Below are 144,179 nucleotides of genomic sequence, written 5' to 3' on the forward strand. Positions count from 1 at the left end.
GACTTTTGAATGGCCTGAGTCCACAGCACGTTGTCTCTGTGTGTGTGTGTGTGTGTGTGTGTGTGTGTGTGTGTGTGTGTGTGTGTGTGTGTGTGTGTGTGTGTGTGTGTGTGTGTGTGTGTGTGTGTTCAGTGGCCCAGGAGCTGCTAAACGGAGTTGATTAGTGCAATTGGAGTTTTCAAGAACAGAGCAGCTGCTTTGATTCGGCCTGATTGCTGTTTGAAGGAAATGGCCGAGAGAGGCACTGTTCTGTCAGGAACTGTTTGGCAGAGTCCAGATGCCCCTCCCCTACTCACTCACACACACACACACACACACACACACAAGGACACACACTACTTGCAGACCTCCCACTCGCATATTTTCCCTTCATATTCCCCGGCCTGCTCATTTTAACTCCTGCCATCTGAATATTAGCCGTGTGTCAAACTAACCATGAAATAATGAGCGTAATGCTGCTGACATTAACTGCGTGACTCATGCTGGCTCGGAGCACTCCGCAACCAAAATGGCACCCAGAAACCTGAACGCACAAAGCCAGGATCCCGGAGCAGAGCAGGACTGTGCTGTTAGGACTAAACCAAATTGTTTCCGTTTCAGATGGGAAAGGGGGATACAAACATTTGGACTCTTGGCTTGGGGGCCAGGCAGTGACCGCTCTCGTCTCAGCACGTTAATGACAGGGTTTGTGTTCTTCTACGCTCCCAGAGAGCGATGAGATATCGACAGTGAGCTGCCGCACAATCAACTGCCTCCAGGCAGAGCAGCTGGAATGAATACAGACATCGCTGGCTGGCCCTCTCTCAGGCCTGGGGTTTCTACCAGGACCTGAGCAGACCCTGTGCCTGAGAAGTTGAGTGATATCAGTCAGGGACTCTGGATAATGATAATGATCAACTCCCGGGTCTGCAGGGTTCTCCGCTCACTGGAAAGCTGGAGCTAATTCTGAAGTGATGAAGGCTATGGCCCTGATAAGCCTTTTGAGAAGAAATGATCCAAGGAGAGAATGAACAGAGGGTGGAATGAATGATATTTTCTGCTGGATTGAGACTTGATCGCTTCAATTTCCCATCGACTGTTTGCTTAATCTTTTAAAAACATGCCATCAAAGACACACAAATTCATATCCTGCTGCCCGGTTGTTTCAGCCAGTAGCCCCAGGCCCCCAGGACCAGCAGCGTAACCATGGAGCTCCAGTACTGTATGTACTTTGTTCTGGCAGTCACTCGCTGAGCTAAAGCACATTATTTATCTTTCAATGCCAAGTCTGGAGTAATGAATGTACCTACATGCCGCTGTTTCCTCTGCCGCCCCCGCCGATGTTGAAACATGAATGACTCAAAAGCAGTTCAGGACATATTTCACAAAGCTGTCTTCTCCCCTCAGAGCCACTCATTCAAACGCCATTTACGTAGAGGAGGAACATATGGGAAGGGAAATGCAGTGTTATTGTGCAATTTTGTCCGCTTTATTTGGAAATGACTTTCCCGCCCTCCAGTAAAGCAAATGTCAGGGGAGGAAACAGATTTTATACGGCAGAATTGACACTAATTTGCACTTAATAACAAAATATATAAAAAAAATGTTGCTGTTTTTTCTAGAAGGTCAAGTAAGAAAAGCCTTCTTGTTCATATAAATTCTTTGTGAAAGGAAAAATACACAAAGTGAAATTTAAAGTGAAATGAATTCTTGGACTTCTACCATTATACCAGTAATAGGTCTTCAACTTATTCACTTCTGCCAGGACTCCTCGAATTATGAGGCCATTTCCAGCTCATTGCCAACGACAGGCAGTATTGTTGGGTTATATATGTCTTCCTGTGCACTCATTACATACATGTCAAGCACACAGAACCTGCCTCCAATTTAAATCATAGGCCTGAAATTATAGCTTCCTTCAGTCATGGCGAGAACAGTCTAGCAGCAGAAATGTAATTATCATGGCCATAATGGTTCCTAGTGTGCAGAGTGATGGGCTGTTGGTGTCTTTTCATGGAGTGCTGACAGGATTTTCAAACTTCCCTGGATTCTACATGTTTTCTTGAACTTGCTAAAGATAAATGTCTATCTGAGGCTACATCCTTAAATACTATGTTTTCATCAGAAAACACATTAACTCTTTTGCCAGTTGGAGTGTTAGAGCCGCTTAACTTTAGAAATGCTGCTGGCTCCATTTTAGTTGCCGATTGGGTCTTTTCGGTAAAGATATAGCCTTCACTAATGGTGTCTGACAACCGTCATTAGACTGGGCTATCAGTGTTGAATGCAATATGGATGTTTTAGCTGTTCTGAAGTTACATTCTGCATATTTCAATGCCACAACTGCTTACATGCATAGTAGAGGAGATTTCATTATATCTGCACATCTGTGTTCACACACATATCTTCCTGTTTATATCAGCACGCCCATAAGCAGTGTACATAAGTGATATGTGTTTTCAGACTTGTTAAAGACAGGGATTAAAACTGATATGGAGCCAAAACACTTGTGTGGACGGATTAGGGTTGCAAAGGGGCGGAAAGTTTCCGGTAAATTTCCGTAAACTTTCCGAAATCTTTCCATGGGAAGTTTAGCTCGGGAATTATGGGAATTTTGAAAAAAAAAATACGCTAATTAAACGCTGAACAATAAAAACATCATTCAAAACTCTCCATTGAACTCCAATAATTTGGCTAACTATTTATATCTCTGGCATTGCATTAGTGTTTTTTTACAAACTTTTTTCTCATCTTATTCTACAGAACAATGCCACGTGCACTCTCTCATGTGTGGAGACATTTCACCCCATCCAATGAAGAAGGAAAGGCTGTGTACATTTGCAAATACTGTGCAAAGACCTATGTTAAGAATGACACAACGATGCAGAATCATATAGTCAAGTGCCCAAAGTTTCCTCAGGGCTCAAATCAGCCTATGACAAAACAAAATGTTTATATTTATGTCTGTATATGACAAGGTAAATACAGTTAGTATAAATTACCCACAACATTTCCAGTTTATTCCTGTTAATTCCCCTATATTCCCGTTTACTCCCGTTAATTCCCGTATATTCCTGTTAATTCCTGTTAATTCCCATGGAAAGTTTCCAACTTTGAATATTCCCGGAATTTTGCAACCCTAGGACGGATAGATGCAGATGTCAAACGTTAAAAACATAGCAGCATGGATGTAGCCTGAGAAGGTGAGCTGGAAGACAGATTGCTCAGAGTGTCAACAGGACAGCAGAGAGACAAAGAGGGCCATGCCATGGAGAGTGGACCAGAGGGAAAAAAGAGTTTGGCTAGTGGGTGGTTGGTAGTGGATGGGTTGGGGGAGCGTGGTGGGTGGGTGGGTGGGGGGCCGGGGGTAAGCATCTGAGAGCAATCGCAGTGTGTGACAGAATGCAGACATAACAGTCTGCTCTGACACTTGTTACCAGCACGTAAACACTTGCCTCGGCGAGATAGAGGGCTACGGCGGCGGAGGGCTTGTGTCGATCTGACATTTATCAACCGCTAATTAACTGTTAATTTGCCAACCTTTGGGTTCAAGCATGCAGTCAATTCATCACGCCAGACAAACAGCGTGTCACTCCCGAAGGGGGGGGTGGTCCTGCTGTCGGCTCACAACATCCATCTGACGCCCTGGCCGAGCCCGGCTCTGTCTGCATGAATCATCTGCTCCCTTTGTTCCACCGGGATCTTTCTAAAGATGGAGGTGACCCTTCGAACAGTCGGGTGTGAAGCTTGTTATTCTCGTGTTTGTTGATTTTTGCTACTCAACACATATAGTGCACTGACATTTTTCTTCAAAGCATTTAGGATATAACATAACATAAAGTATATACAAGAGGTTAGACTGATGTATCACTTTGCTGATGTATAGCGAAAAAAGTTTATACAGGTTAGATTGAATGGATTGTTCATTTTTGTGTGGCTGTATAGTAGTAGTAGTATTGGTAGTAGTAGTAGTAGTATTGGTAGTAGTAGTGTATTTTAATCATATCTGCGCTGTTCCCTAGGTAGACATAAATATGAATTGATAGAAACACTGACATCAAATCAACATAAAATGTCTTGCACCTTGTAACTCAGACATAATTAATGTCTGGAAACTGAGTTTTTGGCAAAATAAAATCCCATTGGTTTTTAATGTTACAATTATTGAGTGAGAAATGTTGACCTTGCGAAAAGCTGCCATGATAGAAACTGAATATATCCAATATGTCAATATGCTAACAGATGGCATGTTACTCGATCTACATGCTAATATGCAGATGTTTAGTGTGCAACTTTTAAACAGACAAATAATCACGTTAAATGTATATTCATCATCATTAGCTTGTTTGCATAATAATTGTAATTATGTTACTATATAAGTAATTATACTTAAATGTGAAATTACCCTCATGGTTGAATGAGGGGGATTCAGCTGCAACATGAAACTCCACCACTAGATGTCACTAAATTCTACACGCAGTTGCTTTAAGCCATTTTTTGAAAACCTAATGATGTAAATATATCAACAACAGGGTGATCATATGGACTCTTCTTGAAAACTCCATTTGAAGTTGTCACAACTACAGCCACCATGCTAACACAGCTAAGATTATTATTAAACTGTGTTTTCAGTCAAGGATATTGTGTCCCATAATGACCAAGGGCTGCTTTTGTATTTTCCTATTTTAAAAGTAATTCAAGTAATCAAGAAAACTTGTCTACTTGGATTTTCACGGTGTACATCATCGTGTATAAAGACATCGGGAGATCAGCAAATAGCAACTTTGCTCAAATCGCACTGCACGGCCCACAGGTACCTCATTCAGCAGATGCCAAATATACTGTGCATAGTAAAGTAATGATAACACATACAGTACCTAATAGTCATATGTGTTGAAAAATGCCTCAGACGTCAGAGACAAGTTTTCACGTTATTCTGATGAAAAGCTGTCAGCAGCCGAAATATTTCTAATCCAGAGCATCCTGATCGTTTTCTTGTCAGGAAACAGGGGTGTGTGTCTGGGATATCTGATAGTGTGTGAATGTGTGAGCGTGTGTGTGTGTGACAGAGTTGAACAAACATGCATACGCCTGTGTGTGTGTGTTCTAGCTACAGCGGCTGTTAGCGGGCCGATGGAAGTGTCTACCACTCTGAGGTGACAGCACATGTCAGGGCAGCGGAGGAAATGCCCCCATGAAGCATCGCTGTCGACAGCTCCGGCTCGGTCCGCCTGACACCTGAAGGGAAGCTCTGTGGCTGGCCGGGTCACGTCTGCTAGCACACACACACACACACACACACACACACACACACACACACACACACACACACACACACACACACACAAACAGAGACGCCTCTCACAGATCAAACCCCTCCGCAGTCACAAGAGCTAACAGCCGTACCAACACATTGCAAAGTGGTAACACAAAGGCCTGGGGCTGGCTGTGTGCACTGTGGGGTCGGTATTATCTGCAGCTCATACATCAGACTTGACAGCAGGCCAATGTTAACATCCTCATTTTCTCCTCTGACAACAAGAAGAGGGAGATTACACTCCTGCTTGTTGTGCAAATGGCAAATAATTCCAATAATGAAACCAATTTTCCGAGCCAATCTGTCGCCCTGTGTGCTCCACTTAAGCACAATTGCTCTGAAACCGAATGCGTGCGGGCTAATCCTTTTAAAATGAAACACTTAAAAAATTAAATGATAGATCTCAAGCTGACGTAAATAGCGCAGCTCAATTAGGGCTGTTTGAAATCCTAACTTCTCGGGCTAATCACCTCTCAGTGAAAACACAGAGCGGGTTTGATTTCACTGGCACTTGTTATTAGGGTAAGGTATGCCCAGAGATAGCAACCCCCCCCCCCCCCCCACACACCCACCCACCTCTTCACCAATTGCGCTCACTCAAGCATACGAGCCGGAGTCCGGTGCCAAATGAGGCTGGTTTGGAGCAATTTGACTTCCTTGAGGAAATCTCTGAGGCACTTTTGAGAAAGGACAGACTGTTTACTAACAGTCTCTGATTGCATGTGTTGGTCTATGGGGGGAGAGGAGCGGCACACCTGTCACGCAGCTCTCTCTCTCTCTCTCTCTCTCTCTCTCACACACACACATACATTGATCTTAAATGAGTTTAATAAATTCTCTTTTATCATCTGAATGACAGGAACTCTACCTGTGTGAGAGGGATTCAAAAGCAGCCACAGAGAACTTCCAAGAAACTCATAAATAGTCAACGTGATCCACTCTGTCAGCTCCTGGATGAAGCCGCTCAGTCTTTTCCGCACCTTATTTTTTCTCCTGCCTCACATTGCTTTTTGATGATTAACGTCTGCATAGTAAATGGAATTTTGCACACTTAATATGACCGAGGATTAATTAATCCTCATGACTCAGAATATTTTTGAAATAGGTAAACAAGGCCCTTTTTCCAATTTGGCTAACATATTTATATTAGGCTTTAAGCGGCAGCGTTTAGCGGAAGCTGGAATACTGCCTCAGTGTGCTCGGCCTGCAGCTGTGTGTGCCAGAGCCGGGGCCTGCTCAGTCTAATGTGCTCTGATAGTCCCACCAGAGGATTTCCTTACACCAACTCCCGGCCGCCGCTCGCTTGATCAGGCCCAGGCCTCAGTGCACTCATTCATCCTGCGGCCCCCCCGAGCATGTGTGTGTGTCGGTGTGTGTGTGGGTCAGCGTGTGAGAGCTCACCTCGGCGGTAATGACAGCCCACTGAAAGGAGACCTGTGGTGAGCCCGAGCTCGCCAGATCTTTTCAAGATGCCTGCAATCAGGCGCTCAGGACCGTGTCATTGCTCTGCCCTTCGCGCTTGCACACACACAGTTTGAGGAAGAGCGAGGTTTCCTAAGAGTCGAGCTGTGGCACGGTGAAAATACATGAGAGTGTGTGGCCTCGCTGATCAGGATTCAAAGTGAAAATGTCCTTATTCTACTCCTGGACGTGTTTTGGCCTCAGAACTCCCACTCTGCATACCGGTCACATTCAGTTTGCTCATAACTGAGAGCTCCAGGATATTACAACTTTTGAGGGTTTCAAATGCTAACAGTGGTAAACACCGAACCCATTAAACCTGCTTTACATAATCCGACTCAGCGCAACAGAGAGGCGTAGCTCTCTGAAGTTTGTTTCCTGCAGCACATCATTTAGAACCCAGCAGGTCATTACAATCCCTATAAAAGGATAAAACTGCAAATGTTTGTGTTGCCGGTTGGAAAAATAGCATTCAATCAAAGCACTTTAATTTTAATCATACTTGTTTCCTCCGCAGTTTGGTGCCCACGGTTTGAAACCGAAGAAACAAAAAATAAACACGGCACTCCTGGTAAAGAAAACATGGATGAATTTTACCCCGCTTTGTCTTTCTGTCTGGGTTTGTCCCACGGTTTTCCCCCTGCAGGAACACACCACTCACCCACTCACGCGCACACGTCAGGTATGGGGAGAAAACTGTGTGAACATGTGTTTTACAAAATTTGCTTATGTAGAAAATGTCACATAAACGGGAAGACATACATAATGTAGGCACTCTTTTCTCTCCATATTCAGATCTGCCATGTGAGGTGTTGCTGTGAGACTCTGGCCATGTGTGGACACTGTGCAGGCCGGCCTGCAGCCCCGGCCACTCTGCAGCCCTCTCTGTATTATTACAGCTGTAAGTGTGCCAGCCAGGGGAAATTTGTCTGCAATTCACCTGAATTAGAAGCGCTAACACAGCTCCCCGCGGCAAGCGTAATGGTTTGTTTATTTTCCTTATCTGTCATTTGCTTATTGTCCCATTGAGTCGCTTCAAAAAGAGTCTGTGGGGAGATGGTCACCGCCACACGGCTCTGGAAAGTCCCACTTTTACACTCTTTAGTTAAACAGTTCAGCTTTGTGCCGCAGGTAACGCCTTTTGTTTACCTCTCTTGTCTAAAATTTCCGGTGAAGAGAGACTTTGAATAAATGCCACAGTTACTCCAAATGAAAAGATGCAAACAGACTAAAAATAGATAAAGAGTGTGTCTCTGCCCAGGCTGACCTGCGTTGTTTCAGCAGCACAAGTCTGTAATCAGCGAGGGCCGATCTGCAAGTCGTCCTCAGTCAGCCACAAGAATGAAGCCATCAAGATGTGAATGATCGTCTATAAACCATGTCATATGGTGAACAAATATGGTAATGTGGTGAACATCTTGACTATCCCAAATAAAACATTTTCTCCAGACCTCTGAGGAGAATAACCATGGGATTAGGGCATGCTTATCAATTTTCCATTACGCGTTTTATTTTTTTTCTTGTCAATGAGAATTTGCGTGTTTCTGTAAACAAACTTACAGCTTCTCGAAGACTTCAGCGGAGATGAAGACGAAGACAAATCGGGCTGACAATGTTTAAAACCACCCAGTGGGGAAGAGGTAATTAACAGACAAACAAAAAGCCATTTGGAAGAAGTTGAACAGGAGTGGCACAGCGGCCAAGTGCTCCTTGGTGTGCAGCTAAGTGTGTGTAATGGCCCCACAGATGTCTGTAGTGTTCTTCCTCATTGAGATGTGGTCAGTGTGGGACGTGGAGCAGGCTTTGTTGTTGCTGGGGTTGAGGGTTTACACAGAGCCGGGCAGCCTCAGCGTTCTAAATCAGCCCGTCACACACCACTGCCTCCCTGTCAGAGACCTATCTGCTACCACTTACTCAGAAATGCAACAAATTTACTTATAATTACTTAGAATTTTGTCGTGCTTGTAAATACTTGCGCTCTGACAGTTCATTTATTTTGTTTGATTGCTGCCGACTATTTATAGAGGAAGCCGGCCTGGATGCAGATTCCATGTGTCATCTAGATTCTGCAACGGGACAAAAGTGGCTGGGATGATTATCGACTGGTTTCAGGGTGTTTATGTACTCACTGAGGTCAAGGAGAATATGGCTGTAATTGACATGCATTCAATCTTGGGGTGGGCATTCCTCCAGCTCCGCATGGGAGTGTCTGACAGCAGCAAACACGACTCATTATCTCAGAAACCTGTGTTCTGTGCAGAGTAATTGCTTCCCATTGTTCTCTGTTGTAGACCGATGTCCAATGTGCGCAGATTTTCTAGATGCTGTTGCATGTACTCGCACCAGTGGAACATTTCAGACATGAACACAGTCAAGACGAATGGGCTCAAATAACGGGCAATAGGATGTTGAGCCTTTAAAGTGGTGTTTGTACTTTTAAATCAATATATCGATAGCCTGTCAAATAAATCTGCATGAGAAGTTTTTACAAATGATATCTTGGGTGACGTTACACAAAGACAGAGGAAAAGGAAGTCAATAGATCCTTTAAATTGTACTTGTATAGCCGTTATTCACGAATCATAATTTAAGAACTTAAGAAGGTGTCACATCCTCTGCCATTAACCTTCAAAAAGAGAGGGAAACTATCCAAAAATATATAAAACATAGAAACATCAGAAAGCACATCAATAGATGCAATAGAACATCAACAAAATAACAATATTTAAAAAGTTCATGAGAAAAGGCAGTGTCTGTCTGATACTACTCTTATGGAAGGAGCAAACACCCCCCACATTCAGTAGGTGGATTAGAGACACCATGTCTTTCTTGAAACTGGAGAAAATCAGAGATACTCTGAAAGGTTCCATACGGAGCTTTGAGAGAACCTTCTTGTTGTACTATGAGAGCATACAAAGCCCACTACAAGAGGAAGATTAGATGGCAACCCCCCCCCCCTCCCCTCCCCCTCTTTTATTTTTATTTCTTTTAAAATTGTATTTACCTATTTACTGATTTATTTATTTTTTTTTTCTTCTTTAATTAAATTTTCCTCTTTCTTTCTTTTTTCTGCTTTGTCTTGCAGCAATGATGTATGCAATTGTATTGTATTGTATTGTAATAATCTAATATCCCTATATACATATATATATATATACATTCTATGTACTTCTGCTGCATGGGGTAGGCTGGCCGGGGGTGGGTGGGTAGTATTGTGGGTAGCAGGGCCGGGTCTAGGCAGGGGCAAGAGGGGGCCTGGCCCCCTCAAATAAATGTTGTGCCCCCTCAAACTAAATCCCAATTTATAATAATAATAATATAATAAAGCACAATGCCCCCTCAAGATTTGTGGCTGCCCCCTCATACATGCCTGTCTAGACCCGGCCCTGGTGGGTAGGGATATATCCATCAGATTTGTGTTTATAATTGTATTATTGTATTGAGTACCCAAAGAAAACCAATAAAAAGTGTTAAACAGAAAAGGCAGTGTCTAACATTAATGGGGTGGTGTATCAATGTTTAAAGTATATATACATGCGAAAAGTCTGACAGATATGAAGGGAACAGCAACAAAAGTGTTCCACTGTATGTGAGTTCATTGTATATATCGAAGCAGTCTAGTTGTAAGTAAATTGGAACTGTAGAGATACAGAGCAAAGAACTGCTTAGTACTCAGTGTTCAAAGTTCCCAAACTGTGTGTGACACTACAAAGCACACATCCTGACCTTGGTCCCTTGCTTGCATCTGATTCCACACAATGTTGGAAAGTTTCCTCAGAGATTCCACTTGGTGTTGACATGACTGCATCACATAATCTCTGCAGATCTGTCTGCTGCACGTTCATGCTGTCAATCTCCTGTTGCACCACATCACAAAGATGTTCTACTGGATTCACACCTGGTGACTGGAGGTCACTGAGGCTCACTGAACTCACTGTCGTCGTGTTCATGAAACCAGTTTGAGCCGGCTGGAAGAATCCATTACAAGATGGTAAGCTGTGACCATAACATGGTCAGCAACAATACTAGATAAACTGTGACATTGAAACAATGAATGATTGCTTAAATCAAGCAATCAATTAAAGGTCCAGTGTGCAAGATTTAGGTGAAAGGGATCTATTGGCAGAAATTCAATATAAAATAATCCTAGTAATGTTTTCACTAGTGTGTTTCATCTAAACTTCATGAATTGCTGTTCTTTGCCCTATGAGCCCTTTATATTTAAATACTTTATATTTGCACCAGGAGCAGGTCCTCTCTACAGAGGCTGCAATGTTTTTTTATAGTAGCCAAGACTGGACAAACTATACACCTTTTGAGTTTTTAAGACAACTGAAGGCTACCACAGGTTCTCTTCCATGTTTGGATGGGGAGGGTGAGGTGGGGGGTATTCAGCTGCAACATGCAACTTAACCTCTAGATGTCACAAAATTGTACACTCTGAACCTTTCAATTATATTTGTAAATGGTAAATGGTTTTGTATTTCTATAGCCCTTTTCTAGTCTTGGTGATCACCCACTTGATGACTTTGTATAGCCCATATTCACCAATCACAATTTGCGTCACATTGAGAAGGTGTGACATCCTCTGTCCTTAACCCTCAGTAAGAGTTTGGAAAAACTACCAAAAAAAAAACGTTTAGCAAAGTGTGAAAAGAAAAACATCTCCACAGCGTCACACCAGCAGCAGCGTGGACTGTTGAACATTGCAGGATCCATGAATTCATGATGATGACATTCTGACTGTACCATCTGCAGCCTCAGCAGAAATCCAGATTCATCAGACTATGTTTGTGGAGCCTGAAATGATCTTCTACTGTTGTACACCATCCACCTTAAGGTCGAAAATGAGAGATCACTTTTTGTCATTCTGATGTTTGATGTGAACCGGACCTGCATCTGCAGGATTTTATACATTACAGTTGTGGTTTGGTCACACAGCTCTCATCAACCTTCTTATCAACCTCATTTCCAGCCACAGCTGTTTTGCATGAAAAGGTTTGAAGATACCGACTGTACATTACCTTCCAAAGATCAAACAACTGGGGCGGCTGTGGCTGAGGGGTAGAGCGGTCGTCCTCCAACCTGAAGGTCAGCAGATCGATCCCCAGTCTTCAGCATCTGCAAGCCGAAGTGTCCTTGGGCAAGATGCTGAACCCCGAATTTCCCCTCATAGAACAACAAAGTTCTGCTAATGCACTGTATGAATGTGTGTGTGAATGTAAAACTGTACTGTAAAGAGCTTTGAGTGGTCATCAAGACTAGAAAAGCGCTATATAAATACAAAAAAATACCTGTTGTGGAGCATTTAACAGGTAAACAGCAGATGCCTCACACATGAGTTGGTGGAGACCAAAACAGAGCTAAAAGCAGAATATAACATTAACAAGGTGACCAGAAACATGACTCCAAGCTGCTTTAGGACATACACTGAATCCTGCAATTCCTCTTTATTTCCACCAGAGTAGGTGCGTGTGTGAACGCAAATGTCCAAGTGACATGCTTCACAGTTCCTGTGGACTTTGTTCTCCTAGTATAAAGTCAGTATAAATCCAGAAGTCGCTTTGAGAACACAGCAGGGTATCCAAGCTTCCCAGAGTCACTGTATAATGTACGAAAAGCGGAAAAATTTAAAAAATATACCTCCACCAAGGTCCAGCAGTCCCCTTAAATTCAACCAAGCTGCACCAAATCACACAGACTCATAGGTATTAGTTCCCTAAATGGGTCTGATTCTAAATCAAGATCCATGAATTATTTCCTGAGAAAATGTTGATATAGAAAGTGAAAACAATTCCTGAATCCACCTCCTGATCAGTATCCAAACTAAAATGTATTGGATTCTTCCCTGACCCCCATCATATCCTTTCACTAAGTTTCCTGCTAATCTGTCCTGGAGTTTCATGTGTAACCTTGCTTGTAAACAAACAAACATACTAATCAATCAACAAATGAAAGGACTGAGGTGAAAACAGAACCTCCTTGGTGGAGCTCTTTTAAACTTCTATTAATTCAGAGTTAAAAAAAAGAAGGAAAATTAGTGGGATAATTCGGTTTTCGTGTGTATACTTTCATTTTGGTCATGATCCCTGATAAAGTCAGATGCACACACACACACAGACATATGTGTACGTATTGGTAACACAAGTCTTTTCATTCTCTATAATATCTCAAATGTATAAAACAGCAACTCCACTAGAACCACATTTGGCATTTTGTTAAATCCACAGCCACTGATCATGATTAACTTCAGCAAAGCAATTCTTAGGTGTCACATACTTTAAAAGAACAAACTCTTGACTCTTTGTCCGCCCTCTCGTGCTATTTGCACAGCAGTAAGCTGCACCCCCATCCCTCACACCTATGCTCCTCCAGCACACGGACAATTAAGCACAAAGGGGTGACAAGGTGGCTGCCGTCCATCTCCCGAGAGCTGCCAGCATCGGCCACGCTCCGTTTCAGATCCACAAACACTGACTGGAGACCTGATAACGTGGCTGCGGATGAACAGCGGCAGCTCGGCAGGAGGAGGCCGAACGTTTCTCCAAATCAAATCAAAGTTTATTTTCACATACACCAATGACAGCGTCACTGGAGCAGGCATCATCTACACAGTAGACGGGCTTTACAACAATTTAAAAAACAATTGACATACCATATAACATATAACATATATCGTATAACATATTAAAATATTAAAATGAGGCAGAAAAATATTAAAATGAAGCAGATGTTTACCGGGTGGAGTGGGGAATATTAAATTAAAACAAAAAAATATGAATATATATGTAGTAAGTACGTAGTAAGCGGGACCTGTGATCTTTTTACCTGGCAGGCTTTACAAAATAAAGATGACATAACATATAACATATAACATATAACATATAACATATAACATATAACATATAACTAGGGCTGGGCAAGTTAACTCATTTTAATCATTTAAATTTTATTGTAAATTAATTAATTAATTAATTGTTTATCCGCCAATTATTTTCTTTGTTCCTGTTCTGCAGCATTATTTTCTTTTTTCCTGTTCTGCAGCAGTCAGCAACAGACTTTCACAAAATAAAAGCCTGACTTTCACAATAAAACAATAAATAATCAAACCTGAGTGAATGCGAGATAAAATAATTAATCGAGTTAGCTCATCACTTGAGTTAACTCGAGTTAACTCGATTGAAACGAGTTAACTTGCCCAGCCCTACATATAACATATAACATATAACATATAACATATAACATATAACATATAACATATAACATATAACATAGCAAAGCAAAAGAAGCAGCTAGATAACTTCCAGAGTGATTGCCACAATCAAGTATAATCAAGGACTCTTCAGTGATTTGCTTTTTATTGCCATTTCAAAGACGCAGTTTCCTTTTTGTCAAAGAGATTCAACAGCAGGATAGTTGTGAGTAGGGATGAGGGATTTTGGTACGTACCCCAGTTTGGATCATTGCAGCTCAAGGCTCACATGGGACCAATATACAATGGCTACAAAATCAGAGGATGATAAAATACACAAATTTGAAGAAAGGCAGAGTCTCACACCACAATCTAATCATTTCCAGTTTCAAGTCAGTGGGTTCATGAAAACTTTCCTTGAAAAGCCATTTGAATATTTGATCACTGATGATTCAGATCCCCATCATGAGCAGAGGATGTATGGTAAATGTTTCTTTTAACACGGCCTTTCAACTCCCCTCTGTGTTCAAGTTTAGTGTCTGCAAGATAACTGCAAAACATTTATTTTTATAATCGAGCCCGGTTGGATTTGTCCCCCATAAGGAGCCCAACTTAGCTGGGTTAAAGGAAAGCATTACAGCCAGCAGGCATGTGACCGCATAATTTCAGCCAGAGGCCTACGCTTCCTCTGCTAGCTGTCATTATGCCCTCAGTAAGCCACAGAAAGGCCCCAGCCATCCTGTGGAGATCACTGCACTCCTCGCCGCTCCGCCTGATTGGCTATTATCTAAATGAACCAATGTTCTATATCAGGGCTTTTGACTACATAACTACCCTGTTAATATTCGGAGGAAGTGCTGGAGGTCAGGGAGCTCTCAGCCGCTTGACCTCAGGGTCGCAGGAACCTGAGCCGCAGAGTGGCACATGGCAATGAATGAGCCCTAATGATTTAGATGGTATCTGTTACACAGCCCCGGAGAAAGCCAATCTCTCCGGGCAATCTGGCTGTGGAGAAAAAGCAGAGGTTTCGAAAATAAACCCCACTTGTTTCAGAGAGGGGCAAAGCCGCCTCGGCAGCGCAGCACGTCATCGGGATCTACAACCATGAGTAATCACACACAGATGACCACACATGACCGGGCACTGCCGCTGGACGCATGTTGTGCACGGAGCTGTTTGGAGAGCCGGGTCCAGGAAATGCAGCGAGTGATTGGACTTGTTTGTTTGCTCTGCGCTTAAGGGACTTCAGCACCTTGTTAAAGAGGCCCCCCCCACACAGGCTTTGACGGCGGGGCCCGTCACAGGGGCCTCTTCGGAGGATTAGCTGAGCAATTGCCTTTAGTTGGGCTAAAAACAGGCCCTTTGTGCAGCCATTTAAGACGCTTGTTGATGCGTGGCGTGGCTCGGAGTTTCAAAATACTCTGGTAAACATTGGGCTTATGCACAGCAGCAAAACCATGACCTTAAGGAACGCTTTCAAAAGCAGTTTTCCTCCTCCAGCGCTGCATGTTAACAGTGTAAGTGTACTTGGGAGACTCCCAGTGCCGGCTGAGTGTAATTTATTTCCATGTCATCCACAATGAAATCAGAGCCACTGTGATATGAGCAAGAAACAAAGCAACATTTATCCATAGTAATTTATTACTACCAAGACCTCGCATCATGCCGTTATCATCCCAGCTCAGCTAATACTGCCTGTATGAGGCCAATAAGCATCAATCAAATTTGAATTGTTTAGCCCATATTCACAATCACACTTGGCCTCATAGGTCTTAACAATCTCTACAAGTTGCAACATCATCTTTCTTTAACCATTGACTACAGTGAGGAAAAACTACTCCTCTCCAAAAGAAACCTTTACAGGGCAGAAGAGGCAGAAACCTGAGAGATAGTTGTAAGTGTGGGATCCATTGGCCATTGGAGTTGTGTTCATTTCATATTTAGAAAATATATACACAATAAATACCAAATATATCAGTAATTCATTTGAGTAGTTATTTACTCTGGACATTTCATTAACTAACAAATATAAACAACAACAACACAAATACAACAAAGATGTATTATGTATACAATTTGTCAATTTATTCATGGCATGTTGGAGACAAAAATGGATAATGGAACATCCTGTGTCCAGGGGGTCACGACAAATATATTAAAAAAAAACATTTAACCATATTTAAACATACTCATATTTAAATTGATTCAGATCAATTTTATTTGTGTGGTGACAAATCATAACATTCATTGTCTCAAGGCACTTTAAATCAGAAAATACAGTGTGCCTAAATAAAATAAATGCAATGTTAAACTACAGTACTTTAAATATACACTTTTATTTACTTTTATATCCAACAGTAAAACACTGACAAAAGTCATTTTTCAATATTATGGTAAATTTCACTTTCACACTAATCCAGCGTTTTTCATCCAATAAAACAGAGAAGTTTGGCAAAGCTGCTGGTCCCATTATAGTTTGGGGTTGTGTCTAGATGGGCAGGAAGTGACAGTTTTAGAAACATCCACAATCACCTCCTGATTGGGTGTGATCAGTCACGACTCGAGTGTGCTAACACTTACTGTCAGTAGCAGTTCCACCTCGTTGTTGGTCCGAGAAAAGAAATCCCTGCTCTTACTTTTCACCATTGCTATTTGTAGTTTGTAGAATTTTCTGCAACTAAGCCACCAGAGTGGACTGTCTCCTTCTCCTTTGCATGACACACGTGTGACCAGTATGTCGCTGCTTTCACACATGCACTTATCTCCTGATCTTATCCTGAGGGGCTGCATGTGAGATCACTGATGTCCTAGACCTAGTCAGTTGCTTTTATATATTTTTATTCAGAAATGTTTATGTCAAAATAAATGTTACTTTGTATAAATATGGGTAAAAAGTGAGTAAATAAGAAGTATACAGTGAGTAAATATATACTGGTTTCCTATTTTTTATTGCTCTCCTATATATGTTGTATTTATTGCATTTTTATGTTTCTAAGTTCATTGTATGCACCATTAAGCAGAGCAAATTCCTTGTATGTGTAAACATACTTGGCAATAAAATACTTCTGATTCTGATTCTGATTCTGACACTCTGCGTTTCTCCTGCCAGCCACCAAGTTAAAACTCCAGATAAGGAGTGTGAAAGAAAAGGTTTTAAACCATTGCTGGATCCAAGCCTTTTTCTGGATCCTTCCTAAAATAGTTTTCGAGTAACCTGCTGACACACAGCAATTGGCAGAGGCCATAACAACGTCAACTGGATAACTCACCTACGTTATATAGTGGCCACGATAATCACTAGACAAGAGGTATCCTAGAAAGCCAGTGGTGACAGTATTTTTCTACTTGTCCACCCAACATTTTACAAATAAAACATCTGAATAAATGTTTCAAGAATCAAAATGAATATAAATTATGCTGCCAAAGAAACAACGCTTAAAAAAAAAAATTCTATATAAAGTATTTATTTGATCATCGCTTGTCATAATTTACTAAAGCAGCCTTGGGTACTTTGAAAGTCCACCACTGAGGAGGATGATAATGTCAGTATTAATGAATGTTCTGTTACCAGTCTAACGTATGCAGCTACGTCCTTATAAACAAAAGTCCTCTAAATATAACTTTCAGCTATGTGAACAGATGTTTGCATGTGTGTGTGCAGCGTGGCTGAATATGTTGCATCTGTTGTTTGGCTTCTCTGTTTACAAGGATCTATCGCACAATACACATCCTAGATGTTTAGAAGTCAGAAGGCCTTGATGCAATGACAGTGCTCAACACTTGACTTCCTTATTTTCTCCCTCTCTGTGTAATACTCTCAGAAACTTTGTTCACCTCTGAAACTGTTGGATTCATTTAGCACCTGCAGCTTCGTGTTTCCTGAGGATGAGTCAGCGGTTAAAGGTGGAAACTAAGAAATATAATAGAAATGAAAATGATGCAGGATGTCTGTTCATTAGAAAGTGATAAGAAAACCAGAGAAAGAGTCATATATCCAAGGTTCTGTGCAACTACAAAAAATATGTATAACAAAACATACTGGAAAATCTGACTGTCTAATGCCACAATGTTGTTAATATTGATTGAGTCTATCTCTGTCTCTCCCATTTCTAATAACTATGTTGAATTAGATACAGTATTACCTAAGTTAATATATTTATAACGTGACTTTCATTTTTAAATAAAAATGAGAGCACAGCTGTAATGTAACTGCTTCTGCTAATTGCTAACGAGAAGGAGCTGGGTTTATTCTCTTCATCATGATTCAGTTTAATCTCCCTCTTCATGTCCATTCAAACTCAAAGAAACCAGCTTAAAAAAATTCAGCTGAAGTGAGTTGTATATATTTTATCTTGCTGACCAGTTGGCTGCCTTTTAATTGGTGGGGCTTTATATTTGTACAATCAGCCGACGGGTGTGATGCCAAGATATCAGGAATGCAACAGCTACAGTGTTAATAAATAAAGATACAACATTAAATGCTACATTAACTCTACTTAGTCAGTTCAGAAACTGCCTCTAATTAACAATTTAAGTTGTTGCTATGAAAATATGTGAATGGGTGGTAAAAATAAAACATTTTAATAAAACCACTCTAATGGAGATTGCCTATGAGAGCAGTCCTGTTGTGTGTCTGATGTTCTGTGAGTGATAGTGGTAATTAAGGTGGGACCTTCTCTGCTCTTAACCTTCAACCAGTGAGAATTCTTTCCTAAATACAAATCATTTAGGCCAATACGGTGGCATAAGGTTTTTTTTCATGTGTTGCCTAATGTCTTTTTTTAGTGGATGAATATTTTCCTCTATAGAAGAGAAAAAAACAACTCCTAAGTTTGATCATTTGTGAGACTTTTCACAGCAGCTTGGTGAGTGTTTGTCTGTTTTGTCCATTAGGTATATATTTGGGTCATGTTTTGCATTTGGTAGTGCATTATTATTTTTCTGTTTATTTTATTTCATCATATTTTCCACTGATAATAATACAGCTAATTTAGTGATGTATGCAGAGCTGCAGTGGGTGTAATGATGGAATAATGTTAAGTGTATGTGGGAATAACTGGGGGTTCATTATTCTGCCCAAATTGTCTAAATACACCATTACAGCGCCAGAATGCCCTATTTTCCATAGTGTATTTATGGAAATGATACATCTCTAAAGTATAATAATATTTGATACAGTAAAACTAATGTCAAACAGTCAGATCTAGTATTTAACTTGAAGAGATATATAGAGTGTGTTTGGGTAAAATGGTCTTTGTTCTTTATCATGGTGAACTTTAAACTTTTAATAAATACAAAACAAAACTTAACATGTGCTGACAAATGAGGCAAAACATGTAAAGAAAACAACCAACTGAAAGCAACCTGAACACTTGCACGTCTGTCCTGCTGTGACTGTCACTGAGACCAGCAGCAGGTAGTGAATGAAACAAGCTTTCCACCGGGCATGGATCACGCTCACATTAATAACACTCTCATTTGGGTGGGCTCTCCCTTCACTCGTGACAGTCATTTCCTTGATGGGTGTCAGAAATTAACGATGAAGTGTTGTCTTCCAGTTCCAACATTTTAAGCCTGCCAAAGGTTAAGGAAACACGGCACCATAACACAGAGGCTCGGTGTTTGTCTTGAAACCAGGCAGCGCTCGCATCTGCACTCCTGCTCTGGAGCTGTCGGACACTCGTTCCTGCGCTGAGCGAACACTGTGTTTGGTCTCACAACTGTTCATACTTCATTAGTGAAGGGTCTTTAAAACCGCAAATAGAAATCTAGAAGAATATGAACTCTTTTTACACTTGGCAGAGCGTTCGTCCTGAAAGTTTAACAGATGTGGCCAACATGACTCAGGTTGGAATCAAAAGTGAAATGCTATTTATAACAGCAACCATTATCATAATAATTATAATAATAATAATAATAATAATAATAATAATAATAATAAGTACAAGTACATCAAAGTAAAAATGTGGAATATGGCCAAAAAGGCCACTAAATGCAAAATAGCAGGCTTCCTGTTGTGTTTTTCCAATTGGACCTAAAAACTTTTTTGTTTGTCTGGTCATGATACACCTGTATATCGATTTTTGTGAAGACCGGTCAATGTGAACACCTTCCGGGGGTCTCGGGGGGCACTGTTTAGCCATTTTGCAACGCCCATTAAAAATTCCTTCAGAATACGTAAATTTTCACCACTTTCTAGCTTTCTGCAAATTGTGGTAAGAAGTTGAGCATGGTAAAGCCCTCAAAAAGCCAATTCATTTGCCTGAATAATAATAATTATAATCCTTACAATTTCAATAGGGTCTCACCTGACCTTTGATCAGTGCTCGGGCCCTAAATACATCTTTTAAAAAATAAGTACATTGATACTGTGGGGGAAGCAAAATAAGAAACACTAAGAACGTGTGTGTGTGTGTTTGGTGTGTGTGTTTGTGTGTGTCAAACATCACTCTGCACTTGTGAGTGTGTGTGAGACACCAGCAGAGAGTTCCTGTTGTCTGACAGAACAGTTAATCCACACACTGGGGAGCGATGGCGAAATGCAGAGAAACACCGGTCGAGGAGTCATCAGCCACTTTTCATCACCGCCACAAAAAACAGGCAACTTAGGTTCTTCTTTGTGAGGAGACGGCTGCAGGGCCCGGACACAGTCGCTGCTCCCCATAGCTTTACCAATCTGTTGGCAGGGGAATCACTGCTTATGATCACTAATGACAGGCCTGAACTCAGAGGAATGGGAAGAATAAAAGGCAGAGTAATGGGGGGGGGGAGGGGGCTTTTTAACAACCTGCATCATTGCACAGCCACACAAAGGCAAAGCTTAACCTAACATTCCTGCGTAATTAAGACATCTCTCACGTGGCACGTTTCTCCTGACCACCGGGGACCCCCATACAGAACGGGAGGGCTTTCAAAGCAGGCGAGGGCGGCCCACTCACATCTGTGATCACTAAGCATGTGCAGCGTGGCCATGAGTGCAGTTAGACTGTAACACTCTGCAGGCGATGTTTTTAATACACTGACATTTAAATTGTGATCCCACTTGCCCTTTAGTGGGGACCAACAGCACCGGGGAAACTGAGGGACGACCAGAGACAACTTTCAGCCAGAGAAACTTTGATAAGGAAATTAAATTATATAAAGCAGTTTTTTTTATTTTATTTTATTAAAATAATAGGATAATATTTTAGTTTCCTCTGCAATCCAATTTCAAAATGTGAGTCATTAAGATTTATTCTGGACAAATGAATTAGTTATATTTATTACTCTTACTGCCCTGAGCATGTGGTTTATTAAAAAAACTAATTTTAGTCCTCAGTTATAGATAAAAGAAATGTGACATGATGATTCGCACTAAATTGACTTTGATTGTTATGGTCACATTCACACTTATATTGGGATTTCAAATATACAAAAGCAGGTTGAACACAGTACTTGTATTTGTAATTACATTTTTCTTTTTGCCTGTAGTTTATCTGCAGCCACATTTCTTTTATTCCACTAACAATGCAGCAGTGAATCTCTGAGTCTGCAGTGTGTGTGTGTGTGTGTGTGTGTTTGCCTCCACTTTCATCCCAGTGTAAACCTGCTTTCATGTCAGTGTGTGAAAATGATCCTGAGCGGACAAATCATGTGATTGTTTCGCGCGCTGATGTCGGCGCACTTCACGATCTTGTGTTAACAATTAGCCAACAATAACAACTCACTTTGATGCTCGCCAGGGTGGAAACGGGGTCACGACCTTAAAAACAGCCACGCCGGTTCCAATGCAGCCCTCCCACCCACGCCCAACCCCCCGACCACCACCCGGATCTCATTCACACACTCGCAAGTCTGATTGAGAAATTTAATAAAACACTGGTGCAGGAGGAAATGCAAGTTCCCATGAAGCCCACTGCTCACGTTTTATTCTTGTGTGAAATCAATTGTGTCCAGATGTGTTATTAGGCCTGGATCGACACAGTGGAGCAGAACGTATGAAGGCATCTCATCATTTATCAGTTGATGTAATCAGGCTTTAATTGCACAGAGTGAGACGTGTTTTTGTTGGAGACGCTGATTTGAAACGTCCTGTAAATAATAATGTGTTGATCTCGTTCTTTCCCCAAAACTAGTTTTCCTTTCTCCTCTCTTGTTATAATAATACAGCTGGGAAAATTTAATAAAATCAAATCAGAATATAAAAGCATCAGAATGTGTATTAAAATCAAAACATTCAGCTCAACACGGCATCCTGCATTTTCACTCTACTCCAACAGCACTGCATTATGTGTACTTAAAAACATGCACATACACTTTATGACTCCATCTAGTGGCGTAGACTTATAATAATAATAACACTGGCTGCCACAGACTTGAGAACACAATCAGATCTTGTGAAGATGTTAATGTGAAAATGGGTATTTATTTCTATGAATTGTTTTGAACTGGTAGATCCTGTATGGATTTCTGTGTAGCTACATGATATTTAAACTTTGCAACACCTGCTCAGGACAGTGAAAGTCCCTGAATAAAAAGAAAAGAGTCTGACTACTGGAGAGCACTTTCACGTTAATACAGTTTTAATGGTGTTGACTTTGGCTTGGTTTTAATTAATGACTTGGCTAAAGTAGCTGCTACAGCTTTGGGAGACAAGATCCCGGACCGAGACCAGGGGCTGAAGCTCGGCCTGAAATAAAACAAGGGAGCCGGATCAGTGTGTGATCAGTGTGCACTGGTGCAGGGTATGATGCAACTGGAAATATGACAATGTGAAGCAGGAAAAAACATTTTTAGTCGACACCACAGAAGCCGTCACATTGCAAGTGGGAGAGGAACACATTACAAAGGAGGTTTTCCACAGTAACTGTATTGCAAAAGTAAACAAGGCGGACAATCATATCATTCAACAACAATATGTTTGCTCCTCGGAGTTTGCCATTTCTCTATGTCTTAGAAAAGTGAGCCATGATCTCAAACAGAATTGTCTAAATACAGAAAAATATAGATTCAGGTCAAAAAGGATTGTAAATACTTACTAGTACTGTAAATAACAGTGAGGGAAGACAGCTACAACAGGTATCAGTCACTGTCCTGGCACAGTGGATGCATTTAATAGGTCGGACATAAAAAAATAAACCACAACAACGCAACACACAAATTGTACAAATAAAAAACCTGAAAATATGTCCCACTGGCAGAGTTTGATCGGAGCGCATCTCATGTGTGAGGAGTGGACTTGTGGTTTACATCTGTGACTAAAACACTGCTGCTATAGAGTGCAGCACATTAAACCAGGGTTAAATATGTCCTGACCCAAAGGAAACGGCGTGACGGAGGCCAGGACGCGTCTGCTCGGACCTAGAATATTAACAATAATAACATGTCACATTGGAAATGGTTACCACGGCATCATGATAACATTGACACCGAGTGAAGATGGGATGGGGTAAAAAGTTTTCTAATGAAGATTCTGGTGTGTAAAATGTCTGCGATGCCCCCAAACACATACACACAAACACGCTCACACACACACGTCCAAAACAAAAAAGGAAAACTCAAATTTTCTGCTGGGGGAAATTTCTCAAGTTGATGAAATATTCAAAACAATAACTCTTAAGAATTGTACAAGTATAAAAAAGCTACAAACATTAATAAATTACATCACTGACACATAAACACTTCACAAGGTGCTAGTAAAATAATTCCGAAACCCTTCAGGATACTAGAACTCGAACAAGAGGCTGGTCATAGAAACTTGAAGTTTTTTTTTTTTTCTTTTTATATAATTTATCCTCAAAGCTTCGTGTCTTGTTCAAACAGAATAACAATACAATTAGCTTTGTGTATGTAAGGCCATATGACAATAAAATGTATTATTTCTTCAGTTATTTTCCAGGCAACACCTTTCAATCTAAGGGGGTGGGGGGGGGGGGGAACAAGGTTAAAAATGAATCTCTGCTATTGAAAGAAAAAGCAAAACAACAAAATAAAAAGTTCAAATATTAGGACAATTATGTATATCCATATATATATATTTGTATTCATTTATTCATAATTAGCAAAACCGGTAAAAATGTAGGATTAAGCCTTAAGGAGAAAAGATACAAAAAGTAGTAATTTAAAAGGCTATGTACAAGCTACATTCTATATACTGTACTGTGTGAAGCCGTATAAATGCAGAGAGGAGCCTAAGTTGTCGGTGCTGCCTGCGAAAGCAAAAGAAGAGAGAAAGTATCCCCATGCAACTGCAGACCTGACATGGATGAGGCTTATCATTAGCTACAGGTCCCGCGTGGTGTGAGCAGTCCTACGCTTCTCATGTCCAAACACACAAATCCTCAGAGGCCTCCGTGGCCGTTTAGTCGTACGCTTTTCCTATGTTTAACTGCAGGAAAACATCCGGACGCCGCCGCCTCCTGGTGCACAGCGCTACTCGGGGATTCACTTTGTGCTTTACAGTTGTTCCGTGAAACTCTCATTTCCTATCTACGACACGAATAAATAAATATCAGGGCTGATAGTGCTCTGCAAACGTCAGTGTTAACATAAAGGGATAAATGCTTGAGTTGACTCCGATCCAAACCGTGCTCGACAGCAACACACGGGGAATCTGCGCTCCTGGGAGAGGCCGATCCGTCCGTCATCAGTGTTGCAATGATAAGCTGCATCCATACAGAAGGAATTAACAAGTCAAATCCCCAGACCCTGGCCAAAGCACACATGCAACTGAATACATGCAAGGGATACTTTCAAAAATCTTGGAATGACTGCAATGTACTTCTACTTCATGTTTTAGCAACCCCTGATAAACTAACAGCTGTAGTAAAATGACATGTTCTCTTAAAAAATATTTATAGTAGGTTCTGTACACTTTAATATCTGAAAGTTATAAAGTATAAGTAGAGGCAAAAACCTATTTGAGTGATGTTCTTCTTAGAAATTGAAAAATGCATGATTTTCTTCTTCTCCCATCTTGTTGCAGTTATTGTTTTTTTTTCCATTGTTGGCTTTAATCAGTGAACAGGGAGGGAGGTTGGGATGGGACCCAGCTCATGAGTTCCCAGTCCTACAACAGTCTGCTGCATACTACAGGAGGAGCTTTCCATTTCGATGGATCTTTAAAATCTTTCCAAGTCTCTGTTTGGCTGTTGCCATGCCTTTCTTTAGCCGCTTCGCTGTAAAAAGAACAAGAGGAGACAGGAGGTAAGACAGGGTGTCCAGCTACAGTTTGAGCGCTAATAACACAAGATATACTTTGTCTTCATCCATGTTTGTTAGCTGGGAGTCTTCTTCTTCCCCTTAACGCTGGAGCACTGATCTGTTGTTTCCTAGTAGCAGGAACGTGTATTGATCCTCTCTCCTCCTATTGGACCAACTCATAAACACGCTCTATAGCACCACCAGTGGGAAAAACCCTGTTTGCACCCATCGCACGTTATAAACGTCACCAACACGCCCACTCGCTTGTGTTCTATCATGGGTTCAATCAGCAATTCCGACACTGTCCAGTAGTGGTGGGGGAAAAAATCGATTCTGTTCAGTATCGCGTGTTTTGCGCCCGCGATTATATCAATACTGTAGCACAAAGTATTGCAATATTTAAAAAAAATAAAGTAATAATAATTATTATTATTATTTTTTTTTTTTAATATTTATTTACAATTATATATGTAACAGCCCCTGGCTGGCAAAGCATGACGAGGAGAGTTTCAGAGTTTAAAAGATACCTAGTGTGTATGCGGAAAGGATGTTCTCCACTGCAGGAGATATAGTAACGGCCCAGAGGAGCACTTTAACATCTGAGCATGTTGACCAACTACTTTTTCTCAACAAAAATGCCAATATTCCCAAATGAATTTAACATTTTGGGTCATGACCTTGCAGGTCTCAATTTGATTGAAGCTCTACGTTACTTTTATTTATATGATTGAGCTCAGCGTTCATGTGAGAGGTCTCCTATTCAGAAAATAATTACAAAGGTCCTGTGTCCTGAATGTTCAAGGACAAAGTTTTTGCACTACCCTTTCTTAGTTTTTGCACTTCAGTTAATGTGTAGAAGACAATGTTGTTCACAGAATTAAATGTGACATTTGAAGTGAGTTGAGCAGTCTTATTTTCCTCATTTTTTGTAATGCCTTTGAATAATATGGGGGACATGAATCGCAATAAATCGCAGAATCGAATCGCAATACTTGCAGTATCGCAATATATCGCAGAATCGCGATACTATTGAATCGTCACATTTTTGCCAATTCCCACCCCTACTGTCCAGAGGTTTTACCACGAGCTGGCAGGAGAAACTCTGGAGAAAGTCCGCAGCCTCTCACTTCTCACTCGGGCATTTGTATTCTCTAATGCAGCCCCTCCAGAGATTCTCAGGAGTTCAGTTCATGTCTGAAAGCAGCTTCATTTACTTATTTGAGGAGGTCAAAGGTCATCCATCTCCAGTTTATAGACCCTTTCCTTATAAGAATATTAACTTAAGACAGTTTCCTGGAAAGATGTTTGACGATAACTACAACTACACAACCTGGTATATGGATGGAATGTTCATGGTCAACGTGCTAAATTGAGGATATAGCTGAAAACTGTTGTGGAACCAGAAAATAACATTTAGCGTTGTATATGCATCCTTTTCCATCATCAGCTACTTTCAGCCTTTTATCTGTTCGCACATAGATTCAGTCAGAACTACTTTACAATCTACCAGAGTAAACTCTTGCCAGCGTGGCTAGAGAAACCTACACACAGGAGCTTTAGACATGGCTCTGTAACATGGTGAATGAGGGTCTCTGATGACAGCCCACCTTTGGCATCTGCTGACCCCACACGATCCCCCTTGGCCGTGCTGCTGCTGTTGGTGCTCGTGGAGTTGGTGCTGTTGTTGGGAGAAGACATGGACGGGCGCCTCTGACTGAGGAAGACCCCAGGAGCCATGGGCTGCGGCCCCCCCGGCGACTTGACCGCTCCAGTGTTGAACTCGTGGTCTGTCAGGCTGCCATCTTGGGAGTCCGGGTTGTGCTCCGGCGAGCTACTGTCCTGAGAGATTTTTGGGGGCTCCTCAATTACTATTGCCTTCTTTTTGGTGCTTTTCTTCTTCTTCTTGGTTTTCTGTTGCTCCTCCTGTTGACACATATCGTTTTTTTGAGCACCACTTTCACCAATACGTATTAATATTGAATAAAAGTATTGTTAATGAACAAACCTGATGAGAAAGCTTTGCTGCGGCTGCGGCCAGCCCCGTCTCTATGGACGCCACTCGGGCTCCTTCTCTCGCCGGCCTCTCTTGTCGGGGAACCGAGGGTCCTACACGGGCTGCGATCGGATTGACAAACAGGTTAAACCTCTCTCAATTCATAAAATGTACACTGTACATCCTTCAATAACATGCTTGTAATTACCTGTCGGGCTGTATGGCGTGTCATCACTGCTTTTCCGTTTTTTCGATCTCGATTTGAAAACAGGGTTATCCTCTTCGGACTCCAACGAGGGGTAAACTAAAATCACAAGTTGTAGAAGATTACTAACATGTGCTTCGTTGTCCAAGAGAATATAATATACTGGACAAGAATCGTCAAATATATTGAACAGGGGAACAAATGTGTGTACTTGTCTCTGCTTCCCAACCAACTAGAATGGTTGAAGTTGCAGGACAGCTGTGAGACAGCTGCTGAACGCTTCCTGCTCAGCACAAGCATCACAATCTAGATCTTTAATAACTGATAATTGGATGATCAAGATAAAAAATGACCTGTTTACAAAAGACGAAACGAGAGCCAGCATGTGAGAAACGCTTCACGCTGTACTGAGGATTTCAGAAGAGAACGTGCGTGCTATGAAAAACTAATTAGACCATCATTAGAAGTTGAAGAAGGATGTAAAATAACAATTGATAATGCGTGTTAATGGCTTATTAAAGAGAATCTGGGCTTTTTTTCACAAATTGGAGCAACACGAAAGGGAGGCATTGGAAAGAATGCATGAAGAATAAACATCAACCCTATCATCCAGTCCTAATGAAACGTTCAAATGAAAAAGCCCCATCTAGAGTTAAAGAGCCACATGTTGATCCACTGGGGTCAAACAGTTTTTAACAGCACCTGTTATGCAGCTCTGAGAATCATGGCAGATCATTATTTTCTCATTCATTGCTTACAAAATAACCATGTGACACTGGTTCGACCCCCGTGAGGAACAAGAGAAATGAGTCTCACCATAATCGGAGTCCTTGAAACACGCTTCTATGTGATCCTGGTCGTCATCGTAATCCAGACTCTCAATGCTGCTGCTTTTCCTGGGTTTCTTGGGGGGCCGCTTGGTGGGCCGCTTGCTGCTGTTGCTGCCTCCGCCGGCCCCTCCGCCGCCGCCCTTCTTGCCGGCCTGGGCGCCGTGTGAGTTGCTCTTCGACTGGCTATTGTTTTTGGACTGGCTGTTGCTCCACGGCTGCTGCAAGCTGTCGGAAGACGACAGGTTGGCCATGGACAGCATGCCCTGAATGGCCTCCTGTGTGCTGGGAGATGCAGGTGGCTGACTGTAAGTACGTCAATAAGAAATACACAACAACGCAGCCATTACACAGCGGTCAACATGCAGGAAGAGGAGAAGAGCGACTGAGAAAATAAATGTCGGCTTTGAAGTCCACGTCAATGTCACCAGTCGTGCTATTAAGCATCATTATCGTTTGACATCTGCAAAATGTTTTAAAAAAAAACTCACAGAATCTGGAAAAGCAAAGAAAAAACTGTCAAATCTAAATATTCTCCACAGACGTGCGATTGCTTTTAGAAGCAGCAATGGAAATAATTTCCCACACCTATTAGGGTTATGAGCTGCAGCAGTGAGCAAAGTGACCATCAAACTCCCACAACGAGCTGTAGGTGGGCTGAGTTCCATGCTTTCACAAAGTTTCCTCTTCAAAGAATTTAAATGATTTGAGAAATTAACATATTTCAGTCGACGTTTGGCTCATTTGTAGCTTTCAGTGCGCTGGAAACAGACCATCAAGGGCCGATCGAAACAGCAAACAACAAAAGGCGAAAAAGGAAGGGCCTGGAGCCACGCAGCGCTTGATAGATTAACACGGGATGAAACAAACATCGACTTAACACTAACTGCTGACAGATTCTGTGTAAATTGTTGCCCCAGTCACTAGTTGATTTTTCAACTCCGAGCAGCGTTATAAAATTCAGCTTTTTCATCCACTTATAACCGCGCTGACTGGGCCGTTAGTTTGTCAACGTGTCACCCCATTAAGTGGAGTAAGACCTACGTTTCATTTACGCAGGGGAGAATGGTCCACTGGGAGCCGTTTACAGAGTGAGACCGTGCATGTGCTGCAACCCGAGTGTGTTTAGACGTGAACGTTTCATTGGCGTTGAAGGAAATGGAGTGAAAAAGTAGAAAGTAATGACGCGAGGAGAAGTCAGTCTACCTGTTGGTGCTGTAGTCAATGCCTCCCACTTGTTTGCTCGCCTGCAGCAGGTCAAGAATCCCCGCGGCGCTGCCGGCCTTTTTCTTGACCTTAGAGTTGCGACCTTTGACCTCAGGCTTGGTCTCTGTGTCTATGTGCAGAGTCTCCTCATCTGAAGAGTCGGCGGTCTGATTTTGGAGAAAGTGGACAGAGTGGAAACAGACATGAGAGACAAAGAAACAGTTTAAGGCTTGGACATTCTGCAGGACACTTTCGTGTTTTAAATGTGATTTATAGGAGATCTTTTATGGGAGCTGTTTTGTTTCCTGAGTCTTAACCATTTATTTCTAGTTTAGTTTAGAGGCTATGTTTTCACCCAAGTTCATTAGTTTGTTGGTCGGTTGTTTGTAAGCAACATTACACAAAAACTACTTGAGTGATGAAACTTGGGAGGCATTAGGTATGAGTCAGGAAATAACACATTCTTAAACATTGTGAGATTCACTATAACTATGTGAAATTTGGTTCAGCTTGACTGAAGTTAAGGGAACTCTTGGGCCTTGGCGGAGGAATACACTCTACTGAGTGACATTCTAGTTTATGAGGGATTTCTGCCAGAATAACCCACTAGGGGGCACTGTAAAAATGAGCTCTGTTTTCTTTTTATTCATATGCACATTTTGACACATGTAGGCAAAATTTATTATAATACAGGATCAGTCTTTTTGGTGTGGACTTTGATCTTTATAGTTTGGACCATGTGCTTATATGGAGGTTTGGTTTATGGGTTTTACTGCAGCCAGCCAGCAGGGGGAGATTCAGATGTTTTGGTTTCCCATCTTTTTTATACAAATTTAGCTTTGAACATAATCATAAAGTAAACTTGAAAGGAAATTCCCACAAACTAAGTGACACAAAGTAAATCTGGTGTTTCTGCCAACTCTGAGGATATGGATCCACTGGGTCAGTTTCCTGTTTTGACATTAATTATGAGTCTTCTGCTTGGTTGGAAGTAGAGAGGAAGCTCAGTGAAAATCAAGGTTAGTATATTGTTTGCATTCATGTGAAGTTTCGGAGTAAATTAAACTGTAGGTACAAGTTACAGCGTCCTGTACAAAGTGTATAATGACATCACAAACTGGTGAAACATCAGCTACTTTAGAGGAAAGGCACAACGTTTGGTTAATGTAAAGAACATTAGTCACATTTGATACGTACCTTAGTCACCAAGGGTTGCAACTTTGTTTTTTTGGCTGCCTGAATGGGCTCTCTGATATCTGACAGAACTGGGAAACACAGGAATTATAAATTGTGAGAATTACAAAAACAACTTTCCAGAGTGAAAAAAAAAAACTATAGCCAAATCATTTCTCAGATTTACACCTAAAAAATAATGCAACAAAAGAAGCTGTTTTCAGTCATGAACTCTGGAGGATGTCTGCACAGTTGGGATCCGGACTTTGTCAAGAGTTTCCTTCACACATGAACAACGCAGCAGGAGATTCTCCACTCAAGCACATTCACAACAACACACTTATCTCTGGATTTTTTTATTTTTTATTTTTTTTATACGAGGGGGCTGGGAGGAGAAACTTTGGGAAAAGTCCAGAGTCTCTCACTCGATCATCTGCGTTGTCACATGCAGCCCCTCCAAAGAATGTCCGGAGATTATTCAGAGTTCAGTACATGTAAATAACCCAAAGTAATAATACAATTTTCAAACTTTACAACACTCAATGCTGTGTATACTGAGTCTCTAGAAGTGTTGCGGTTTGATAGTTGATTGAACAAATGAACTAAAACCCAACAGTTTCCAATAAGTCCAAAAATACTCACAGGAAAGATCTCTCTTAACGGTGTTCTTTTTCCGTCTGATGGGGAATTCATCAATCTTCAGCTCTCCCTCATCTGAGACATACTCATACTCGTCTCTCACTGGCTTGCTTTTGTCCTCTTTTAGGTTTTGTAATGAACCAAAAACACTTGAGTTGGTCTGAGGTTTCAGCGTCTTGGAGCTGGAGAGGAAACCACAGGACAATAAAGGGGTGATGTGAGGCTCAGCCAGGCAACTGGCAGCGAGAAGTCCTTGAATTAGCTCTAATGGACATGGTGCTGATAGCCACATAGCTCTGTAATCACCGTTATATGCCACATGAGAAGGTTGACATGCTCTTCCCTCAAAAGACCTTTTATGAAACATTTATGTGGCAATCACAGCTATTCCATACATACCCAAGCATTTTCTTGTGAGACACAGTAAAGCTGAATTTGTCTTTATTGCTTGACAGTGATGTTCTGTCGAATTTGCCCTCCTCTTCCATTTTCAGCAGGGAGTCAGGTTTACTGTTCTGTAAAGTTCAAAAGGAAACAAGTTTAGGACATGATGTTATATGTCAGACAGTGATCAGCAACTGTAACTTAGAACAAATAGATTAGTGTTGACATTTTAGGTGAAAAAGATCACACTTTGAAAATTAATTTAGAGCTGCACTAATCAATATTCTGCATATTAGAAAAACTTAAATGATTATGTCTAATAATAATGAAAAAGTGTTGATGAATGAAAGAGAATTGTCATCCAGCTGCCTTCAGGTCTCCAGAGCTTTTCAGCCTCTTTTAGCTCATTGTTTTGTCTTTTCAGTAAACAAACCGATCCACATCATAAATCTTTCAACCCGCTGCACACCTCATTAGCGACTAGCTGCTGCACAGAGAGGAGCCTGTAGCTACTTCAGTTTTCTCAAGCGTTGGTAGAGACCAAAATCTGAGCTAAAAGCACAGAGAATATTGAACTTCTATTAGTCAAACTTCAGATTAACGCTTATATTGCTCTGGGTCTGTTATTTGTCTTTAATGAGGTGAAATCACGTTAATGTCAATCTGCTGCTGCAGCAAATAGCCATAACTAAATAAAATAAATGAATTAATTAATACAACTAATACAGGCTTGTCTTTTAATACATTTTCATTTATCCATCTTTATTAAACCTCAGTTACAATAGGAGGTTTAAGCCCATTTCCACTTTGAATGAAGTGTACTTTAATTACTACTCAAACAAGTAGCGTCACATCTTAAGTGCCATACGTGAGTAACACAAAACTGTTCTGTATAAAGTAGCAGGGAGTCATTCTTTGATAATGAAAACATTAGCGTTTAAAATCCTGAAATCAACATGATGTTTATCTCCATGGATCATTTTCAGTTTAAACTGAACCAAGACAAATGGCAAACAGCTGCCATAAACTGCAATTAAGTGAAATCCAAGAATATACATTTTCAAATATTCACTCCTTGGCAATTTTGTCTCCTAAATTAAAGGCACATGACAACACGTGTGTAACGTGAAACTGAGACGTCACATTGTCTCATTCATCTTTTAAACTGACACTAACATGCACACTGTACACGGAGGAGCTGTGATAATGAGTGGAGATGAGGTCCACAGTGACCTTGGTAAACATCTAACAGCGTCTCTGCTCCATCTGCAAGTGTTTGGCCTGATGTGACGGAGCAGTGGGCCGGGGGTCCTTGGAGGGACTACAAACATTCAGCACAAGTTTGACATTGAATTTTCCACTAAACTAAAGCACTTTAATGTTTTCCTCTTGACAAAATTACAATTTACCTGTGAAAAGCCGCCCAATGTTGGAAAGTAATTAGGATACACAAAGCTTTTGTAAAAGATGAGTGCGTATTTGGTGGTGGATACGGAAATAATGTATTTTCCCTCTATAAACTCTGGGCTGGTGAAGGTCTCTGGAGCAGCTGTGAATAGCTGCAGACCTAAAAAGTGCGACTAAGGCCACATCATTATTTCTGCTGATTGCTTTGAAGTGAAGTGTGCAAATCTCTTTTGGACAATCACACTTTTTTATTTTTTTCTCTTCAGCCGCTCAGCTTGTAACCTTCAAAAGTGCTACAAACATTTTTTTCCCTAAATGACAACAAACCTTCACTTTGTTTTAACTTATAACAGATTGTAATACTATTTACTTTGGCCTGTAACAGACAGCCATTAGTTTTGAATGATGACGGCTGAAACGATCTTACCTTATACTTCCATTTTGCTTCAGTCTTGATTTTATTCTGCTCTCTGATTTCAAACTTCTCCACGTTGTTCTGCTTGGATATTTCCTTCTCTGACATACTCAGGACATTTTTAACAGCCTGAGAAAATGGGAATATTTGAAAAGGCACACGATTAATAACAGAAACGTATTCAAGAGTCCTATTAATTAAAAAAAAAGGATAAGAACCATAATTTCTCGACACAATGGTCAGTTTTACTTTATGATAACATTACCAACTGCTCACCTTCATCTTTTTCGGCTGGTCCATTTTACTCAATATGTCTTTTGCATGGGACTCGAGAGCTGCGAAGCTGGATGGTTTAGGAGGCGGCGACGGCTCTTTTGCCTTCTTCGCTTTCTTCTTTCCTCCTTCCTTGACCTTCGGCACCTTCGGAGGTTTGGGGGCCTTGGGTACCTTTGGGGGTTTGGGAGGCTTGGGAGGTTTGGAAGCCTTCTTTCTAGCCTTCTCTCTGCTGGGCGAGGGGACATGTGCCGGCGACACAGGCTCCTCCGGCTCCTCAGGCTCAGAGTTGGTGGATGGCGGCTCCTCCACTGGCACCTTAATGGCGGGCTCACTCTTAATGGCTTTTGTTGCATTCTACAAGTGGAGGCGGGGAATGGAGAAAGGCCAATATAAATTTGCAATCAGTAATAAAAAGTCACCCTGACGACTGAAGATGTACAGAATGAAGTAAAATGAATTAAAATAAATAGTAAAAAGTTGATGATCAAGTATAGGGCTGAGCCACATGCTTCAAAGCTTCAACCCTAGCAAAATCCCAATGACAATAGTAAGATGTTGGAAAAAGCCATGAGTTTGTAATAAATTGATTAATAAAGTTGGCAGTTACATTTGCCTTAGTAAGTCTTGAATGTTCTGCTTCTATTCCTACAATACAGGATTTGTATTATATTTATTTTCAGAAGAACCGGTTTCAAAGTGAGTCTCTTAAGTTCAAATCAGCAGCAAAGGAAGTAATTCACCTTAACACTTCCTTTCTTTCCACTGAACAGAGCCAAGGCCACCAATTGACTTTGCAAATTCAGATATAAAAAACTCAAGTTAAAGTCTGTGGGGGGCATTAGAGGAAGGTTAAGTGTCATCAAAATAAAAAGGCCTCATCCTATAGAGATCATGAATGTTCTTGTAAATTTCACTCTCATTATTCCATGCAATATTAAGTGCAAATGTGACTTTTGGGCCCAAGAGTGGCATCGCAGTGTCAAAAAAAAAGGAAAAGGTTTGTCCAAACCATGAATAAGGTAAATATGGAGAGATCACCAGATCATTACAGATCATCCTCTGAATGGCCTCCTTAAATCTGACTTCCAGTCACGAAGACTCTAATATACCACATCATATTGTATTTAAACTTAAATCAATTGAAAATACCTCTGACAGTCTGATCTCTTTGGCAAGATCCTTGATGAGCTGGGATGGTTTCATGTTCTCTGGAAGCTCATCTTCATGTTCTAAGAGCGCCTGTCAGAAGGTAAACAGACCACACCGTCAATCCTGTGACAACATCAGACACTTACTGTACAGTAAATCCTCTTAAGTAAATCTGTACCTGCTTCTTTGTCCAAGCTCTGAAAGCTCCATTGATGATTTTGGCACCATGTATCAGATATGGAGCTGGTTGTTTATTTGCTTTATGTAAACCTACGGGAGAAGAACCACAGATGTTATCTTTCAATCGACTGTGACCTTTAAAACTTGAGAAGTCGAGGCCATTAACTTAAAAGAGAAAGTCAAACTGTAGCGTACAGCTAAGATTTACAGGATGTAACCGAACAGATGATTATTGCTCTCGTCAGTGAACAGGAGAAGAACTCTGTCAACAGTGCGACTGTGTGTTTAGACAAACCAGAGCTCAGTCCCAAAACAGTGGAGTGGCGAGTTTGAGTCGTCGAGAAACAACATCAACATCATCCTGCTCTCTCAGGGCATCAGCCACACTCTCACACGATTTATAACAAAAAGTTCCTTTTCAGTTTTAGCTGTGACCAGTATAATTTAATAAAGCACAGTCAAATGACTATACAATACATTCTATACACAGTTACTGTGTTTAATCATATTTACTACAAAGAACATTTACCCTCTATCACAGGAAAACTATTCTGAAAGTGTGTTTTACTCATTTAATGTTTTCTACAGTTCCTGATAAGTTTGGTCAAATTTACAGTATCTTTATATGAACAAACTTAATTTCCCCATGTGTACTTGCAGCATGATAGGATGGTTTTATAAATCTTTTAATATGACCTTTAAATAGAATTTTAACAGTGTATTAAAATATAATGTAGATCAAATTAATTTGTTACCAGGAAAAATATATATATAAAAACAGCCAAAGTTTTTGTCAGGTGAGTATCCTGAATATGTAACATACATTTTGTTTTTCAGTTTAGTTTGAATTTGTTCGTGGTATTGTGTGTTTTTAATGTATATTTGACTTGTGCCTAGCGAAAAGTGTTTAGATCGTTTCTATTTGTTTTATTCTTTTGTATTGTTGTGAACTGCTGCAGTGTGAGCTCACCAAGGTAAAGACTTGTTCAAGAAAATACATTAGTGGAAAATAATTAAACTGGCATTCATGTTTCTAAGTGAAGTCAAACATATGCACTGTGATATTTTGTTATTTTCTAGTTGACATGAGCAGATACTGATTCATCTACAAAAAGCTATTGCTGTCTCATTGAATTAGCGTTAGTGATATTCTAGGCAATACATCCACACTGCATCTACAACAATTAGTTCTAACCTTTGGCAATTCTGGATTGAGATGCTTCAACTTCAACGCTTCACTTTTGCAAACCAAGTCTTAATGTGGATTTACTCTTTAATGTAATGGTAAAAGATATCGGAGAAGTCTTTTGAAAGGAAGTAGGTATAGGATAAAATAGATAATTATTAGGGGGGCAAAATATCAGCAGCAAAGAACTGAGTCACTTTCCTGCTCTGACCATGAAGTAAAAAAGAATAATGGTATATTAATGGCAAAGCCTGGTGGGTTAGAAATAGTCTGCACAGCACACAATACACACAAGACACACACACACACACACACACACACACACACATGGAAAATGGTGGAAACATAAACAATTGGCCCAGGCCAGCTGAGCGGAGTTTAAACACAGGCTTGTAATGGAGCAAATGATTCTAGCTGGGCCAAATCTTTTGAAGCTAATCATCTGTGAACTCAGCGATTCACCAATTTAATGACTGAAACAATATTAGAGCATCCAGCTCCTCATCTGTGCTGCAGACCTGCAGCGTTACGCCTGTGCCGCTTGGAAAAAATACATTTCTGACAGTGTTTGTATATTCTCCTCTTTCGTGCATTCTTCTGGAGAGAAGGCCAGTTGAACACGGATGCAAGTTTACACGAGAAAACTGCACGTGAGAGGGCAGGCCGGGTCTATAAATACATGAAAGTGATTTAAGAGTTCACCTTTGAATCGCTCCAGGAGATGTCGTCCGACATACCAGCACGCTGTCTCAAAGTTGGGGAAGGGGTTGAGAGTTTTGACATTGAGCCGCTTCTCAATTTCATACGCTCTGAGGAGAATAAACCAAGAATGCTCAGCTAAACACTGTCATGTATTAACAACAAGTTTATTGCATCAAACTATGTAATTCTCAAGGTTTTTCCAAACGTGGAGAGTTCATAAACACACACAGACTATTTAGAGCCAAAAACACATCTTGAATGATGGAAACTAATGAGTCAGATCAGCCAAGACCTCAGAGTCATATTAAATCCCTCAAAAGTAAGACATGGTCATGAAAGCAACAACAGGCCAGTTACCAAACACAACAACAACAACACAGCATAAAGAATGAATGTGTGTGTGATGAATCTGTGAACAAACCTCATCTGCATCTCCACACTCAGGTTGTGGACAAAGTGTCCAGAGAACGCCAGGCAGTCGACTGGGGTCAGTACTGCATTGATCCAACCTGCGGTGACATCAAATATCATAAAATAGAAAAGTCAGTTATTAAAAAAATATTCTATTATTAGCAATCAAGTATTTTTTATGACTTTGCATCTCTGTAATGAAGCACTTTGAGTTGTCATTCATTTGCTGTATAAAGAGTAATAAAAATGTATTTCATTCATGTCTGATTTTTTGGAATAATTTTTCCCAAGCAAAAGTACAAAACCCCAAGTTATTTGATGAAGGCAAACAGACACACACAGACACGCAGACACACGCAGACACACACACTGACCTGACGGGATGAACAGAGTCTGGCCTTGCTTTAGAGTGCATTTGTAACACTTGTCCACTTGGTCAGCAAAGAACATTTCACTGTGATTGGACGATGATCTCCAACGCTCGTACAGAGACAGGTTGGCAGACATGGGTTTGATGAGGAAGAAGATCTTCTCCCCCTGCAAACACAAATGCAATCAGAATTTCTGGCATCATCTCCATCATCAGCATCATCATAATCATGCGGAGACATAATGTCTTCCACATTGTCTTCTGATGGCTTCCTTAGAATCCTTTCAGAATAGAAGGAAATCAGTGCAGTGTAAACACTGTTCTCATCATGTTAGAGGCAGATGACACTGACTGTGTGATACACATGTTTTATTGCAACATCCTGCTCTAAGCAAAAGAGTGACAGACCTTGAGGATATGGTACCAGACTGAGGCTCCGCCACACTCGATGTGGAAGTCCGTGTAGCTGTCTTTGACACAGATCAGACAGTATTTGGTGACTTTTGGCTTCCCAAGCAGAGCATCGTCAGGCCAGTAGTTTTCTACCCAAGACAACCGTCGCACAATCTGTGGACTCTCCACTATACTGTCCATCCTGTCCCAGGAAAACAGAGAGAGAAATCATCACCAGGAGTTTTCCAGACTTCACCAGCCAGATTTCATTTTAGAAACGTGACCGTCAGACACACAGAGCCACAGTATGTACCTTGTGTCCGAGAACTCCAAGTTGATGACGTTTAACACTTTCTTTCTGTTTGTGCTATAGTAATAGTCGACAAACTCTTTGAGCTTCATCTTGCTGTCCGTCTGTTTGGGGACGTCAACGACGTCCACGCCAACATCGGGACCTGAGATGATAACAGGGGACACAAACGACACAATAAGACAAGCTGCAGAAAAACTAACCACCAACAGGCTTTACACTTTCTTTAGGCTGGCAACATGTCTGCTGCAGTGGACTGTTGAAATCTAAGTGATCTCATCACTGAGCACCAGGAGACAAGGGGAATAAAGAACAGCAGCGCCCCCTACTGAAAAGCAAAATGGTACATTGGTCTTGTGATTCTCGTGAGGGTTGATATCATTGTTGTTTGCATCTTACTATATTATTATTCCCTCACAAATTTTTATTGCAAGTTGGTTTAGTATTTGTTAAAACACAAAATATATTTTATGTATAAAATCTCAATTTGAAAGGTAAATTGTAACTACAGCTGTCACACAAATGTGTGTTGAAAAGGACATTTCCCTGAGAAAAGATGTATAAAGTGATAATAAATGGAAATACTCAACTTAAATGCATCATATTCCTACCTTACAATAATTCCATAGGCAAATGTACTTTGTTACATTTCAACCTTTCTGGAAAGTCATACAGGTTATTGAAGTGATACAAGGGTAATATTACTACTGCATGTAACACTATTGGTGCAGTAGAAATAAGAGTCATATTTTTTCCAGTGATATTAGAGATATCATTAGTCATTCTAAATCAAACCACTAACACTAGCACATATTACAGTTACAGCAACAAAAGCTGTGATAGTGTTAGTGAAAGTATTAAAATAGGAGGTTGATAGTAGTACTAATACTGTAGTGCAATACAAACAGTAGCACTAGCACTATTACTATTATATATTATATATGAAATTATTATTGGTATAGTAACATTAATTACAGTAGTAGTTATTGAGTGAATACTTCAGCTGGTCTGTTGACATGTTTGCACAGTAATGGCAGCAATAGTAATTACTGCACGGATATAATAATAGTTGTGTCAATAGTTGCCATAGTGGCAACAACAACAACAGCAGCACTGATATTGGTAGCAGCAGTGGTAATAATTAAAATATTTAAACTAGTAGCAATGGTAATACAAATTAGTAGTAGTATTAACTGTGGTTGTAATAGGAGTAGTAAGTTCAGTATTAGTATTACTTAAGTGTTAACTGCAGTAGTGACGCGGGTTTCAACAATTGTACCTCAATTAGTAGGAACAGCTGTACAAGTACTGTTATAGGTGCGAAAGTGTAGAAGCTGTAGTAACAGCTCTTGAAGTAGCACAATAAGTACTGGTAGTAACAGAGAGTATCAGATGAATTATCTGCAGCGGTGGGAGTAGTTTTAGTAGTAAAACTAGTGGCAGAGTGATAGAGGTAGTAGCATTAGTACTGGTGGTATTAACAGACAGCATCAGATGAACTGTCAGCAGCAGTGGCACTAGTTACAGTCAGGGAGATCCTTACCAACGTAGTTCTCCACATCACTGATGTAGAAGGTGGGAGCGGGCATGGATATGCCCAGACCGTCTTTCTTCTGAACCAGGATTGGTTCGTTGAAGCCGTTCTCCTCCAGGTAATCCATGTTGAGCTGACTGCCGCTCAGTTTCACCACCACATCCTCGGCACTGCAAACCACAAGCAAGCAGCATGAAGCAGAGAGCAACATGACAGATGTGTGATGGAGGGTTCAACTGACTTTGAAGAAATTCAATGAGATGTGAAAACTATGTCAACAACATGTGAAACTATCCGAGGGCAGATATCCTAAAAGTTGTGAGACAGTGCCCCCTTTTGGGGTCATTAGTAAAAGACAAGAGGAGAATATTTACATAATATGAATGAAATTTAAGGAGGGATAATCATTGTGAGGAATCATTTTATTTTACTGTATTTTTATTTTATTTAATCCTAATATCCTTTTGCTTACTTGACTATTTCAAGTAAACACCACAGTTTGCTCGATGAGGAGGAAAGGACAAAAATCAAATGTGTCTAAATTGTCTTTACCTTGGAAATGTCCGACTGCGAAGCTCCTTGATGAAAACCTGACTGCCATTCTGAACAGCCTTGATATCTGTGCTTTGCCCCGTGTCATGTTTGCTCAAGTTCTTTTTCTTTTTAACTGAAGAGCAGAGAAAAAAGAAGAAAGAAAAGTGTATTACACAAGAAAATAATACGGCAAATGATTAAATATAAATCTTATGAGTTAAATAGAGTTAAACAGCTGCTAAGGACATTGCATTTAGTGACGCCACCTGAAGGTTGCCACTTACATGTGGATTTACCATGGGCCTTCTCGCAGTTCGGACAGTGATATATGTCAATATCGGGAGCGTCATCTTCATCCACTCCAACACAGCTGAAACAAGAAAAAGAATACATTTTACTGTCAAGTTAATGTGACCTTAAAGGACCCATTTTCAACAGTTTTTATTTCTGTCTTTTCCCGCTGTACCGATTAAGTCAACTTGATGGAAACCTGAAACATTCAGAATCAGTGTCTGTGAGATCACGTCTGCTCTGATTTATGTTCATCTCTTAGACAGCAGTACTGCAACTAACTGCTAATTTAAGAGGACAATTATTGTCTTATAAACCTAGCCCCTAACCCTCACCCAATTTATCAGTTAATCATTTGGTCAATGTAAAAATGTAACATTTCAAGATTAAAAATTAACAACCGCCCAGTTCAATTTCTAGAGCCCAAAGTTGATTTCTTCAAACTGAAACAGAAACTCGGACTCAAAAAACGAAATCCCTTGACTGATAGTTAGTGTGCTGTAGTCTCCGCTGTCTGGAAGCACAGACACATTAAAAATCTAAAACAGTAATATGCCTAGAGCAACTGCGGAAGATGAACCATGAAAAAACACTGGAATGGTCCTTCACAATGACTCCTGGTTTAAAGCCAAAGACAGTGAGAGGACGACGAGTCTCACATCCAGTCCCATGCAGGACAGAGAGGCAGGACAGGCGAGGACAGTGCAACAGACAGGGGGCTATAAATATCAGTCTACACTCTGAGCATTGTAATGTATATCACTGTGACTGCTGAACTAAAGGACACAATTATCACGAGGCAGTTTGTCTTTGATGCAATAATCATTTCTATATTTCATGATTTACTCACGAAATGAGAATAATTAAAAAAAGACTTTAACTGCTGTTTATATCCCATGATACTTTAGTAGCTTGTGTTTAATTATCAATTTAAAAGTATCACAAATAAGAAAAGGTTATTGATTGAGCGATATAAGCTCAAACTAGAGTGAGGAGAAAGTATAAGATTATGACAGTTATATCATTGGGTGGAAAATTTGTAATAAAATCCTCAGCAGTGATGAAAATTGATAAGAAGACGAAAGGATGCCCAGACAATTGAAGTCGATGCATTTGTCTGGTTTGATAACAGTGAAACACGTCCTCCCACTGTTTCAAGCAGCAGCGGTCACTGTGTCTTATGCAATCAAATTCCTCCCATTTGGCGCCGCTGCTCCCAAACTCATTGAGCTGGGAGTTTCCCAGAATGCTTTCCTTTTTCCCCTGGGAACTCCACGGCTTCACTACAAGGCCTGCTCACTTTCAATGAAGGCAGTGGATTTGGTGGCAGTGCAGAAAACGGTGGAATAGCCTGTTTATGAGTCATGACATCCTTAGCTTGGTGGCTTGGAGGAGAACTCTTAAACTAAAATAGTGCAAGCAAACTCAGATGTTCAGACACTCTTGCTCAAGAATGTATTAAATGCAGTCAGTCTGGCAGTGTGTTGACTTCAGTTTGAGATTTATATAAACATTTCCCCTTGACTCCAGGCTTCTGATAAGCTAAAACGCACAACATGGGGTCAGATTACCTCGACTTTACCTTCTCTGCTTCGGTTTCGAAATTGATTTTATGAGTACAGGATTTATTTTTAAACCTGGACCAGGTCTGAACTACATCTGAATCTGTCATCACCTAATGAGCTGCAGAGCAGCGTTGACCTTGAACGGTTCAGAAACCGACTGCGACCGTTTACCTTCCTGTGTGGGGCACAAGAGAAATTACTGCTCCTCTACAAAGACTGACAACGTATCATACAACATGTCAGAACTGTAACGTTTTTATGTTAAAGTTTTTAAAGATCAAATACACTTAATGAAACCTAGCTAATCTAAAGTACAATCTTTAATTTATGTTTATGAGTGTTTAAGACGATATTACTGAGGTAGGAGGCCAGTACAGAGTGAATTTAAGCTGCTCAATCCAAAATCCTTCCCTACATTATTCAGTGATTTATTGTTATGGTTGTTTATTCAATAACACTTTTTGGTTTTCTAATGTTATTTTACATGTTCTGGTTTCAAGAACATATGAAACAGTCGGTTGGATGACAGGTGGACAAACTTTTCAGAGATACCACTCAGGGGAATAAATGCACTTACAGTTTTGTTTTTTAACTAATATTTACAAATACTATGCAAAATTATTTTTAGGTTTCTACTGTAGTGTTGATTTCAAATTAAAAAATTGTAGTTTTGTTCAATATTATTACAGTGGCTATGACAGAGAACCAAGCATCCGGCATAGTGACTGTAAATAAAGATGGACGACAAAGCTCCACTTTCTCTCACTGTTCAAAAGTGATGCTTACATATCTCGTATAGTGGTGATGTCATGATGAGCTAGAGTCTGCACAGTAGTGATTGGGAGTGAAGACGTTGTATCGAGCTGCCAATCATTTCACCCGTTTAAATAGCATTATATAATTATTGTACAGCTACTGACATAGCTTGAATTACTTTTGTGGGAAACACTGCAAAGAAAGTGACTAAAAATCACTGTATCCCCTCCAAAATGCAATGCTGTTTTCCTTGGGTATGTCCCACCCCCTTCACAGCATTTCATGGAAATTGGTTTTCAAGTAGTTTTGCATAATCCATGTAACAAACAAACTAGCAAAACACAGACAAAAACACAATCTCCCTGGCAGAGGCCATCGAAGCCAAACTTCTAAGAATCTTGTACCATCTAAACTTTTACCATCTTCTAACATGGCGTCTGCGATGATTTTGTGCAACCAGCCACCAGGGGGCAATTCAGATTTGTACGCCTCACTTTTGGGAGCTGTTCTGTCATTCTGGTCTCACTGAAGATTCAGAGTATCAAACTGCCCCCATTCTGTCTAAATAACAAAATGTTGATTACATTTTTATAAAATATTATTTTAATTTTAAGCCTTCAACTGTGGGGTGTTCCACAAACTACTTTTCTAAGTTTTTCTAATGTTTTTGCTGCTACTAACCTGGTGAGTGCAGGACTCTTAATTTATTTTAATGGGATATTGCATACAAGTTTTAACAGGTAATTTTGTAATTTCCTGTTGGACCTGATGGTGGCACAGTAGTCCCATAGTTATTAAGAATAGAGACAGACACAATGATGTCACAGAAACATGCTGGCACAGAACCTGGGTTACGCAAATCAGCACTTTCCTGATATTGGAGGGTTTAGATGACAGCGACTCTGCCAATTAAATGACGATGTACCTGATGCACCTTATGATGAGGAATGTATTTAATAGCATAGTATAACAGCTGTCCAATTAGTGGTCCAAAGAGAAATAAAGAATGCGGAGGGAATCTCATATAGTTACTCAACTGCTATAACAATCAGGTAACTTCTCAAGCCAAATTTCCAAACCAGAAGATGTCACAATCGCATAAGCCCATGGAAAACTATAATTACCACACAGCGGTTGTATCCCTCTGCCAACCACTGAAATGCAAATCTCTTTGCTTGAGGGAATTTCTTGAAAGTTTGATCTGATTTCACTTGCACTCAAAGATAGTCTTGAGATATCACATTTACAAGGCAAAATATGTGCCTTGACCCTGGATCACCAAAATGTAATCAGCTTATCTTTTAGTCAAAGTGAATCTTTGTACCAAATTTGGAGACCATCCATCAAACTGATTTTAAGATAAAGTGAATGTTTGTGCCAAATGTGAAAGGATTCCTTGACAGTGTTCCAGAGATATCACCTTCACAAGGCTTTGTGAGGTCACTTTGTCCTTGACCTTTCCCTTTTGACAATCAAAATCTAATCAGTTCATCTTTGAGTCCAAGTGAATATTTATACCAGATTAGAAGATATTCCCTCAAGGCATTTCTGAGAATTGACGTTCACGAAAATGGGACGGACAGACAAACAGACAGACAACCTGAAAACATATAGCCCTGGCCACTGGCTGTCGGCGGCGCGGAGGCATACAAATTGGCATTCCACTGCTGTAGCCATGGCTGCAAAAAAGAAAGTGGTACCACCACTTCCAAAAACTGATGGATGTCCTTAGTGTCTTTAATTTGTCCTGAAACAGAACGACCTCATGAAATGTTCCAGCCTGGCTAATTTAGCTACTTGTACCAAAACAACGTCATTATTAGAAAAGCTACACATACGCTTTGCATATAATTTGGTAATAATTTGCTACTTTACAGAGCAAATGGAAAAAAACAAGGCTAAAAGATGTTGGACAACCCCTGTTAAGGCTTTACATTTATGGATTTGGTAAATGGATTTGTATTTATATAGCGCTTTTCTAGTCTGATGAAGACCACTCAAAGCGCTTTACAGTACAGTTTCACATTCACCCATTCACACAGTGCATCTACTTGCAGCACTTTGTTATTCTATGGGGGGCTATTGAGGGTTCAGCATCTTGCCCAAGGACACTTCGGCATGCAGATGGTTCAGAATCGAACCGCCGACCTTCAGGTTGGAGGACGACCACTCTACCCCTCAGCCACAGCCGCCCAATTTACAGACATTCTATTTCTATAGCTCAAATATAATCCTCATGACAAAATTATAAAAGTAAAACTGAAGTCTTTTGGTTGCTCTAGTACTCAGGCGAACATTTAAGATTAGTTTTTTTAAGCTATATGTTACATTAGCATTAGATTAGCAGTTTTTAATTTCTGTATCACAGCCGCATCTATCCCAAGATCTTGTTGCTGGGTTTAGCTCATGAATTGTATCCAGACCCCACAGTTAGCAACGTTCAACCTAATGCTGCCTTCAAATGGAACTCATGACGTCACGGTTACGACATGAGAAAATGTGTACATGGAGTCATGACAACACCGCTGCTAGGCAACGGCTACATGGACGCTAATATTACAATTACTGTGGCCGTCTAGAAGCCACACAGGATAACAATGTACCTGGCAGGGGAGTAGCATAATGCAGGAAAGGCATAACAGAGGGTAATGATGAGGCCTTAGGAAAATCCTAATTTTCTTCAGATGTATTATAAAATTACAAAGAAAAACTCAATAAAAGGTTGAAAATTCCATGACATTAAGTGGTGAATACAGCGGGGGGGCGTTCATATGTCCACTTCATTTTAAGGCAGCACAGGTTCCGCCCACCAATGCTACAGTATCATTGGTCAGCCGCATAACCTTCTACACAAAGGATCTTACACCTTGAAGTACCATGGGATTCTCTAAGTCCCATTTTAGAGGTTGATTGCTGGTGTTGGCTAAATGCTAACTTAAAGCACTCAACATAAAATAAAATACTTAAAAAGATAAGTGTCCTGGTTGCATATCCGTTTAGTTATGTTTTACTTCATTTCGTAGTGAATGAAGCCATAAAGGAGTTTTTGTTTCAAATGAATAATCTCAGGAGTCAGCTATTAGTGCTAGCAATTAGCTGGTTCGTTCAGTAGCGAGCAATATATAAAAAATAAGAGAAAGAAGCTTTTATTTGAGTCACACCAGATCCACTGCTATGCAAACTAATGCTAACTAACAACCAAACACCAGCTGACATGGAACAAGCTATGGTCTGAACATTAAATCAATTAGGAATGTCAGGCAGGTCATTTGATTTTGATGATAAAAAAACAAACATCCATTACTCAATACAAGGCTAGGATCAATACTACGAGTTAAATCCTCAATACTTCTCTCTTCAGTCACTGGGTCCTGTGATGTCCAATATGGCTAAGGTGGAGCATGTTACATCTGCTGACACATTTCTTTCATTCAGGCGGTGGACAGGGGGCGCATGCACTTGCACTAAGTTCGCTCTCAGGCGCACACAGACTACAGTGAAAGAGATGTTATAACTAGAGACAGAGATCGAAGCTAAAACTAGGAGGTCTGGCTGACTGTGTGGTAGGAACGGGAATCGGCAGGGACCTCCCGATGCGATACTATCACGATACTTAGGTGGCGATACGATATGTATTGCGATTTCTGTGGGTATTTCGATTCTGTAAGTATTGCGATTCGATATTACGATTTCCTGGGATTACTTTTGGTTATTTTTTTTTTTAAATACTGGACCATGGAAAAATGTTGAATCATTCCTTCAAATACAACACAGTCAAATTCACTTAGAGCTTTACCAGTTTTGTTTGAAAATATTAACATTAACTTAATGACTGCCGGGCAGCCAATAGAGAAAATAAATAAAAAAGTGCCCCATTATTGTATAGCCCCTGTCAACTGCACACAAACTGACAGATTAAGAAATGTAAGGCACTTAGGCTACTTTTAAACAATTAATAAAAGGTAAATTAAATAGAATGAATAAAAGTTTACTTAAAATATAAACTTTGAAATAAACCAAAAGTAGGCTATTGTGTTTGCATGTAGCCGATGCAAAGCTAGTGCTTGGGTATGTTTAGATTCTTGTGCAAAAACAAGAGCTGGTCAACATGCTCTGGGGTGATGTTGCTCCCCCAATATACCCCCCCCCCCCCGGTATAAACCAATAAATATGTTTTTTTTAAAAAAAATGGATTTGGGAGGCAGCATATCGATTTAAAATCGTCATTCACAAGAATCGCGATTTGTAACTGAATCGATTTTTGTAACTGTATCGATTTTTTCCCCCATTGTAACACAACTGCCAACTTTTGTATACAGTCAGGACGTACAATTTAAAAACATGAAAAGTAAGTTAAACTTTGCATAGTAGCCTAGAAAGACAGATGAAATTTTACGTTAAGTCACACTTTAGGTGCTGTTACAGTACTTAACAAAACTGAGCACACTCATGGTACGTAAATATATATCTATTCCATCGAACCAATATCAGGAGAACAATAACGCCAATTGGTTTGAATAACACAAATATTTTGACGGATCAAACTATGATGAAAAAAACAACAATCACAAGAAGCTACTAAACCCGTTATTAGTGAGATTCAATTCAAATGTGTTTTTTTTATTTTCAGGTCCATCTTTATATTGGTTCTTCCTGGGCTGTTGGATGATACCACTCATCTGTGGAGAGTTGTTCTGTCATTTTTCAGATTCATATTGCTCTTTATTGGAGGGGCTTTCTATCGGATTCATGTCCTGGGATGTACTCATCCAGGTCATTATTAAAATGTTTCTTCTTTACAAACTGTTGTGTGATTTTTGCTGTATGTTTGGATGATTGCCCTGTTGGAAAATTCTCTCCTGCCAAACTTCTTAAGACTGGGAGTCATTTTCTCTTTCAGTATTGGAAACTAACTTACGTCCATAGTGCTGCCTGTAAATGTCACCTCACCAGTCAGCCCTGCAGTCACTGTGGAGGTCCTGGCCTGGTCCACAAAAAAACAGGCTGGACCCCATATGATCCAAATACATTTATTTTAATATCTCATGACCAAAGAATATGTTGCCAATATTAATCAGGTTTCTTTTCATTTCTTTGGCAAAGTTTAGTCTTGTAATTTCTCCCATTTCTTTTTTGCAATGATTTTCTTCTTGAACGGCGTCCATCGAATCGGACTTCATGCAATGTCCTTCTCACTCCCTGATCAGTCACTGAAACAACAATTTCTACAGATAATCCTTCTGCCAAATCAGAAGCACTTGTCCGTCTGTTTTTCTATCCAAGGTTGCTTTAAAAGTGAATTGTGTGTAGCGTCACTTGTCAAGGGCGAGCCACTGTGCCTGTGTGTTATTGATAATATGACTCTTCCTGTACATCCTACCACCGCTGTGCTTCAGCTCATGTTCAGTAATCTACCGATGCTTCCCTATCCTCTACATCTTAACAAACTGCCTCCCAGTCTGGTTTCGTACTTGGTCAAGCACAGTTCCTCACAGTGTGGAGCCATGATGCAGTAGACACAACCCAGGCCAAAACTGAAGCTGTTGTTTTATAACCTTGTTGATACAGTTATGCATCAAGAGACATTAAAGGTGATGTTTGCTGCTTTGAGGTTGTACTTTAGATGCCTGTATTGTCAAGGTAGGAACCTGTTTTTTTAACTATACAAAGAATTAATTAAATACAACAAATCAAATCAAAAAAGCACGTCAGCTTAAAAAATAGGCCTAGATTATTGGAGGAAAGTACAACTTTGAATCATTTAACATTTTAGTGATACTTTACAAAGGTGAACTCTCTTTTATTGTAATGTGTAAATAAAGTGAATACATTTTTGATTATGAACAAGTTATAAGGAATGACTGGTCCTGCATTCAGCCACTGTTTGTGGACCAGCTCCTCTATTCTGTGCCAGCAGAGCTGCGATGACGTCTTAATGTCTAACCTCTGCACACCCAGCCTCTCCGGGAGTTCCTTTCCCAAGTGAACCACTGGAAGGCTTCTGTTGTGAAGGAGCTGCAGGAGATACTAGACTTAGATTATGGTCTGTAGCTAAACACTAAGCGCAAGTTAATCCCTAAGATAGTGAAAGCTGTCTCACAGAGAGCAGGCTGTTGTAGGACAGGTAACATTTTTTAAAGAAGATTAATTATATATTACGGGGTTAGACCCTCTTTCACTGTTATGTGAGGGAAAAAACTACAGCCATTTAACGAAAGCTGGGTTTGAAGGTGGTCTGTGACGTGTCAGGTGTGTTATAGTGGAGGGGAAATGATTTGCTATGTAGTCAGAAATTATGTAAAGTAATTATAAGGTACTTGCATGGAGGTGTTTAATAAGTGCCTTCCTCAGCCAAGGCTAACACACTATCAAGCCATGTTATAGAAATGAAAAAAGATCCTGGATCCACCCATTAATCTGGATCCACTCCAAAATTGAAGGTCATGCACCACCCCTCCACACAATTTCATGGAAATTGGTTCAGTAGTTTTGGAGTAATCCAAACAAACAAACACTGACATCAATTCCTTGGCATAATTAATAAAGTTACACATACTGACATCATCAAAGGTGCGACTGACCCTCTCCACCGCAGTAGTGGTCACTGGTTCAATATGTGTATAAGTCTGCACAATAATGGTAAATAATAACATTCATATATAAATTGTGCAGGAACTGAGCTCACTGCAGTGACTGGCAAAAAGGAGCCACTCCAGTCAGTTCGGAATTTTTACTGCCATGAAAATGTAATAATAATATTATGAAAGAAGAAAATGAAATAATGGTGTTACCTACAAAATGCGTTAAGGAGTAAAGTATATAAATTTGCATTAGTTATTAACAAGGTTGAGAGCTTAATGCCACTGATGGTAACTGAATGTGTATTGAATATAAAGCTATATCTTGTCACTGTGGTGTTTCATGGTACTGTACGTAATTTTGCTGTGTGTGTGTGTGTGTTTGTGTACAAAATGACTAAACAATGCACAGATGGGTTTTTACCAAACGTGTTGGGAATATTACTTGAGGGAATATCTGCAGATGATGAAGTTTTGAAGCTGATCAGTTAAAGGGCAAAGGTTAAAGACAACAAAAACATGGTGCAAGATATCTTAGCAAACAATTTGATCAAAAAAATGTGTTCCCCTCAGATTACTGACTATCTGAACTGGGTCACAGAAAAGGCACAAACAAGGCAGACAATTACGTCATGACTATATCATAGGACAATGATGTCATATTGCTATTCCATGACATCATTAGGAAAAGGCATCATTAGAAATATAAAAAGCATTAGCATTGCAAGACTGAGGCATATACAGCGCAAGTACAGTATGCATAGCATCTTTAATGCTTTTCATTATTTAAATTGAAAAATCATTAAAAAGTATATATACAACATTTTTTGGGGAAATGTTTTAAGGTATTTTATATTAACAGATTACACTTTAACACATGGATCAAATCTATGCCAATAAGTAAGGCAAAAATTATAGTTAGAAAAAAATTGTGTTTTAGATTTTCTAAACATGATTTTCCTGCATTTCTGGGCAGGTATTTTAGTTTCTTAGCGTCTGACATATTTGCCAATATTAATATATCTGAGCAAACACTGGCAGATAAAATCAGTTGCTCAAATTATCAGTTTGACTCTAATGGTAGGTCTGATACTCAATTCTCTTTAGGCTTGGTTTTGTCTGTTTGAATATAATAAAAGCCAGTTCTTATAAGATACAATATGTTTGATGCAAACTGCACAGAGTGGGAACATCAGAGCATGTTTGCTAAAAACAGCTGCTAACTACTTTTGTAAAAACATGAGCCATGAGACTGAACTCTGCAGTAACCTAAGTTAAAAGCTGAGTGAGGCTGCAGAGTGAGAGAATCACCCTCAGGGTTTGTCCTTATGAGCGACCATTTTCACCATAAACACATTAATTTAATGCTATAGTGATGTTTAAAAAAGCAGTTTTAGAATTCCAACCATTCCATAACGGTCTCATGAGAACATTGGGCCTCGCTCATTTAACATGGGAAACAGAAATGTACAGTAAAAACCAGACACTGTGGTTTTTGGAGCGGTTAGCGTTGGAACTATTTCCTGATCAACAACAGCTGGGCACAATAAATGCACGCGGCATCTTAGAGGAACCTCCTCTGAACACAGATGTGACTCAAACGTGGACAAAGATGAATGTAAAAACAAGTGTTGTTTTTCCGTCTGACTGGAGGTGGGCTCCTCGGTGCTTCCTGCTGTGGGTGTCTGTGCAGCTGAGCTGATCACACCTCTGTACTGATGCACAGAAAGTGACCCCAGTCTTCTCATCTGACAATGAGACTGCAAATAGACATCTAGCTTTTCTTTGAATGAAATCATCATCACTACTACACTGTCACTGCTACATACATGCGCTGTTCCTGTTGTTATTACATCTTCTTACTAACTTCTAACTAGTGGTGGGGGAAAAATCGATTCTGTTCAGTATCACAATATTTTGCACCCGCAATTATATCGATACTGTAGCACAAAGTATTGCAATAACCCTAACCCTTTTTTTTTTTTATTTTTATTTTTTTTATATTTATTTACAATTATATATTTAACAGCCCCTGGCTGGCAAAGCATGACGAGGAGAGTTTCAGAGTTTAAAAGATACCTAGTGTGTATGCGGAAAGGATGTTCTCCACTGCAGGAGATATAGTAACAGCCCAGAGGAGCACTTTAACATCTGAGCATGTTGACCAACTCCTTTTTCTGAACAAAAATGTCAATATTCCCAAATGAATTGAACATTTTGGGTCATGACCTTGCAGCCAACTGGACTGGACTCTAGTAGTAAACATTTGTTTATTTTTCTCAATTTGATTGAAGCTCTAGGTTTCTCTTATTTATAGGATTATTCTCAGGTTTATGTTACTCTATTATGTCTGCTTTATGTTACTGTATTGTATTTAAATAATTGAAAGTTATGTGCTGGGAGCTCAGCGTTAATGTGAGAGGTCTCCTATTCAGAAAACAATTACAAAGGTCCTGTGTCCTGAATGTTCAAGGACAAAGTTTTGGCACTACCCTTTCTTAGTTTTTGCACTTCAGTTAATGTGTAGAAGACAATGTTGTTCACATAATTAAATGTGACATTTGAAGTGAGTTGAGCAGTCTTTTTTTCCTCATTTTTTGTAATGCCTTTGAATAATATGGGGGACATGAATCGCAATATATCGCAGAATCAAATCGCAATACTTGCAGTATCGCAATATATCGCAGAATCGCGATACTATTGAATCGTGGCCCAAATATCGCAATACTATTGAATCGTCACATTTTTGCCAATTCCCACCCCTAGTTATTACATCTTCTTACAACTAGTGTAATCATACTCCCACACCACATGTAATACTTTAGTTTTAGTTTGACAATGTTATTACCGGTAATTACTTCCTCTCGCCACGCACACGTGAACATGTCAGATAACAGCACACAATAAACTGCTTCCCCATGCCACCTCCGAGGTAAACACTGAATCTGGTCCCCATCGTAAACAGACTATTGAGATGTGTGAGGACGGCTCGGCTGAGAGATCCCCTGTGGTTCCTGGTTCACTGGGTTTTCATTTTGTGCCTGCTGCCACTCGGCCACATCACCTGGTGACAGCACCTATCGTGTAATTATGGCGGTGACACACATGACAAATTCTACACATCACCTAAATGTACCTCTGCGATGAGTTACCACAGATCTCAGAGCTCTGAAATTGCACAGCTGTTATAATATTGTAACTCATCCGCTCCATATCGGACTAATCTGACACTGAGGCCACAAAGGGGATTGTGATCGTCGTGGATTACGATTACAACTAGATTGCTGAGATGTACAATATGACTACTCACATAGACTACTACTAAAGGCCATACCTCTATCATTACTGTTGTCATTACTTTTGTATAAATGCTTTGATACGCTTCTCTGTGAATGTTTTAAGTGTGTGCTCTGTTACATGTGACATATATTTCACTCCCGGTCCACCCTGGGAGAGGGATCCCTCACATGTGGCTCTCTCTGAGGTCACTACATGTTGTTTTCTCCCTGTTAAAAGTGTTTTTTGTCAGTTCTCCTCACTCTTATTGAGGGTCAAGGGCAGAGGATGTCGCAGATGTGTGTGTGTAGGCTAACAAATAGGATTTGATTGATTGAAGTCACACGTATCTTAGCACTTGGTCCAGTAATGAGTGGATTTGTGGCAGGGTTTAGTCATAAACTGGTATGTACACTAGTTATTAAACATTATCATCAATCAATCAATCAAATTTTATTTGTATAGCTCACATTCACAAATAACAATTCGTCTCATAGGGCTTTAACATGGTGTGACATCCTCTGTCCTCAACCCTCAACAAGAGTCAGGAAAAACTACTAAAAACCCTTTTAACAGGTAAAAATACGTAGAAACCTCAGAGAGAGAGAGAGAGAGAGAGAGCCACATGTGAGGGATCCCTCTCCCAGGACAAACAGAAGTGCAATAGATGTCAAGTGTAGGACAACATCATCGGGATTAAAGTTTTTTAGCAGCATCGATAAGGGTAAACATTTTTGAAGGATAACTTCAATACTATATGTCAAGTAGTCCTGCTGCAATCATAGTCTCTGGTCAGCAGCCAGCAAGATCATGATCCAGCATCAGGATGGGATCCACTATAGTCCACAGTCATTGTCTGTATATGTTTGCAAAATACAGTTTCTCCTTTTCAGCAGAAGACATTTACGAAGCATTGTTACTGTATTTCTGATTCTGTCCGTTCACTGATCTGGTGCATGTTAGACAAGCATGGGAAGAGTATTTCAACATGGTGCTTTACTATCCTAAACATGAATCAGTGGTCGTGTGGGTGGTGGTCGTCTGGAGGGTCTGCGGATCTGATGTTTCCAGTGTTTAAGTCACACGTATCTTAGCACTTGGTCCAGTAATGAGTTGTTGGTTTTGCGATTTGTGGCACGGTTTAGTCATAAACCTGTATGTACACTAGTTATTAAACATTGTGTTTGCAAGATACAGTTTCTCCTTTTCAACAGAAGACATTTACGAAGCATGGTTACTGTATTACTGATTCTGTCCCTTCACTGATCTGGTGCATGTTATACAACCATGTGAAGAGTATTTCAACATGATGCCTTTCTATCCTAAACATGAATCAGTGGTCGTGTGGGTGGGTGGTGGTCTGGAGGGTCAGCGGCTGATGTTTCCAGTGTTTAAACCCACGACATGGTGTGTAGCACACGGGTTGCAGAGCTCCATGCTGGCAGAGGCAGCCAGGGGGGGAGCAGCGAAGGGTTAACACGTTCAGGCGCGTAAATACTAGTGTCCATGGCTCTGAAAGCCTTGTTCGCCCGAAGAAACACGGTTAACACACGACCAGCTCCCCCCGGTCGGCCTGCAGCGAGCCTGGGGGAGGACGGTACCGGGGCCCGGGGAGGACGGTACCGGGGCCCGGGGAGGACGGCAGCGGGTCCGGGGTTGTGTAACAAGGCGAGCAGCGGCCGGAGGGACACGAATCATGATGAGCACAGGGATTTGTGCAGCGTACGACACGTCGAATCACACTGAAACCGAACACAAGCCCCCCAACACTCATGAACCAGCTCGCTGGGGGTCGCACATTCAGTCCATTTCCCCCCGCTACAGCCGAGAGAAGACCTCCACCACAGGGCTATTGTCAGCCATCGCTGCTGCCGCCGCCGCCTGCTGCCAGGACGGCTACGCGGGGCTGAGCTTCCCCTCTCCCCGGTCGTGATTTCCAGCCGAGCTCCGTGTGTGGAGCCCGAGGAAAAGCCCGGGGAAGCGGTTTCAAACATGGCAGCATTAATGTGTTATAACGGGCGTGGATCCGCCTGGGAGAAGCCGGGGAGTCGGAGGCGAGCACACGGCGAGCGGAGCCGAGGCTTCCCCCCGCTGCCTCGGCTCGGTCCGGCGGTTCAGTCCGGGGCGAAGCGGGGAAGGTGGAAACCCCACCAAGCGTGTTCAATCCACCCAAATACCTCCATTAACCCCGCGTATTCAGTGTAAAACATTAATTTACTTTGTGTTATTCGCGATAAAATGTCACAACCCTGCTCGGGCTCCATGAAACTCCGCCTTCTTCTTCTTCTCCTAGCGGCCTCTCCTCGGATGCAGGCGGGCGGGCGCCTCGGAGCCACAAAGCTGTCAAACGCACCGAGCAACCCTTCGCCATTTTTGTTTGTTTTTTCCCCACACAAATGCAGAAAAGAGCCAGAAACACACAACACAACGCAGGCCCGGCTGAACAAAGCGTGTTGGTGGGGCCTCTTACCTGCCGTGGAACCAGTCCTTGCAGCCGTCGCACTCGATCATGAACTGGGTCACGTCGTAAGGCAGTCTGCAGACGCAATACACTGGTGCAGTCGCCATGTTCAATTCACAGCTGCGTCGGGATCGACTTGTTGGGGGGCTGCGGGAGGAACCGCGTCCTGCAAACAATATGATCCAGTCTGATCTTCCCCAGAAAGAAAAAAAGCCAGGGAGGGCAGTCCCGCCGGACACATGCGGCTCTTTACACGCACGTCTCCCTCGCTACACTGCCGCGGCCGTGCGGTGGAGGAACGATGGAGCCCCGTGGTGGCGAAGCGGTCCTGGAACGCATCCTTTATTATTATCACTATTATTGTTGTTATTCCCGGGTGCGTGCCCCCTGGTGCCCGCGTTCCACCGGCATGTCAGCAGCAGCTAGGAGCCAAAAGCGTCGATGGTCCGCCCGCGAAATGAGCAAATTAAATAAATAAGCGACGTGAAAGTTACGTCAGGGGAGCAGGTTAATCGGCAGAGCTCGAATCAGATGAATGAACGTCCGGGGATCAATCAGCATTAAGCGCTTTCATTCTGCTTATTGACAGACATACAAAGGAAGAGGTCACATGTTGAGGATACAAAAATTACCGTTTATCCAATACTTCAACTCGGATACGCACGATAAAAAAAATATAATCATTTATTAATAATACATTTGTTTAATGTTAAATTTAAATTTTTTACGCTTTTCAGGTCGATTATTACATCTGATACTATACAGTAGCGTTAATAGATTCTGAGGATGAGGATGTTAGATTACATTGAAATAAATAAATGCAACATAAAGAATAACAATGCATTTTAGTACAAGGATTTATTCTCCAACCATATATAGCAGTGGCTGAGAGACCAAGGCTTTGAAATGTTGACCCTGAGACAAATCATACACAATATAGCTAATTTTCAATATTTTATATTATATTTTACTTACTTATAGTTGAATTACTTCAACTCGGATACACACGATAAAAACAATATAATCATTTTTTAATTATTTTACACATTGGACCTCGGGGCAAGCTTTTCAGGTCGATTATTACATCTGATACTATACATTAGCGTCAATAGATTCTGAGGATGAGGATATTAGATTAAATTGAAATAAATAAATGCAACATAAAGAATAACAATGCATTTCAGAACATGGATTATTTTCCATCGATTCTGTTCAGTATCGCGATATTTTGCGCCCCTCGATTATATCGATATTGTAGCACAAAGTATTGCAATATTTAAAAAATATATATATATATTTTTTTATATTTATTTACAGTTATATATGTAACAGCCCCTGGCTGGCAAAGCATGACGAGGAGAGTTTCAGAGTTTAAAAGACACCTAGTGTGTATGAGGAAAGGATGTTCTCCACTGCAGGAGATATAGTAACGGCCCAGAGGAGCACTTTAACATCTGAGCATGTTGACCAACTCCTTTTTCTGAACAAAAATGCCAATATTCCCAAATGAATTTAACATTTTGGGTCATTATTACATCTGATACTATACATTAGCGTTAATAGATTATGAGGATATTAGATTAAATTGAAATAAATAGATGCAACATAAAGAATAACAATGCATTTTAGTACATGGATTATTCTCCACCCATATATAGGAGTGGCTGAGAGACCAAGGCTTTGAAATGTTGACCCTGAGACAAATCATACAGAAAATATAGCTAATTTTTTATATTTGATATTATATTTTACTTACTTATAGTTGAATTACTTCAACTCGGATACACACGATAACAAAAATATAATCATTTATTAATAATACATTTGTTTAATGTTAAATTTAATTATTTTACACATTGGAGCTTTTCAGGTCGGTTATTACATCTGATACTATACATTAGCGTTAATAGATTCTGAGGATGAGGATATTAGATTAAATTGAAATAAATAAATGCAACATAAAGAATAACAATGCATTTTAGTACAAGGATTATTCTCCACCCATAGATAGCAGTGGCTGGCCGAGAGACCAAGGCTTTGAAATGTTGACCCTGAGACAAATCATACAGAAAATATAGCTAATTTTTAATATTTTATATTATATTTGACTTACTTATAGTTAAATTATAAGAATTATAACCATTATTTGTATTTTGCTTTTCATTTAACAGAAAGATCCACTGAAGATAAACACATTAATGCATTAAAGGTTGAAAGCCTGTTCAAATTAGTTGAGTATTGAAAGTGATTATTAAAGTTGTAAAACAAAATGTAATACTTTGATATCATTTTAATATATCATCAATAAAAGCTTGCAAACATGGTTTAGAGTTTAATCAGAATAAGAACTAGAGCTTGATAGTAAATTTAAAGTCCCCTCTAATTGCTGCATTTACTTAGAGGCACAAGCATATTATAACAATAATTTGACTGTCCATTCATAAATTGAAAAAAATAAAGCATATAATTGGTCTCGCTCTCAAAACTATCCTTGAAATAATAACAAAACTAAATATTGAAGTATGATCTGGGTTTAAAGAACCATCAGCCAAAGGTTGCACAGAAATCTAACATTTATTTATTGATCATAGGTCATCATAGCTCATAATGAGGCTGAAGGTCAAAGTCAAGTTTTATTATTTATTATGATTTTTTATTGGATGGTGAACTGCTTTATCAGAGAACAATAACTGTGTGATAAATAACTCAACAATAACTCGTCAGAAAATAGTTTGATAATGTGCCTGATTACCATGGTGTACACTACCGTATACTTGCATATTTCCTAGACACATAACTATTAGTATTTTATGAATTACTTTTACATACAATTAACATCTTTAAGTTGTAAACTACTTTTCCCTTGGTATAAATGTCATGTTATTTGGTTGGACGTTGCATTTACCGTTACCTACGCACTACTATATAAGCTGATACCGTGTGTTATAGATTTGTATTATGAATTGAAACACTTTATTGCCCTCTGTAATCTTTCATTGTCACTTCATCAGCAGATCAAGTTTATTCAGTCGTCATAGAGATGGAGCTGTTGCCGAGTGATGTCAGGGACCTTTGTGATGTCATCCCTGGCGACCAAGCCCCAACAGATCAAACTCCACCCACTAAAGAAGACTGTCAATCAGTTGAAAGGCTCCCAACAAAACAGTATTAGCCACATTTTGTAGAACATTTGTATTAGTCTGAAAAAAATATAATTATAAGAATTATAAAGATCATTGTGGTCCTTCTGCTTCAGTATGAAGAGCAATAAATAAATCAAACAAACAAGAGCTTGTACTAAAAGAATATAGTTTTATTAAGCACTGTAGCTAAGTTTCCTTCAAATACACCATCCCCATGATCCAACATCCAATCAAACCCAACAGCAGTTTATTCTTTCACAATCCATGAGTTAGGAAGAAACTGTGATCAGCTCACATAGAAGGTTACCTATTTAGGGACCGGGGGGGGGGTACAGTACACCACTTCTCTGATCACTGAAGGACAACGAGAAGCTTTAGGAGAATTAAGTGGACATGATAAATGATGATCCTGGTGTAGAGGTGGTGTGAGGGTAAAAACAACACTAAAGTCAATTACTGGCTGATGGCTAAAGTTTTCATTAGAAGGTCGAGTACGTTGCTTTGAGCTGCAAAAGGGTTGATTTTGATCCAAGCTATGAATATTTTTTTTCTTAAGTTATTTGACTAATGCAGAACAGCAACAGAGAACAATACAGTATGAATACACTAGTTCAAAGTAGCTACATAATATTGTTTTTTAAGTTTTTTAACTAAATGCAACAGAGGTCAGTATCACAGGGGTAATGAACAAGGTCAGAACAAATCTGTTACTAACAGTTAACATCATTTATTATGGGATATCAGTGGTATTAAGTTGTTTCTTCAATTTGCAAATGGGCACGGTGCTTGTAAAGATGGAAGAAAAAGGACGACATGCATAATAACTACACACCTCTTTGATGTGTGAACCATGCAAAAGGTTTGTGTTGAAGCGGTGCTGTTACAGCTCCACGTGTGAGGAAACCTATCAGGGTGTGAAGAGATCTTTTGAGTCTGATTTTTGAGCATTTTTTTTCCCAAAACGTTACAGCTAAGTGGCGGAAACCGCAGAGAGCTGCTGCTGCTTCAGTGGGAATCAAACACAAAAGTGGTGGACCAAAGGGGGACATGTTGCATTTTGCTTTTCTGTTTCTACGTGTAGTTTTCAACGTGCAGTTATCATGACAACACAAAACTGATTAAACTGTACTGTCACGAGTACATGGTGCCAAGTACTGGTAGATTATTAACCTAGAAGAACAAAAATATTCCCAATCAAAGCTTCTTAAAGCTTTTAGTATTAAAAGAAAAGTAAAAGTGTAATTCTCTTAAACATGTAGAAACGATGGAGACGCTGGGATGTCACCAGGGACTCCTTCACATCGCGGTGTGTCATATATTGTGTGTTTACTGAGAGGGATCTGAAACTCATCTCTGTTCTTTGAGAGGAAACGTGTACATTTGACTGTAGGCTTTTCAAATTATCAGGTATTCCTAACGCTGCTCCATCTTTCATCCATCACCCTCTCTAGAAAAATAGGCTTACACTTCTCTTTTTGAGAGGGCGGCCTCCAGAGCCTCATCTCTATGGCAGCCCCCATCTACATTTAGTGCATTTAAGTGAGGATTAGTATTGCACGTCTTGGAGTCATTGCTAAAGGCACTTTCGACGATGAGAGCCCTGCAATCCTCTTTATCTCCGTTCAGCTGCTCCTGCTCTTTGTCTGTACCGTTCTCCGTGGCAGGGGAGGATGCCTTCTCCTCCGGCTTGGGATCCTTCTTCTCCTTCACTGCATCGTGTCCGGATGTATGAGGCGGCTTATAAGCAGACTTACTCTGGTACAGATGTCAGACAATAAAGGAGGTTAGAAAATGATGCAGTTACACAGCAGCAGTGACTGTGAAAGATCATGTTAGACCCGGCACAAAAAAAAACACAGACGTGGGCTGACAGTTCTGGTTGAACAGAACGACTGGAGAATAAGAAGTAGAAGTCAATTAAGGATAAAATAAAAAGGGGGTTTAAACAGCACAAAGACCTGCAGAGAGGCTCTTTAGTTCCCGCACATCACATGCTGAAAGCCCACACAATGGTTGTGTACTTTGTTGTTGCACTGTAATTAAAATGTGAAAAGCGAAACTGTGTTTTGATCTTTGTGAATCACATATGGTGAAGCTTAACAACGGGCAGGATTATCCTTCATTATTGAAAAAAAGATAGTAGAGGCTGTTCTTCCAGGTTTTTCAGTAATTTTTATTTGACCTGCCGTATGGTGCACCGTTCCCAATCATCAAAGCTGCCTTCAGACATGCACTGAACTCCAGATATTCTCCTGAAATGATCTGGAGGGACTGTATGTGAGAGTGTAAATGTGCAAGTCAGAGGCTCTCCAGAGTTTTTCCTGCCACTGCCCAGGTAAAAACTCCAAATATTCAGAATGAGCCCATGTGAGAAAGCAGCAGATTCCTCTGAGGAAAGTGGGTGTGAAGATGATGTTTCTGGACGGACACAAAATAGAAAAATAATAAGGATGAATCAGGATGAGAAGATTAAAAGAGGTGTCATGCCAACTTGGACAGATGAGGTTAAAGAGTTTTTGGTGATTAGGGCTGATGCTGGTGTAGATGTAGTAGTGTAAACAAAACACATGATCTCAGCAGTTTAATTTAGACATTACATTGTGACTCTGCATCACCTGCATTCGAACACTGAGATTTCTGTGTTATGGATGTTATGCGTCTGAGCGGAGAATCTCCTGCTGCATTTGGTCCAAACACTTTAACTCCAGACTACTGGTGGGACTACTATGAAATCTGAATTAAACATTCACCGTTTCAGAAGATTTCCTCCACAAAGCCAAAACTCAGATACCCACGAACTTGCATTGGATATTCATTGTCGGTAGAGCTTAAAGTATTATTTTATTTATTAATTTTGACCCACATTAAAAAGAACATCAAAATATCCCAAAATTATATTTCTTTTGTGGACACTTCCATGAGCTTTTCAAACAAACACTGAGGCGTAAATACACCACTTACAGCAGCACTTGACTAACATGTTACAAATGTCTTGTATTGTTTTTAGAAGCCACTTTCCCACATGGAATCTGAATTATTTCTGTTGTACAGAGAGAAGAGCTGCAATGCTTGAGTAACATTAGATCCCTGTTGCATAAGAGGGAAAAGTGCTCCTGCTAAATACCAGGGGTTGAGCATATGACATGTTCTCAGGTCACTACATCTACATTTATTTTTGCTATTGACTCCTTGAAGAATCCTATGAAGAACCATAGTGAGAGAATGAGATGCTTGATTCCTTTCTCATGGTGAATCCCCCCATACAGTGGATCAGTTTTAGTTGGGACTTCCATGCTGTATATTCAGCATTTCACCAGACATTGACATTTATTTCAACTAGGAGGTTTTATTTTTTCCCCCTGTTAGTTTGTTTGCTGGTTGGTTACAAAACTACAAAAGGGATTTCCATGAAACTTGGTGGAAAGATGGGACATTGGCAGAGAAAGAACCGATTCAATTCAGGCTGATCCAGACAAAGGAGCAGATGTAGGACTTTTATTCACTTACTTTAAAATTTCAGAAAAGGACATTTTACATTTTTAACAATTTCAAACAGAAAGAATATATACAAAAGAGTAATTGGTATATTTAAAGGAATGATATCATTGAATGTGTCCAATTAGGTGCAGCTTGATTGAATTTAAGGGCCTTGGCAGAGGTATGAGCTATACTGAATACCATTCTTGTTCATCCATGCAGTTATGAATATCAATTTCACACGTTAAAATATATATTTTCAGTCACGTACTTTGACCCTGTTAGTTTTAATGTCAAGGTAACGACAGTTGCTCTGACTTCGATATCAAAGGAGGTCTTGCAAGTTCAATATGAGTAATAGGCAACACAATCCAAAGAGCTCTTTAGTCATTTTACTATAAAATTAAGTGTCACTTTGAGCTTCCTTTATGAGCTGCAGTGGAAGGACTGTGAAAAAGTGGCGACACACACAGAAGACACAGACGAAGATGTCAAGAGAGTTTGTGGTGGTAAGAGATGACGACGGTGTTGGGGCGCTATAAAAAACAGATTCACGTTATCGCAGCAGCAGAGTGAATGGTCACTTCCTGCCTCTGTTTGCTGCACCCGGCGGCTCCAACTCTCGCCTGAATAACACTGAGGATTTGTTGCTGCTGTGAATGCGTCTGTGCAGAAAACCTCCTGCTGTGGTTTGCATGTGTGAAAAGGAGACTCTGGGTAAACTCCGTAGCAAATTCTCCGGATTTTACCCGGAGTTCATGTCTGAAAACTGCTCTGCTGTGTTCACACATAAGCCCATTCAGTGATTCTTTGGAGTTTATACTAGGGGGCCAGCCAGAGAAATTCAGGAGAGAGTCCAGAGCATAGACATATATAAAGACTAGATGTCTCTTCTGCGTTGCCGGCCAACGGAGCCGGACGTCACCACATGGCGGCCATCTTGCTAGGGGGCAGCTCGCTCACCCATAACATTGTGTTGGTAGTGGTAAATAACCATAACTTACTCAATTTTCAACCGATTTTGAAACGGTTTGGTTTGTTATAAACATCAGAGATGTAGTTATGACACTGCATAAATTATTAATTTTTTTTAGAAAATAACATAATTATTCATAAGTATGCAGTGTCATATCTACATCTCTGATGTTTATAACAAACCAGACTGTTTAAAAATTGAGCAAGTTATGGTTATTTACCACTACCGACACAATGTTATGGGTGAGCGAGCTGCCCCCTAGCAAGATGGCCGCCATGTGGTGACGTCCGGCTCCGTCGAACGAGACATCTAGTCTTTATATATGTCTATGGTCCAGAGGCTCTCACTCCGACATTTGTGTTCTCACATACAGCCCCACCAGAGAATGTCCAGAGATTATCCGGAGGTCAGTGCATGTCTGAAAACAGCTGTACTCTTGTGTGTGTGTGTGTGTGTGTGTGTGTGTGTGTGTGTGTGTGTGTGTGTGTGTGTGAATAATGATACATCACTGACTTACCAGGTACGCTCCATGACTCTGTAAGGCTTGAGTGTGGTACCTGCCTCCTCGACCAAATGCCCTTATGACAGGTGTGGAAATCACACCTCGCAGGCGACTACAAAAGACAGATGAAAGAATCGACGTAGTTTACAATTAATGAAAATTTGTAAAAATACATGAGGCATCTTAACTTCCTTCCGCTCTTACCCTCTGTTTGCTCCCCCAACAGACACCACCTGAATAGGGAAGCCTCCTCTTCCTCTGCCACGTCGACTTCCGGCCCACTGACCCACAACAGTACCAGCGATCTCCAGCTTCCCACCCTGAGATGAGATTCCTTGAAGGCCTGATTAGAAAAGGAAAATCAAGTTACTGAATAGCAGACAGATGCAAACATTTAAAAACAAATATTTCCTTGTGAAAAAGCAGTGTCATCATACACATAGAAGACACAAACAAAGATGTCAAGAGTTTGTGCTGATAAGAGCAGACGATGGTGTCTGGGTGTTGTAAACAAAATCACATCATCTCTGCAGCAGAGTTAAATCTTGCTTCCTGCCTCTGTCTGCTGCACCCGGCTGCTCCTCCTGCCTGAATACTGCGGAGGATTTGTTGCTGTTGTGAACGTGTCTGTGCAGAGAACCTCCTGCTGTGTTGTGCATCTGTGAAAGGCAGACTCGGAGGTCATGCCTGAAAATGGCTAGTGACAAGCAAAGTTGGGTTTAAGGGGGAATATTCTATGATTTACTTTAAATCTTAATTTACTGAAAATTACTGATACATGAAATAACTTCAGGATCAACACTAGGGATGGGGGGAAAAATCGATTCAGTTACAAATCGCGATTCTTGTGAATGACGATTTTAAATCGATATGCTGCCTCCCAAATCGATTTTTATATTTTGATATTTTTTTTAAATTTTTTTAAAAACATATTTATTGGTTTTTACTGGGGGGGATATATTGGGAGAGCAACATCACCCCAGAGCATGTTGACCAGCTCTTGTTTTTGCACAAGAATCTAAACATACCCAAGCACTAGCTTTGCATCGGCTACATGCAAACACAATAGCCTACTTTTTGTTTATTTCAAAGTTTATATTTTAAGTAAACTTTTATTCATTCAATTTAATTTACCTTTTATTTATTGTTTAAAAGTAGCCTAAGTGGCATACATTTCTTAATCTGTCAGTTTGTGTGCAGTTGACTGGGGCTATAATAGTAGGGCACATTCTTATTTATTTTCTCTATTGGCTGCCAGGCAGTCATTAAGTTAATGTTAATATTTGAAATAAAACTTGTAAAGCTCTAAGTGAATTTGACTGTGTTGTATTTGAAGGTATGATTCAACTGTTTTCCATGGTCCAGTATTTAAAAAAAAAAATAACCAAAAGAAATCCCAGGAAATCGTAATATCGAATCGCAATACTTACAGAATCGCAATACCCACAGAATCGCAATACATATCATATCGCCACCTAAGTATCGTGATAGTATCGTATCGGGAGGTCCCTGCCGATTTCCGTCCCTAATCAACACTCTTAGGACCGAATCCAAACTCCATGGCATCTTACTGTTTGTGGCTGTACTCACCAGGCATCCCCCTACCTCTTCCCTGAGGAGGCATCACAGTGGGTGGGGGGTAGAAGGAACCGCTGTGGGCGTAGAAAGGCATCCCGTGAGGATTTGGAGGCGGCGGCGGGGGGAAGACGGGAGGGTGAGGAGGACGAGTGAAGCTGAGACCTTCCAAGATACTCTGACGCATCCTCTCCACCTTGGAAACCAGCTCAGACTGAAGAAAGAAGAAAACGAATCACAACCACCGCAAAACAACCTGCCTCCCGTTCAACCAACTGTTACATCATCACCTGTATCCTTTAAAAAAAAACAACTAAATACTGAGAATAAGAACAAATGGGTGCAGTCTTTCATTCGAAGAGGACCTGTAGAGGCTTGAATTTATTAGGTGTGTTCCTGAGTCTCGAGGATTGTCAGCTTCGTCTTAAAGGTTCAATGTGTAAAATGTTGTGACATCTAGTGGTGAAGCTGCATGCTGCAGCGGAATCCCCCCCCCCCCCTCACCCTCCCCTTCCATACATGAAAGAGAACCTGTGAAAACCATTTAGTTACAATAAAAACTCAAACAGTGTTTGGTTTGTCCACTTTGGACTACTGTAAGAAACACGGGGGGTTTCCATAGAGAGGACCGCTCTTGTGCATATATAAAGTTTCTCAATAAAAAGGGTGTAGTCTAGGTTAAAGAAAACAAAAATGTGTACAATTTAGATGATTAGACACTAGTGAAAACAACAGCTCCCTTTCACCTAAATCTTACACACTGGACCTTTAACCCCTTGTAGACGAATGTCGCGAATTTGCCTCAAACCCCATTCCGGTCTTTTTATCCCACTAATGCCAAATTTCAAGCAAAAGCAGCATCAGTATAATAATCTACATACCAGAGACTGGATAATCTGTTAAATTACGGTTATGCCCCATTATGCCTAATGTCGCTAATGTCGCCTCATACCTAAATTTTATATCTATTGTATATGCTATATTGAAATCAACAATCTCCACTTAATTTAGCATCTGTTTGACAGCCAAAAACACAAATAATATTTTTTTGATATATTGGAAATTAATTCAGGCAATAAGGGGATAAAGTTGGGGCTTCTAACGAATGTTTCAACTCCTAGGGGGTGGTGGTGTCATCTGTATATGAATTGCTTCATCACTCCATGGTATTTGTTAACTATACAGTATACATAGTTTGTTTTTAGAAACACTCATTATCATTGTTTTCGTCATTACACTCAAACCCTGCATATGTAGTGTCAGTTCAGCTGCTCCACACCACGCTCCTTTACTGCACTTAAAAAGTCACATTCTAGTCTGATGGGATCTTAATCTTGCCAACCCCACAGTCAGAGAAAGTCCAAGTTGGCGTCTTGGTTGTTGCTCAGCAGTGACGTGCTCGTGTCGGTCTTGCTAGACGACAGCAGAGCGGAGGTCGTCAGGAGCATCTGCCTCGTGCTGCCCGGCGGCGTGCTGCCATCACCTCTACTTTCATCACAGTTCAGTGGGTCGCTCTTGTTTAATGCTACACTCGTTTTGAGAGGTCTACAGTGTTGATGCATCATCAACTTTAATACAGAGCACAAGTACATTCACTTAAATATTTGACGTAGTGCAGCTTTAAGCACATGTTTTCACCCATTCGGAAAAAGAAAAGCCAGCACAGTTGTCTGTGGTCTTTTATTTCTGAATAGCACTTGTGCTTACTTGCTTTGATGTAATTCACTTTTCTAATATTGATTCAAATCATAAAAATTCTTCCCAGTTAAGTGAGTGCAGTTATCAGCCTCTCACATCTGAAGCTATGACATCATAGCTTCAGACTCTGATCAATATCAGAGCGTTATTTAACAGACTGCTACATTAGCTCAAGCTGCGGCGCTTCCATTGAAGTTGGTGGACAAGAACACGTTCCAGCATTTTTTTGATCAGCTTGTCACTGATCCACTATTTTACTGAACTGCAGCATCTTAACTGACTGAACGTTAACCACAACTACAGAGTTCTCCACCGCTCTGAGAAAGGAAACTGTGTTTGCTTTAGTACAAGACAATTTAATTGTTCTAACTTCTTAAGTTCAAATATCTAGACAGCATAATTTGTGGTCATTCGTTTCATACCCCAGGCCATAAGACTTTTAAACTCCTCTGAACTGCAATAACTCCACCAAACCAGCACCCTGGAATACTTATAACATATTTGCACCAGCACCGTCATAAGCATATTTGAATATTTGCACTACTGCACAAATTGAACTATTGTTGCTCTATTTTTCTCTTCATCTGTAAAGATATATATTTAGATATATATATTTTATTTTCTATTTTAAATTTTTGATATTCTATTTTATTGTTATTCTTTTTTATTCTATTTCTATTTTTATTTTATTTTTTGGGGTTGAAATTACTGAGCATTGCTTAAAGAGAGCCTGTGACCCAAGTATTTCATCGACAGTGACTGCTTCATGTTATCTCTGTGCATTTGACAATAAAAATCTTGAATCTTATATAGTCTTTTTAAATGGAGAGAGTACCAGTCTAACTACAGTCCATTATGGGATGTTTGTAGCCTTATCGTTTTAATAGTGTTAAAAGTGTTTTCAAGTCCATCCACAGTGAGTCTTTCAAAGGTAATCAGCCCCTAAAGTGTTTGGGTAGTGACACGGATCCAGACAGGACCCGACTCACTACAGTAAGTCAGTCAGATGTACACAATGCACTGAGCCCAAACTCCTCCACCAACACAACCTCTACAACCTCACAACCACCACAGCGTCTGAGTAGTCCAGTGAACCCTGCTAAGTTTCAATGTTATATAAGTAATACAGTGATCACCATCACATCTGGCAGCTCATCATGGTAATGCATATTAAGAGGAATAAGCATTTTAATTGTAGATACATTTGGAGCCTATAGCTACATACAAATCTGTTCTGCATGTGATTCATTAGAAAAGAGGAAAAATATAGGCATCCATTAATCGTATTCAAGGTAAATGTTTGAAATAATCGTGATATTGATTTGATGTCATATTGCCTAGCCTAGAGTGTAGGGTATGGAGTGAAAGCATTACAAAATCTGAACATGAAATCAGTGAAACCCTGCTCTCACACTGAAAGACCATGCTCTTGATTAAAGATGGGAAAAAACCCACACTATGATGGAAGGCTTACTAACCCATGTCCATTCAGAACATGATTTTGCATTTAGATGTTGTTCAGCTAAAGTGAATCACACCGAGGCCTGAAGTGGAAGCATGTTTTGCTGACTGGTGGGTAGTGTGAACAAGCTACCTGACCATCACAGAGGTCAATGAGCTGGGCCTTCTCCCTGTTGGCCCTGATGAGTTTACTCTGCAGCAGTTTGCCGTCAAAGTACATCCACGGACAGCAGTGCTCCCAGGGAATGGGCTGTCCGCACGCGTCGTTGGCAAACAGAGCCATTTCCACGCCGCTCAAGAACAGAGCGGCCAGCTGGACTCCTCGAGGGTCCAGGTGGTCGATCTGTGGGGGGGGGAGAAAACCAACACATTTTAAAACTTTTGCTGAAATGCAAAGAAAAGAGAGTATGTCCCTCTATTTGACCCCACAACACCCAGCACATTCAGATTAATCAACAGCGAAGCAAAGCACAGAGCAAGCGTAAGCAGCCCATTCACTCCGAGCTGCAAAAAACACATCATTTGGACGACCAGATCCAGCCAACACAGAAAGCCAGCAGACACAACCTACATGTTCTGACAAGAGCTACACACAGACAGAACACAAGCACACAGCGGGTGTGGATGGTTTACACTAACAAAGGCCGAATGGAAATAGAGCTCACACTTCTTTACAACTCTGTGTGAGGCATGGAGTTGATAAACCATCCACCCGGGACATGAGCACGCCTCAAAAGCTCTACAAATACATGTCTCAGAGCAAAGCTACGGAACAACATGCTTGTCACCAAACAGGGTTTCACACAAGCATGTTGCTTTGTCTGCAGAATATGAGGAGTATGAGAGAAACACATACAACATGAAGTCCAACAGGAGCCACCAACCAATTCACTCGTCAGTCCCCGGCTCTCTGAGCAGGAGAGTACATGCAACTAGGGTTGCAAAATTCCGGGAATATTCAAAGTTGGAAACTTTCCATGGGAATTAACGGGAATTAACGGGAATATACGGGAATTAACGGGAATAAACTGGAAATGTTGTGTGTAATTTATACTAACTGTATTTACCTTGTCATATACAGACATAAATATAAACATTTTGTTGTGTCATAGGCTGATTTGAGCCATGAGGAAACTTTGGGCACTTGACTATACGCTTCTGCATCTTTGTGTCATTCTTAACATAGGTCTTTGCACAGTATTTGCAAACGTACACAGCCTTTCCTTCTACATTGGATGGGGTGAAATGTCTCCACACATGAGATAGTGCACGTGGCATTGTTCTGTAGAATAAGATGAGAAAAAAGTTTGTAAAAAAACACTGATGCAATGCCAGAGATATAAATAGTTAGCCAAACAATTGGAATAGTCTGTAAACATATTTTACAATTTATGGATAAATTAATTGAAATAGGCTGGATGAACAGATGAAAAATCCTCAATCAGCATGCTAATATATTTTCCCGAGTAATATCATCGAAACTTCCCTGACTAGTCCTGCACACTACAGCAGGCCTCAATAGCCCTGCTGTAGTGTGAAGGATGCTGGGAATTATCTGTGCATGTGATGGAAGAATGCACAGTGGAGGGTTGAAACTCAACGTGCAGCGTGTGCTGCATTCCATACATCTTTAAAATAAAGTTTTGAATGATGTTTTTATTGCTCAGCGTTTAATTTGCATAGTTGTTTTTTTTTCAAAATTCCCCAAATTCCCGAGCTTAATATTCCCGTGGAAAGTTTCCGGAAAGTTTCCGGAAAGTTTCCGAAAATTTACCGGAAACTTTCCGCCCTTTTGCAACCCTACATGCAACGCTCGGGAGGGATTGACAACCAGCCATTCATGATGTGTGCGTGTTTCTCAGACACTCCCCATATCATGAACACTACAAAATCACCTTCAGTTCCTGCAGCTGGTCAGGCTCATAAAGTTTAGGAGAAAGTGCTTGAGCTAGGAAAGCGTCAAGTTCGTTACGACGCAAAATTCTTACTCCTGGCCAATGTAACATAAACCTAAAGCAAAACACAGAAGGTTCACAGTGTTACAAAAATAACAGGAACTGATCAGCACCGTCTCAATAAATCCTCACTCTCCTTCACACTGGTCTCCCTCCTTACATCGACAGTGAAATCGACATACTGTATCTGTATGTAAAACTACACCTGGTTCTGGATATTAGCAGCCTACTAACCGTAGCACACAACAGAGCACCAAGAGGGGTGTGGGGATGTTGGCAGGGTTTAGCATAGCTGGAGTGTCGGAGCGGAAGCAGGCCAGGAACGCCCTCATCCTGCGGTTCTTGTCCTCCACGGCCTTCCCCAACCACAGCTTCTTCAGGTTGGGACAGGTCCACTCCCTGAAGGGCAGTGCCTCCACCAGCTCTGGAGTGTGGGGAGACTTGCCTTTGTAGGCAGCCCACTCTTTGACCAACACATGTGTATCTGAGGGAGGAAACAAAGGGATTTAAAGATATCAGTGTCGTATTCACGGTTACAATTGACTAAAATAAATACAAATCAGTCTATCTATCCTCAGACAGATAGATGAGAGCTAGGGTTGCAAAATCCGGGAATATTCAAAGTTGGAAACTTTCCATGGGAATTAGCGGGAATTAACGGGAATATACGGGAATTAACGGGAATATACGGGAATTAACGGGAATAAACAGGAATTAACGGGAATAAACGGGAAATGTTGTGGGTAATTTATACTAACTGTATTTACCTTGTCATATACAGACATAAATATAAACATTTTGTTTTGTCGTAGACTGATTTGTGCCCTGAGGAAACTTTGGGCACTTGACTATATGCTTCTGCATCGTTGTGTCATTCTTAACATAGATCTTTGCACAGTATTTGCAAATGTACACAGCCTTTCCTTCTACATTGGCTGGGGTGAAATGTCTCCACACATGAGATAGTGCACGTGGCATTGTTCTGTAGAATAAGATGAGAAAAAAGTTTGTAAAAAAAGCACTAATGCAAAGCCAGAGATATAAATAGTTAGCCAAACAATTGGAATAGTCTGTAAACATATTTTACAATTGGTGGATAAATGTATGGAAATAGGCTAGATGAACAGATGAACAATCCTCAATCAGCATGCTTATATGTTTTCCCCAGTAATATCATCGAAACTTACCTGACTAGTCCTGCACAATACAGCAGGCCTCAGTAGCCCTGCTGTAGAGTGAAGGATGCTGGGAGTTATCTGTCCATGTGATGGAAGAATGCACAGTGGAGGGTTGAAATTCAACGTTCATCGTGTGCTGCATTCCATACATCTCTAAAATACAGTTTTGAATGATGTTTTTATTGCACAGCGTTTAATTTGCTTATTTTTTTTTTTTTTCAAAATTCCAAAAATTCCCGAGCTAAACTTCCCATGGAAACTTTCCGGAAATTTACCAGAAACTTTCCGCCCCTTTGCAACCCTAATGAGAGCTCATCAGTGACTCTGCTGCACGTCAGAGAGAGCTAGACTGATAAATCGGCTGAACAGGTAAACTGACAGATATTAGCTGACTGCAGTTAAATCTATGTCAGTAAACAGTACCCCGAGACTTCAGAAAGAATTCAGACCTCTTCACTTCAAGCTCTCTTTTGTTGTGTTGTAGATTTGATTTAAAATGGATATGGTTGTCATTTTAAAAGGTATTTAGCCGCTGTTCTCTGCCTCCACTTTTAGTCAGGAGCATCTTATTTTCTTTAATTACCCATAAGAGTTATCTGACTTGAGACCATCTGTGGCGAAATTAATTTAATGGACATAGCTTCTATAGTTTCTGTGTATAGAAGTTTCCACAATTCCAACTACATCTCAGAAATAATACCAATCCACTACTTCCAAGCAATTCTGTAATCCTCTGTCATAAAACTGTGGTGAGACATCGATCGTTTATGGATATCAAACTATTTTCTTAAGGTTTTGAGCATTTGAGCCCAATGGCCTCAGTGTTTATTAATTTGGAGGAAGTTTGGAACCAGGACCATTCCTAGACTTGGTCGTCCAGCCAAACTGAGCAACTGGGGAAGAAGGGCAGTGTGGAGGTGCACAAAGCTTGCTGAGATTTAGGTAAGAAGAAGGGCTCCTACAAATTACTGAAATTAAGGTCTTGGATTTTTTTTAAATGTGGAAAGATTTCTTGACGTACAGAGTATGGATTGATGGGCACGAATGGCCATTCTATCCATTTATAATTGTATCTACAACCTAACAGATTCCATTTTTTACAGAATATTGTAATCAAGAAGGTAAGAGCCACTGTCGGACTCACATTCAGGGAGGCAATTATTCCTCATGGCGAGTCTCTCTGCCTTCTTCCTGGTCTCTGCCAGGCTGAAGAGCACTCCGTAAACATATTGACGTACAGGACGAAACAGCTGCACTGCTGTAGGCAGGTCTTTGTTGGCTTCATCTTCAATGGTGACAGACAGCTTAATCTCCCCCTGTAAAGACACACAGTTACCTTAATGCTGCACAATGACACAGACGACTGACTCCACACACTTCAGACTCCACAAACAAATATGGTGTCGCATCAGATCTGAATAGACACGTGAATTTCTGTCCATCCAGTCTTGATGGCCCAGACCTCCTAACCTTGGTGAGAACATGGTAGATGTAAGGGAACATCAGGCCCTTCTTGTGTCTGTGCTCGGCCACCCTCAGAACCTCGGGGGTCACTTCAGGGAGAGGTGGGATGGTTATATCCATGTGGTTCCTAGTGGGCATGGAGAGCAGAGAGGGGATCTGGGCATTCAGGCTGTGGAGACCTGCAGCCTTCAACCCGGGGCTCACAGCAGAGGTCACACAGAGGTCAGTCTGAGGACAGAGGAGACATAATTTATGTATAGTTAACTAGTGAGATAGTTACCTGGTGTTATCAGGGGTTCAATGTGTTTCTGATGTTCAACTCACCTTTGTTTGGTCTCCCAGTTGTCCGTCTCTTGTGTTCTCAGAGTGAGGAGGATGTCCATCATTCTCCCAACCTCCCTTATGGTCGCTTACATGACTAAATATAAAACAACATACATGTGACATGTAGCAGTTAAAAGACGAACTGTTGAACATCTGACAGGTGGTGGGAAAATCCCTTGCCACACTACCTTCTCCTGGAAAGAGGACAGTCACACAGAGAGAGAGCGGATTTGAGCTGAACTCACTTGGCAGTTGAGCCTGAGCTCTCATCGTTCTCCGAGGAGGAGGAAGTAGAGGAGGCATTAAAGAAAGCAGCCTCTGTGTGGTTGGGGCTCCCGGCCTGGCCCCGGGTGATGGGAGAAGACCTCTCATACAGTGGTGTGTGCTTCCCTTCAGGAGGAATGTGGCTGAAGCTGTTCTGCTCTGGGAGGCCTTTGTTCAACGTGTCCAGAGCCAGACTGCGCTCCAACAGAGGCTCCGGGTACGAGTGCTGGACCTGAAGATGACAGAGAGGGAAACATGAACATGTGGTGTCTGTTGAAGACGAGCCACCTGCAGTGCTTTGACTAGTGTGTCAGTCTCCTCGAAAGCCTTACCCCAGGTTTTACAGGCAGCGGCACCTGCGGAATGTTGAGCATTTTGGGAGATGGCACTGCAGCAGGCACTCCCATGAGTTTTGGTGTGACTGTAAAAGACACACAAAGCTTCAGTATATAGACTTGATAAAGGCTGGAGCTGCTGCACAGAGCCACGGATAACACACAGCTCATGTCCGTATTTGTATGTGGGAACATGGAAGTGTGGAGGTGGTATAGATATACTAATATACTAATTAGTTAAGTGGTTATGTGACAATGTGAAAGACATCCCTGGTGCTGGGGAAGATACAGATAATTACACTCAAAAAAAGGATTTTGGCTGGCTGTCCTTTTTACTTGAATTAAAAGTGTATTTTGAACGAAATAATTTCATGTTTGCCAGTTGAACGTGATAAAATTGCGTTGGATTTACTTAATATTCAACAACTTCGCTTTAATACGATTCAATCACGTTGATACGAATTGATATGTTCGAGTTTCTGCGCGAGAATCACTGCAATCGTCGCGAGAACACATCTCGGTGAGACATCGCGAGAAGAAAGATACCGGAAGTCTGGTCCGTGGCCGGTGGTGTTCATCAGTCACACGGAGAAGGTAAGGAAAAATCAATTTCCATCCAATCATATGCGAGCGAAATATTGTTCAGAAATCTCATCAGCGGTTAGTCTGTTCATTCCCCATGCTATTAGAACGCAGCAGTGTATTTGTTACTCGGTGTTAGCGGCTTTTTATCAAACTTAGCAAGTCGTCCGTCGCACATGGTGAGTTAACACAGTGTTTTGTGTTGCTAGTTGTGCTTCTATAGCTTTAGAAATAGTTCCTCAAATACTTTTATATAAGCATTGAACTGAAGATTTACGTTACATCGTGTGAGAAGGAAACAGGATATGTGATGAATCGGCGGGTACATCAGAGAAGACGCGGCGTGTCTGAACGCCGGTTCAGGGGAGCCGAGCTCCATGACGGCCTCACTCGGCTGACTTTAACACGAAGGAAGACTCGCTGGCAGAAATAGTGAGTAACGTTAGCGCATGGGCACAGTGTAACTAGTTAACGAGTTGAAGTAAATACGAGTCGAGCATGGCGTAGCACGTGACTCATTCATGCAGACACGTGAAACGGGACGTCCACAAACGCTGCGTATCCTAACAACATCGTGTTCTATTTACTGTAATTTGTCTACATCTGTGTAATGTCCCGTTTCCCCGTGTTTTTTATTTCCAGCCTCCATGATCCATTAGCAAAAAAAATTAACTAATGCACCTGTACACGTTTAACCAGAGAATATGACATTGTAAAATGTTGTCAGCAAAACTAAACATCAGCTCTTCTCTGATTTAATGAGAATCAGATTGATCATTGTTGCCAGCTCCTGCTGTGTTATTCAACCTGCTGATAGAATTATAATAACTATACATGAACAGTTACTTGCCTGGTAAAATAAAATGTCTATATAGTATGTTTAAGTATTTTTATTTTGTTCTGCTTTGCATTAGCCTTTCTGTCTCTCTCTTCCTCCCTTAGTCTGCTTCCATTTCTCCCCATCTCCTTACACTCACCCTTTTCTACCTCTGCATCTAGCTCTCGCCTGTGTGTGTGTGTGTGTTTATGTGCGCGTGTGGATGTGCTTTTCCAATTATTTAATAATAACTTCATGTTAACTAATCAATCTCTCTAAATTTATTACAGAAATTTGTGAATGCCAAAGCGTGCTTTGACTGCTGTCCAACCACAAGAGCGTCCTATCTGACTGCACCTGGGTCTGTTGTCCAACCTGTCTGTGAATACAGGTTAAGGGGGCCATTATAAAGTTTCTTTATATAAGTTTATCTGCCAAAGTGCCTTGTGTTTTTTTTGTTAGCTAGAGCAGCAGAAACCTTAGTCCATTTGTAATTCATTTAGACTGCAGATCCATCGTCAAAAATGTAATGTGTGTTTTAGGGGGGTGGGGCAAATGTGGAATTGTAAGCTGTGTAGCAAATCTATTTGTGTTTTGCAGGAGAAACTGTGTTTCATTGTAAGAAGGCTTTTTGGATGGTACAGGGAACATTTCAGAGCCTTTGAGCTGAGTGCAGGTCCAGCCAGAGAAACAGTTTTGATCGAGCTTGATGAACTGGCTGATGACTACCCTTTGATCGATTACTTTGTTGGACCTCTCAGAATGGTGACATTAAAAATACATATTATCACATAAGGTATGTTAATCTTTATATAATAAATGTCAAATTGCTTTGTTGTAGCATTGTTTTTTGAAGCTCTGACCAATTTTTGTTTAAGCATTTTAGCCTAATCTTCTCTTTCCTCATTTGCAGACCTCGGTGAAATGACTGATCAAGTGAAGCTCCGAATCATTCTGGGAGAGAATAATTCCCAGAGATTGATCCTTCCAGGCGGGATACCAGAGTCCATCAGTGACCTTGCACACCAAATAAAGCAGCAGTGTGGAGTAGAAGGGGACTTCAGACTTCAGACTGCCTTTGGTGTGAAGAGGCCAAAAAAAGCAGAAGTGAATTACTGCCCTGCCTACCCGCCTGGGCAAACAGCCGAGACACAAGAAGGACTCAGAGTGGCCCTCCTCTCAGAAGTGAAGAAAAGAAACAATGAGGAGAATGTGGCGAAAATGATGGACAAGACCTTTTCTTACAGGAGGCAAGAAGTAGTTCGGGAGGCACCAATGATAGCTGATTTCAAAACGAGGTGGTCGGCTCTCTTCCATCTGCATGAGGTAAATGACTGAGTGAAGGAACATCCCCTTTTACTTTTTACAGTGTGAGCTATATAGAGACACCTATTTTCAGACTCTGATGTTATTCATAAACTGGTAAGGATTCACTGGCTCTGACAGTGCAATTTGTATGGAGAAAACTAATATTGATAAACACGTGTTTTCAGTTTGACCTGCTAAATCAAACATGTACCACTGAAATCAAAATAGCCAAACTAAAACTTTTTTTGTTTTTTTTGTCAATTTGTAGGTGTGTGTGGAATTCAAGAGAATCACAACTATCCATTTAGAGTCAAAGTTCTTCTCTGAGCTGGATGCTCACTCTGCAGACCTAATCAAGGTGTTTTCCAAGAAAGGTGGAGTTCAAGGGAGACGGATCAGAAGCATCATGGTACCCATGACTCAGGTATGATAATGGAAAAGTGACTCATGTTATATACTCATATTTATAATAATTACTGCATACACATCTACTCTAGCTTCTAAAGGCTTTTCATGTTGTGATGACCTGTGAATCTTGCATCAGGTGTTCGAAAACAACTCTGCTGGTTGGTCAAGATGGTTTTCCTAATGTTTTTTTCTCATATTCTCTCTAATCTGAATTCTTAGACTGACAGCATTGATGTCAAAAGAGAATGCATACTGAAAAGTCTTTGCGTCTACTTGAATGAAGATCCAGAGATGCTGGTGAAAGAGTACCTGGTATGTTGATTTAACTTCATCTTCACTGGGGATGACCATGGTTAATATTCCTTTGAATTCACATTGCCCTTAAAACTTTCAAAATATCAGCTCCAAAAACATTTGGAATGTAACATGATTATTTAAAGATAGTTGGTCATAGCTGTTTTACATTAATAGTGTAAAAATGACACGTGCTATAAGTTATGGAATATAATGCACATAAATGAAACATTATTTCTCTTATTTAATTAATTTTGTTCTTAATTGCAGAGCGATGATGAAAGCAGTCTGGCGGCTATGGCAGAGACGGTCTTTGGAGTCTTTGTCATTCGACACCACGGTGCAGGGCCCAGTGAGAACCCAGAGGATGTCGGAATTCTTCTGGAGGGTGTAACGGTGTTGCATGAGTTAAGGTATGTGCCTTTTGCAGTGGCAATGTTGCTTGCGCTTGTGTATGCTCTAAACCTGAGCTACCCCAGAGAGCTAAAATACACCTTTGAAGCTCTGCAGAAGGTCATTATGAATCTAGACGGAAATAAACTTTCCGCAAGCGCTCAAAACAATGCTTTCCCGTTAAAAACGACACAAGATACATGATTGAATTTTTTTTCTTTGACAATGTTTAAGGTTGCCCACTGTTGGCTTTTACGTCAAACTGTGAAATGTTTTGTTATTTTACCAAGGTAAAGTTGTACTTGTTCACTGTTAACATTCCAAATGTGTGTGTAAATATGTTGTACTGGTGTTGAAGTGGAATGTGGAATGTTTCAAGGGAAATGTTAGTCTAATGCTGGCCTCAAACTGCAAGGTTCATATCAAATTTATGCCCTGGCCCCTCCCAACAATCGACAGAAAAATCTGGTCTGTGACATTGTCTGTCCTGATTGACAGGGGTACAGCTCAATCGTAAGCCTTGATCGTCTCATATAGTGTCGGGGGTTACCCGATCATTTTAAAACAATTTAGAAATTTGTTGAATCAGATCTTTCAAAAACTTTCTATCTGTGACCATTCCCTTGGCCACGATAATTCTAACGGAATCCTGTGATATGTGATGGCTAAGACAGTACCCTATTTCTTAAAACCACTAGTTACTGTTCACAAAATAACTCTACTTTTATGTTTTTTTCAAGCACCTGAAAGGTAAACTTTGTGTTTTTGATGTAATACAATTCGATTGCCTCATCCACAGTTTGTCTTGTTTCCAGCCTTTTAAACATTTAATTTGGTTTTGTTACAAGTCAAGTTGTTTGCACTTAAAAGCTATGGTTTGAATTTACTTAATTAAATCATGGAAAGTATTTCCATGTGATTGAATGGCTTTCTTTTAGCTCTAAGCAATTATGTTGGGCCAACTTAATTTTTTTGGGTTAGATTAACTTCTTTTAATAGTTTAAATGTAATCATTTGAAATGAGTTGGATCAACTCTATCAAATCAAGTTGGATCTACTTCAACTAACTAAATTGGATCAACTTAAAGAAATTACACTAACCCAACCTAAGAAAATTATGTTAGACCAACATAATTGCTTAATGTTGAAAGAAACCCATTTAATAATGTGGAAATACTTTCCATGATTTTTTTAAGTAAATCCAAAGAATTCTTTTTTTGAGTGTATCACCTGGATCTGCAGCTCCCTTCACCTCGACTACAGCAGCTCCCTTCACCTCGACTACAGCAGCTCCCTTCACCTTAACTAGAGCAGCTCCCTTCACCTTGACTAGAGCAGCTCCCTTCACCTTGACTAGAGCAGTTCCCTTCACCTCAACTAGAGAAGCTCCCTTCACCTTGACTAGAGCAGCTCCCTTCACCTCAACTAGAGCAGCTCCCTTCACCTCGACTAGAGCAGCTCCCTTCACCTCGACTAGAGCAGCTCCCTTCGCCTCGACTAGAGCAGCTCCCTTCGCCTTGACTACAGCAGCTCCCTTCACCTAAACTAGAGAAGCTCCCTTCACCTTAACTACAGCAGCTCCCTTCACCTCGACTAGAGCAGCTCCTTTCACCTTGACTAGAGCAGCTCCCTTCACCTCGACTACAGCAGCTCCCTTCACCTCGACTACAGCAGCTCCCTTCACCTTAACTAGAGCAGCTCCCTTCACCTTGACTAGAGCAGCTCCCTTCACCTTGACTAGAGCAGCTCCCTTCACCTTGACTAGAGCAGCTCCCTTCACCTCAACTAGAGAAGCTCCCTTCACCTTGACTAGAGCAGCTCCCTTCACCTCAACTAGAGCAGCTCCCTTCACCTCGACTAGAGCAGCTCCCTTCACCTCAACTAGAGCAGCTCCCTTCGCCTTGACTACAGCAGCTCCCTTCACCTAAACTAGAGAAGCTCCCTTCACCTTAACTACAGCAGCTCCCTTCACCTCGACTAGAGCAGCTCCTTTCACCTTGACTAGAGCAGCTCCCTTCACCTTGTCTAGAGCAGCTCCCTTCACCTCGACTAGAGCAGCTCCCTTCACCTCAACTAGAGAAGCTCCCTTCACCTTGACTAGAGCAGCTCCCTTCACCTTGACTAGAGCAGCTCCCTTCACCTCAACTAGAGAAGCTCCCTTCACCTCGACTACAGCAGCTCCCTTCACCTTAACTAGAGCAGCTCCCTTCACCTTGACTAGAGCAGCTCCCTTCACCTTGACTAGAGCAGCTCCCTTCACCTCAACTAGAGAAGCTCCCTTCACCTTGACTAGAGCAGCTCCCTTCACCTCAACTAGAGCAGCTCCCTTCACCTCGACTAGAGCAGCTCCCTTCACCTCGACTAGAGCAGCTCCCTTCGCCTTGACTACAGCAGCTCCCTTCACCTAAACTAGAGAAGCTCCCTTCACCTTAACTACAGCAGCTCCCTTCACCTCGACTAGAGCAGCTCCTTTCACCTTGACTAGAGCAGCTCCCTTCACCTCGACTAGAGCAGCTCCCTTCACCTCGACTAGAGCAGCTCCCTTCACCTCAACTAGAGAAGCTCCCTTCACCTTGACTAGAGCAGCTCCCTTCACCTTGACTAGAGCAGCTCCCTTCACCTCAACTAGAGAAGCTCCCTTCACCTTGACTAGAACATTCGACACCACGGTGCAGGGCCCAGTGAGAACCCAGAGGATGTCGGAATTCTTCTGGAGGGTGTAACGGTGTTGCATGAGTTAAGGTATGTGCCTTTTGCAGTGGCAATGTTGCTTGCGCTTGTGTATGCTCTAAACCTGAGCTACCCCAGAGAGCTAAAATACACCTTTGAAGCTCTGCAGAAGGTCATTATGAATCTAGACGGAAATAAACTTTCCGCAAGCGCTCAAAACAATGCTTTCCCGTTAAAAACGACACAAGATACATGATTGAATTTTTTTTCTTTGACAATGTTTAAGGTTGCCCACTGTTGGCTTTTACGTCAAACTGTGAAATGTTTTGTTATTTTACCAAGGTAAAGTTGTACTTGTTCACTGTTAACATTCCAAATGTGTGTGTAAATATGTTGTACTGGTGTTGAAGTGGAATGTGGAATGTTTCAAGGGAAATGTTAGTCTAATGCTGGCCTCAAACTGCAAGGTTCATATCAAATTTATGCCCTGGCCCCTCCCAACAATCGACAGAAAAATCTGGTCTGTGACATTGTCTGTCCTGATTGACAGGGGTACAGCTCAATCGTAAGCCTTGATCGTCTCATATAGTGTCGGGGGTTACCCGATCATTTTAAAACAATTTAGAAATTTGTTGAATCAGATCTTTCAAAAACTTTCTATCTGTGACCATTCCCTTGGCCACGATAATTCTAACGGAATCCTGTGATATGTGATGGCTAAGACAGTACCCTATTTCTTAAAACCACTAGTTACTGTTCACAAAATAACTCTACTTTTATGTTTTTTTCAAGCACCTGAAAGGTAAACTTTGTGTTTTTGATGTAATACAATTCGATTGCCTCATCCACAGTTTGTCTTGTTTCCAGCCTTTTAAACATTTAATTTGGTTTTGTTACAAGTCAAGTTGTTTGCACTTAAAAGCTATGGTTTGAATTTACTTAATTAAATCATGGAAAGTATTTCCATGTGATTGAATGGCTTTCTTTTAGCTCTAAGCAATTATGTTGGGCCAACTTAATTTTTTTGGGTTAGATTAACTTCTTTTAATAGTTTAAATGTAATCATTTGAAATGAGTTGGATCAACTCTATCAAATCAAGTTGGATCTACTTCAACTAACTAAATTGGATCAACTTAAAGAAATTACACTAACCCAACCTAAGAAAATTATGTTAGACCAACATAATTGCTTAATGTTGAAAGAAACCCATTTAATAATGTGGAAATACTTTCCATGATTTTTTTAAGTAAATCCAAAGAATTCTTTTTTTGAGTGTATCACCTGGATCTGCAGCTCCCTTCACCTCGACTACAGCAGCTCCCTTCACCTCGACTACAGCAGCTCCCTTCACCTTAACTAGAGCAGCTCCCTTCACCTTGACTAGAGCAGCTCCCTTCACCTTGACTAGAGCAGTTCCCTTCACCTCAACTAGAGAAGCTCCCTTCACCTTGACTAGAGCAGCTCCCTTCACCTCAACTAGAGCAGCTCCCTTCACCTCGACTAGAGCAGCTCCCTTCACCTCGACTAGAGCAGCTCCCTTCGCCTCGACTAGAGCAGCTCCCTTCGCCTTGACTACAGCAGCTCCCTTCACCTAAACTAGAGCAGCTCCTTTCACCTTGACTAGAGCAGCTCCCTTCACCTCGACTACAGCAGCTCCCTTCACCTCGACTACAGCAGCTCCCTTCACCTTAACTAGAGCAGCTCCCTTCACCTTGACTAGAGCAGCTCCCTTCACCTTGACTAGAGCAGCTCCCTTCACCTTGACTAGAGCAGCTCCCTTCACCTCAACTAGAGCAGCTCCCTTCACCTTGACTAGAGCAGCTCCCTTCACCTCGACTACAGCAGCTCCCTTCACCTTAACTAGAGCAGCTCCCTTCACCTTGACTAGAGCAGCTCCCTTCACCTTGACTAGAGCAGCTCCCTTCACCTTGACTAGAGCAGCTCCCTTCACCTCAACTAGAGAAGCTCCCTTCACCTTGACTAGAGCAGCTCCCTTCACCTCAACTAGAGCAGCTCCCTTCACCTCGACTAGAGCAGCTCCCTTCACCTCAACTAGAGCAGCTCCCTTCGCCTTGACTACAGCAGCTCCCTTCACCTAAACTAGAGAAGCTCCCTTCACCTTAACTACAGCAGCTCCCTTCACCTCGACTAGAGCAGCTCCTTTCACCTTGACTAGAGCAGCTCCCTTCACCTTGTCTAGAGCAGCTCCCTTCACCTCGACTAGAGCAGCTCCCTTCACCTCAACTAGAGAAGCTCCCTTCACCTTGACTAGAGCAGCTCCCTTCACCTTGACTAGAGCAGCTCCCTTCACCTCAACTAGAGAAGCTCCCTTCACCTCGACTACAGCAGCTCCCTTCACCTTAACTAGAGCAGCTCCCTTCACCTTGACTAGAGCAGCTCCCTTCACCTTGACTAGAGCAGCTCCCTTCACCTCAACTAGAGAAGCTCCCTTCACCTTGACTAGAGCAGCTCCCTTCACCTCAACTAGAGCAGCTCCCTTCACCTCGACTAGAGCAGCTCCCTTCACCTCGACTAGAGCAGCTCCCTTCGCCTTGACTACAGCAGCTCCCTTCACCTAAACTAGAGAAGCTCCCTTCACCTTAACTACAGCAGCTCCCTTCACCTCGACTAGAGCAGCTCCTTTCACCTTGACTAGAGCAGCTCCCTTCACCTCGACTAGAGCAGCTCCCTTCACCTCGACTAGAGCAGCTCCCTTCACCTCAACTAGAGAAGCTCCCTTCACCTTGACTAGAGCAGCTCCCTTCACCTTGACTAGAGCAGCTCCCTTCACCTCAACTAGAGAAGCTCCCTTCACCTTGACTAGAACAGCTCCTTTCACCTTGACTAGAGCAGCTCCCTTCACCTCGACTACAGCAGCTCCCTTCACCTCGACTACAGCAGCTCCCTTCACCTTAACTAGAGCAGCTCCCTTCACCTTGACTAGAGCAGCTCCCTTCACCTTGACTAGAGCAGCTCCCTTCACCTTGACTAGAGCAGCTCCCTTCACCTCAACTAGAGAAGCTCCCTTCACCTTGACTAGAGCAGCTCCCTTCACCTCAACTAGAGCAGCTCCCTTCACCTCGACTAGAGCAGCTCCCTTCACCTCAACTAGAGCAGCTCCCTTCGCCTTGACTACAGCAGCTCCCTTCACCTAAACTAGAGAAGCTCCCTTCACCTTAACTACAGCAGCTCCCTTCACCTCGACTAGAGCAGCTCCTTTCACCTTGACTAGAGCAGCTCCCTTCACCTTGTCTAGAGCAGCTCCCTTCACCTCGACTAGAGCAGCTCCCTTCACCTCAACTAGAGAAGCTCCCTTCACCTTGACTAGAGCAGCTCCCTTCACCTTGACTAGAGCAGCTCCCTTCACCTCAACTAGAGAAGCTCCCTTCACCTCGACTACAGCAGCTCCCTTCACCTTAACTAGAGCAGCTCCCTTCACCTTGACTAGAGCAGCTCCCTTCACCTTGACTAGAGCAGCTCCCTTCACCTCAACTAGAGAAGCTCCCTTCACCTTGACTAGAGCAGCTCCCTTCACCTCAACTAGAGCAGCTCCCTTCACCTCGACTAGAGCAGCTCCCTTCACCTCGACTAGAGCAGCTCCCTTCGCCTTGACTACAGCAGCTCCCTTCACCTAAACTAGAGAAGCTCCCTTCACCTTAACTACAGCAGCTCCCTTCACCTCGACTAGAGCAGCTCCTTTCACCTTGACTAGAGCAGCTCCCTTCACCTCGACTAGAGCAGCTCCCTTCACCTCGACTAGAGCAGCTCCCTTCACCTCAACTAGAGAAGCTCCCTTCACCTTGACTAGAGCAGCTCCCTTCACCTTGACTAGAGCAGCTCCCTTCACCTCAACTAGAGAAGCTCCCTTCACCTTGACTAGAACAGCTCCCTTCACCTTGACTAGAGCAGCTCCCCTCACCTAAACTAGAGAAGCTCCCTTCACCTCAACTAGAGAAGCTCCCTTCACCTTGACTAGAGCAGCTCCCTTCACCTTGACTAGAGCAGCTCCCTTCACCTTGACTAGAGCAGCTCCCTTCACCTCAACTAGAGAAGCCCCCTTCACCTCAACTAAAGCAGCTCCCTTCACCTTGACTAGAGCAGCTCCCTTCACCTCAACTAGAGAAGCCCCCTTCACCTCAACTAGAGCAGCTCCCTTCACCTCAACTAGAGCAGCTCCCTTGACCTTAACTAGAGAAGCTCCCTTCACCTTAACTAGAGAAGCTCCCTTCACCTTGACTAGAACAGCTCCCTTCACCTTGACTAGAACAGCTCCCTTCACCTTGACTAGAGCAGCTCCCTTCACCTCAACTAGAGCAGCTCCCTTCACCTTGACTAGAACAGCTCCCTTCACCTTGACTAGAGCAGCTCCCTTCACCTTGACTAGAGCAGCTCCCTTCACCTTGACTATAGCAGCTCACCTCAACTAGAGAAGCTCCCTTCACCTCAACTAGAGCAGCTTCCTTCACTTTGACTAGAGCAGCTCCCTTCACTTTGACTAGAGCAGCTCCCTTCACTTTGACTAGAGCAGCTCCCTTCACCTCGACTAGAGAAGCTTCCTTCACCTTGACTAGAGCAGCTCCCTTCACCTTGACTAGAGAAGCTCCCTTCACCTTGACTAGAGCAGCTCCCTTCACCTTGACTAGAGAAGCTCCCTTCACCTTGACTAGAGAAGCTCCCTTCACCTTAACTAGAGCAGCTCCCTTCACCTTAACTAGAGCAACTCCCCTCACCTTGACTAGAACAGCTCCCTTCCCCTTAACTATATCAGCTCCCTTCACCTTGACTAGAACAGCTCCCTTCACCTTAACTAGAGCAGCTCCCTTCACCTTAACTAGAGCAGCTCCCTTCACCTCAACTAGAGCAGCTCCCTTCACCTTAACTAGAGCAGCTCCCTTGGCCTTAACTAGAGCAGCTCCCTTGGCCTTGACTAGAGCAGCTCCCTTCACCTTAACTAAAGCAGCTCCATTCACCTTAACTAGAACAGCTCCCTTCACCTTAAAGAGAGCAGCTCCCTTCACCTTGACTAGAGAAGCTCCCTTCACCTTAACTAGAGCAGCTCCCTTCACCTTGATTAGGGCAGCTCCCTTCACCTTGACTAGAGCAGCTCCCTTCACCTCAACTAGAGCAGCTCCCTTCACCTTGACTAGAACAGCTCCCTTCACCTTGACTAGAGCAGCTCCCTTCACCTTGACTAGAGCAGCTCCCTTCACCTTGACTATAGCAGCTCCCCTCACCTCAACTAGAGAAGCTCCCTTCACCTCAACTAGAGCAGCTTCCTTCACTTTGACTAGAGCAGCTCCCTTCACTTTGACTAGAGCAGCTCCCTTCACTTTGACTAGAGCAGCTCCCTTCACCTCGACTAGAGAAGCTTCCTTCACCTTGACTAGAGCAGCTCCCTTCACCTTGACTAGAGAAGCTCCCTTCACCTTGACTAGAGCAGCTCCCTTCACCTCGACTAGAGAAGCTCCCTTCACCTTAACTAGAGCAGCTCCCTTCACCTTAACTAGAGCAACTCCCCTCACCTTGACTTGAACAGCTCCCTTCCCCTTAACTATAGCAGCTCCCTTCACCTTGACTAGAACAGCTCCCTTCACCTTAACTAGAGCAGCTCTCTTCACCTTAACTAGAGCAGCTCCCTTCACCTTAACTAGAGCAGCTCCCTTCACCTTAACTAGAGCAGCTCCCTTGGCCTTGACTAGAGCAGCTCCCTTCACCTTAACTAAAGCAGCTCCATTCACCTTAACTAGAACAGCTCCCTTCACCTTAAAGAGAGCAGCTCCCTTCACCTTGACTAGAGAAGCTCCCTTCACCTTAACTAGAGCAGCTCCCTTCACTTCATTAACATGCCTACTGGCTTGCAGTGAATCTCCAGCTATGTTGTCACATTGGCTGACATTGGTTTTGCTTTAATAGTTTTAACTAGGGAGCTGGCTGGAAAAACTCTTGTCCCTTGATATACTCTTCTAGTTCACTGTCACTGCTCTGTTTTGTTTCAAAGAATTAAACAATGTACAAATCCACTGCGCACTTCCTGCTCAGCAGCAGACACACAGAGTTAGAAAACAGCTGGTGAACTAACTATGTTCTTGGGACACAAATCCTGTTCAGACATGGTGTTAACATCCGTCTCTAGGGCGAACAAGTTCATCACATCACACCTGATGAACATGAAATGGTGTCTATATGAAATGTATGTGAGCAGAATAGAAAGGACAGGAGGGCCTGTGTGAGAGACCTACAATAAAATTAAATTTCAATTATTTGAAATAGAAAAAAAAAATGTATATGTAGCGGTCAGTGTTAATATTGTAGTAGTGGCCACAAATGATTTAATGTCAGTGAAACATTGAGAAGTGTAGAAATCAATGTAGCACAGGACACATTTGCGTTCACATAAGAATGTGGCCACATGCGTCTTTAGTTATCAAAACTCAAATGTGTCCTTAATGTGTATTTGATGTAATCACTATTGAACTTGGAGCTGTCCACTTGTTATCTCTCATTTCTAACTTATTAAAATTACTTTTTTTTTAGCAAAGTAGGCAGAGGAAAAGGATTTAATATTAGTTCATGAAAATAACTTTTACACAGAATATGGAACATGTTCTCAGGTAGAAAGACTTCATTAGGTGTTGTTATTCTTGTGATTACAACCTGCCCGCATTGAGAAAAGCAGGACTGGAAATCACCAAAACTTCATTACTTACTCTCAATAGTCAAAGGATGGAACTGAGGAAAAACCTTAGTGAATGTAGAATATGGCTATGCAAAATAACAACTGACTTATTAACAACATAAATAATGTATTTTTAATAACTAATGAAGAACCAATATGCTGCTAATAATCAGCTAGTTAATGGTGAATAAGTGCAGCTCTGTGTAGTATGTTAACCTTATTAATTACTACAGTTGTAGATATTCTCTAAATCCGCAGTTCGGATTAGCTCTTTGTTTGCGTTTCTCGGAGGGGGGCACTCAGTGATGATTAATAGTCACATGATGTAGTCAGAGGACAATAAAATAGGTGTGATGTGTAATATTTACTATATCATCCTCTATCACAAAACAAGATTGTGAACATTCCTGTAATGGTCTTAGTCTCGGTTTCAAATTGTTGTATCTTTAATAATTACCCCTATATTTAATAAAATGGCTAAACTTCTACAGCTCATTGTGTAATTAATTCGCTCACGTGTAGCTCTCTAAACAATTTGGAGGTGTAAGTGTACTGAATTATACTGCAGCACCTGATACACAAAGACAAGAGATCATTTATAAACCCACCAAACTGTGGAGGGCAATGAGGTGCTTTGCTGGCCATTGAGTAGTACTCCACTGCCTTCTTGAAGCGGATGACTTTGTCATCAGTGCACGACTGAAAAGAAAAGACATCAAGTAATCACACACTGTACACAAGCAGGGGAAAGAAAAGATTTTCGGTTTAACTGGATAATGTAATTTGGTGAATGGTATAATGTGAAACATGCAGCCAGATTTCCTGTTCGCCAAAAATGTAATGGTGGCTAGATTCATATCTTTTGAATAACGCAGCAGTCAGAACGACAGTATGTTCAACCGACATCTCTCTGGCCCAGAGCAAAACATTTTTTCCATATTTTTAGGATGCTTGTATTTTCACTGAGGGAAAAACATATTACAGCAATGTTCGTTTATTACAAAATTCTAATGAGAAGAAGAAATGTTGGCACTGGTGTCATTGAACACTGAACAGTGTTTTCAGTCCATATTATTTATTTTCTCTTTTCAGATTAGCACATTTATGACCTATATTCTATGTTCACTTCACAAAATGCAATTGTGTAATTTAGATAGTGACAATGTAAAGGTTGTTGCAACCAAAATGAGTAAATAAGATCATACTGTTAAACATAACTAGCAATTAAAAATAATTTATTCAGTTTCGCACCTTGTGTGACTTTTGTATTTCTATTTGGTCCCAAACTGAATCATTCTGAAAATGATTTGGCTTCCAGCTTTGTTATGGGTCATAACTCCCACTTCAGCTTTGACATGCACATGTTTGTATTTATAGCAGTTCTTTGTGCAGCCCAGGTCAACATGATTGCTTTTCCAAACAAGATGAATTAAAAAAACTTCACAGCAGATGGGAATTAAAAGTGCCCTAATTCAGTTTCGGTAAAATATTTTCTTGACATGGAAATAAATGTTCTAGAAGTTCTACGTCCTATAATTACAACCAAGCAAATAATGATTAAATTTATGGAAAGCCCACTCTGCTCCGGTTCCCTACAGCAGTAATGTTGATGCACATTAATCATCCTGTTGACATAGGCGCACCTGCTGTCAAACAACACTGTAACTGCTGCTTTTCAAAAAGATCACTGAATATTTTGTTTATTCAGCCTTTAGTCTGCTGAATAATTTAAGAATAATTAAACTGTTATTAATTTAGTTCATTTCAATTTGAAGGACAATTTTTGTAATATAACTTTGTAATGGTTTTAAAGGTTCTACCTCTGATCTTTGATGTATCATTGTTTAACAAGGGTTTGTCATTTTCTGTTCAAAAGTTAAAAAAAGTTAAAACCACATTTAACTGGGGTTACTTCAAATTTCATTCCTGAGGAAAAAAACGTCTGAAAGTTGAAGGAAATAATGAGTTGATATTTTACTGTAATAGTTATCAACAGACTGATATGACTTTTTTATTGAGATAACATTTTGGCCTGATCTATATATTGTATTTTGACAAAAGAAAACTGATCATGGATTTAAAAAGAAATTTCAGACCACGGCAATAAACAGCCAGTCAGGACTTCACAATGTATTTGATTCTAAGTAAATGTTCAAATCTTTCTGCATCACACCCATCACCTCCAGTGTAGAAAACTGTTTTTCAAAAGAGCCAGTGTCCTCCTGGCACATCTACCACTTCTCCTACCTGTGAAAGTTTGAAGATGTCTTTAGCGATGGCCTCCAGGTCAGAGATGTCCGGGATATTGCGGACGTAGTCGGCCACAGCCTTGATTACGACATCACAGGGGGGGAGCACAAGCTGGTGGGCACGCACCTGAGGATCGACCACACATGGCGGTCACAACAGGTCAGCCAATCATGTTTAAGTTTACAGTTGTAAGAATCTCTGCTTTGTATCCAGCTCTATACAGTATATCTAACAATAAGAAAACAGCAGGTCTGTACAGCTTGAATTGTACATCAGTGTGTACAGGAAGGTCCTGTTTAGGGACGGGAATCGGCAGGGACCTCCCGATACGATACTATCATGATACTTAGGTGGTGATACGATATGTATTGCGATTTCTGTGGGTATTGCGATTCTGTAAGTATTGCGATTCGATATTACGATTTCCTGGGATCAAATACAACACAGTCAAATTCACTTAGAGCTTTACCAGTTTTATTTCAAATATTAACATTAACTTAATGACTGCCGGGCAGCCAATAGAGAAAATTAATAAAAATGTGCCCCATTATTGTATAGCCCCTGTCAACTGCACACAAACTAACAGATTCAGAAATGTATGCCACTTAGGCTACTTTTAAACAATAAATAAAAGGTAAATTAAACAGAATGAATAAAAGTTTACTTAAAATATAAACTTTGAAATAAACAAATAGTAGGCTATTGGTGTTTGCATGTAGCCGATGCAAAGCTAGTGCTTGGGTATGTTTAGATTCTTGTGCAAAAACAAGAGCTGGTCAACATGCTCTGGGGTGATGTTGCTCCCCCATTATATCCCCCCGGTATAAACCAATAAATATGTTTTAAAAAAAAAAAAAAAAAAATTAAAAATCGATTTGGGAGGCAGCAGCATATCGATTTAAAATCGTCATTCACAAGAATCACGATTTGTAACTGAATCGATTTTTTCCCCCATCCCTAGTCCTGTTACTGTATTTTAACAGGAGTTTGTATCCAACACACACACACTGGTTCATCATATACATGTGCACATTAACAGCTGCAAATCTCCAGTGGAGTTGATTAGTGATGACTTGTCTCAATGCTGATTCGATGGTGAGAAAATATTTGTAACGCTGATCACCATAATAATCACATTAAAACCATCTGAATGATTGTGCTTCAATATGTTCCGCCCTTTGTTTTCACCATGCATCTGTAACTCATTAGACAGTTTAATCTACCTGCCACCTCTGTCACACATTCGCCAGCCTCTCAACAGGCTGGTAGAGCTTTTGGAAGTTGGGTCTGTGTGGGCCGCTCGATCCCCGGCTCCTCCAGTCTGTCCAATGTGCACTTAGACAAGATGCTGAGCCCTGAATTCCCTGTGAGAGTTGTGCCTACAGTGTATGAATGGTGTGGTAGAAAAAAAGGGCTGTGTTGTATGAATGACTGTGTGTGTGTGTTGTCTAAATGTGAGTTGTGAATGTGTGTGAATGGGTGAATGCGACCTGTACTGTAAAGCATCTTCTTCTGCTGTTGTTGACCTTTTATATGAATGAATCATGTTGATCTGTGTTTCATCTCATGAAGTCTGTGGGGAAAATGAATGAGCGTTTTCTGTCAAACCCGGGGACACCACAAAACTTCCCAATGTGCAACTCAGTGTTTTGGTAAGAAATTGTCAATGGCTGCATTTTTAATCAGATGGTTTTACAATGTTTCCTTTCATTCAACCACTCCATGCAAGGTTCTAGTCCAACAGTTTAGAGCAACTCTGTGTTCTGTGTCTTTATTTATTGAAGGCTTTTGGGATGTGAAGAGGATTTCAACACATAAAACAAACAACAAAAGGTTTTTCAGAAACAAATTATCATCCCTGCCTTTAATTTGATCTGATCTGCTAATTTTTAGATGATTAATAGAAATGTTGGTTGTTTTCACGTTCAGCAACAAAAAAACAAAATGTAGCAGTGGCAAGAGCAATTAGAAAATTCCTCCTGCCGAGAAATTTCGAATGCGTCCCTGGTGCTTGATGCCGGCTCTTTTTAAAGCTGCATGTTAATAACACAGGCTGGCTGGTTCAAGAGAGAGAGACAGACTTCGAGACAGATCAGTAGGTGGCGCTACCACTATCACTGCATACACACTAATAGATCTGTTCAGGTCGGGACTCTGATGAAGTGTGAGTAATTTGGGACCGATTGCTCACACTTCATTTTCACACTGATCAGTAGGTGGTGCTGTAACGATGAGTCAATATTGAAGTTTGAGGGTAATTGGACATCATATAAGCAAAAATATATTTATTGCTTCAGTTGGTTTTGAACTCACGACCAGAGGATCACTGAGTCAGCGTCTCAGTCTATTGAGCCAATAACATTGTTGTTCAAATCTTTCGAGTTGTTTATTTAAAGAGTTCAAAAGTCCCTCTCTGAAAGAAAATTTAAAAAAACGTTAACTTGAAAATTTTAAAAAGAGGTCGACTTGAACTCACCAACTCTGACTCACTGTCCGAGTGATCTACCCACTTCACTTAAAACAGTGTTAATCAGCGCCAGTGAAGTAGTTAATATATTCCACTGTCCCCCTCTGGCGCCCCTCCTCATCTTATGTATCTCACTAATGACTGCAACTGTGTGAGAGAAAGAGAGATCGGAGCTTGGGAGCATTAACATTAGACCAAATGGGGAAGAGACAGTGCTACACTCGAGTGCAGTCCTCAAACAACTGCTTCTTACTCAAGAACTATAAGTCCTAAAGGTAAAATGAAAACACCGTGAAAAATGGGACCTGTAAAGTTTCAGTGATTTTTTCCTCCAAAATTAACATTAGACCGAATAGAGAGGTTTGTGAAAATAATTTCTCAATAAATTGTAACAGCCAGAAAAATTGCTCTGAGAGATTTCAGAGTAACATGTCTGCGAAGGAAACCATTTATCCTACTTTTTGATCTAAAAATCATGTCTGACCTCCCATTCGTTGTATTCTGATGTTTTATCGCAATCTTTGAACGAACCGTTTAACGACATTTTTAGAAGAGACATAGCACGCCTTTCGCCGTAATTCCGTAGGTTATTTTGTATGTCTTGTGCATGTATGACAACATTTGCGAGAGGAGAAGCATGCCGAAAATTTACGGAAGAAGAATATACACCACAGAATAATAATATGTAATGCATTGCTTAGTGGTGCCCTCACAGTTTCCATGTAGATAATTCTTCTATTATTCACTTCATGAAAAAACTCTTAGCCCAAGTGACAACTGATCAAAAGTTGAAGAAATTCCCTCAAGCAGTCTTCAGATTTCACATTCACACATGACCTTTGACCCCCCCAGGCGCCAAAATCGAATCAGTTCATCCTTGAGACCAAGTGAATATTAGTACCACATTTTAAGAAATTCCCTTAAGCCATCCTTAAGATATCCCTCTCATGGGAATGGGAGGAACGAAAAGAGTAAACAGAGAGGATGAGACACCAGTCAAGACATTTGGGGAGTATGTGTGTGTGTGTGTTGTGTGTGAGTGCATGCGTGTGTGTTGTGTTTGTGTGTGTCATAGAGTGTGTTTGTCTGCAACATGTGAACCAGATGGCTTTCGGTTTAATCACAGCTCATCGCAAACTAGCAGCTGAAGCATTCACACAGTGTGCCCTCGAAACTGTCTGGCACTGCTGTCATGCAACTGTCTCACTCGACCCTTCACCAATCCACCAATCCAATAAAGCTGTACCATCCATTCATATCCAGCCAAACTGATAGATCCAGCTTGGTGGCAGCTGGTGGTGGAGCTTAGTCTTCTACTCATTTACATCTTTGGTTAATTCGATGGTGTGAATATTCAACCTCATATTTCAGATAGATCGACCAACAGTGCCGCGTCAATTTGTTAAACCAGTAATTTTCAAAAGCATTTATTATCAAGCAGCAGTGTTCCCAAGCACACTGTGAACTGGATGACAGTGACAGGTGATGTCACTGCCATCCAGTTGTGGAATGAATAAAACAGTCACTATGAGCTGGTCCACCAAAGCTCAGCAAGAGTTTACAAAAATAAAAAAATAAATGAGTTATTATTACGGATGACAGTGATTACATGTTCCTGCCCAGACAGGGCTTCTTCATTGTTGCAATTATGAGCAGGCTATTTGGTTAAAATCAGATTTTTCGAATGGCCCTTAAAAGCCATTCAAGCTTGATACTATGAAGTAAGCTGGGCAATTATGCTAAAATGTATTGAAACTAGGGTTGCAAAGGGGCGGAAGGTTTCCGGAAACTTTCCATGGAAAGTTCAGCTCGTGAATTTTGGGAATTTTGAAAAAAAACGCTGAGCAATAAAAACATCATTCAAAACTCTCTTTTAAAGATGTATTGAATGAGGCATTCTTCCATCACATGCACAGATAATTCCCAGCATCCTTCACTCTACAGCAGGGCTATTGAGGCCTGCTGTAGTGTGCAGGACAAGTCAGGTAAGTTTCCATGATATTACTGGGGAAAACATATTAGCATGCTGATTGAGGATTGTTCATCTGTTCATCTAGCCTATTTCCATTAATTTATCCATCAATTGTAAAATATGTTTACAGACGATTTCAATTGCTTGGCTAACTATTTATATCTCTGGCATTGGATTAGCGTTTTTTTACAAACTTTTTTCTCATCTTATTCTACAGAACAATGCCACATGCACTAACTCATGTGTGGAGGCATTTCACCCCATCCAATGTAGAAGGAAAGGCTGTGTACATTTGCAAAAATACTGTGCAAAGACTTATGTTTAGAATGACACAACGCTGCAGAAGCATATAGTCAAGTGCCCAAAGTTTCCTCAGGGCTCAAATCAGCCTATGACAAAACAAAATGTTTATATTTATGTCTGTTTATGACAAGGTAAATACAGTTAGTATAAATTACCCACAACATTTCCAGTTTATTCCTGTTAATTCCCGTATATTCCCGTTTATTCCCGTTAATTCCCATGGAAAGTTTCCAACTTTGAATATTCCCGGAATTTTGCAACCCTAATTGAAACCAACATTTATAACATCTAACCGACCGCATTTTGCATCATGTCAGTTAATTTGGTTAAAACTCCCCAATCCGTGCTTTCCCAAACTGTCGGGTTTCCCCTAAGTTTCAGGCTTTATAACCCTGCTGCATGTCCTCCCTCCCCCTGACATGCACTCACATTACACTAATAACAATAAACACCAACATTAATCAGAAGTTATGAGGGCACGTCGGCTAGAGGACATGAAGTCTACTTTGTGTTTGCTTGATTTGCTCTAAAGTTAAGGAGACACAATCAAATACATTGAAAAAAGGTCCAACATTTTGCACGCACACAATTACCCAGCTTCACCTCTCCCCACTCTTATTATTAGGGCCCGAGCACTGACATCAAAAGGTCAGGTGAGACCCTATTGAAATCGTAAGGATTATTATTCAGGCAAATGAATTGGCTTTTTGAGGGCTTTACCGTGCTCAACTTCTTACCAAAATTTGCAGAAAGTTAGAAAGTGGTGAAAATTTACGTATTCTGAAGGAATTTTCAATGGGCGTCGCAAAATGGCTCAACGGTGCCCCCCGAGACCCCTGGAACGTGTTCACATTGACCAGTCTTCACAAAAATCGATATACGGGTGTATCATGACTAGACAAACAAAAAAGTATGTAGGTGCAATTGGAAAAACACAACAGGAAGCCTGCTATTTTGCATTTAGTGGCCTTTTTGGCCATATTCCACATTTTTACTTTGATGTACTTATTATTATTCATTATTATTATTACACTGGACTGTAAGACATAAGAGAGAGAACACAGTTTACCTTCAAAGATGCTAATGGATGCTCTGGACCAAGTAAGCTCCAGTGAAAGGCAGCCAAGTCTTCATCAGGCAGTATGTGGTTTCCTGTAAAACACCATCAAGCACACCTTTTAGTCGGCCTCTTCTGAACCATCATCAGCCCAATCTGTGAGCGGCGGAGTCGTGCTGACCTAGGAGTGACGCGAAAATGACAAAATGACTCGAGTTGAGCTCGAGCTGCCGCGCCACTTCGTGCATCAGGTACTGGCTGGTCGTGAGGCTCTTTCCGTTGCGGCTCAGCTTGAGAGCGTGGGCGCTGAAGTAGTGTGGCACGTTGCACAGGGCGTAATCCGAGTCGTGGGCCACCAGGCCGTGGAAGCCGTTCTCCTTGCATAAGGTTATCACTTCCAGGTGGTGGTCGTCCATGGTCTGGACAACCTGAGGAGGGGCGGAGATAAGGATTAGGCCTGAGCTGGGACAACCTCAAAAGAAACCTCTCACAGACATGATGAGTCAGGCACTCGACTGAAGGAAGACAGAGCAACGTAGAGCAGGTGCAGGATTAAAGGAGCAGCTCGAAGTGTGTTACACTCTACACAGCTGAAAGCTACACAAACAAATGAGAGGCCACATATTTAAAATGTTATCAAGAGTCTGTGATAACTGATCTAAAAATAGAATCATCATATGAATGCTGAGAGCAGGAAGTAGAAGTCACCACTCACAGCGTCATCACGAGAGTCTGATCGATTTGTTGACTGGCTGATAGTAAGTGCATTTATGTTCAGATTTTACCTCAAACTATTTTTTTTCTTTTTGCTAATGCAGCTTCAATATATATCAAGTTGTATTTCCCTTTCTATTTATTGGTTGCTTAAAAATACTTTTATGGTTAAACTGCAAAAATATCAAATAAGTTTCATTGTTATATGGGTTTGATAATGATAATCATTGAAATTCATTTTTTTAAATAAAATCTCAGTCAATATGTTGGTATTAGAATTTTTTAACTCTAACAATATCAGTATCGGCATCAGCCCCACTCAAAAAAATCCATACCTGTCAGGATCTGATCAGGATCTGATCAGGATCAGTGCTAGGGATGCACCCAATTAACTTTATCTGTCCTGACTAGGGTTTCAAAATTCCAGGAATATTCAAAGTTGGAAACTTTCCATGGGAATTAACGGGAATTAACGGGAATAAACGGTAATATACGGGAATATATGGGAATTAACGGGAATAAACTGGAAATGTTGTGGATAATTTATACTAACTGTATTTACCTTGTCATATACAGACATAAATATAAACATTTAGTTTTGTCATAGGCTGATTTGAGCCCTGGGGAAACTTTGGGTACTTGACTATATGCTTCTGCATTGTTGTGTCATTCTTAACATAGGTCTTTGCACAGTATTTGCAAATGTACACAGCCTTTCCTTCTACATTGGATGGGGTGAAATGTCTCCACACATGAGATAGTGCACGTGGCACTGTTCTGTAGAATAAGATGAGAAAAAAGTATGTAAAAAACACTAATGCAATGCCAGAGATATAAATAGTTAGCCAAACAATTGGAATCGTCTGTAAACATATTTTACAATTGATGGATAAATTAATGGAAATAGGCTAGATGAACAGATGAACAATCCTCAATCAGCATGCTAATATGTTTTCCCCAGTAATATCATCGAAACTTATCTGACTAGTCCTGCATACTACAGCAGGCCTCAATAGCCCTGCTAAACTTCCCATGGAAAGTTTCCGGAAAGTTTCCGGAAATTTACCGTAAACTTTCCGCCCCTTTGCAACCGTAGTCCTGACACAACAACTCTGACAATCCAAAGAGTCATTATTCAAACTCCATTCTCCTTCACTGTGTAACATGACAGGTGAACAGCCGGACACGAGCTAATGCATTCAACTGGCTGCAGAAAAAAGGTTTAGATCAAATTTGACACACTAACTGTATTTAACGTGGATCAGTATCCATTTGTGGACACGACAGCTGCCCAAGAGCCAACCCTCTTAGTGGTGAGTCCAGCACAGCCTTAATTTATACATGCAAAGTGCAAGAATAAAGAAATGTACGAACTATAACGCTGTAAATCATTTCATATATGATAACGACTCGGCTGCAAGTTACAGAAAGAACAATGTGCAATATGGGATGAATTGTCAATCACTAAAATATTAGTACATTTCTGCTCAGGAAATATTTAAGGCTACAGCTAGCAAATACTGTGATTACATAGTCGGTTTTCTTCCATACTTGTTTTGGGCTTTAAATGATGAGAAAATGACAGTTATGATTTCTCAGAGCTATGTGTAATCATGTAATACATGATTAACAATTATCCACATGTTTTCAATCAAGACCCCTCTAGTAATAATGTGTGTGTGTCAGTTTCTGTCTGTGGCCTCTAGGACCCGCAGGTGAGTCAGTTGTCTTTGCACAACTGGATTAGACCAACTCAATATGTGGCCTTTAATCAAATGAATGTAACGATCAGAAACTGTTGTAGTGTTCGTCCCATGCATCCTCACATACGTCAGGTCACCAGATCAGAATGACTGATAATGACTCTGCTGCAAGTTACAGAAAGAACAATGTGCAATATGGGATGAATTGTCAATCACTAAAATATAAGTACATTTCTGCTCAGGTAATACTGAAGGCTACAGCTAGCAAATACTGTCATTACAGTGGATGTTTTCTTCCAAACTTGTTTTGGGCTTTAAATGATGACTAAATGACAGTTATGATTTCTCAGAGCTATGTGTGTCTTCATTTGTCGTCAACATCATATGAGACAGACTATCTATCTATCCATATATCCATCCATATCTCCATCTCCATCTATCCACCCATATATCCATCTACCTATCTATCATCCATCCATCCATCCAGCTATCTATCTATCCATCTATATAGCAATCTATCTATCTATGTATCCATCTATCTAGCAAACTATCTATCTATCCATCCATATCTCCATCCTTCCATATCTCCATCTATCCATGTATCTAGGAATATATTTATCCATCTATCCACCCATATATCAATCTACCTATCTATCATCCATCCAGCTATCTATCTATCCATCTATATAGCAATCTATCTATCCATGTATCCATCTATCTAGCACACTATCTATCTATCCATCTATCTATCATCCATCCATCCATCTATAGACTATATTCACATTGTTTATGAAGTGTTTATAAGAAATTATATACTACATAAATTAATTGAATTAAGTGGAGACATTTTAAAGAATTAGGTCATTTGACTCAGGTCACATGATCAGAATGAATGTGAGAGCAGGTCATTCTGACACCACTGCCAACCCAGCTTCTGCTCCCAGTGTGGAAGCAGACTGATGCCATGGGTGGTGAAGTTGGCAGTGGTGTCATGGTGGGCTAGGCTAGCAGGCTAACCCCACAGCCTGCTAACGCTGGCAGTGCCCCCCCAGCTCAACAGGCAGGCAGCAGCAGGGCCGATGCATCCAACTCACTCCGACGCGGAACCTGAGCAGCGCCAGTCGGATGCAGTGGGCCATGCACACCGGAGGGAGGAACCAGACTTTGGGCGGAGGGGTGCCCTTGTTCTGGACGTGGCTGACGATCTGCTGGGCGGTCTGCCTCTCGTTCACCTGCCGCTTGACCCACTCGTGGAGGCGGCCTTTCTCCAGGGCGCCATTGAAGCACACCAGGAGCTCAATGTTGCCGCTGGAGCAGGCCTTGGAGAGGGCGGCCAGGTAGCCCAGCATGTGGTTCCACTGGCCCCCGCTCACCCAGTCGGTGTAGAAGCCCCCGTAGAGCCGGTGGAGGCAGTTCTCGGCGTCCACCAGCAGTCGCAGCGGGCTCTGGGGGGCTCTCTGCCGGCCACCTCCGACCATACTCCCCCGGGCCAGCTTCTGGAGCTCCACCGGCACCACGGCGCTGGGGCAGTGCTTTTCTATGTACTCGAGGAAGCCCTGGACACCCATGATGAGCTGAGCTTGGAGTGGAAACTTAAAACTGTGAAAAAATGAACTAGCAGGAAGAAGAAGCCGGTGCAGGCTGCGGTGCCTGGGCCGGTGACAGGCGCTGACAGGCGGCGGGCTGCTGCTGAGGGAACCGCAGGAGGAGGAGAAGGGGGTGGGGGTCCCAAATCAAAAGAACCGAGGCTGTTATTTGAGCATCGTCAGTCTGTGGTGGGTGGTCGTTGGGTGGTCATGGCTGCGAGCCGCCATGTGTCCTCTCTCACGGAGCCATGAGGGTGTGAGAGAGTCTGACCGGAGCGAGAGGGGCGGGGCCGGCGGCAGCACGGTGACGCGGTGACGCACAGGCACGCACAGAGACACGCCAAGGGAAGCGAGAGGGTGCCTCACTCTTCACTTCCGCGTTTGATACATTTCATCCAGTTAAAACGACGAGATTGAGAGAAAATTTTGTTTACACACATGTATCCATACCTCCATATATACATCCATCTTTTCAGCTATTTATCCATCCATCTATCCATCTATCTATCCATCCACCCATAAATCCATATATACATCCATCTTTTCAGCTATTTATCCATCCACCCATCCATCTATCCATGTATCTAGCAATATATTTATCCATCTATCCACCCATATATCCATCTACCTATCTATCATCCATCCATCCATCCAGCTCTCTATCTATCCATCTATATAGCAATCTATCTATCCATGTATCCATCTATCTAGCAAACTATCTATCTATCCATCTATCAACATATCCATCTATCTATCCATCCATCCATATCTCCATCTCCACCTATCCATGTATCTAGCAATATATTTATCCATCTATCCACTCATAAATCCATCTACCTATCTATCTATCCATCTATATAGCAATCTATCTATCCATCTATCTATCTATCTATCTATCTATCTATCTATCTATCTATCTATCTATCTATCTATCTATCTATCTATCTATCTATCTATCTATCTATCTATCTATCTATCTATCTATCTATCTATCTATCTATCCATCTATGAACATATCCATCTATCTATCCATCCATCCATATCTCCATGTATCTAGCAATATATTTATCCATCTATCCACCCATATATGCATCTACCTATCTATCATCCATCCATCCATCCATCCAGCTATCTATCTATCCATCTATATAGCAATCTATCTATCCATGTATCCATCTATCTATCATCCATCCATCCTCAATATTTTTTATTTTATTCTATTGTATTGTATTTTATTTTATTCAAATATACCGGCTGCTATGACGACTTAATTTCCCTGCGAGGATGAATAAAGTACTCTATCTATCTATCATCCATCCATCCATCTATAGACTATATTCACATTGTTTACGAAGTGTTTATAAGAAATTATATACTACAAAAATTAATTAAATTAAGTGGAGACATTTTAAAGACTTGTTGAATCACCTTTATATTGGCCCATTAAAAAAAGAATCTGTATAAATGAGAGAGTACCGAATGCAAAGTTCTCAACGTAAAACGTTGTATGCAGCCTTTATAAGTGTCAGCTGACTTTTAAAATACATTTCTAATCAATAACATTTGTATATCTAGATACATTTGTGCGGGATCGCATTATTCCCTGTCAAATGTCTGTTGTGCTGTTACCAGCTCACTCTCCTTATTTCCGCAATCCACTGACACTGCTTTAGCTAATGGAACATATGCTAATCTGAACCAAGGTTTTAAAAGGCGAGACGTGAACCATCTTGACGAGCTAAAATCTCTTACTTTTTTGTTGTGCTGAGGTCAAAGTGGACTCACAGTTTTAACTTCAGACTCAACCAACCAATGAGCAAGTTGCAGCATCCCCATCTGATGCATTAAAAGAGTATAACACAAGAGTAATGTCACCGTTAACAACAGATATAAAAAAGACATTTTCACTATGCCAAGGAGTGAAAATGAGGGCTGCCTAACCACAGCAACAAGTGCCAGTGCAGTGTGGTATCACATGAGTCATCTCTTTGGCATGTTGGTCCCCTGGATTTTCTCCTTCTAATATTTCAGGAGTTTGGAATTTATGCCTATAGAATTATCAAATTATATATAAATATGTATTGTTAAATAACATGACCAAATGTGAAAGTATGCACATATACTTTTCATTTAATTATCTATCAAGTAAATTCCCAATGGTCTGTGTAGATCTGATCAGAATAGTCTTAACTGAGGAGGCAGAAAAAAAAACATGTGAATGCAGCAATGTCAATTCAGTTTGGCTAGAGGGCAGCATACTATAACTGTAAGAACTGAATGTGTGAGCAGCAGTCACACGGAAGTTCTGGTTCATTTATTGATTGATTTATTAGTATGTTTATTTGTCAGTCTCTTTAGCTGGGTCCTGCTTTGTGCACTCACATAAAGTATGACTGACATTTGCTTTGTGTGATTCTCTCACTACATTTTTGTGTAGCTTTGTATAATCATGTTTAAAAATCCTGCAGCACTCTTACTGAACCACTCACTATCTCAAGGTAAAACCAATCAGGGTTCTTTTGTGGTCAGACCAAGTTGTGTTCTCTCTTAGAGGAAAAAATGGAACTGTTGTTCCTCCCCCACTCTGTTTACTACTTCTTTTTAATTTCGTGATGATTTGATTGACACAAAATCATTAATATGCAAATTTTTGAAACACGGCCCAACTTCAGGACCGGACCTGGTATCAAGGTGCGGCAAAAGACCCACCTGAAAGTTTTTGTGAAAAAAACATCTATGCCCAAAGGCCACGGTGTGAAATAAGGATTCTTCATCAGAGGGTGAAAATAGAAAAGTATAATTTATAGAACTTTATCGTATATTTCATTTTTCAGAAAAAGTTTCAGAATTTGTTGTGCTCTAATTAAAATAGAACCTTTTTGGGGTGGTCTGCCTAAAATGCAGCCAATGTGGGAACACATTTTCAAGGATTTATTACACTGTTAGACTACTGTATGGGTAATGACGTTTGTTTGTATTTTTAGTTGTACTTGCTGTCATTTTACTTTAAAAATGTTGTATTATATATAGATATGTAAATACTGTATATCACATATTCAAAGTCACATAATCTAAATGTCCTGCAGTGTGGATGTGAACATTACATACATAGATGCTGTCATTCCATGAACAGAAAAGTGGCTGGTAAAAGATGGACTAACAACTAGCAATGCAGGGTGAAGACAGTCACTGAAGCTCCAGCATCTGTGGGGTTCCTGTTCTGTAATGACACTGACCTCTGACGTACCTGCAGAAGAGAAGCAGTAAAACCCCAGCGATCCATTGTTACAATTTTACAAAGTCTTGGAATTTACTGGATTTTATATAACAATGGGTAGCAACATATGCTCAGATTTCATGCTGAGGGCAACTATCCAGGAGCTGCAGACTTTACTGTGTCCAAACTGACTTATTGATATTGATAAAGACCATCTGATACTACTCAAAGCTAAAGAGGAAGGTAGTAACTGGATTTTGAGAGGGGATTGTTTTTCAGTTTTTTCAATGTCTAGAATATTCTTTCATTCTGATTTTAATTACTTTGGCAAGAAGAAAAACTAGGCAAAAAGAAATAGTCCACTTAAAAAAAAATGCAAATACAAATTTCTTTTCACTCTGTACAAAATAAATCACTACAAAGCCCAAGAGTTTCATCATTGGATCGAGATTTAATATCAATAATTTATGACTGTCTTACATCTGGTTCTCGCAAAACCTCTGAGTTGTGCCTGGAAGCCTTGGATCCTAATGACAAAATGTCCATTGGAGATTGAAGGAAAATATTTGTTCACGCTCAGGTGCCAATTAATACGTCTGCTTCACTTCACTGATATTTTTGTTTTGAATGTAAAGATTTTACTTATTTTTTTAAGTTTAGGAGGGAGGTTATGAATATGATTTCAAATATCATATTTTGAAATATTGTTTAAATTATATTTTTAATGTATGCATCTTAGAGACATTAACAAAACAACATATTTCAGTTTTTTATTTTATTATCAATAAAATCCAACAGTGCTCTGTCTTCTGTCCATGAAAAGTTTGGGAATGCATAACATATCTTTTAGAATATTTACAAAGATATTCACAAAACATAGACTCTATCAAACTACTACCCTGGAGACTATGCCTGTTGTACTAAAAGTAATTAAAGGTAGTACTTATGCATCAATATAACAAACAACGTTCAAATAATATCATTTTTTTGTAAATTATACAAAACAAATTCTATTCATATTTAAATTACATTTTAAAATAGGCTTGAATACAATATTATTTTATTTTAGTATATACAGCTCCATATTTGAATTCTTTGTACCAGACACTTTTTATAACATCATTAACATTTTTAACCTGCACCAGCATCCATCATGATAACAACGTTTGGCTTAAAGCAATGAACCTTTGGCAAGTGAAGCATCATAACAGTTGCATATAAAATGAATGAGAAAACAAATAGATAGCTTGATAACAGATGAATAAACCAATGTGTTTTGCTGTAGGAATCAATAAGCTTCTTATGTGTCTGTGGAGATTCTTAGTCATCCAGGTCATGGTATATCCAGGTATCCTTCATATGTGCGCTCTCAGAGGTCAAGCGATATCCGAAAGTGCTGCGCTCTTTGGGCCAGTTCCTTTGCAAACTCTTGAGCCTCTTGAAGAGCTTGCTTTTCTGGGAAGTGCAGCGCCGCCTTCTTTGTGGCCACGGCCAGCTGCTTCAGGAGAGCACACAGGTGGTTGCTCTTACACAGGAGGCTCTGGCTGGAGCTTCCACGTTGAGCCTCCCTACACAGAGTGTCCACCAGTCTCTGGCCCACCATGATCACCAGTTTGCTTTGTGAGATGAATTTCTCTGGGGGCTGGCCATCCTGAAGGCTACCAACAAATCCACTGATGGCCTTATGGAGTGCGCCAAAGTAAAGCCGACAGTGCTCTGACAGGGAGGGTGATTGATGTTCTTCTGTGCCAGCGCTGGACTCAGAGGAATTACGCTTGTTGTCAGCCTGAGTAGAGGAGAAAAGGAGCAAAGGACAACATATCAAGTCTTCTGCTGACTACAAGGAAAGTCTTAGATCAGGGGTAGATAAATTATGTATGAAAAGACGTTTAGTTGTCTTGGTGTTGGTCATGCTCTTTGAGTCAGAACAAATCTTTTGTGTTAATAGGAGATACTGACCCTTATCCTGTTAGACACTGGTGTGACATTTTCTTTAGGATCTCTCTGGATTTTATTTTGCAGCTTTTCATATTCATTCTTAGTCTGGGGAAAAGCAAAAACATTACAGTACGAATTAGTCTTTGTTTTTTTCTGAGTTAGAAGTTTAATCAGTTACCATAGAAAGGATTAAAAGTATTTACCTGTAGCTCCACGTAGTCATTGTCATCCTCCAATACGTCTACTCCCTGTTCATCTCTGTTAGGACTTGTCTTTGTCTCAGGTTGACCTGTGGTGTTGAGAGGCTCTGAATCTTTCTGGGAAACTCTGAACAGAAGCTTGCCATTGGCAATGATGATGGACACCAGGCGCTTGACATCCTCTGGAATCGTACGTGCCACCATGACAAAGCGATCCAATTGGTCAGGTGTTTGGACCTGACCCGGGTCCTGGCACAGTGTGTTGAGGGGCCAGCCAGCCATGTTCAGAGCACTCACGGTTTGTTGTAAGATCACACCTGAGTCCTCTATGATGGACAGCTGTTTATAAAGCCTTGTCTGAAGGTTGGTGTCAGTCAAACGACGGGCATTACCCTTAACGTCCAGGGCAAAGTTCAGGAAGCTGGTCAGAGAACTGGCAATCCCCTCTGCGGCTTCTTTGATCTCCTTCAGATGTTTCTGAAGATGTGCCTTGCTCCTCCAGTGACTGCTGACAAAGTCCATAAGCAGGGGCACAGCCCTGCAAACGGACTCCTGCAGGTCAAGAACTCTGCGGCAGGCTTCGTCTTGGCTGAGTGTGACTTCTCGCAAGGGTTCTGGAGAGGAAGAGCTCAGAGCCAGAGAGTCACAGGAGCTGGTGGAAGAGCTGGAGGCCGTGCTGATTCTTTGACTGTCTGCTGCTGAGAGATGTAAGATTCTACCTTTTTCACTGTCGTCCTGCACCAGTGACTCCCCACTTCCTGGAAGGGTGCGGAAGGATGTACAAGCCAGAAAGTTCCTCATACGCTGCAGGCGTACCTTATTGGGTTCATGAGCATTGCTTGAGTCACCTCTGCACTCTAGGGGTATATGATCAAAGGGGGAGTTACTTAGAACTTGATTGAAGCGTTCCTCTCTGGGTGGTACAGCGTATAATGACTCCTCTGTAAGTGTCTGAGTTGGGGGCTTGTCATTAATTGGAAGGACTGGCACAACTTTGGGTGAAGTCGAGATGTCAAGAGAACTGGGTCTTGGTATATCATAAACTGAGGGAGTTGGACTGCCTCTTTGCGTGTGCCAAGCAGGTACTGGAAGAGTGTCATAGAGCTGCCTACAAACACCTTTGCAGGGCGTGGCGTCATAGGAGCTTGGCTTGGCTTGGCTTGGTTTCTCAGGACCAACTGGTACATCATAGATCCACTCGGGCTTGCAGAGGTTTGGAAGGGTGTTGTATCCAATCATTTTCTGTTGCTCTTCTGTGGTTGAGGGAACAGGGATGTCATAGTTGGGGTCCTGAGGCGGTGGTGGTGGAACTGCATACACCTGTGCACAATAACAAGGTTGTCAAAATCAGTTATGCAAGGTAAAAAGTACCTCAGGAATTAGGCAGCAATTTTTCTTGCTCAAGCAAATGTTCTTTGTTGATCTTCACACGACTTTTCCCTGAGTACACTACGAATGCCTTCAAGAAGAAACTGTCCAGAAGGATGAATTGCTATCTCCATTTGTAAGATTCATTGCAGCTACAGTACAAAGCAAAGACAGAGTCCTTGAAACGATATTAGAAAGTTGTTATGATGTAGACAGGAGGAAGCTACAGCCCATTTGATACAGATATCCCTCTTTATTGCTTCCATTAGTACCCTTGTTATGCTGCCTTTGCTTATGATAACCTGCCGTCGTCGCGAATCAAAGGTGTAGCGGGTAACACAACAGCATCAGTGTCTGTCCCACCATGCCAGCCCTCCATTTCAAACATCAATCCAGCTCAGTGACTAACTCTGCCACAGACGGGGTGAGACAACAATGACCCCATTCCATGTTTACATTTTAGACAAAACGCCTCGGAGACTCAGCATTCCTTCCTGCAGAATGCCAGGCTGTGTAAAACGGGCTTATGATGGCAGGCTCTTCACCACACCTACAATAGTGGACTAATGGAACAGGTTTAAACACTTCTGTGTTTTTACATGGTCAGGCAATGCTTTGTGTGCATTACCAAAGGCAACAGAAAATGAGTTTTAGATGTGTTTATTCAGTTATCTGCCTCATGCATGTCTGACCAGATAGGCTTCCTTTTTTAACCGGTCCAGCAGTTGACAGGCCAAGCGATAGCTCATGATCTACTTTTACTATATGCATGTAAATGAGGCACTTAACTTCTCTTATCTTCAGTTTAAAGCACAGTGATAATGACTTGGGCTCTGAGTGCTGCAGACACATTAGTTAGTTTCAAGCATACTGGACCTTTAACACAATGGAATGCAGAATTATAATTAAAATTAAAACAATATTAAAGGAAACGCTGCAGAAACTTAGTCAGAAAATGGCAGTTTCCTTGTTTCATTAATCCCTTTTAAAACTTACATAAGAGTCTCCTGGACTGTTACACCTGAAATTCTCGGAAGAGTCAAATCTCGGTCCCAGCCCTGAAATCGGAATCAGGGAGTGTTTTCGAGACATATCTCTTGGTGCTATTGATGCCTGAAAACAGAACATCACAGAAATCAGTGAACATATCAGACCGTTACCCAACTCAAGTACATCGACAAATAGTCTTTAATTTCTTTCTTTCTGTTGTGTATATTTTCAGGAGCTCACAGTGAAGGCAGAAGCTCGTCTTGCTTGGTTCGGGACATCGTAAACCTCCCCTCTGGGACTGGACATAGTATTGAAGCCAGAATTCTGTGGACAAAGCAGACAGACTGTGAGATTGGGATTGACTGGCCACACTTGCACTGCTTTGATCAAAGCAGCATCTACCTCACTGACCTCTGCATCAATGTGTTTAGGGGGACAGTGTTTGGTCTGAAGCCTGCTGCGACTGCCAGTGAACCCCATTATGCATGCTCTCTGCCAATTAAAACAGCTCTCTAATAGAAACCATGCTGCTCATTGAATATTAGGTGGCTCCTGCAGAAGGGAAGAGGGCTCCCCTGCAGCAGGAGAGGAAATGGTGAACATCTGGGCGAGTTTCTGCCCATTCTGCCGCATAGTCACCCGTACAGACACTTCAGTCTTGCTGGGGTCTCTGGTGGCATGGGCTGCTGTTTGCAGTTAAAAGTGTCTGAAGTCTGTGTCTGTTTGTTTTTTACAGGCCCATAAAGACCCTGGTGCTGCATGCCTGTCCCCATGGAGCGGCCCCGGGTCCCCATCTGTAAGCTCTTTTGCCAGCAGGGGTTTCACAGCATTGCATTTCTGTTACAGTCTACCTCTCTAATCCTGAGAGTGAACACTTCCCAAGAAAAGAACCAACTCTGACCTTAGCCTCATAGATTGACTAACATCGACACTTTTTTCATTCTCTTTTCTACATAGACAGAGACTTGTGTTTGTAGAAAAAACATGTTGTACCTTGTCTCCCTTGGGTCCCTCTGAGCTGTGCTTAAATGCTGACGGATTCGAAGACGATAGAGGAGTGGATGGGACCTTGTATATCATGTCCATGTGTTCATAAGATGGACTGCTGGAGGGTCGAGGGACAATCGGGATCTGGTAGATATTTTGCACGCTGTCATCAGTTTTAGCATCACTTGATTTGTTTTTGTTTTCTGTGACATGGCGAGAGGGGCCTGTGCTGGTTTCAGTCTGTGGTAGGAGCTGCAGTCTGTTGGCAGGGGCCAGACCATGACGTCCATACAGAGAGCACATCCACCATCCACTGGTGCCGGCAACGTGTTGATCCACCACCATGACTATGTCCCCTTTTCTGAAGGCCAGTTCATCTGCACACTCTGCGTAGTTGTCATACAGAGCTTTGGCCAGTTTGTTCTGAAAGAGAGAACAGTTAAGAGAGAAATAAAGATAAGTAAGTAAAATAGGTATAGTGAGAAACTGTGTGTAACTTTTACACCTCAAAGTAAAATACTTGATGTGTTACAGTCTATTCTGCAGAACCCTGAACTGCATTTCTAAATAAGGTATGTTTTTTTTTTTTGCTTACGCATCTCCAATGACATTATATCCTCTTGCACAATGTTGCAACATGTTGAACGTCTGAGTCTTCGTCATGCTCACAAGGAAACACTACGAAATTCATTATTTATTCAAGTCGGTGATGCAGATGCTACAATTGCTAGAGTTACCATGAAACTAAATAAAGTTGATGTTTTTGAATGAAATCCTTTTTTTTTGCTCTTTATTCTCACTTCCTATTTGTGCTTCCTAGTAAATGGAAAACATGTTTCTTCAAAGCTTCCTCTTGCAGGCTTGCGAGCATCCTCTCATCACTCCATAAATACGTTGACTTGTTTAAATGAAACCTTGTTTCACTCCACATACCATTTACCCTGCGGTAGAAGAATGATAAAGAATCATGTGTAGATTTACTGCTTGTGGGACCTGTGTCGCATCCTATACCTTGGTCTCTCTCTCAAACATTAACTGTCTCTAGTTTTCAAAAAAAAAAAATACATTCACATTAAGTGAATGTATTTTTGTGATGTAAGTGTAAGTGATTCAATCAGCTGGAGTCTGATTGAATCACTTACAGGGTAACAAGTAATATTTTACATATCTGTTATTCACTTAATTCCACAAACGTCTGTATGTGGAATGCAAATCTTGTTCATCTTATCGACTTCACATTTGGCATGTGTATTCTTATTGGCTTATTGAGGAAGAACAGTGTCAAATCTGGTGTTATTTAGAGCAAACAATATGTTCAGTGTAGATAACAATATCGGTCAAGTGTGTTGACCGATATGAACATGCAATCAACATGCAATGTAAGAAAAACAGCAGCTCAGTTAATCATTTAAACTTATATATAAGCAACACACATGACAAGTAAGCTAATTCTGTTTAATTTTAAGAAAAGCAGTAACTACATAAACACAAAGTTTTCTAACTTCACTCTGCACCAGGGACTGAATATAAAAAACTCTGCACACAAACAATATAAAGTGTCAGTATATTGTAGAACTGTTTGAGGAGCACTCACTAAAGACAAGGAATCATTCTGAAGTAGCTCTGGAGCATCAACACAGACCAAGAAAACAGATCAGTCAAAACAGGCAGGAAGAATGACATTGTGCTAATGGTGTACGTATGTCTATGCCTTTTTTTGTTCAGTCGTACATATTGTAACATACACATACACTGTGAATATAATAACTGACCAAGGACATTTTTGGAGAGCAGTGTTTCATAGAAATTATTTCACTATGTTGGTCCACATACTTTTGTAAGTGTCTTCTGACATATTTATACACCCAACCAAAGGAACCCAGCAGGGACGCAGTCAGACAGAAACCAAACACACACGACCCACAACTGATAAGCCTGTGAGTGTGTGTGTGTGTGTGTGTGTGTGTGTGTGTGTGTGTGTGTGTGTTGTCGAGGGAGCTCTGCCTTGTCTCAGAGGGTGAAAGCTCTGCAACAAAGAGACCATTCACCATCAGATCCCCAAAATGCTCAGCACCTGTTGGGATGCCGGCCTGTGGAGCGCACCCCTGACTGACGCAGACCTTACTCCCCCCCGACACACACACACACGGCAAGCCTCAACATACTCCCTGCCTAATCCTCTGGGTCATGCTACAGACATGCAGGCAAAATACACAGGCTCAGATGACAGTCGGCCAACACACCACCCAGATTTATGTTGTTGTACTTTCTCCTTTGAATCCTCACTGAGCACTATCCTAAGATGACATTGGCAACTGACGATGTTTCACGATGGTCCCCACAGACTTTGTCACACTAAGATGTGCATGTTAAAAGCCTGCAGAGTTTCCGTGCCTGTACTTGCAATGGGCCACAGATGCCATTTAAAACCACATATAGTGTTTGACCTGATTATTTGTTCCACTTAAATTTGACCAAACTATATGTATAAATGTCCTCTGCTTTAACCAAAGTTGAACCAACAAACTTGACTGTTGGAATTGAATTTGCCTGTCCTGAGAAGCTTCCCCCTGCCTCACCTCTCACTTTACTCACTCGTGTCCCCGTGTTGATCACCAAGTACAGTAACCGAGTCAGATTCAGCTGTGACTCTTTTGGATTCTTGCACACGCCTGCTTGTGCTGATCAGCCCCTCGGACAGCTGGCCTGCAGGACTTTAACTCCACAGCTGTCTCCGCCCCGCCTCTCCCGTCTCTCCGCTCCATCCTGTTCACAAGTTAACATCGGCCCGGCACACGCAGCGCAAGAAATGCTTTTAAAACTCCGGGACAGGAGCTTCTGTTCCGCCACTGAGCATCATTAGGCCAATTCAGCTACTTGGCATGTGTTGTTTTCATGACACATATCTACTGGTTCAAACAGACATCCAACTTTTTCTGTTGGAATTGTTAGATGATCCAATAAGTGATGCACTCACCAGTGGTCTTATATAATATATATGTTAAAAGTTACAGAAGTGGTGATTTATCCTCAGTGCATTTCTATTCAAACTGATGATTGTGTATGTTCATTTCTACACGGTATATTTCATCTAACTATACTGCAGCCATAGACAGGCATTCATCAGGTATTTCATGACTGGGCTATGGAATAAATATCAAAATTTTTAAAAGAGTGATGTAGTTTTGATAATTGCACTATTTTCCCCATATAAGCAGAAAGATTACCTGTAGAGATAATCTATTATGTCTTCATAATGAGAGTTTCAAGTCTCAGAGAACCACTGGAACAAAAGGAAGCAGTTCTCAGTGTGGGAATAAAACCCTCTTGGTTCACAAAGACCTTTTGCCCCCCACAGCCAGGTCATGACCCTGGGGTCAGGTCAGCACCTCATCCATTAACCAGTCACACACATACCAGGTTTAGCACACTGGACTTAAACTTAAATAAGGTTTAGAAAAATCTTTTTTACAGAGCAGTGGCAGCAGGATGCTGAAAGATGAGTAAGAGCACATATTGAGATAATCTATTTTTATATTTTTAACTTTGACAGGAAGTCTGCCCATACATATGACTTATTAGACTTTCCCACAATTTCTTAGATACAAAGACAGGGGCAGCAGGGGAGACAGGGAGGAGAGATAGGGACAGACAAACAGAGGGGAAACACACTGAACGAGTCCATTGGTATTCCAGTAATTTATCTTTTCACATGTTGGGAATTCGTTCCTGATCAATCAATTTTATAATCTGAAAACGATCCTCAGATGTGCGCCATGGAAAATCACCTTTGTCAACCTTCTGTCCAACACAAATAAATGTAAAAAGAGGCTGTGGAGCCTGATTCAGGCTCTGTGGCAGTGACACTGACTCACTGGAGCTGCCTTGGTATTTCCTGTATTGGAACTGGTGAGAACTATGTCAAAATCTCAAACACAAACACACAACTGATGAGAACCTCCAAGGACCCTTTAGTGGCCAATCAACATTCCACATAAACAGCACAGCGATGTAAGGCTATGGAAACAGTGAGAAGACTTCATATATTTCATTATTAACAAAACAAAAAAGGCTTAAGATTGGATTGACTGACTACCTCCTTAAAGTAATTGAACTGGCTGTGCAACTGAATATATGAGGCATAGGTGATAAGTATGATGACAGGTAATACACAATGCGTTCTGAGGACCCAAAAGTGCAAGACATCTGTTGGTTTTTCTCGTTTGAAAGACAGGGGTTGACCTTTAAAAGCAAGTCAATGAAACCTTTGCAACAACAATCCACAAAATATTCCTATTTAAAATGAAAGGTTGAATTCATGGGCCACAGGATGCACCCTCACAATGTCTAGTATGACCGGTAGCTTATTGTAGCCTTGTGTGTCTGCTGCCGGGGACATTGTACCTGGGAACATACTGATAATCGGGCATTGTTCATTGGTACACTGTTTGCAGCCATTTGGTTTTGCAAGTTGAGGTATTTCAATGAGCTACACAGAATTTACAGAGGAAATGGTGGTAGATAACTGGGTCAATCTACCACCCAGGAGATCTTTTCATCAGCATTATTACTTTCTTTTTTCACTATTGGATTGGTAAGGTTTAGGCAACAAAACTACATGAATAGGTTCAGGCTACAAAACTATAAGATAAGGTTTAGGCTACAAAACTACATTAATAGGTTCAGGCTACAAAACTATTCGATTAGGTTGAGGCTAAAAAAAACTACATGATTAGGTTGAGGCTAAAAAAACCTACATGATTAGGTTTAGGCTAGAAAACTACAATATTAAATTTAGGCTTCAAAGCTACAAGATTAGGTTCAGGCTACAAAACCACTGGATTAGGTTTAGGTAATAAAACCACTGGATTAGGTTTAGGTAATAAAACCATTGGATTAGGATGCAGAGAGCCCATGGAATCTATCTCACAGGTGTCAAAGAAAATGGAAATATATATACCCTTTGTACAATGAGTCCTATTACTGTATTTTTGCATATGAGTAACTTGTTCTCACCAACCATAGCTCCTTACAATGGAAACTGGTATTACAAAGTCATTTCCTGACTCGTCTCTACTTGTTGTACGTCTACTGCATATTGCAAATACAACAGTGTAGGAGCCAAGATTGGTGGTGCAGCTATATGAAGATTGTAAATGAAACAAACAGCTTTTTCAGCTTCATTTGGATGTCTGATTATCTTTGTCTGTGAGCAATATTTTCTTATACAACTAACAGATTTTAATTACAGTAACAGACGGTTTCAGTTCTTTGCAGGACAGTTTGTTTCTCTGAGGTGTAACAGTCAGTGTGGTTGAGGGACAATATGAGGAGCAGTAGATAACAGGCTCACTGCTCACAAACTTATCTCACAGCTCACACTTTATTTATACTCGCACTTCCTCAATCTTGTCCTCTGCCTTTTGTCAGTGTGTATATGCTCTATGGGGTCACTCCATGGCTTAACTTGTGGCTGTTACACTTTAATAGAGTATATTTATAAGTCCAGTGGTTAGTGGTTAGGGTAAGATTGAGTTGAAGTTTTGAATAATGATCAGATTTTATTTACAGTTTCTTTGACAGTACAAAAATTAGTGATTTAAAGGCGCTGCAAAAAACATTTGAAGACAAACTGCTCATAGCCCATGTATCTAAACCCAATATATGCTTTATTATTCCATAAACCTAACCCTTCTTTAATACTGTGGGCTGTTGGATGGATTATTCAAACTGAGCCTATGCAGTTTTTTTTAACACTTCTTTTTTTTTACTTTAGTGTCGATAATGCAACTGCACATGATGACCCCCAAGCCACTTCAAGTGTAATTTGCAATTGCTGATGATGACAGGTCATTTTTTGTAAGTCTGTCAAACTATTGTTGTTGAAGGACCAAAACTGTAGCTCTCAAAATATGCAAACTTCTCAAATGCTTTTTCAGGAAGGAAATGCATTCAACATGTTTGTCAGGCCTCTATGACCCAGTTTGGTGTGAACAACTGAAAGTAAGCTGTTATTTAAACAAAGCTGATGAGAGTGGTGAGAAAGAACAAAAATATTAAAGTTGCAGGTCGTAGAAAACCAATGAGCTGAAAGACATTAAAATGCTCCTCTGCACTCGGGCGAAACCGTTGGCGGTGCCTAATAATTCTCACTGGCTTTGTTGCTATGAGCAACACATTACATTGTAAATTAATCAATATAAAAATATATTTTGATTAGGGCTGCATAGGTCTGCTTTTCAGCTAATCTTCCAAACAAACCAAACATCTTAATCTTCTAAATGAGAATTCACAAAAAGTAGGAAGTCCTACAGCTGCTGCAAGCCATTTTTTCATTATATCTATTTCTTCATCGATCAATAACTTACAATTTGATCCATGTCTCAGATATATAATGTATAATAATTTCTGTTTCGTACTCTCTTTAGGCTCCTCAAATGATTTTTGCTGACATTATGAACTATGATGGCCTCTGTGTGACGAAAAATAAGCTTCCAGTAGTGGGGATTTGAAGAGGATGCTGCCACTTCTCCATGCCAGCCTCCCGCTGTCTATGGCCTCATGACTGTCTGACTCCTGCTCTCAGATGACAAAAACACACATCAACAGCACACGAGGAATCCCAAAATAGCTCTATGAATGAGATAAATTCCTTTAGAGAATAACCTTATAGAGCAGAAGTGAGATTGCTTAATCTGACGGTTTGTCATCAACCAAATAACTAGTTTTGTTTCCCTTAAAGAAGTAATGAATATGATGAGCTCACTGAGTTGTTTGTATGGGAAAATGTCAGAATGATGCATATCCTTTTCCTCTCCCTCTACAGACAGGTCCTGGGAAGATTAGGCTTTACTTTTACATTAACCACATTTATGCAAAGACCCCCCAAACCAAATATTGACTGCTCTGGTAGGCCCCACTCAGAGATAACTCTAATGCTTCCCCCATCTGCTGCTGCTGGCTGCCAGTGTACTCCCATTTAGTTACTGTGGGAGTCCTGTGTCCAACACTGACTTACAAAGATGGAATGGTGCACAAACATCCCACTTCTAATGCCTTGGTCAAGCTGCAAAACAGATTTAGGTGCAGAAGCTTGAAGTTGTATCAATTCAAAATTCCAGAGCATTTTTGCAGCATCCAGCCTAGTTAGTGAGCTGAGGTTACAGAGTCGTCCAGCTGGAGGGTGAGTGCAACAGGAGCCAGAGCGAAGTCAAACCAAAGGTACATAAGGATCAATACAACAGATAGGTATTTAAGATTAAAAACAAACATGAACGCATTTTCCTGAGCCGTGTTTTAACGTCAGAATCTTCTAAAAATGTAGGAAATCAAAATATTGAGGACAAACTTGCAACATTTAAGAAATGAAACTAACCACTAATGTCTCAATTATTTGTTTCTGAGAGGCTTGAGATGTTAAATTCACTTCTGAAGGCTTTTGTGTTAACGAGGCTCATAAAGTTTCCCTCTCAGCTCTGTGTCAGGATCAGGCCTCTCAGGTTACAGCCTACAGTAGAGCGGGTCACAGGGGCTGTGTGTAGAAATAGGTGGTAGCTGACACCGCAAGTTAAAGTGAAATCCAAGCAGGTGGTCTATACAAGGACATTCCTCTGCATGGGCAACAGCCGACAGCAGAGCACATACAAAAGACCGCAAGGTATACATTCAAAAAACTGCCTTATCACTCATTCTAAATAAAATAAAAAACAGCATTTTGAGGTGAAACTGTCTGAAGTCTGAGCTGATGGGAGTGGCAGCAGCACTCACCATGTTTGCTGAGTGGCTTTGTTTGGTCTCCACACAGAGAAATGAGTGCGTCCGCAGAGGGTCCGTGTTCAGTGAGCCATCTCCAGTGTGTGTGAGAGCTCTCGGGGATTTACTCCTTCTGTGCGTTTCTCATATTGTCTGAGCTGTCACTGAGAGGCAGACTCTTTTACTCCCTGGGCGGGGAAACCGGGGTCCATGCCATTCACCGAGCAGCTTTCTGCAGCCCCATTGGCCAGAGATACCCCCCCCCCCTTCTCTGCAGCTGCCCCACCCCAACAATGTTTTTGCCCCCCCCCCTATTTCCATTTTACACTCTCATACTACTTCATCTTTCTAGTAAAGGAGAAATGTGGTAACGAATGCCCAACTATTTTACTTTTTTCCAACTAACTGAGGGGATTTCTGTGACCAAATTTTACTTCGCTTCCTCTTTTTTCTTTTAGCTCACTGTCTGACACATTCCTTCATATGAGTGACGGGTTTATGAAGCAGGTTGGGGAGGGAGGTGGAAGTTTGTTTGAGGTAGAAATTCTTGTTGATGTCCTCGTTGTTGTCTGGGCGACACAGACAGTGGCGTCTGGGAGAGTCGTGTTGGGGGTTGGGAAATACAGGGTGAACTTTCAGTCTGAGGACGCAAAGGACCAAAAATCTGGAGTTTTGATACATTTTACATTGTTTTAACTTGTCACTAAACTAATGATTGATTGATTGTGTGTTTGTGTGTGTATATAAATCCAATAAGTTTGGACTTATTTTAATAAAACCGTCCTGAGTGGAACTGGCTTATGTATTTAGTTCTCAGACACAAGCTGCTCCCTGCAGGTTCCTCTCTTTGTGCAACAACAACTGTGGTCTTAAAATATCTACAGGATATTACCATAGCTGCAGTTACTGGTGTGATGTCTGAAACCAACGTCACTGTCAAATTCACAGAAGGGGCTTCTTGTTTTAATAGTTTAATAAAAAGAAAAATCAAGGACATTGTATAAAAGTGGAAAAGATAACAAACCCAGCTCTGTGGTCAAAATGACGACATAAACGTGTGAGATGTGAGGGTTACACATGAAGTTTCCACAAAGAGAAGTCGGACTAAAGTTCAGTGCATCACTCACAAGGTGTTTCCATTCACTTACCCACTCAAATTCGACTTAAAACAGTCAGGTCCCCATACAGACACAGAAACAGGTATTTCTTGTTCTAATCATTATTCACCTTCCTGTCGGCCTTCAAGTCACAGGGAAAAGCATCAGCAGGTAATGTACATTCTGATTCTTATGGAGTTTTTTTCCTCTCTTAACTCACGAGTGCGGTCTTACAGTTTGAGAGCACTGATTTCACATTTAGCTTTTGTAATGCTTTCACTCTAAACCCTGCACTTGCACTCAAATATACCCTGTTTGTGCTTAGATTTCCTGCGCTCCAGCTTCAGCTCTTCTCACGCTCACCTTGCTTCTGTGTGCTCAAACTTCTCAGATTTCTCCTCTGCTCTGTGATTTTTCATGCATCGAAATTTCACAACCAATGGAATACTGGGTGTAGTGGAGATGAGTGAAATTGTCTCACCCTCATTATGGCAGTGTTAGCTTTACGTCATTGAGAGTCCTGTACAGGTAGTAACTTTAAGCAAGTTAATGCACTCACGCCTTCCAGAGCTTTATCACAATACTGGCTTCTCATCAGTGTGCTTGAAGAAAAATTACCAGTCCAGCATATCCGTGGTCAGCGAGGAGTTGCAAAATCAAGAAGCTTACGTTTGTATAATATGGGAAAACTGCTGCTGCCAACTACGAAATCAAAAGAGATGCTGCCCTGTTTCTATCCCTCTGTATTTCATGGGAACAGCACCAACGAACATCAATTGTCATAACTACACCTGGTCTTCTACTGGATGGGTATTTTGACAGGCAGGTTGGACAAAAAAAGGATAATCAATAATCAAAGCAGAAAAATTATCTGGGAGCAGACGCTCCATATGCTGCAGAAACATGAGCATGAGGAGAAGAGCTGAAGCCGGAGTGCATGAAGTCGAAACACAAGCAAGGTATATTTGAGTGCTACTGAGTGGTTTTGAGTGAGAGCAATACAAAATGTCATTGATAAGACCTGCTGTCAAAATGAAAGGGCCACGCTCTTTGATAAAAATAGGAAATATACCAATAGATTCTTAAAAATGATATTCCAAAGTCTATATGGATTCATCAAATCAAGTGGGTGCGCTATTTTTAGTGTAGAGCTCATGAAAACATGTTTTATAAAGATCTGTCCCCAAAACTCCACTGCACAGTTTCAAATGAAATCAAAATGTAAGATGACACAGATCAACAGAAAGTTTGTTATGAGTTCAGCAGAAGAGTCCAACATTCTGATCGGGTCTCTGTTCGGGTGGGAGTATGAAATGGGGAGGAACATCAGTAAAGTGGAAACACGGGAGTCTCAGTCTGTGGTGGTGCGGCGGTACCAGAAACGAGCCCTGAAGTCATCGCTGCAGGTCATGAAGCCGGGGTTGGTGGGCGAGTGGACGATACAGCGCACGATGTTGTTGTGTCCCAGAGCCAGCAGGTTTTTCCTCTCAGCCGTGCGTGAGTCCCAGCAGCACAGGCTGATGGTGCGCTCGTCAGGCAGCAACACGTAGTCCTCCGTGTGGTTGAACACGCCCTGCGTGCGATGCATCTGACGTCCGCTCAAACCTGCACCTGTAACAGCAGAAGGAAAGACAACACGTCACCTCACCACTACAAGGAGGGGTTTTCTTTTTAGTACAGCTGAATGATCATGATAGAGCTTCTCTAAAATAGCAGTGATGGTTTTCTGAGATGGTATCTGACAACACGGCCTCTGGTAAGAGGTGGTGGGGGTAAAAATCGATTCTGTTCAGTATCATGATATTTTGCACCCGCGATTATATCGATACTGTAGCACAAAGTATTTTTTTATTTTTAATACTTTATTTACAATTATATATGTAACAGCCCCTGGCTGGCAAAGCATGACGAGGAGAGTTTCAGAGTTTAAAAGATACCTAGTGTGTCTGAGGAAAGGATGTTCTCCACTGCAGGAGATATAGTAACGGCCCAGAGGAGCACTTTAACATCTGAGCATGTTGACCAACTCCTTTTTCTGAACAAAAATGCCAATATTCCCAAATGAATTTAACATTTTGGGTCATGACCTTGCAGCCAACTGGACTGGACTCTAGTAGTACACATTTGTTTATTTTTCTCAATTGATTGAAGCTCTAGGTTACTCTTATTTATATGATTATTCTGAGGTTTATGTTACTCTATTATGTCTGCTTGATGTTACTGTATTGTATTTAAATAATTGTAAGTTATGTGCTGGGAGCTCAGTGTTCATGTGAGAGGTCTCCTATTCAGAAAATAATGACAGAGGTCCTGTGTCCTGAATGTTCAAGGACAAAGTTTTTGCACTACCCTCTTAGTTTTTGCACTTCAGTTAATGTGTAGAAGACAACGTTGTTCACAGAATTAAATGTGACATTTGAAGTGAGTTGAGCAGTCTTATTTTCCTAATTTTTTGTAATACCTTTGAATAATATGGGGGACATGAATCGCAATATATCGCAGAATCGCAATACTTGCAGTATCGCAATATATCGCAGAATCGCAATACTATTGAATCGTCACATTTTTGCCAATTCCCACCCCTACAGGTAAGAGGTGAGAGCATTCATTCGTCAGTCTTCCACAACTCAGGTGCTGACTGCAGGTCCAGGAGGAAAACCTCCATCATCAAATCAGTAACTTCATCCATCATCTGTCACCTGACATTGATAGCATTAAGGGATTCCCTTAAGCCCTGCATAGTTCCATCTTAAATGGTTTTGAGTAAAACCGCAACTTTACTACCCTCCCTATTTCCCTTATACTTTCTATTTATGTTTTACATGATTAACTTTTGAGTGTCTCTATAGTTATAATTGAGTGGAACACCACACATTTTGAGTACAAGAGAGAAAAGTCGATTCATTACTACGCAATGACTGGATAACTGCTTCTCAGAGTTTAACAGTCTGTTATCTTTTGGTATATTACCAGTAGGCACAGGACAGCTGAGGTCAGGTACTTTAACCCAAACCCACAGCAACCAAATTAGCTGCGGCTTCTAGAGGAAACATGAGTATTTTGTTCCATTACTTAAATGCTGCTATGTCATACATCATGGCATCAATAGCATCTCAGTAAAAAGTTCCTACAGGAAATAACACATGCAGTGTAATAAAACCTGTGGTAACTCTAAAATGCACCACATCCGCACTGCTAGGTTCTCACAAAAACTGAAATACTGAAGCTAATAATAATAATTATTATTACTATTATTATTAATTACTTCTCCATATTAAGCTTTTCTGATCTGTTTGTTTGATTCTTCTACAGACTGATGTTTAAGAATATGTTATAAGTGGCAGGTGATGCTACTAAATAGAAACACTTCTTCACTAACTGGCTAGGGGGCACTGCTTTCTACCTTTGTCTACACAGGTTGATGAACATCCACAGCATCAACCCTGGATGTCAGTTTGGTGAGAACGGGTCAGTATAAAAGGAAACTGATAATAAAAATGGGGTTCGGCAAAGGTTTTGAGATCGAAAGGTCAGCTTATGAGTTGCATTATGTTGAACAATTCTTTACTAACATGTTATGAACAGGCTTATATATTTTGAGGTTTTCAGACACTGTTTTCTGTGCCACAGGTGGAATAGCTGAGCTCTGTGCTGCCAATACTACTGTCTGCAGACACGAGACACAGCAGATTCTGTTCCCTTTAAATGGTTTTTGACTTCAGTTGCATTTTTCAAAGTCTCCTCAATTGTTTTTATTGTCTCAACATTATACATTTACCATTTGTGTGTGTGTGTGTGTGTTTATTTATACACATTATCCATTTTTACAGTTACTCACAATGTTAGTTTTCAGATATAAGGGATCTCCACTATACATCTGTTTTTGTGGTTCTTTTAGTGCAATGATGATTTTCCTGCATGGGACTAATACTTTATTTTCATCATTTTGTTTTAAAACTACAAGATAGTGTTTTTCTTGTTAAAGGCAGGAGCAGTGAGCCCATGTATGGATAGCATTGGGAGCAGGGATAATATATTCGGACTTTTCCAAGCTACCTTTTTTAAATACCCTGTTGATTGGTATCATATCATAGCTCCTTTTCTATAATACAGTAACTGATCTATTTATAATTTGCATCTTCCAGTTGCTCTGTGAAAAAAAAGGATGATTCTTCATCCCATTTATCTGCCCAAAAAGTTACTCTGTCTGCCCATAAAAGTAATACTTTTGTTGTGACAGTTCAATTTTCTCTATATTCTGTATTCAGTTTTTGACTGAAAAGATTTGAAAATATTTGTCTAAATAATTTTCGCAAAATGAAGTAGCTTTAAATGAAAAAGTATTAAAGAAGTATTAAATTGAAGTTTAACTGAACATTAAACTGAGCCATACCGAATCATATCAAACCAGCCATGAATCACTCACTAATAAAAAAGGAACTGTTTACTTCATGAATCTTAACACATATTCATTGAATCATCGTGCACTAAATATACCTGTCTCCTTGCACTGTGTACCCTGTACAACACTTCACTCCATATACACTTACTTCACATCATATGTGATATGTGTTAATATAAACCATATTGATATTATATATCATTTTATACAATAATATTGTCTTTTGCACACTCTGTCTACATATTCGTACACTCATAGTATATTATATTACCTATTGTATAGTCAAATACTTATATTCATACCTCTACTATATATCATATATTATATCATACTCTCTGTATATTCTTTGTATATATAAGTCTATATACACATTTTTATACATGTGTACATGTTATAATTATAATAATTATTATTATTATATTACTATTATTATTATTATATATACTGTTGCTGACATTATTAGTATATACTGCTATTATATTGGTATAATTACTATCGTATATAAATATATATTATGTTATATTATATACTATATATACTGTTCTATTTTTATATACTGTCTAACAATAACATTACCATCATATCATCAGTACTATTACCATCATCTTGCCACTGCACCTTATCTACCTATTTATCTTGTGTTTCTGTTTTTTATTCTTTCTACCTCAATATTTTTTATTTTATTCTATTGTATTGTATTTTATTGTATTCAAATATACCGGCTGCTATGACAACTTAATTTCCCTTCGGGGATGAATAAAGTAATCCATCTATCTATCTATCTATCTATCTAGATGCCATCCATCACTCTGTCAAAAAAAGAGAGTGAGGGTTGAGACAGTAACATTGTTAAACTGAAGTCGTCTTTACCTGTGTACTTGACCAGCGTCCGGCCTGCAGAGATCTCCCACAGCTTCACCACGGAGTCTTTGCCACTGGACAGGATGTATTTGGAATTCTTGGAGAAGACGGCGGAGCAAACCTCCGCGCCATCGTGGGCCTTGTCGAAGGTGGTCACGCAGCGGTTGGAGACACCGTCCCAGAGCTTGATGCTGCCATCCTTGCTGCAGGAGACGTAGGTGTTGGCCGAGGGGTTGTAGCTGACACCGCTGATGGTGTCTGTGTGCTGGTCCAGCGGGTTACAGGACACAAAGCACTGGAAGGTGTTGACATCATAGAGGCGGAGGGTGGGGTGCTGCGTTCCCACCAGCAGGAAGTCACCCGATGGGTGGAAGGAGATTGAGCGCAACATTTCTGCTTCCTATAGCGAGACAGATTGGGGACAGGATTAGATTTGAACATGATTTAAGCTAAATAAATAGTTTTAGATTACCAGTTAAAACATTTAAATGTTCTCAAATTCAGCCCTGCAATGAAGCATCTTCATATCATTCTTATTAGAGCAGTTCTGACCTGTATATATTTAAACGCTCTTTTTGCTGAGGGCTTGGAGTAGTCAAACAGTTTGAGGGTGTAATCTCTTGAGCCGGAAGCCAGAATCTGTTCACTCGGATGGAAGGCGAGACAGGTGACTTCATCAACGTGGTCGTACAGTGTCCGAATCACGGGGTGATTCTCCATGTTTTGCTGAGCTGTCTCATTCATCATCACCTGACATAGAAAGAAACAAAGGGAATAGTGAGTTTGAGCTCAGGACACTGCACCCAGACACCCCCAGTACAACCCGCCTCACCTCAATGGGCATGGCACTCTTGGCCAGCATGCGCTCGGTATCCAGGATCTTGATGGAGGCGTCAGCAGAGCCTGTGGCAATCAGCTGGCCATCGCGGCTGTAGGTGGCGACCCGGCAGGGACCCTTATGAGATGTTACATAGCAGGTCTCATACTCTGATGCCTCTGGAGACATTGACTGCATGTCAGCATCGAATTCCATATCGATACCCACTCCAGGTGCCACCGTATCCGAGCGCCCGATGGCATACTGAACCGCACTGTCGTCATTCTCCATCCCTGAAAGAGTTTGCAACAGCACTTAGGGTAGGGGCGGGCAATATGGCCCAAAATGTATCAAGATAGCAATGATCAAATTACTCATAATTCATTATTAGGAATGGTGTGACCACAACGGACATTTAACAAGATGTGCATTCGAGTTCAGCGTCGGCGGCCTTACTCTACTGCTGCACTTAAAGTCATCTGCAGTGTTTCCCATTAATTACCTAGACTGTGCCAGTCCACTTCTCAGGCAAGTTATGTAATCTGTATGTGTCTGAACACATTGCAACACGATTACAGTGACTTCCATGCCAACACTTATGATAAATGTGAAGTTAGGGCAAGATTTGACATAGTTATAGAGAAACCCAGCAGTTCCCGCAAACACAAATCCCTTATTAAGAGGAAGAAACCTCTGGCAGAAGTGGTTGGGGGGAATGGAGCGAATGGGGAAGAGAGGAGAAGTGAGTGAAAAAAAGGGGAGAGATGAGGGAGGGAGACAGGAGAGGGAGAAAAGGGGCAGTTGTGTAACCATCATGATAAAGCTCTGTCAGACTGGTTGTTACAATGAAAATAGAAGTTTATACATGTAATGAATGATGCTATTAATGATAGACTGCTTTCCAGTAAAAGCCTATGATGTCTTGCTGTGAATGAACTTGCTATGGCAGTGTTTACTGTTGTTGTGTAGTCGCCCAGCCTTGATCCAAATATGAAATGATTTTTTCTTCCCATTTCAATTGTATTTGTTTAGTGTCAAATCACAACATGCAATATTTGATTGCACTTTACGTAGTTAGGTCAAGATTTGACATAATTATAGAAAAACCCAACAGATCCCACAACGAGCAAACACTTTGGCGACTGCGAGGAGAAAGAAGTCCCTTATTAAGAGGAAGAAACCTCTGGCAGAAGAGGTTAGGGGCAACAGAGTGAATGGGGAAGGGAGGAGAAGTGAGTGAAAAAAAAGGGGAGAGAAGAGGGAGAGAGACAGGAGAGGGAGACAAGGGGAAGTTGTGTAACCATCATGATAAAGCTCTGTCAGACTGGTTGTTACAATGAAAATAGAGGTTTATACATGTAATGAATGGTGCTATTAATGATACACTGCTTTCCAGTAAAAGCCTCTGGTGTCTTGCTGTGAATGAACTTGCTATGGCAGTGTTTACTGTTGTTGTGTAGTCGCCCAGCCCTAAGATTAAGATTAAGATACATTTATTTGTCCCAAACACATGCACACTCATGCAAGGAGGGAAATTTAACCTCTGCTTTTAACCCATCTGGTGCAGGACACACAGAGCAGTGGGCAGCCATGTACGGCGCCCGGGGAGCAGATGTTGGGGGAGTAAGGTGCCTTGCTCAGGGGCACTAGACAGGGTAGGGAGAATCCTCTTGGATTTTTGGACAGATCAATCCAGGTTCGTCTTTTGTTGTTTCTCCCTGGAGTTGAACCAGAGACGAACCAGAGACCTTTTCTGCCCATAGTCCAAGTTTCTAACACTAGTCCACCGCCTCTCCTTTTTTTGCACCGTTCCCAGCGGCACTGCAATGCTAGGTCGATGCGTGGAGAGAAGGGAGCAAGCTCCACATTTCTGCTCCTCTTGCCAAAAATCTGCTTAATATGTAGTCCTCATATAGAGGACATATCAGATATTAAACTGATAAGAACAGATACTACACAATGATCTTAGCCAAAAGGCAGAGAAGCGATGACAATAGATGTTTATACATCTAATGATGCTATTAATGATACACTGCTTTCCAGTAAAAGCCTCTGATGTATTGCTGTGAATGAACTTGCTATGGCAGTGTTTCCTGTTGTTGCCTAGTCGCCCAGCCTGGACCCTGTGGCCCCCAGCTGCCTCCGCCCCTGGAGAGCCCCCTCACCTGTCTTCGCCAGCTGCATCAGCTGCTCGGAGGGCGACACGATGGCCGGGGGCTTCACCTCGTTGATGAGACTGTTGGCGATGCTGGTGTAGCCATCGTAGAGGAGCTGGCTGATGATGAGCTTGTACAGGTGCTGCCGGTCCTTCAGAGTCGGCTTGGGTCGATACATGTTGGGTCACCGGGACCAGGACAACACAACTCAGCTGCTGCGAGAAGACACAAGACACAAATCAGCTTCTGCATGTGTTTCAGTGCTGATTCGCTATCAGCGTTAGCTACAGTTAGCTGCTACAATATCAAGCATAAGCTCCTAACACACCCCCGCTAGCTACTTAGCTCTGACTGTACATCGAATGAATGGAACTTTTACTTAGCAGCGATGCTAACAGCGCTAGCTCTGTTGCTACAGTTGAGACGGAGTTAACACAGCGTAAGTTAGACGCAGGTGGAACCCGGAAGTCACGCAGTGTGCTCACTCTGCACAAACAACACAATGAGCTTATTTCCCCGCAGAGGAGGAACGTTATTCTTATGTATTCACAATGAAAGCATGAAACATATCTACCTCTGTGCTAGGATTCAATGGCGCTCCTGGACTCAACCAAAACGTGCGTCCCGCTGTACGTAACGTGCGTCTGACGTCACCACGCTGTTAGCGGAAGCTCCCTCGTAGTGAACAGGGTAATTCGCTTTGATATTTCAACATATTTCCAGATTACTCTTGAATATCGTGAAAAATATCTAAAATAAGAAAGATATGTCTAAAATAATATAAAGGTGCTGGTGATCATGAGGTTAAACTTAAATAGGCCTTAATTGTTTGTGTGATATTGTATGATTATCATTTGTGACATATTCTGCATTACTTTGTCATCTTCCCTCTTCAGTTGTAGTCCAAGTTAATTGTTATTGATCACCGTTACTTTAACGTTCTCTCAACATATCAGCTACATGTCTGTACATTTAAGTCATGAACGTTATATATTGATGTACATTTGGTTCTGAGATGCAGTTCAATTATAAACTGCATTTTAATTTTTTTTGTCAATTCTTAAGCACTGAAAATCAACCGTTTTCGTAATTTTTTCACAGATTTTTCTAGATTTGTTTGAGGTTTTTAAATAAAACCAACATGGAAAACCAAATGTTAAAACTTCCTTAGGCACCTGGGCCGCGGATAACTTTCTAGTCAGAATGGTGGTCCCTGGGACAAAACCAGTTGAAAACCCATGTTCTAGGTGATAAACTAGATTCATATTTATTATTAAACGTTCTAGATGTTAATATAAGTGTGCAATGATAAAAAATAATATTATGTATATTTAATACTTTATAATGTTAAGCATATTTGAATATTTGCACTACTGCACAAATTGAACATTCATCTGTAAAGATATATATTTAGATGTATATATTTTATTTTCTATTTTAAATGTTTGATATTCTATTTCATTGTTATTCTATTTTATTCTTTTTTTTATTCTATTTTATACTATTTCTATTTTTATTTTATTTTTTGGGTTGAAATTACTGAGCATTGCTTAAAGAGAGTGTGTGACCCAAGCATTTCATTGACAGTGACTACTTCATGTTATCTCTGTGCATTTGACAATAAAAATCTTGAATCTTGAAGAAAATGGAAAACGTATCTGAGAGGAAAGAAATGGCAAAAAACACTGTCACATGAAACATTATCAGTTTTGTCGTCTTTGGGAGAAAATATGTTTTCTCTAGGATAGAGAAAGAAATGCCTGATGCTGCATGTTATAAATGCAGAACACAATTATCTTGGTTAACAAGATCTTTCAATTTGAGTTTGTAAAACTTGAATTTTTAATGAAACAAAGGAAAATATCTTCTTTCTTTCTTTCCTAGTGAATGCAAAACCTATTGCCTAAATAAAAGCCTATAATTAGTGCAAGTAAAAATCTGTAAGAAATATTCAATAGGTGATTCATGGTTAAATCAGGCTGATATTTTTCAAACAAAAAGCTAAATACGTTTTGTCTCTGGGTATTAAACTGAGAGGTTTGGCTGCTTCACAATGAATAAAAAAAGAGGGACATAACTGTGAGTGAGTCAGGTGTTGAATGATACATAATTTATGTTTATAAAATGAATGTGAGTAACGCTTATTCTACCCCTGTAATGGCGGCCAGTACTAATGACCCAGCAGAGGGTGCACATGTACAGCATCTCAAAGACATGAAGAGGAAAACACACTCAGCTTCTGCTCAGGTTTTAATCTCTGCTCTGTCAAAGTTATAGAACTCTCAGCTTGAAGTTGTCAACTGTAAAATACCCTTAACCAAGCGACACTCTAACATTAACAGATAAGAATGTTAAACGGGAAAAATAAATAATAATATTATTTATGGTTCTTTACGCTGATGGGTAAATGCACAGTGTTTGGCAGCAGGTAGCTGTGATGAGATTAGTATTGATGTTGAAGGCAAAAGTGGGGCAAGAAACCGCTGTTCTTTAACCATTTAAAAGGTAAAAGGGAACTTGTTAATGATTATAGGCCTCCAGTGATTCAACACCCACCCACACACTCAGTTGTCACTTCCTGAAATGTGGCCAAAAAGAGACGGAAATGAAGTGTTATATATTCAGATGGATAACGGTAGCTCAGCCTGCTTTGGAGATGAGCCTGCTCAAATAATACATATATCATTTTCCATCCAACATGCAAAAATACTCATCCAGACTCTAATAAAGTAAGCTGGGTATTTCCCTTGGGCTGTTTCAGTCCTGTGACATACGTTGAATTACTTGGTCCATCGCAGTGTGAAGAGGCATTGAACTTCATAGTCCTCAGAGAATGATGAAATAAGCATTTTACTTAGCATTGTATTAAGACATGTGACCACTGATCTCCAAATGTGTAGCGTGTCTGACGATCAATCAGCTGTACCCAAATGGATAAATATCCAAATAATGTTTTGTCATAACAACATTGCTGACTGTTTCAGTGAAGACATTTGTGCAAACTGGCATTAAATAGACACATACTTCAATTTGCAAATATTCAATCCGACTCTGCCTTAACAAATGTGAGTAAGCCTGAAACTGTGCGTCCCTTCTGCAGGAGTGCAGCTATGTAAAGACAGAAAACTTGTATGGTAGGAGGTGTCTCGTTACCATGTCAACACTAACCATGCTCTCAGCAGATCAGCCTGCAGTTGCCTTGGAGACCAGCAAGAGTCTGTTGCAGGGAAAAGATATAAAAACTATTTGTTGTCTTTCAGCAGATGTCATCTGAGAATTGAACAGCCGATCCCACACGATGACATATTGTTCAAAAATGACTGTAGAGCTATGAAACATCACTTACATCATGTGGTGTCGAGGGTAGGATTATGTTGCTTTATTCATTTGATTAGGAAAAACAAAACACAAATAAGAGTTAAAGCAGCTTTATTAACTATATATGTTATGATCCATTGCAACATTCAAATGTTTGCTTGAAGCAACAAAACCACTAAAATCATTAAAATCTGCAGTTTCATGTAACTCTGTGGAGCAGTTGAGGGACTTTACCTATTTGTCTTTTATAGGCTGAAAGCCATAGTCTCACCATACACTATAGAATTAAGAGAAAAGAAAAATATTATGTTAAAGACATTTATCTCAGGAGCAGATGGAGACTAAAAGAAAAGTGATTATTGGTCTGATATACAACTTCATATGAAAGCTTATTCCGTATCTGCTGGGAATCTAAAGTTGATAACGCAAGGTGTTAGCAAACAATTTCCATTTCATGAAATAAGGTTAAATCTGTATTGTGTGTGCATGATCAAGATATGTATCATATCAAATATGAAATATCTTATCAATATCAAAAGGTGTAACTACGCTCACAATGTGTATTATAGGAATCATCCTGTAACAGGCCTTTTGAGGCCCCATGCAATATGTGAGAAACCCCTGGACAACTGTCTCAGGTTTTTGTGATCTTATAATATACTGTCTAACAATAACATTACCATCATATCATCAGTACTATTAACATCATCTTGCCACTGCACTTTATCTGCCTATTTTATTTTATTTTATCTTGTGCTTCTGTTTTTTATTCTTTCTACCTCAATAATTTTTATTTTATTCTATTGTATTGTATTTTATTGTATTCAAATATACCGGCTGCTATGACAACTTAATTTCCCTTCGGGGATGAATAAAGTACTCTATCTATCTATCTATCTATCTATCTATCTATCTATCTATCTATCTATCTATCTATCTATCTATCTATCTAATATGCAGCTTTCCAGACACAGAATGATGCCCTAACTATGGTGGTGCTGTCATTACACAGGCTATTTGGACAAATGTGTGTGTAAAAAGAATGTGTATGTCTTGCCATAAATAATATAAATGATCTATACGAATAGAATCAGAATCAAACTATAAAGATGAAGGTTTTATCTTATGGTCAATAATACATCGCACTGTACTGTTCAAGAGAAACTGATCATATGTTTTGTTTATTGGCTGAATGTATACTGTGTACGAAATCAATAGTTTTTCTCATCAAATCCAGCAGCAGTAAATGCAGCCAAATTGTGAAAAGAAATGAGACATTATAATTTCAAAATTAGCTACTGTATGAGTGTAAGCATGTGCAGTGTGAACTGGTGTACACCTGCTGAATGCAATGGGGGCTGTGGTTGGAGCTTGGAAATTCATCCCAGCCACTCACAGTTCTCGATCTCTGCACGAGAGAGTGAGAGCTTTGCACATGCAGCCAAGCGGCCACATCAACATTGGCTTTGCTGCGCCCTTCTCTATGTGGGTGTATGAAATACAGTGTGTGGGAGGATGTAGGTGGATGGGGGAGCGAGTATTTAAGTGAGCCAGAAGACAGGTACTGGCTCAAACTGTTGATGGTAAAGTCAGTAATTCATCCAACGTGACTGTTGAAGGTAAGCCTGCCTCTGTCACTGCACTTCCTCAAACAAAAGCCACTTTAACTTCTGCACAGCACTGTGTGTGTGTGTGTGTGTGTGTGTGTGTGTGTGTGTGTGTGTGTGTGTGTGTGTGTGTGTGTGTCTTCAATCCTTTCATCTGTGCTCAGGGCCTCTGGTCTCTTCCACTCCTCCAGATCACTCTGTGTTTTCAACTTGTCCTCCGGAAGTCTTTGTCTCACAGCCACCACCCCCCCCTCAGCCACCCAGCCAGCCCTTCTCCTTCCCTCACTCTCCTCCTCTTTGCCTCAGCACTTTCATAGTGCATCTTTTCTCTCATTTGCATTTGTTCAGCTTCCTTGTGACAGTTCATGTCAAAAGAGCTGTGTGAGAATATCAGATGGGAGAGAGCCGCACGGCCTGGATGACGGAACAGATTAAACCCAGCAGGTACTCTGAAGATGGGGCTGCTCAGGTACAAGACTGGATAAGCTGGATTATTGTAACTGATTCAAGTCAAAAGCAAGACGGTAAGTGATTTTAATATCTATCTAAACATCTGCCCTTGACTTTCGTCCTAGTTACAGCATGTTCTGGTTTCTTGTAATGTTAATCATAACAACAATTTGTGATGGCAACAGATTGTTTCCTCTTTTCAAAGGCACCCTTTAAAAAGTCAGAGCAACTAGGGGAAATGAGTTGAATAGAGTAGATAAAATAAAACAAGACACAGATTTTAATTGGAGTTAGTGCTGCAAGAAATCGGAGAATCTTAAATGTCTTATTTTTTGTCAACATTTTGATGCTTGTCAATTTTCCATTGTACAAGAAGCAGATGTATTCCAGTGCAGTTTAAATTCTTTTTGAACCTATTTAATACAAGACTCACCGTTTTGAAGTGCTTGTAGGTGAAAAGGTCCCTGGCGTCCCAGCATGTAAACCAATATGACATATTTACATAGCTATAAGGAAGTGAAAGCACATTACAGAAAGAGGGCAGATCTGCAGAGTAAATAATGTTAAAAAAAAAAATTGAAACGATCTGACACAGTGCTTCTCGTTTTCATCGAGAACTGAACTTGAATAGGAGCAAACTTTCCTGGGTATAACAGCACCACAAACACTGTCTAACGTGGGCGTGCTCATGCTGTACAGCTCACAAAGACTATGCTCCGTGCCATCGTGACTTTGTGGGTGAATTATGCAAATTCATCATACATGTAGACGCAGCATCACAGCAAGAGAAAATGAAATTTGCTCACCCTGAGATAAGGTTGTTCATGTAGTTTGGCTTCACGCTTTGATTCTGCATAAATATGACGATCTGTCACAAGACAAAGCTGCTAAATGCTACGGTGAATCAAGGGTTGTGCCATGTAATTGCTGCAGACTGGTGACAGAGGCAGGAGCTAATGTCAGCAGACACGTTTCATTTGGAAAGATAAAGCCTCTGATATGAGTATCTGATCTCCCTCCCTCAGCCCTCTCCTGGTGTGAGTCACTCTCCTACATCACCCCCTGCTTCTCTCCTCACATTTCTCTCCATGTTTTTGTCTCATCTATCTCCACTGCCTGCGTACAAAACCTATCCTCAGAGTTGTGTCTCTACACCACCTGCTCTTCAAATGAAACAGCAGAGATTCAATTGATTCTACTTGTCTCTTTGCTTGGTAGCCCTGGGTATTGTTACTCATCGCACCATTATGACTCAGATCTAGATGTGTTTTTGTTTACGTGCTGTTATGGAAAAATTCATCTCCCTGGATTTTATCAGCATGCAAAAACCAGACTGGATTAATTCCTTAATTGGCCATCTGTCCTAAACGTACATATCAATAATCATGAATTGCTTTGGCACATTCATTATCTGTTTCAATGGTACAATAAGAAAATATTCTTCAGGAAATACGTCTAATTTCTCCTTATAAAATTAAAGCCAAACATCCTTGCTCAGATACACAGATCTACCAGTTGTAAGCAAAGCTGAGGTCTAATGAAAACTCTTATCTTACAGGTAATTAGAGACCTGGCACTGGTACATCACGACAGCAGCAGTGTTACCATGGAGACTGGCAAGCCAGTATGTGCTCCAGTGCACATCAGCTCAGCTGCAGCGCAGACAGAGAAAAGGATGGATGTCCAGGCCCCGCTGACGGCTGTTTACATCCACACAGTGCCTGCTCTACCAGCGCAGCCTTTACGGGAACCGGCCACGCTCCATCTGGCCATGCCGCCGCTCTACTCCAAGGAGAACCTTCGCTTTCTGACACTCCACATTGCCGGTGGGCTGCATTCTTCGCCAGGGCTGAGTCCGGCAGCTGCTGCTCCTACAGCCAGACCCAAATCAGCAGGGAAGCATGTGTGTCCTCACTGCGGACGGGACTGTATGAAGCCCAGTGTGCTGGAGAAACATCTCCGCTGCCACACAGGGGAGCGGCCCTACCCCTGCACCACCTGCGGAGTTTCTTTTAAGACTCAGAGCAACCTCTACAAGCATAAGCGTACTCAGGCACATGCCCGCCTCTCATCCGAGTCAGAGCAGAGCAGCCTGGGCAGCCTAGACAGCATGTCCAGCTCAAGAGAGACTCATTCCTCCAGTGTTTCTCTGGATGAGCACAGTGAGGAGACGGGCAGCATGGAGAAGGATGCCACACTACCTGCTGCTGAGATTACCTGTCCAGCCAATACTACAGAGGTCTTCTCTGTAACGACACTGGGCTCCGTCTGTGAGCAGAGAGCCTTGGCCCCTGCAAGTCATAAAACAGATTCAAATGAAAGTGCAAAGGTAAGAAAAGTAGAGGAGAACCTGAGAGTGGAAAAAGAACAATCTCCTTCGACTGTTGGTCGACATCTTCCGCTTCAGAGACAAAAGGCCACTGTGTTCTCCAAGCAGTGGGAGAGGTCAGTATCCAGAGGGAAATCACAGAACCACGAGAGCACAGACTCAGGTTTCAGCGAGAGCAGTGACCACTACCCGAGCCCTGGGAGTGTTTTACACGGCCACAGTCTGGATTCTCTTACTGAATCTAATAAAGAGCATCTTGAGGAAACAAAAAACACACACACGTCTTCAGAACCAGACCGAGGTGCAAGGGAGCAGGAGCAGAAGACACTGGAGGAGCGCATATCTAAGCTGATATCGGAGAATACAGCTGTTGTGGAGGACAAACAGCTGGAGAATGTAAGGCCTCGGAAGACTGGTCTTTCAAAGCAGGGTAGCATCGACCTTCCTTTGCCATACACGTACAAGGACTCCTTTCACTTTGACATGAAGATCAGTAGGACTCCCAATGTTGGGTTGCAAAGAAACAGGAAGCCTGGACTGTACTGCTCTGTGCCCACTCAGCAGTCAACCACCGTGGAGCACGGCCCCTTGACCCGGAGCAACTCCCTCCCCTTCAGCGTCACGCTCCTGCAGCCTGAGGGGAGCAGCTCAGCCTCTTCCGATCAGAGCAATTATGAATCACTGGTTTGCAGGGGAAGCTCAGGCCAGATCAACCCAGCAGGTTTTGCCATAAAGCCTGTGAACCAACAGTCATCCACCCACCGGCCACTGGTCAGACAGACAGCCGTAGACTGCAACCACGCAACAGACGGTCTCTTTATGAATTCATCTGTGGAGGAGGCGAGCATGGGCAGTCTCAGCTGCGATGGGGACATTTGTGGAGAGCCAAGCAACAGAAAGTTCCGGAGGAAGAAAGCTCAGAAGTTTGCCTACGACAAGTGGTACATGTACGGGGGCGGGACATTTACGAAGCTCTACAACACAGAGAAAGATGGTGATAAGAGTGTTGTCAAAGGCAGGAAATGTGTCAACGCAGAGCACGAGGCACCACAAAAAAAGCTTTCATCAGCTCATAAGGAGACAGTCACAACAGGCTCAGCCATAAACATCCCAAGCAGTAGGGCAACAGTGTGCCATCCAGGCTTCCCTCCTGCCAAGACGTCCCTCAGCTCTACTGTGGATGTCAATGTAAGAACGACCCAGCTTTATTCACCGTGCAGCTCTGTCAAGACTCCAATCCGGAGAAACCTGTCTTTGTCAATACTGCCTTTACCCTCAGTTGGACCATTGGTTAGCCACCAAGCAGACAGCATGAGCAGCTCAGGGGCCGGGCCTCAAGAAAAACACACTGATTCCACCTCGGAGCTCTGTAGAGCCCATGTTCCCTCTGACAGGAAAAAGCAGAGAACGGACGATGAATCAATTTGCCAACTTGCGATGGAGACCGCCCAAAACACGCTGAGTTACCCCCCTCCCTCTGTGACCGGCAGTGCACTTCGGCAGGATGCACCCTTCAGTTATGTCAACCTCCAAAAAAAACAAAAACACACTCAACTCAAAGGAGCTCTCTTCACACCATGCATGATCAATGCAAATGCACAATCGGTTAGCACCCTGCCTCCCACTTCCCCCCCCTCAGCTGTCAAGACCAGCTTCCTGCCCATGTACCAGCTCAAGTTGCCTAACGCTGGGGAACATGATTCAAATACTTCACTGCATGTTGTGGATAAACCGACAGTAACCGGTGGCGGCACCTTCACCTCTCCTACACCCTCTTCTAAAACTGAGCAAACCTCACCTTCAGTCACAGCTCCTGAAATCAAATTAAGTGATCCTGTCACGTCAGTATTGATGCAAACTGGTGATTCCAAAAAGACGAATGCTCTTAATTCCACACAAGCCCAGCTTTTCTTGCCTTGCACAGCTGCAACATTTTGTCAAGCTGAAACATCAAGATTCAATGAGAATATGAGATCTAGTCTCCCTGTGGTGCACAGGCAATTTGCAGCAACCACAATAACCACAGCCTGCCTTCATGATTACCAGGAAGGATTATGCAGCACATTAATACAGCCATCGAAATCTGCACCTGTGCAGTTACCCTCACCTGTTGCACCTGTGGTTGCAAACTTCCCTGCTAAACCCTCCATAAGCACAGAAAACAATCAGGCATCTGCTACTTCCAGTACAACTATCTCACAGTGTCAGCTTAACTCTAACCTTCCTCTGTCACACTTACAGTTCTTGCCTGAATCAGACCAGTCGAACTTTGTAAATAGAGCATTTACTGACCCAAACACCCCAAAAGTACCATGTCACATTGTACCGTTTGACCAGGTACAACCAGCAGGTCAGAATGTGTTTCATGTTCACACAGCAGATCTCCAGATCTGCCTCCAGATCATATCCGACGAGCAGCTGGCTCTCATTGAACCGCAGATTGAGCGTGATGAGGATAGCAGCCTCTCACAGGGACGTGACATGGAAGCACAGGCCGCAGAAGTGATCCAGAATAAAGCTCAAAGCTCTGCAGCCACGGAAAGAAGCAATGAGGGAACGGACCATCGACTGCAGGGACATCAAAAGGAGTTGGACCAAAATGAATCTTTATCCACACTTAATGTGGAGAGAATAAAACCTCCACTGACTGCCCACATGACTGAACACAGAAATTCCAGACAGGTTACACTATCAGCTGAACCTAAGCCCCCTGAAGCTCCAGGCTTGACATTACACCCACACAAATGCAGTCATGTAAACACGGCCACGGAGACTCTGAGCTTTGCGAGTGATGTTATGTCAACTGCTGCTGTACGGTCAGGAAGAAACCAAACTTCAGAGGAGGAACGTGCCCTTTCTCTGAACTCCTTTCCTGAAGAGCAACCTTTCCTGGGCAGCAGGGTCAGTCAAGGTGGACTGGTCGTGCAAACACTCTCTGGTCTTTCTCCCAATTCAGTAAATCAGAATAGGAAAAGTGAACTACTGGTCAAACCTAAAAACCAAGGACCCTCATGTGAAGCAAGCAAAACCAAGTGTGAAGCCTCTGCACACAGAAGCAGCAGGTTAGAAAGTGGAGAAACACCCTGCTCTATGCATGTTGGGTTTGATAAGGCCAGTGCTGATGAACTCTCTGGGTCATTGTCTCCATCGTCTATCAATGATTTCAAAGCTCCAAGAAAGTTGAACCCACATGCATCCATCTGCTGCAGCAAACCTTCAGATCCTACAATATCAGAGACTGTGGGTCCATCTAAACATGAAAACACAGGCTGTGACGGGGTGGGACCTTCAGACAATTCTGTCACTTTACCGGAAAAGACTCTCTGTGATTCACAGGATGTAATCAGCTTAGCCCACTCACAAAAACTGTTTACTTCAGAGTCCTCTAACATTCACGTGGAAAGAACCAAAGACATCCCAGCTGTGCTCACAAGTATTCAGAGCCCTACTGCAGGTATATGTTACTATTTTAATCATTTAAATCATGTATATTGTTTAGGATCTGAAGGATACAAATGTAATTGTGTAATTGATTTGACACTGTATTAACACATTTTAGATTTAAATCTAAATAACACCAATGAGGGCGAAGGGGTTTAGCGTTAGGGAAGGCGATCCCACCTTAGATTAGATTCAACTTTATTGTCATTGCAAATAGTACAAGTACAACAAAATGCAGTTTTACATCTAAACAAAAAGTACAAAAAGAAGATTAAGGTGCTGATGAGGCAATATTAGCAGGTGAATTTTTGTCTATACATGTGTGTGTGTGTGTGTAGGTTGAGGAAAATTTTGGTTTCAGTGGGAATTGAATCCAGGTGGATTATTATATATAGTTCCACATAGTCCCTTAATTTTAAGAGAAGGCAGCTTATTTGTACACTTAAATGCAGTGTTGCTCTCACGGACAACTTTCCATCAGAGCAAGATTTCAAGACAGTAACCCAATTCCACCACAAGATGGTGGTAAATGATAACTGGTTTGTAAAGTGAAGCCCTCATCTTAACCTCCGAGTATCAAAGAATCACAGTCTAGGGTGTTTGTCAAAGAACTTAAATACTCAGGGTTAAAACATAGACAAAATATTTAAAAGGCATTTTACTTCAAACCTCACTTTGATGAAATAAAATAAGAAGTTTCAAAATCCCCCGTGGATTTTCCTCATTCTGATAACATGCAAGCTGCCTCCCAAGCCTTCACAGAGAAAGGTCCTAAAGCATTTGAAATTGTCATTTGATCCCCATCAGGGCACAAAACAGGAGTTCACTGAGCTGAGGATTACTGACAACAACAGAGATAAAAAGGTCATGTTGGGTAGCACAGGAAAAAAAGACTGCCACTTAAAGACATCCATCTTCTGCCTCCTGGCTAAACTGAAACAACAACCTAAGGCGCTGGCATGAGAGAGGGAGAATGTGTGTGGCCATATGTGGCCAAAATCCTTTCTAAATATTGTCAGAGATAACAGATCTCAATGTGTCTGTCCACTTAATTCAACCAACAACCGGGTATGAACAGTTTGTAGTTGTCCTTTAAAGAGTTATCACTCACACTGGAGATCAGACACACTCACCGTTAAGTAACATTTCCTGAATTATCGGATCAGCAGATTATCATTAGTTCTGCCAGATTAGTCTAAGTTTTGCTACTCGACCATGACAGCATTGTTGAAGTCACTTTTAGAAAAACCTTTAGAGAAAGTCCACTCTCCCCTGCTTTAGTTTTCAGGCAAATAAAAACTGACGTATAAGATGGTGGACTCACCATCCCAAAGATAACGACTGCTTTTTATTTGTTTTGAATCCCCTAGTGATTCTGGAGGGAGACAGCCTGGTGGGATGTGAAGTCCAGAAGGAGCCACAGAAATGGGGACATGGAGGTATACCTGGACAGTCAGACTGCACAGACTGGAGGCCAAAACTGAGCCAAGAGGCCAGAGAGACAACCTACCAAGGAATAGATGGGCAGAGTGATGGAGGAGTGATGAGGGAGGATAAGAACGGAATAACCAAAGCAGACATGGTCCCTGGACAGTTGACCAACACAGAGTCAAACTGCAGATACACAGCTTTACCAGACATGACAGAGTTAGAGGTGAGATTGAACTTTTTCATTGGTTGCATGTTTATTCGACATATCTGTTTATCTGGCTTTTTCAGTGTTAAAGTGTAACTGCACTTAAATTCTGTTGACTGCCTCTCTTCAAGCATATTAGGGAAATTAAGAGGAAGGTAGCAGTGCGTGCAAGAATGTGTGGCTATGTAAGCTGTGTCTTAATTCTGCATTTGAAGACCGATTGCGTCACAGCAGCCCGACTAGACTGTCCCATTTGGAAGGCTTCTTGAAATGCGGCCATCAAATGGTTCCCGGCCCAATTCTATCCCAAGATTCATTGCACTCCAGTAACAAACTTTTTTAAAGAGCTATTGGCTCTGACAAACAATGAGATGTCCACTGCTTCAGTATCACACTACAACTCAACAGAATAGATAACATTAAAACTCTCTCGCTGTGTCAAACTTCAGCTTGAGCTTGTGACGGCGATCCCAGAAAGCTGCAGTTGACCAGACTGTCTCATTTCGTTTCAGCCTTTGCAGTCTATGAAGACCATCTTCTTCGTGGGCCAGGTAGACAGTGTCCTCTGAAGGATGCAGTCCCTGAATTGAGACACAGTGGGCTGACTGACCACGGTCCGGTAATATGGACAGTCAGGACAGTCAAGTCCTATGAGAGAGTCGCTGTGTGAATACCTGGGTTGAGCTGAGCTAGTGGCTCTGCAAAGAGAGGCCTTCTGCTGTTTTGTTGTGTGTAAGATAGTGTTATAGCCCACTAATGCTCCTCATCATCTCTAAAAAAGACCAATAACCTCTGAATATAGTAATATAGAACAGTAATCTGTGGCCCCATGCCCTTAATGCCACTGCAGATATATATATATATATATACACAGTATTTAAATGACACAAGCTCTGTCAGTGGCACTAAATGGTATAAACTTCCTGTGTGCTATGGTCATTGTTTCAGTATTACAGCCTGCTGCTCGTTCAAACTTAATGAGTAATTGCTTGCCCATGTCAAAATTATACAATAATTCATCACAATGGATATAATAAATATGTAATTTATTTCCCTGTACAGGATCATGTCAGTCTGATAATAATTGTCTTTTTTTCCCTCAAAAACATTTGAATACATTTTCAGTCAACAGCATTGAAAAGAGTTTAACTGAAAGTTTTATTCCAGTTTTATTTTTTGATTCATAGCCTCTTTAAATGTTCTGTTTTTCTGGTTGGAAACATTGTTGGCAGAACTGCAGTGAAACCAGGCCAGAACCTACAGAAAGAAGAGAAAAAAGCATATGGTCAGATCTTGCGAGAGTGTGTTACCCAGACAGAAACACTTCTCAAACTGCCTGTGAAATGATAAATCAGTGTCAGAATGTTAAGCAGATTTTTGGCTTGTGAGAAATGGATTTAGTATTTACTATGCACATGTTGACGGGTGAATGACTCTGGACCTGCGGTGTGTCAGTGGTGAGACTTCTCTTTTCTGAGCTGTCTCTGTTAAAAACATTGCAACACATATCTGAATTCAACACTGTTTGCCCAGTACGTCTGTAAGTCAATCAATATGTTATTGTAAATGCAGATGCTTTGAGTCATAGGCAAGTGTCATGGGTTAAAGCCCTAGTGGTTCTGTCTCACAGCACCTGTCAGTGGGCTAATGGTAAGCTGTCATGACAAAAAGAAAGTCAGTCTGTTGGTAAGAGCTCCAGGAGGCCTACTCCTTCCTCCCTGAGGTAACTGAGACAAAACGCAGTGTTTACAGCGTCCATGGGGTTCAAAGGTTTCATTCAAGGACTGAAATAATTGTCCCCATGCAGATGAAAACAACTACAGCGCATGCAATCAGCATTCATGTACGTGTTGCACTCAAGGGTCCTGGGTAAAGGGGCTTGAAAATCTGACAGACAAACTGATGCTTTATCCATTGAATTCACAGCAGATTACACACTGTAAATCATAATGCTGGTCCCTGGAGATATGGATTTTTAAATATAGTCAGAGTGTAGAAACTTTAACACTGTTCTACTAATGAATACTTGTAGACTTGGAAATCCTCAATCCCCTCTTATCTGTCCTCATGAAAAAACAATTATTGCAATTATCATGACTTTTCAGAGGACTAGACTAACCACTGAGCCTTGGGATGTTACATCACTTTCGATAGTTTCAGAAAAACTTCACCTCATGTGACCTGTGATTAAGGAAATATTTTATACCGTAAAACATTGTACCATCATGGAGTTTTATAAGCATATACGCGTGCCTCCCTCCACATAGAGACACATGCTTTTTTTTCCATCCAAGAATAACCATTATTACAGCTTCCTTATTGACAAACGCTTTCCTCCTATCCTGGTCTGAAACGGCAATCTTCCAATTCAGAAAAAGTTTAAGCAATAATTCAAAATTCATTTACCTTTTTCTTTCAGTTACCTTTCATATAATATGAATATATATATATATACAGATAAAGTTTCAAATATCTCTTGTCTCATATATCTCTTATCTATATTATCTAAATGTTTGAAGTGTTAGTTGTTTCCTTAATAGCCATTTCCATTTTTTTCCCTTTCAGACTTCCTCTCTTAGCTGAAGTGATCTAGACACTAAGATCTGCAATCCTTTTCTTGTCATGTCTCAGAAATGAAATTCGTGTTTTGACAACCTGTCAATCATTTTGTGGATTCTGGACCATATCTACATCGATATTGACATGTTTGCTTTATCTACCACACTATAGGTCTTAGCTCAATCTTTGTGTTTCTATATGAGTTCCTCAATCACAACATAATTTTCTTGGCTTCCCCACAAGGGGTTATGATCTCTAAAATGACTCACCCAGTAAATCAATTGTCAAACTAAGTTTACACATATAATTGAAATTGAGGACACTTATTTTGCCCTGGGGAATCCAATTTCCAACTATTAAAGAGATGGCATAATGACACGACTGTGCCAATGGAGGGGTGGGGGAAGTGATTGAATCCACAAAACAGTTTTGAAGTTCCAGGTGTAAATGGCGTTGCAGTCAAATCTAACACAATTGCTTGTTGATTGCTTCCTCAAAAGTAAAAGTATTGGCTTTGGCTGCAACACTGTTTACCCCTGAAACTCCAAAAGTGTTGATTAGATAATGAGTGAATTTTCCTTTTTGAGTGGACTATCCCTTCAAGCATTCAAGACACAGTAGCACAGCTGCCACCTGCCAACCAGGTCTACCTCCGCACAGACATTAATATCCTGGTATGTCAAAATCAAAGCCTGGTTAAACCTGACAACTAATTTCCTAAATTCTTGTCCACTGGCAATAAGACTCCTTGCATTCCAATGAAGGATGCAATCATCATAATCATCAAAGAATTCACCCTGACTCGTATCCCAACTCCCCTCTCAATGGGGCTTGTCTTTGTTTGACTTGTTCTCATACATTCATGCAGTGACTAAGGGGCATAGTTCTTTAAATGGCAAGAACCTGACTGCTGCTTCAGACACAAATATCGGACTTTGATTTGTTTTATTTCCCTAGTACATGCAATACACCAACTAGAAAAGAAAAAAAGGTTTCCTTGTTGATTACTACTATTTTTTGATTAGCGTCAGCAGATGGAGGCTACTAAGACACCTAGGATCCAGTCATTAGGCATCCTTTCAAAATCAAAGGAGTTACTGGACCCCCTCACCTGTTTGGTGGAGTTCTGCATAGGAGGTGTATTGCTGTCTCTGGCCTCCTTCTTCTTTTGCCTGACAAACTCACAAACCCGTATGATATCCTCCACCTTTACAATGTTTTAGAGTTAACAATTCACAGAAGAAGCATGAAAGTAAGATTAATTTGCCGTGGGAAGGGTCCCATGGTTGATAGTCTTGCATGCGCTTTGCACAGTATCCCCTGCCAGACATATATAGCCACACGTCCATTACTTTTGCACTTAAAACAACAGAGTGGTGATCTTTGAATACCCTTGCTGACAGTACATTTCCATCAATAGTATACAAAACCAGGAAATATCAATGTAAATAATAAACTGCAGAATCGTGCTTCATGGTTTAGCACCACAGGGTTTCACAATGCACACAGTTAATAACTTCAAGATTTATATCAAAATACTAAAAAGCCCCTGTAGACAAATCGACAATATTATAAGATCCCCAGTAAAATGGATTTTTTTAAATATATTGATTGTTTGATTGAAACTTTCCACAAATCATTATCACACTAACATATTGATTTGAAGATCATGTTGGAGCAGATTTCAGAGAAAATTGTATGAAATTTACCAAGAAAAACCATTGCAAGATTTGTTTTGTTTTGTTGTGAAACACGCAGCATCTTTAATACATGATCCCTACGATGAGTCAGACCACACAAGAAATTATATTTCATTAGCCAGATGTAAAATAAAAAAAGGGTTTTCCCCAGAAAAGTGAGACTGCTGGACAAATCATCCCTTCAGACACTAAGTCATTCAACTAAAGCTTTTAGCAGATATAATTTAGTGTAATAATTTATAGGTTAGTTGCAATATGTTAAAGTTAAAAGTTGAAGGAAGGGAAACTTAAAAGTAGATTACGGGATATAGGTTACTCTCCAAGAAGGGCAGGAGCCCCCTCAAACAGATGTTGCAAGAAAACAAGGATTAACAGTTTTGTTTATGTTGGTGAAAAAGAACAGATATAAGCAGCAATGTCTTTGAGCAACATGTTATTTATTTAATGTATGAAAATATATCAAATTTAAAAAACATGTGTCTGAGTGGAAAGGTTTCCTCCCTTGGAAACCACTTAGGGACAGACTTCATACATCTGTGATAGCCGCACCGTCTCGTGTAAGATGGAGGTTGTTTCCAATCCACCAGCTTATCAGAATGTAACAAATATCATAACTGCCTTGTGCAAGGAAGAATGTTGCTTGCTTTTGGCAGATTTGTTTGGAAAAGTGGTGGGATTGAACTCAGAACCTTAAGACCCTGATATTGAACCTCTTCCAAGAGAAAATTGCTATTTTCTTGAGGGGAAATTTGACCCAACAATAATTGTAAGGCTTTTGGCCCAATATTTTTTTTTCAATATTCTGTGGTGAGAGTGGAGTATAAATATGTATTGCTAGCGGACTAACTGTAAAAATCTTTAGGGTGAAGAAAAGGGAAGGCAACAAATGAGTCACCCTGCCCTGTTAACTGTAATAATGGCAGTGAATTAGGCTTAGAAGTATAAATTGTGAGAGAGAAAGGGCTTGTAGCTATACATCTTTACATATAACCAACACTTGTTAAGTCAATACCACGACATTGTGAGCAGTTTTTTTCTGAAAAAAAATCAGAGCTCCACACTGTAGGTGTCGACATGAAACACTGACAAAGCCTCTCAGCGGCTGTAGAAACAGTCATCCAGGTTTAAATAGCCTCAAACTTTAGCATTTATTACAACACTGATGAGAGGCTACGGAGTTCAATCCTTCTGCTTCCATTGTGAAATTATGGTTTGGAAGTCACGGTGCTGATACTGATAAAGTAAAGGCACAACATTCATTTTGTGGCTGTTATGCCTTAAATTGAGCTTAATTATAGAATATCATTTTATTGTGTAGACTGCCTAACAGACCTCTGAAATAGCAGACATGCATTGTATGAAAAAATACCAGCAGCTCAGTAAATCAGTCAAAAGTATATATATATATATATATATATATATATGAAAAAGAGAGATTTTATAGTATTTTATATATATAAAATCTTCACTGCAGATAAACCAGTTAGGATGAACACAAAGATTTCAAACTTCACTGTGCATCATAGAATGTTTATAAAAATCTCTGCACACAACTTCCAGCACACAAACAATAAAAAGTGAGAGTATTATAGTACAACTTTGAGGAGACCTCACTAAAGACAATAAACCATTCTGAACAGGCCAAGAAAACAGGCAGGTTTAGAAGGGGCACTGGACTAAAATATACAAATTCAAGTGTAATTGCCCAATAACTAAAGCATTAAGCTGTTTCAGCACGACTAGTTGAGCAAGTGAAAATATTACCATAAATTACAATGAATATTCCCATAAGATAAGGTTGTAGAGGCTTTAAACCTGTATATTTAAAGGAGCTGCGTTAAACAAACATATCATCTTACATGTGGACTGCTGCGCACACTCACACAATTATGAGGATTTATTAGCTTTTTGCTCATGTTTAAAACATCAGCAAGACCAGGACTACAGGCAGCTGACAGTACAGTATATGACAAAGAGGAAGGATTGCATTCACATGATTTCAAAGTTGAGAGGACTGTATTATAGTGATGTGTGATGGTAATATTCCTTCTTATATTCTTCTTTTATTAACAGGGACAAGACACAGAGGTCAAGGTGGATTCCTTTAAAAACTCTTGGCTATCTGAGGAGCATCTTCAGCATCTTTCCCAGACGCACTCAGGAATGTCTGAGTATCCTCTACAGAGGCCTCAGCAAGCTCTGAGCACGTCAAATAACCTTAATTTACCAGCCAGCGGCAGTGAGACTAGCCTTCTCAATTCTCCACAGCCCCCACTGGAAATGAACAACTTGAATTTCTCACAACAACACTGGGAAAGCAGCGTCGCCCGTATCAAACAAACACAGACCTTATGCGAGTCCAATTCAAGTAAACCGATCAAAACACAGGCCCAATTCAAAGAGACGCAAAATGCTTTTTCACAAGTCCCTCAGCAAACAACATTTTCACA

General features: G+C 41.0%; 4 protein-coding genes and 1 non-coding gene across 8 annotated transcripts; all 5 read right to left on the minus strand.

The window, feature by feature from the left end:
• Positions 1-22,704: 22,704 nt before the first annotated feature.
• phf2 (PHD finger protein 2) lies at positions 22,705-55,720 on the minus strand. 3 transcript variants are annotated; one of them, XM_061070533.1, is made up of 22 exons: positions 55,361-55,720; positions 40,721-40,794; positions 40,443-40,557; positions 39,900-40,060; positions 38,360-38,501; positions 38,062-38,248; positions 37,658-37,820; positions 37,294-37,381; positions 36,873-36,979; positions 34,983-35,074; positions 34,805-34,894; positions 33,656-34,009; positions 33,392-33,508; positions 31,573-31,688; positions 31,177-31,355; positions 30,559-30,626; positions 29,362-29,528; positions 28,145-28,461; positions 27,332-27,427; positions 27,136-27,245; positions 26,738-27,053; positions 22,705-25,105 (listed from the first exon to the last, which is right to left on the minus strand). In XM_061070533.1, the coding sequence occupies exons 1-22, from the start codon at positions 55,456-55,458 to the stop codon at positions 25,017-25,019; spliced, it is 3,246 nt and encodes a 1,081-aa protein (XP_060926516.1). In that variant the 5' UTR covers positions 55,459-55,720; the 3' UTR covers positions 22,705-25,016. The 3 variants fall into 3 exon arrangements, with proteins under 3 accessions (XP_060926516.1, XP_060926517.1, XP_060926515.1); XM_061070534.1 differs by having other exon boundaries at positions 28,145-28,440; positions 40,709-40,794; XM_061070532.1 differs by having other exon boundaries at positions 40,709-40,794.
• A 2,923-nt stretch (positions 55,721-58,643) lies between these two features.
• LOC133000588 (constitutive coactivator of PPAR-gamma-like protein 1) lies at positions 58,644-99,146 on the minus strand. 2 transcript variants are annotated; one of them, XM_061070536.1, is made up of 17 exons: positions 98,413-99,146; positions 95,083-95,329; positions 94,914-94,996; positions 89,100-89,228; positions 87,461-87,551; positions 73,701-73,789; positions 73,350-73,600; positions 73,105-73,198; positions 72,787-73,008; positions 72,461-72,632; positions 70,373-70,622; positions 70,079-70,193; positions 68,317-68,526; positions 65,055-65,238; positions 63,654-63,792; positions 63,465-63,561; positions 58,644-60,249 (listed from the first exon to the last, which is right to left on the minus strand). In XM_061070536.1, exons 1-17 carry the CDS (start codon positions 98,884-98,886, stop codon positions 59,956-59,958), a joined length of 3,141 nt encoding a protein of 1,046 aa, XP_060926519.1. In that variant the 5' UTR covers positions 98,887-99,146; the 3' UTR covers positions 58,644-59,955. The 2 variants fall into 2 exon arrangements, with proteins under 2 accessions (XP_060926519.1, XP_060926518.1); XM_061070535.1 differs by having other exon boundaries at positions 65,040-65,238.
• Positions 99,147-103,167: 4,021 nt separating this feature from the next.
• On the minus strand, positions 103,168-115,479 carry cass4 (Cas scaffold protein family member 4). The gene is made up of 7 exons (XM_061070539.1): positions 115,372-115,479; positions 107,611-108,027; positions 106,858-106,941; positions 106,624-106,740; positions 104,263-105,579; positions 104,081-104,164; positions 103,168-103,907 (listed from the first exon to the last, which is right to left on the minus strand). Exons 1-7 carry the CDS (start codon positions 115,372-115,374, stop codon positions 103,491-103,493), a joined length of 2,439 nt encoding a protein of 812 aa, XP_060926522.1. The 5' UTR covers positions 115,375-115,479; the 3' UTR covers positions 103,168-103,490.
• An 838-nt stretch (positions 115,480-116,317) lies between these two features.
• cstf1 (cleavage stimulation factor, 3' pre-RNA, subunit 1) lies at positions 116,318-125,300 on the minus strand. The gene is made up of 6 exons (XM_061070542.1): positions 125,264-125,300; positions 124,699-124,904; positions 122,549-122,826; positions 122,269-122,466; positions 121,726-122,116; positions 116,318-118,064 (listed from the first exon to the last, which is right to left on the minus strand). Exons 2-6 carry the CDS (start codon positions 124,865-124,867, stop codon positions 117,805-117,807), a joined length of 1,296 nt encoding a protein of 431 aa, XP_060926525.1. The 5' UTR covers positions 124,868-124,904; positions 125,264-125,300; the 3' UTR covers positions 116,318-117,804.
• On the minus strand, positions 124,330-124,522 carry LOC133000732 (U2 spliceosomal RNA). Its single transcript, XR_009678216.1, has one exon. It is a non-coding gene; the product is annotated as a U2 spliceosomal RNA (small nuclear RNA).
• Positions 125,301-144,179: the final 18,879 nt, after the last annotated feature.

The sequence above is a fragment of the Limanda limanda genome, chromosome 4 (assembly GCF_963576545.1).
Source record: "Limanda limanda chromosome 4, fLimLim1.1, whole genome shotgun sequence".
NCBI lineage: Eukaryota > Metazoa > Chordata > Actinopteri > Pleuronectiformes > Pleuronectidae > Limanda > Limanda limanda.

Bases quoted from the DNA above. Each gene is read 5' to 3' on its own strand.
- cass4 (XM_061070539.1), bottom strand. The intron at 105,580-106,623 runs GTAAGTTTTAAA...TATTGTGCACAG, and splicing joins ACAGTCCAGGAGACTCTTAT to GTGTATGCAGTTCCACCACC. The intron at 103,908-104,080 runs GTCAGTATCTCC...TCCTCTACTCAG, and splicing joins CAGTGTCTAACAGGATAAGG to GCTGACAACAAGCGTAATTC.
- LOC133000588 (XM_061070535.1), bottom strand. From the start codon at position 98,886: ATGGGTGTCCAGGGCTTCCTCGAGTACATAGAAAAGCACTGCCCCAGC. The intron at 89,229-94,913 runs GTAAACTGTGTT...GTCGATCCTCAG, and splicing joins ATCCATTAGCATCTTTGAAG to GTGCGTGCCCACCAGCTTGT. The intron at 87,552-89,099 runs GTAGGAGAAGTG...TTTTCTTTTCAG, and splicing joins ACATCTTCAAACTTTCACAG to TCGTGCACTGATGACAAAGT.
- cstf1 (XM_061070542.1), bottom strand. From the start codon at position 124,867: ATGTATCGACCCAAGCCGACTCTGAAGGACCGGCAGCACCTGTACAAG. The intron at 122,827-124,698 runs GTGAGGGGGCTC...AAACTCTTTCAG, and splicing joins GATGCAGCTGGCGAAGACAG to GGATGGAGAATGACGACAGT. The intron at 122,117-122,268 runs GTCAGAACTGCT...GTCTCGCTATAG, and splicing joins GAGCGTTTAAATATATACAG to GAAGCAGAAATGTTGCGCTC.
- phf2 (XM_061070532.1), bottom strand. From the start codon at position 55,458: ATGGCGACTGCACCAGTGTATTGCGTCTGCAGACTGCCTTACGACGTG. The intron at 40,795-55,360 runs GTAAGAGGCCCC...TTCTTGTTTCAG, and splicing joins AAGGACTGGTTCCACGGCAG to CTGTGTTGGAGTGGATGAAG. The intron at 25,106-26,737 runs GTGGGCTGTCAT...TTCTTTTTACAG, and splicing joins GGGGTCAGCAGATGCCAAAG to CGAAGCGGCTAAAGAAAGGC.